At 36.3% G+C, this 119,829-nt stretch overlaps 7 protein-coding genes across 9 annotated transcripts; 5 read left to right on the top strand and 2 right to left on the bottom strand.

Moving 5' to 3' along the window:
* Positions 1 to 14,924: 14,924 nt before the first annotated feature.
* On the top strand, positions 14,925 to 30,000 carry smyd2a (SET and MYND domain containing 2a). The gene is made up of 12 exons (XM_042742565.1): positions 14,925 to 15,334; positions 18,678 to 18,741; positions 21,957 to 22,067; positions 24,874 to 24,934; positions 26,023 to 26,147; positions 26,616 to 26,683; positions 26,778 to 26,880; positions 27,249 to 27,359; positions 27,582 to 27,705; positions 28,755 to 28,929; positions 29,060 to 29,168; positions 29,298 to 30,000. The coding sequence occupies exons 1-12, from the start codon at positions 15,162 to 15,164 to the stop codon at positions 29,379 to 29,381; spliced, it is 1,308 nt and encodes a 435-aa protein (XP_042598499.1). The 5' UTR covers positions 14,925 to 15,161; the 3' UTR covers positions 29,382 to 30,000.
* A 771-nt stretch (positions 30,001 to 30,771) lies between these two features.
* Positions 30,772 to 44,923, top strand: cenpf (centromere protein F). Of its 2 annotated transcripts, XM_019121015.2 has the most exons (20): positions 30,787 to 31,060; positions 31,885 to 32,093; positions 32,190 to 32,386; positions 32,536 to 32,645; positions 32,729 to 32,820; positions 32,926 to 33,190; positions 33,333 to 33,535; positions 33,907 to 34,032; positions 34,136 to 34,264; positions 34,410 to 34,532; positions 34,666 to 34,801; positions 34,932 to 38,086; positions 38,404 to 40,404; positions 40,488 to 40,640; positions 40,723 to 40,857; positions 41,086 to 41,247; positions 41,366 to 41,540; positions 41,674 to 42,111; positions 42,263 to 42,423; positions 43,902 to 44,923. In XM_019121015.2, exons 2-20 carry the CDS (start codon positions 31,932 to 31,934, stop codon positions 44,103 to 44,105), a joined length of 8,127 nt encoding a protein of 2,708 aa, XP_018976560.2. In that variant the 5' UTR covers positions 30,787 to 31,060; positions 31,885 to 31,931; the 3' UTR covers positions 44,106 to 44,923. The 2 variants fall into 2 exon arrangements, with proteins under 2 accessions (XP_042598498.1, XP_018976560.2); XM_042742564.1 differs by lacking the exons at positions 41,086 to 41,247; positions 41,366 to 41,540; positions 41,674 to 42,111; positions 42,263 to 42,423; positions 43,902 to 44,923 and having other exon boundaries at positions 30,772 to 31,060; positions 34,932 to 37,574; positions 37,611 to 38,086; positions 40,488 to 40,734.
* An 11,077-nt stretch (positions 44,924 to 56,000) lies between these two features.
* Positions 56,001 to 74,518, top strand: kcnk2a (potassium channel, subfamily K, member 2a). The gene is made up of 7 exons (XM_019089520.2): positions 56,001 to 56,674; positions 58,280 to 58,590; positions 63,482 to 63,599; positions 68,169 to 68,329; positions 69,958 to 70,144; positions 70,305 to 70,444; positions 73,269 to 74,518. Coding segments are annotated over exons 1-7 (1,242 nt in total). The 5' UTR covers positions 56,001 to 56,673; the 3' UTR covers positions 73,593 to 74,518.
* A 6,996-nt stretch (positions 74,519 to 81,514) lies between these two features.
* On the top strand, positions 81,515 to 85,851 carry LOC109064696 (cell growth regulator with EF hand domain protein 1-like). The gene is made up of 6 exons (XM_019081733.2): positions 81,515 to 81,791; positions 82,083 to 82,194; positions 83,030 to 83,089; positions 83,477 to 83,550; positions 84,802 to 84,926; positions 85,022 to 85,851. The coding sequence occupies exons 1-6, from the start codon at positions 81,602 to 81,604 to the stop codon at positions 85,340 to 85,342; spliced, it is 882 nt and encodes a 293-aa protein (XP_018937278.1). The 5' UTR covers positions 81,515 to 81,601; the 3' UTR covers positions 85,343 to 85,851.
* Positions 85,852 to 86,247: 396 nt separating this feature from the next.
* LOC109064698 (cathepsin B) lies at positions 86,248 to 90,176 on the bottom strand. The gene is made up of 10 exons (XM_019081737.2): positions 90,020 to 90,176; positions 88,666 to 88,789; positions 88,440 to 88,525; positions 88,154 to 88,268; positions 87,946 to 88,061; positions 87,673 to 87,758; positions 87,455 to 87,601; positions 87,099 to 87,215; positions 86,882 to 87,010; positions 86,248 to 86,700 (listed from the first exon to the last, which is right to left on the bottom strand). Exons 1-10 carry the CDS (start codon positions 90,100 to 90,102, stop codon positions 86,627 to 86,629), a joined length of 1,077 nt encoding a protein of 358 aa, XP_018937282.2. The 5' UTR covers positions 90,103 to 90,176; the 3' UTR covers positions 86,248 to 86,626.
* Positions 90,177 to 92,657: 2,481 nt separating this feature from the next.
* xkr5b (XK related 5b) lies at positions 92,658 to 101,599 on the top strand. Its single transcript, XM_019081734.2, is given in 7 exon segments — positions 92,658 to 92,918; positions 93,430 to 93,613; positions 96,306 to 96,478; positions 97,426 to 97,638; positions 97,794 to 97,963; positions 99,237 to 99,348; positions 99,604 to 101,599. Coding segments are annotated over 7 exon segments (1,683 nt in total). The 5' UTR covers positions 92,658 to 92,827; the 3' UTR covers positions 100,344 to 101,599.
* A 782-nt stretch (positions 101,600 to 102,381) lies between these two features.
* LOC109064699 (protein eva-1 homolog A-like) lies at positions 102,382 to 119,220 on the bottom strand. Of its 2 annotated transcripts, XM_042742563.1 has the most exons (5): positions 118,790 to 119,220; positions 108,786 to 108,963; positions 107,552 to 107,595; positions 104,925 to 105,055; positions 102,382 to 103,565 (listed from the first exon to the last, which is right to left on the bottom strand). In XM_042742563.1, exons 4-5 carry the CDS (start codon positions 105,013 to 105,015, stop codon positions 103,195 to 103,197), a joined length of 462 nt encoding a protein of 153 aa, XP_042598497.1. In that variant the 5' UTR covers positions 105,016 to 105,055; positions 107,552 to 107,595; positions 108,786 to 108,963; positions 118,790 to 119,220; the 3' UTR covers positions 102,382 to 103,194. The 2 variants fall into 2 exon arrangements, with proteins under 2 accessions (XP_042598497.1, XP_018937284.1); XM_019081739.2 differs by lacking the exon at positions 108,786 to 108,963 and having other exon boundaries at positions 118,790 to 119,218.
* Positions 119,221 to 119,829: the final 609 nt, after the last annotated feature.

Genomic DNA, 119,829 nt, shown 5'->3' with positions numbered 1-119,829 from the left:
GTTAAAACACCAGAATAGGGTCATTTCAGTCAGATTAATATGAACAATCTGAAATGGAGATAAAAAATAAATAAAGTGCTTCAAATACGCACATCAACGTTCGATCTTAATTGCAAAGAAAGAGGGCAGAAAAAGGTGCACGTTGGGAGAAAAGAGCAGTGATCGTGCTATTGTGGCTCGTGCGGCGTTGTGGAGGAAAGCGGGGCGGCCGCTGCTGTAATTTATAGTCTGATACAAAGAGGCACTTTAGCGGGCCCGGACTGCTCCAGCGGCTCCACTGAACAGGAGGTGGGGTCATCCTCCCCCCACCGCCACCCTCCGCACCATAATGACGAGCAGAGCCGCTCGCCGCTCCCCTTCTGTTTGATTTCATCATCACGCCTTTGAAAAGCACATCTTAACAGCACAACAATAAAACAGCTGTGTTTGTGTTGGCCCATTCATTGTTGAAAATTTTACCACCATCCCCTCTTCTCTCCCCTCCCTAAAGAGATAACACGAGAATAATGTCGCTACCGTGATGCTCTATCAGAAAAGAGAAAGGAAAGATCGTTGTTATTAATTGGTTGTTATTAAGGCGGAGGGGGGATAAAGGTTTTGTTCGATATTGTGGCAGGCCTGTCTGTGAGGTAGAATGAATTTTGATCGCTATGTTGTAAGCGAGTGTTATTTTTTCATGAAAAATTGGAAAGAATAAAATGCTTTTCTCTAGTTTAAACATCCTACAGCTCATGTAAGTGGCGCACCGGCTGACCTCTGTCAGATAAGGGTATTTTGTTTTGGTTATGTAGAAATAGCACTAACAGGCGTGTGTGACCTTCCCTTTATCAAGAAGACAATGACCTCATGATTCCTTCTGGCATCACATGCAACTTCAGATGCAGCTGTATCGGTTTGGATCCAGAGCTCATGGCTGAATCCAAACTACATGGACAGATGCGGTCAAAAGCGCCAGGCTCTCTTTTTCTGGGTTCTTTTTCGTTCTTTTCACGAACCTCTGGGGCTTCCCGCCTCAGCTCGGAGCCGACAGGCTCCTTGCAGTTGGGCTGAAGCAGCATCCTTGCATTACACGAACAGTCTGCTTCATAATCAAATACCATCTGTCGCTACATCTGAACCTGTTTTTAACATCTGTGCTTTCTGGTCTTAACAAAGCTTTAAAACCCAATTCACAACTTTCACAGCTCACCGAGCTGGATGTGTATATTTACTACCTTTACTACATCTTTTTGCTACTTTTATGAGGGCTCTGCTCTCTCCCAGCTGGGGGGCTGTTAGGAGGGCTGCTGGTGGGATGATACTGCCTTGCTCAAGTACCAACTGGCCTGCCACGTCTAGCCAAGTGCAGAGCACCGCCGCACACCGGGTCATGTAGGAAAAGGAGCGAGACGGAGGGAGGGAAAACAAGGCGAAATGTGCCCCGATGACAGAATGAACACCTTTTGCCAAAACAAGTTTTGTCCATTTGCCCCTCTGATGAGGAGGCTTGGAGTTGATCACGCTTGAAGCCCTATTACTGGAAATGGCAATGCAGGCCGAATGGCAACCAAGGGGAGAATCAGGAGCGTGGAGCAGAAGTGTGTTCGGGGTAAACGGGTAAGTGAAAGGTCCCTCCGAGGACCTCACACATGCCGAGGAATCTGCAGAGTGTCTTCTACAACTTCAAACCCATTCGCCGGCAGATGTTACCGGTGAGGGTTCCAGAAAACATGATGGTGTGTTCGGTAAAGCCAAAAGTAGATGTTAGGCCGATGTTTTCTATTCGCTATGCTTCATATTTGCTTGAGATTGAGCAATCTCTCTATTCAGTTTGTGTTCTTATATCATAATGAACCATTATATGAGATTAGATGAAACAAAATGACATCAAAAAGATGTGCTAAAATGCCAATGGTTGGCAATTTTGTTCTCTAAGTTCTTAAAAATAGACTCTTGTTGGTTTTGAACTTTCAGTGTAATGACTTTATAAAAATGTCATGTGGTGTAACCATCAAGTGAAAAATTCTTTATTTTTTTAATTTTCCTTGCACCTTGAACACGTCAGCATACACAGAATCATTATTTTCAAAGCTTTAAAATATTTTTAAAAGGTAAAAGTAAGTTTTTGGGAAGTTGCACCAAATGACATTTTATAACTTGGACTAGCCCTTTTTTTTTTGTCGGAAAAAGGTAAATAAATATTTTAAAAGGCTTTATGACCAGGACACACAGTTACGTGGTACTGAATGTACAGTACAACATTTATACATTTCTACATAAACTATACTCTCATAATGAATTAATGAATGAATGGATTGCACACTGTAAGAAATGTTGGAGTGTAAGCGGAGTGATCCAAATGATAAACAGTTCCTGTGGAGATACTGGTAGAATATAAATAGCATTTAATTAAAAACATGCTCATCATGAAAGAGGTGTATTCAAGTCATTTTATGCACTGTTGAATAAACTAATAGATATGGGGGAAAAATGAGCATAATATCATTGACCCATATAACAGAATCTGATTCAAATGTTTGTGTTGTAACATTTAATGCTACTTAATTTAATTACACAAAGGAAGAAAAAACACCCTTTTCTCCCTCTCTGCCCCTTTTAGAAAAGGCTAATGTTTCAGATGACTTAGTGACACCTGGTGGCAGATTCATTACCATGATCTCTGCTAATAGAGTCAGTTCCCACTCCTCCAATGTTGGGGGAGGACAGACCACAAGCCCGTCATTAATTAAGAGCCACATAAGATCATTAAAAAGTCAATAGGGCCTTTCAAGTCTGTGAGCGTTTTCAGCATGCCAACTCAAAGCCGGACCTTTTAAATCAGAGAGGCAGAATAGCCACAAGCATTTCACTTTCAACTGGCTTCTGTTTCACTTCCAAGTCTTCCTCCATTAGCATTTCCAGAGTTTCTTTATGCAAAGACCATCTCATATTTGATAATGTGCCTCAGTGGTATTCTCTAAGGGTGACTCTCTTTTCTTGATACATATGATGTTTATGAGTGTGCATAGACTTAGAGTCTGCCACGACTACTTGTCTGTGTTGTGTATTTGAGGAAAGACCTTCTGATGTGAAGACTTCTGGACAAACTAGCTTTATTTAGTATTTTGTATCATGTGCTTTGAAACCAACGTGATTTACTTTGCGTTAAAAGTCAAAGTACGTTCAGATGTAATGTTAAAGTGTTCTACACAGAGAAAAAGGCTTGCTCAAAGTCAATGTGTCAGCATTTGAGGCCTCTTCAGTATGGAACCTTGTTTCCATCTTAAAGTAAAAAAATAAAAAGGTAATTGTGCACTAACATTAAAAATAAGCAATACATTGTGATATAAAAAAAATAAAAATAAAAAAAAGTTTTAATTTCTGCTACCCCAAGTGGACATGCCTTGATATTATAATTGTGGCTGATAGTGAAATGCTGACATTTATTTTCATGTAATGGCCTAATACTATTTATTCCACATAAATTAAAAATAAAAGACTAAAGACTAAAGTCAAAACTAAAGTGAATTTACACATTGCAACATTATAATGTACAGTATTACAAATGGATATTCATTTGTAGATTTTCTAAGGATTACTAATAATTATTAGTGTTTTTGAAGATTAACTTCATTTAGTAAATCTAGAAAGAAATCCGATACTGACCAGTACCCATAAATAAAATCTCTAAAATCCAAGGATAATCAATTTAGTGATAAATCATGCATTTCTAGTTGCTCAATATCATGACAATGACAAAAAAACTCTGATGTGTGGTAATTCATTGACACAAAACTTAAACCTTTAACACTACTATACTGTTCAAATATTGATATGAGATGTTTGGATCTCATTAAAATTGCTTAAAAACACAACCTTTAAAAGGGACAACTGTGTAGCATTTGATGAGCCATCAACTCTCATTCCTCCTGATTGTCATGCCAGGGATTAAGTTTCTCAGACAATGGATAAGAAAGACTCTAAAGATGAGGAATGGCATGTGCCTAAGAAGTGTGTGTTTTATTTTCAACTTTTACAACTTAGTTCTGGTCCTCCTAAGGAATAACCTTGCCCTGCTGGTGTCAAGGCAAGGCATGCCTTAGAAGGAGATATCCTCTTGACAGAGCAGGCCTCTCATTCCTAACACACTCCATGGTACTCTTTTAACGCTTGGGTTACAACCCCCTTAATCTGAGCTTCTCATGAGTGATGCATTGATATGGTTGATATTTATACATGTTAGACAACCACAGGTTGAAACACACAGCATGCAGTGCTACCTTACTACATATTTCACATTATCGCACCAAAATTGAGGTTATAAAATAGGGGGGAAAATATTCAGGGCTCTGAAGCCACTGGTTCCTATACATATAAAATATCACAGTAACGGGTTGTGATTAATTTCATATCACATATAACATGAAAATGGCTTACGGTTCAGTGAGGGAGTCAGTGATGAACTCAGGACTTTTGACTCATTAAATATGAAAAATGGTTCCTAAGAGTCATTTGTTCACAAATCAGACATCATGGCTCGTGCTGTGTTCAGTGATGGGTGAAAGAAACGCTGGTACATGTAATACATTGCTCTGTGAAATTTTGTGAGCCAAATCCAGCCGGTTTTAAAGTGACTTTTGTTTGAGAGGTGCTTTGTGGATCTTTTTCACTGGTGAAAAAATGTGATCCCACCTTAACATCATTATATCTGATGAATCGGCACAAAGTCTTCCTTTAAATTATTGTCCCAAATTTGAATTTTTGTCATCATATTTGCGAAGGTTTCATTTGCACTCTGGAGCGCTTTTTCTGCAATGTGAAGTATTGCCAAATAGCTCTAGTGGGTGGTCTAACATAGTGTGATTAGCTCCCCTAATTATATTTTCTAGGGGTGTTTCTGAAGATTAGCATATTGTGATATTATCATTAAAAAGAATGGGAGGCCCAGGGTGTTGTAATATTGTAACACACACTCATACTCCAGTCAACCCCAATAAATCTACATCAACTGGGAATTTACCTACTGAAGATTAAATGATCATAAAGTATTAATGTGGGGAAATTTCATTAGGGTCCACGATAGTCAGATTAAATCTACTTGGAGAGTAACTAGATATTCAATATCAATTCCGACAAGGTTGTTGTATAGTAAATCCATTTTGTTTGCTTTGCCTCCTGAAACCAAGGCTAATTCATTTAAAGATGTCTATACAGACAAAACGAAATGAAACGGTGTAGTTTGTGGGATACAGACTATGCTGAGATGTCTAGAGATTATCTATGAAACTGCTGGCATCATGGTACTATGAACCCACACCTCTGACTTTGCCAATCTCCTTCTGCTTTAGAAATGCCACAATCAAATCTATGTGAAATCTTCTTATGAGTAAGCTAAAAAGATTAATATCTTTTTAACCTTGCAGGTTATTACTTACCTTACAGAGGAGGGATTATTGCAAACCTGTCTTCTTCCCAGGAACTATTTCTAAGTATGATTATATTCTATTGTAAGCGGGATAGGGTGACCAAAGAGAGCTGGACTTGGCATAACAAGGTCTCCTGTCTTTGATTATACTGTGACCTACACTCCTCTTTGTAAGGTTCGGAACCTGTTTATCAAGAAGGCCAGACAAGTAAAGTCTTAAAGGGATAATTCACCCAAAGATGAAATTCTCTCATCATCTACTCACCCTCATGTTGTTCAAAAACAAACAAAATGTTTCTATGTAATAAAAGTGAATGAGGGCTTTCAAGCTCTAAAATGACAAAAACTAGCCCACAGAATGTAAGGAACAAACCTTAATTCAATATAAAACGTATGCCAAATTTTTATTATTCACAGAAATGTTTCATGAAAGAAGTCAGATTTGTGAGTGAATCTTTCTTTCAATGCACCAATTTATTCACAAAACTCAGTGACTCAAAGATTTGGTCACACAGACGAATAACAACTTAGTTTGATCTTTTTGTCAAAATGCAATTGTATATGGCTTCAGAATACCTGGAACATTGTGTGAGTTGCATGGGTTACTTTTTACAATATTTTTTTGATGCTTTTACGTCTTTTTTGTCCTCATTCACTTTCATTAGACAAGGAAGAAGCAACCAGAATATCGTTCAAATATTGACCTTTTGTGTTCAACACAAGATAGATTCAGTCATTCATACAAACAGGTTTGAAAGAACAGTAGGCATAAATGATGACAGTATTTCCATTTTTGGGTGAACTATCCCTTTAAGGAACCCCAACATTGAATAAAGCACCACTCTAACATCTGAAATATGGTTTCCTGCCTTCATTATTTTTCCAGTATAATGGCATTGCCGCTTGTGACAGGGCGTAATAGAAGGTAGCCGCCAAAGAAACTACAAACTTAACTCCTTTTCTAGCTCACATGTCACCATGCTTGACAAAAGGTCTTTGAGGTGGCCGACATCAACTATCTACGCTCTTTGTAACCTTTGTTTGTGGGATAAATGTGTGAAGGCTGAGGTGCCATAAGACAAGGGATGACAAGCTGGACAGCTGCAGCCTGCAAACTCTAATCTTTAAGCTGCCTGGCTCTCTCAGTCCAATTGTTGCGGGCATGGCCAAGGAATTTCATTTATCATGAAATAGACACCCCTCCAAGAACTCTCCTCTGTACCTCGCTATAAATAACCTCCTTTTTCCTGCAGTAGAAAAACAGCACGTAACATATCAGAGACACACCATTCCAGGTAAAAAATAAAAGGGGGGAGAGAACTATGGGTGGGTGTCAAAGGACTAATTGGCCAGAAGGGATCGCAATAATCTTGACTTATCTTTTGACCTGCTTGTTGGCTCCCGAATGACATTTGAGAATCGAAGAGTGGCAGTACCAGTGATGGACACGCCATCTGTCATTGTTTAATCGTATTTTAGAGGATCACCAGAGGTAATAATTGTATAAACAGAGACGATCCCAGTAATACACTAATGCTTGGGGTGAACCGGGACTCCTTGGATCAAAGTGCACTCAGGAGAAAGGAATAGTGGGGATGAGGGCATTGGACATAAATGTTATCTTTGAGAAGAGACTCACTAAGGCATCCGTGGCTTGCGTTCCTCAACAACTGTTGCCAAGCTAGTTAAGAGACAATGCAGATCAAGCCCAGGTATCCGACAGCTGTTAGCCAACAATAAATGGAAGAGGAGAGGCAGCCATGGAAGAAGTTACAGCATAGAGCATTTAGTCAGCCCCCTTCGCAGTTGTCACTTGGGCTATGTCCATCAAAGTCCAATTTAGGATGGCTATTGAGGGAGAAGGACAATGCAGTTCTTTTTTTTCCTCCTTGCTTCTTGGGATGCCAGGAAGATGGTGCCGCTCAAACACACACGGCCGCACGAGCTCACACACACCATAAATAAGACAATGACACATTGTTCCCTTGAAACCATGAATGTCTGGGCTATGAGAAGGTCAGCCGAAGGAGAGGAGAGGCATAAGCAACATGGAAAGAACACAAGAGCATGCCAACTGGCACCACGGGCAAAGCACATTCTCAACCACTATCAGCGTGTTGACATGACGTGATATGTCCGCAAGAATCCGCTAGGAAGTCAGAAAGGTGTAACACGTCTCCTTCGTGAATAAAACTTCTCTAGATGTTCAAGAAGCTTTTTTCTATCTGAGTAATCTGATCGTTATAACATTAGGTTCCCTCGTCTTACATATTCTTGGCATCCTTGCACATATTAATTATGTTCTCCATTTGCCTTTCTCAAGTAGCTCTTATCAGAATATTGTCCCATAACAAAGCAGTTTAATGCTTTCCACTGTAGTGGATGAGGTACAATATAAGAAACTCAATGACCGGATTAGGAGACTTCAGCATCCACATATTGTGAAACATATTGTTTTTGTATTTTCTAATTATATGATCTTCTTATCTTATGAGTCCAAGATTGAAGCACTAATCTAACCCAAGATTAGGCTCAGCTTGTACCAATGGTTTTCATCTACAGTGACCCCAATAGTCTTAGGATACCTAAAAAAAATATATATATATAATGTAACAAATTTTGCTCTGGTTTCAAATACTTTTTCTTTTTTAAAGAAATAATACATTTATTCAGCAAGGATGCATTACAATCAACAAAAGTGAAAGTAAAAACATTCATAACGTTGCAAAAGATTTCTATTTCAAATAAATGCTGGTAATAACAAGAAATGTGTCTTGAGCATTAAAATCAGCTTTTAAAATTACACTTTTAAAATTACTGTGTTTTTGATCATTTAAATTCAGTAAATTCTTGGTAAACATAAGAGAGAATCTTCTTTTATAAACATCCAAAAAAATCTTACCAACTCATAATTTTGAATGGTAGTATATACAGCATATCATTATTTCTTATATGCATTTAAGTAAAAATGTATGTGAATACATTGGAACATGTCCACTGTAACTGCAATCAATCAATCAATAAAAAATTATAATAAAATAAAATTACTGAAAAATTGGGATAATACTTTAAAAAAAAAAAAAAAAAAAAAAAAAAAAAAAAATTGTATTATTAGTTTGCTGATGTCACTCACTTGTAAGTGAAGTTAATTGTCACTAAAATTGTCACTAAAATGCCTTTTTGGGGCCATTCCATATCCCTTTTCCAGATACCACAGCACAGTTTGTATCATTTTGCTCTGAGTTTTAAGTAAGCATGCCTGAATATTACGTGTTTGGACTCACATGACCCCTGAATAGCAACAGTTTGTTGTCAAATCATCTATTTTTGGGACCACTATGCAAAAGCACTATTAGCTATACTCGTGCCACAAACCAATACAGATGCAATTTAATTTTTGATAAACAGTATAAGGGGTTACACAACCTTCTCTTAGGAACATCACCTATCCTAAGAGGACTTGAAAGGATTTCATCATGTAACAGCAATAAACTAAATGCAATCTAACCCAGACGCAATGAAGACATTTGGTAAATGTAATATTTTCTGACGAGGATGCTTCGGTCTTTGTGTTTAATCCACAAAGAAGCCTCCCCCCCCCCTCTCCTCAGACAATCTCATCCTTTTCATTTAATCAAAAGATAAGCACACAAGAACATGGTCAATTCATCAAATCTGTACGCTACAACCAGTTCAATAATATTAGGTCCTTCTACTCCATGATGGGATGATTTTTGGAACAAGCCAAATGCTTATAAAGGCAAGTACAACAAATCATGCTTAAGTATATTCTTCACGTCAACTGCGAGACATTCAGAAGACAATACATGCCAGAAAATCTGCAGAAAATGCTTGACAGAGAAACCTGTAAAAACAAGAACATTTTGTGCCAAGACAAAAATGTAGCAACTTAATCGTTAGAAATTATTTATTATTTCCGATGTTGATCTTGTTAAAAAAGAAATGTTCCCATCCATATGAAACAGGTCATATGAACATCTGTAAATGGTTATAAAACAGCATCTGTTTAGTACACATAATGGCTCGCATTTAAATGTCCAGATGTCCCGTTTTATCCATATTAATAAAATGATTGTTGTGGAGGAATTAAAGAAAACTGCTCTCATCAGCTCAGTATAGTGTGGGCTTGTAGAAGCACAGCAGGGCCTACATTAATTCAATCGTTTGCTTTAAATTTTCTTATTTGAGATCAGAAAAGTATATGAGCACCTACCCTTAAAACCAATTCCATACACGTGCATCAGCTTTAATACTTTGTGACATTTATAATAAAAATTTCAATGTCCAGTATATAAAGTTACATAAATTTGAACTGAACTGAATTTTTAAATCCCTGAGTTTTTAGTTTAATGCTTACATCAATGCAGGGCTATTAAAACTAAATTAATAAAACTACAAAAATGCTGGGTTAAATACAACCCAGCGCTGGGTAAAATATGGACAAACCCAGCGATTGGGTTGTTTAGACCAACTGCCTGGGTTATACATTTAACCCAACTGTTGGTTGAAAACAACCCAATAGCTGGGTTTGTCCATATTTTACCCAGCGCTGGGCTGTATTTAACCCAGCATTTTTAAGTTTGAGTATATTTATTTGAGTGTAATGTTGTGTTTTTTTAGGTCAAATAAAATAGCTTAAAAAAAGTAAATAAATTTAAAATAAACTTATTTTACTTCAGCTAGTTACCAAGGCACCATTTAGTTTATCTTGATGTGCTAAAAGAACTAAAACTAAAACTGAAATTGAAGCAGAAATGAATATAAACCATAAAGACATATATATATAAAAAAATAACAATTAATACATTTTAAAGGGGTCATATGATGTTGCTAAAAAGAACATTATTTTGTGTATCTGGTGTAATGCAATGTGTTTATTATTTTCCACATACTGTACATTATTGTTTCTCCTCTATGCCCCGCCTTTCTGAAAAGCGTCGATTTTTACAAAGCTCATCATTCTGACAAGCGAGGTGTACACTGATTGGCTTGCTATCCAGTGCATTGTGATTGGGTGAATACCTCAAGCGTGTGACAGAAATGTTACGCCCCTCACCATACTGTGATGCCATGTCCCGATGATTATATAATATTAATAAAAACTATAATATTATGTCAATAATACTAAAATAATACTGCATGAATGACAGGTACTCAAATTATCACTAGCAGCTAGCAGAAGATTTTACATTAGTGACAACTACAACAAAGGTTATGAAATAAAAATAGTTAATTCTAATTTTTAATAATAATCCATTTTTGAAAATTGTTACTTGAAATATTAAATCTTTCAAATATATAATTAACATTTAAAGTATCTAGTTGACTGTTATTGAATTAAATATTGATATTTAGTTTTTAATATAATGATTTAATCCATTTTAAATCATTATAATGAAACTATCACTTAGACGTAATAATAATAATAATAATTAATATTATTATTATTATTATTACCTATTTAAAAATGTTAGTCCTGCCGACTAAAATCAGTACCAATATATTATTATTTTAATATTAATTGATAATATTATAATATAGTATAAAGCAGTGATATTACTTACAGTACTTTGAAGCATAATCATATTTGAAATACAGCAAGTTAATATATTAAGTGTTACAACTGCCCCAACTACTGAAACTAGGGTATTTATAAAATTCCTACTTCTTGTATTAAGAGTCAGAATAGTTTGATAATTAAATAAAGTATCATTTTAAACTTAGACTTCAACCACTGTTTAAAGTCTTAACCATTGTTTATATATGTGTGTGTGTGTGTGTGTGTGTGTGTGTGTGTAGCACCTTTTCAGAACTCATATACTGCATGCAAAATGTAGAAATGTCACATGTAAAGGTGCTAACTATATCACACTAATTTTGTCACTCAAAGCAGAAGTGAGACCATCACCAACTTCAACTGAGGTCAGTTTTGCACCTGTTTTGAGGGAATCGGGCAGTTGAATTCAAAGCTCCACAGTGAAAACAGAGATCAGCGTGGTGATATGAGGCCACAGACTTGGCACTCAATCTAAGCGGCCACTAATAACAGAACAGGGCCTACAACTGCGGGGAATTTTCTTAAAGCACTTTATGGGCCAACAATCGCACATTACTCATGTCTGCAACAGCTGCTGGTAAGATGTGCCCTAAAGGAACTGTGGAAGAAGAGTGTGTGAAACGAAGACAGGAATTTTTTCAATGTGTGTGAAAGCACTGTATATTATCACACAATGAGATGTAAGTGTACCAGAAAATCATACACGGTTGGGGGGTTAAAAAGGAAAGATCAGGAAAAAAATAGAAGACAATAAAAGATAAAAAAAAAATGCATTCAGGGTCCAAACTAAATGAGCTCAGAGTGTAGCGTTAAGCCCTACATGTTTGTTATGGGGAGATTTAAGGGTTCAGACTGCTCTCTGTCATCTGCACAGATTGAAGCATTTTATCATATCTGAGTCTCCTTGAGAACTAAATCTACTTATATATATTTTTTTTTCATTCCTTATCATTTTCTTTAATTCAAAATGACAATCCGGACTATCTAATCCATCTTCCTTTTATTAGAAAAAAAAAATATTATTATTATTCCTATAGTCTCTGCCCTTGCTAATATCAAAAATGATTTAGTATTTAGGACATGACGACTACGGGAATGCCAAACAGAGGGGGGGTTTATGTCCCAAGAAACATTGTATTACACATTAATCAAGAAAAAAAAGGAAAATTATAGCATTATTCACAAATGGAAAGGTGTATTCTTCTTTGATGGCATTATAAAGGGTTGTGTCTTTAGATTAGAACTACTAAGAAAAAAAAACATTTTGATTGGGCAGCAGGGTTGGATAAATCCTTTATGTGCATGTTTGTGTCAGATCCTTGGATTTATCTGAAAGGTGATTTTAGATTAAGAATGGGGCAGAGAGGGAATTTCGTGAGTCATTTCTTAATCTTTGATCCTTCCCCTATGTCTGCTTCATGAGTTGAAACTAAGGCATGGTGGAGTCCCACAGAATTCCTGTCAAATTTCACAGTGACATGCAACACAAAAATAATATTTGATCATGGAAATGTTCTTATTATAAACTGTTTTATGAAAAAGAAAAAGAAAGTCTTCCCTTAAAAGAACACAAAATAACAAGCAAAAATAAATTAATTGGCCAAGAAAATGAAAAAGTCTGATGATACAAGCACTAGGCACATTCATAGTCTGTAATGTTGCCATATCCAAACCATATAAAAATATATACTGATCCAGGAGCCAAAAGCTACTGCTTTTATTACAGAAAGATGAACAATTGGGATGAATTATTCAACTCTTCTACCTCACTGATGATAACTTAACACAAAGAGCTGTTCTGTAACTTTGCCAATCGTACTAATTGATGATTTGCATGTGAATGCTGGCCTTACATTTACCACCCTTTAATGTAGGATCAGCTAGAACCGTTTCAAAATGAAAAGCTCAAACATCTTTGTTTTTAGGGTTTCTTTTTTATAAAAACACCCAATTGATGCAGTGGTTAGTTTTTGTTTGTCATTCATGTATTGACCATTTGGCTCCTTTTCCTCATTATTATTGGAATAATTTCTCCACATGCAATTCTTTGCCAAAAATATATTCATATCGATACTAGAAAACAACATTTGCATTCACAATAGCAACTCCTCTGCCTTAAAAGACAAATCCGTTCAGGCTTTAATGTTCCTCTGATGTGGGAAACATAATTCTGATTTAATAATTCTTAAGTACAATAACCAGGACATGAGGATAAAACAACAATCCCAGTGGGGCCAGAGTATTGGAGCAATAAATTGTCATCTGGTTGAGTATAACTCGCTCTTACCAGCAGATGGAGGTATTGGAGAGCATGTTTCAGCATGTAGTAGTGCACTATATGGTCAGCTGATGGAAGCAGACATCAAAAGAGCCACCAAGTGAATTATGAACAACTTTGGAGAAAACAGCATACTTATTTTTCTCTTTCTCTTTGTCTATACTGTAAGGAAAGAAGAAAGTAAGACAGTTCTGTAAAACTGCAAAGCAAAAATTGTCCATTTCAAACATACAAAACAACTGGCCAGCAACAACACTAACACTGCAACAATTCCGTAATATTAAAGGCTACTGTATCATATTTTGACAAATGAATATCTAAGGCCTCTAAATTATTAACATCATGAAGACTGCACCAAAATGACTGTTGTACACAATCTACTACATGCCTTCTAACTTCAGACTGATAGTTCATATACTTTTTTAGCAAGTAAAAGGCCTTTTAGAATTATTCTAAAAATATCCACCTTGAGGTTGTGTCACTATCTTGTGAAATATTCAAGAATTTTTATAAAGTAAATATTAGAATAACTTTTATATTGCTATTATTGATATTTCAAGATGAACATTTACTGTACTGAAGCAATTTAGGTTTATTTGATTAGTCATACATAATTTATTTAAATAATTGTGTTTAAATGTATGTATCATACAGGCTTTTGATGAACATTTGTTTGTATATTAATCAGCATTTTGTTGCATTGCATTATATGTTTTGTCGCCCACAGTTAAAACTACAGATCTTTGATCATAAAACTAAACATTTAGATATCATCTTAGTACTATAAGTTCAATTATATATGATGTGCTGTTGTACTGTTTTTTCCTCAGGTGGGAGCACTACAATTTAAGTAGGCCTATGTCATATGGGCCATAAAAGCATGATGTTCTGTAAATCACATATGCTTATGATACAAACCATATTCATACTGTTTTCTGTTAGCCCATCTAGAGAGAGAGAGAGAGAGTAGCACAAATGTCTTTTCAAAAGAGTTTAAAGCATGAAAAAAATCGCGACTGGTCACTTTCAGAGGTGTTTACATGTGTTTCACATCAACACTCACGTGCTGCGTACAACAAATATTGTTTTCAAAGGCTGTTTTTTTGGCGGTAGAAAGCATCAAGGCGCGTCCCAATTCATTTCTGTAACATCAAACTAAAAGATTAATTAATCTGTTGTTCGGATTAGCAGCACTCACTGTCTATTTTGTCCCACAATCCTGTGCGGTTATAACCATGATTTGTTTTCTTCATTTATTTTCATGCCAATGCCACAATAAAAATAAGCATCACACACTGACAAAAAAAAATTAAATGGATAATAATAACAGTGGTACGTAGTTATTAATAAAATAGATGTATATAAATATTACGACTTCTGTGTAAAAACCTTTTTACAGTCTATGGTAAAAACAAATGATAATGGAAGAAAGGCAAATTTTTTTATGTACATTTCTAAACATTTCTAAATTTTTGTTGCTTAAGTTTTGGTTTCATAATAAATATGCCGTAGTTAAGTAGGCCTGCATTAATTTCATAAATGTGACCCTGGACCACAAAACCAGTCTTCTCTCGGGTAGGCCTATATTTATAGCCAAAAATACATTCGCCATGCCTCACTTTCGCCTGATGAGCACGCGATGGCGCCATGAGGCCAAATAGGGAGGTGGCAGGTGGACTCTGGCTTGCCGACGGGCTTTAGGACCGCTGGGCGTGTCTGGCTCCGCCGTAAACCGCGTCTCTGCCTGTGCAGCTCGTTGTTCAGATTCGTTTCGCTGAACATGTGCTGTGACAGTGGCGTCACTACACTTGCCGCAGTCACTAACAAAACCGACTGAGACCGAGACACCGCTTTCTGACGAGCGCAAGGAAGTGTGACACGCGAGCAGCAGGTCAAGAGCGATGAAAACCGAGGGAATTGAGGGCACCGAGAGGTTTCTGAGCCCCGGCAAAGGCCGGGGACTCAAAGCCACAAAGCATTTCAAAGTTGGTGATCTAGTGTTCGCCTGTCCGGCGTATACTTACGTGCTGACCGTGAACGAGAGAGGCGGACACTGCGAATGCTGCTTTACCAGGTCAGCGCTCCATATAAGTCCCGATACTTTGTGTCTTCGTGCACGAGACTAGAAGCTCCTGGCGTGTCGTTTACGGATGTTTCATTTGACAGCGCGTGCACGCAAAGCAGCATAGTAATCTTTATTAACTTTTATAATAGTTCGCAATCAAATTTGTTTTGATAATGGCATGTTTGACAGGCACGTTATCTGCATTCACTTAGGGGCTGATCCCTCTTAAAGATGGCTGGCACATGCTTTTCTGTTTGCACTGCTGTTTAAATGCTGCTGGGTCATGCAATGAGAAGGGTGACCCACTTTGTATACACATCCAACACGGCCAGTGAGTGCTGTGGATGAATGTTGAGTGAAATCTTTATTTCCAGTCAGTAAATCTTTTCTGGAGACTTGTGTGATGGATCTGTACTAACTTCGATAAATCCACAAGATGCAACGACAGTATATCTCTACTGCTGGCAAATGTCAATTCAGATTGAATAAATTATTATTTTATGCATTTTAATGAAAGCTTTTGGTGTTATTGATGCATATAATTATAGCGTGCGAGTGTGACGATTTGAGGTACAACAGAGTTACTGCGAGTTTGAATCAATGGATTTGTCAGATTTTAATTTTTGCAGCTTCCTATTGTTACACTGAAGGTGAAGTATGACTTTGTTCCATGGAACAAGTAAGGGGGTGTTAAATTTAGTATGAAATAAAAATCGGCCTTATATTTTTGAATTAATGATGTAGATCTTATTGTGAACAGTTAAACTATGCATATTTTCAAAGGCTGTAACATGATTTCAAAATGTTGAAACTTGATTTTCTGGTGAAGTAAGAAGGACTTCTCCAGTCATTTAGTCTGCTTAAATTCTGCATACATCTCAAAATCCAGTCAACAGCTGATACAAAGAACCAAATTCCCACTCTACTTTATTTATATATATACACACACAGTGGGTACGGAAAGTATTCAGACCCCCTTAAATTTTTCACTCTTTATTGCAGCCATTTGCTAAAATCATTTAAGTCCTTTTTTTTCCCTCAATGTACACACAGCACCCCATATTGACAGAAAAACACAGAATTGTTGACATTTTTGCACATTTATTAAAAAAGAAAAACTGAAATAACACATGGTCCTAAGTATTCAGAGCCTTTGCTCAGTATTTAGTAGAAGCATCCTTTTGATCTAATACAGCCATGAGTCTTTTTGGGAAAGATGCAACAAGTTTTTCACACCTGGATTAGGGGATCCTCTGCCATTCCTCCTCGCAGATCCTCTCCAGTTCTGTCAGGTTGGATGGTAAACGTTGGTGGACAGGCATTTTCAGGTCTCTCTAGAGATGCTCAATTGGGTTTAAGTCAGGGCTCTGGCTGGGCCATTCAAGAACAGTCACGCAGTTGTTGTGAAGCTACTCCTTCGTTATTTTAGCTGTGTGCTTATGGTCATTGTCTTGTTGGAAGGTGAACCTTCGGCCCAGTCTGAGGTCCTGAGCACTCTGGAGAAGGTTTTCGTCCAGGATATCCCTGTACTTGGCCGCATTCATCTTTCCCTCGATTGCAATCAGTCATCCTGTCCCTGCAGCTGAAAAACACCCCCACAGCATGATGCTGCCCCCACCATGCTTCACTGTTGGGACTGTATTGGACAGGTGATGAGCAGTGCCTGGTTTTCTCCACACATACCGCTTAGAATTAAGGCCAAAAAGTTCTATCTTGGTCTCATCAGACCAGAGAATCTTATTTCTCTGTTTTTTAGCAAACTCCTTGCGGGCTTTCAAGTGTCTTGCACTGAGGAGAGGCTTCCTTCGGGCCTCTCTGCCATAAAGCCCCGACTGGTGGAGGGCTGCAGTGATGGTTGACTTTCTACAACTTTCTCCCATCTCCCGGCTGCATCTCTGGAGCTCAGCCACAGTGATCTTTGGGTTCTTCTTTACCTCTCTCACCAAGGCTCTTCTCCCCCGATAGCTCAGTTTGGCCGGACGGCCAGCTCTGGGAAGGTTTCTGGTCATCCCAAACGTCTTCCATTTAAGGATTATGGAGGCCACTGTGCTCTTAGGAACCTTAAGTGCAGCAGAATTTTTTTTTTGTAACCTTGGCCAGATCTGTGCCTTGCCACAATTCGGTCTCTGAGCTCTTCAGGCAGTTCCTTTGACCTCATGATTCTCATTTGCTCTGACATGCACTGTGAGCTGTAAGGTCTTATATAGACAGGTGTGTGGCTTTCCTAATCAAGTCCAATCAGTATAATCAAACACAGCTGGACTCAAATGAAGGTGTAGAACCATCTCAAGGATGATCAGAAGAAATAGACAGCACCTGAGTTAAATATATGAGCGTCACAGCAAAGGGTCTGAATACTTAGGACCATGTGATATTTCAGTTTTTCTTTTTTAATAAATCTGCAAAAATGTCAACAATTCTGTGTTTTTCTGTCAATATGGGGTGCTGTAAAAAAAAATGGAATTAAATGCAAATGGCTGCAATATAACAGAGTGAAAAATGTAAGGGGGTCTGAATACTTTCCGTACCCACTGTGTATTATATATATATATATATATATATATAAGACTCGGATCTGGTGCTACTTCCAATTCATTGTGACTTCAAAAGCATAGCACACCCAAAAATTTAATTTCTGTCATCATTAATTCACGTTCATGTCGTTCTAGATTCATGTCTAAGACTTTGATTCATCTTCGAAACACAAATTAAGATACTTCAAATGAATTTCTTTTCCTCCATCGAAAGTCCATACTACTAAAAATTGATGCTTTGAGATGAGATGTTCATAAAGATATTCATATGAATCAGGTCATTTAATCCAAGCGTATAAGGGACAGTTTAGCTAAAATGAATAATGTGCCACCATTTACTCACCCTCTAAAAACTGTATGACTTACTTTCTTCTGTGGCACATAAAAGAAGATATTTTGAGAAATATGTTATTTGTCAATGGACACCAAAATGGGTTGCCAACATTCTTCAAAATGTCTTCTTTTATGTTCAGCAGAAGAAAGTCATACAGGTTTGGAACAATATCAGGGTGAATGATGATGATGACAATTTTTAAGTGAACTTTAAGGAGAATGACAGACTCTGCCACTTTTTATTGTATGGAAAAAAGATGCAATGAAAGTAAATGGTGACCTTGGCTGCCATTCTGACATCTCCTTTTGTGTTCCACAGAATAAAGAAAGTGTTAGGGGTTTGGAAAGACGTAAGGGTGAATAAATGATGACAGAAAATAATTTTTGGGTGAACAATCCCTTCAATATAAAAGGAAACAGTGGCATGCTGAAGGGTGAATTGAGAATCATTTGACCAATTAAACTATTTGTTATTTCATTTACAGGAGAGAAGGGCTGTCGAAGTGTGGAAAATGTAAACAGGCCTATTATTGCAATGTAGAGTGTCAGGTAAGTCTGTGTTTGTGGTCTTAAAGAGTTGATAAAGAAAATGGAATCAGTCTCTGTGTGGATTTGCTTCATTGACTATTACAGAAATATAATAATTCTATCATAATTTACTTGTTCATATACTGTGGAACACAAAAAGTGAATTTTTTTGAAGAATCTTCAAGCCGCTCTTTTCCATGCCAAGCTCACAAAAAGGAAATTAAAAACACATTGCTTTGCAACATGAATTATGATCTGCTATGGATGTTATTATATGATGGAATGTAACGCTGGAATGCTGTATTGACCAATCAGAAGCCACAGCCATAATGATCTGTTCTGTAAAGTTAATTTTGCTCTGTCAGCATATATCAGAGCTTTTTTTTTCCTTATGCTTAGTACTTACACTACAGTGCTCTAATTGCGAGGATGGTCCCACTGGAGCAACGATAGCTGAAGTGCTTTTTCTGTGTATGAGTCAGAGCAGCGCAGTCTCAGAATGAACTCTATAGATAATGGACTCTCTTCACCTGGAATCAGACCTGCAACCTTTGCTGTATATTTAAGACCAATTTTGATCCATCCATTCTCCAAAGCAACTATCCTATGTAGGGTCGCAGGGGTAGCTGAACAGTTTTGATATATATGTAATAATTTGCATCGATAGTAAATAGTTTATATGGTTTTATTTGGACAACATAGTCTGCAAGGGTGGCATAATGGAAGAACAGCAGTTTAAGCTCAAAGAAAACTGCATACTACCATTCAAAAGTTTAGGGTCAGTAGGTCGCCATTTTTTTTTTAATTCAGCAAGGAAACATTAAATTCATTTATAAACGCTTTTTGAGCCAAATCAGCATATTAGAATGATATCTGAAGGATTAGGCCCATGTGATGTTCCAATGATGCTGAAAATTTTGCTCTGTTATTGAAGGAATATGTTGCTTAAAATATATTAACAAAGAAAACGTTAATTTCAAATTGTAGCCAGTAATATTTCTCAAAATTACTGTTAAGATTAGTGTTACTGTTAATATCACACATTTACTTTTTTAATCAAATAAATTATAGCATTTAGCATAAGAGACTTTCAAACTTTTGAATGGTAGTGCATCTCCAATCAATGCAATAATTCTCATATAGACTTTTTCCTTTCTGAAAGGCTTTAAAATATTTATTTTTTCTCATAAACGTTGTATAAGACAGCACACTTCACTCATTTCCTCACTCATGAGTTCCTCCAGGATGAGCAACAGGGATAGTGGTCTATGGAGACCACAGCCAGAGTGAAAGCTCTGTAATTGATTTTTCCTGGTGAGTGCCAAGCAGAGTCAAAAATCCAGCACTGAAAATAAAGATCATCAATAATCCATTTGCACTCTATCACAAGGCCCTGCTGTTTTTGTGCGTTGTACAAATTGTGGCATTAGAATCAGCCCATCCATCATCATACGGCTGTACGGTGTTTCTGTTCAGGCTTGTCCGGCACTTATGGGTCCTTGTTTTTCTGTCTGAACGGAGTTACATAGATGAGCATTATATGTTAAAGAAATAGGTCATCCAAAAATGAAAATTTACTCACCGTTAGCCCTCCAAGATGTATGTGAGTTTGTTTCTTCATTGGAAGAGATTGGAGAAATGTAGTATTACATCACTTGCTCATCACTCGATCTTCAGCAGTTAATGGGTGCCGTCAGAATGAGAGTCCAAACAGCTGATTAAAAAAATACAATAATCCACAAGCAATTCACACGATGTCTTGTGAAGCGAATAACTTTGTTTGAAATAAATAAATCTGTTAAAAATTTTTAACTTCAAGTCATTACTTTGAGCTACAGTAATATAGTCCTCTATCCATAATAGGCCTATTGTTTTCTCCAGTGAAAAAGTTGTCTCGCCTGAATCAGGAGAGAAGTAAACACAGATCAAGCACTGTTTACTAGCAAATACAATTCAAAACAGTGGATTTTGATTTGAGAGGACAACAGCAGATGGACTTTTTCGCTGGAGGCAGCTTTTTTATGGATTACAGACTTTTTTAACCAGAGGCAATTTTAAAGTTAAAACGCCTTAATGATGGATTTAATTAATGACAGAATTTTCATTTTTGGGTTAACTATCCCTTTAAATTGATAGGTTAGATAGATAGAACCATTCAATTGTTATCGCCAGCTTCTCCAAAGAGTAAATGTAGAGCATATGTCTTTTGACATCCCAACTATTATGCACCATTGTCTGCGTAATTACTTCCAGGAAGTCTCACCCCAAAATCACACCATTGATTTTGACAAGTCTGACCAGAGTGTTCAAATAAACAGAAATGTTTTGATAGCACCACAGTGTTTACACTCCTTGGAAAGGAAGCTGCAAATGGTTGTCATTGGCAAGGGAAGAGTATTTTATTGCAGAAAAAAATACACCCTTTTGTCCACTTGAATATAAAAAGCAAAAGTCAAAAAAAGAACAGCAAACAGCAATTTTAAGAAATGGTCATGGAGCAAGTCTGCATAGCCTGTTTATTTTAAGGGACTTGGTTGTTGCTCTATTCCCAAATTGAGCTGGAAGGCGTTCTGGCCGCGCTGTTGCTATGACAATCCATCTCGAACACATTAGGGATCAGTTTCTGTTTGCTCGCCAGAACACAGGATTTAGTTTATTCGTTGCCCAGTAGCCTGTGAGGCAGCCTGAGACTAATTCAGAGGCTTATCTCTCCGGAATTCTCGTATTCGCCTTGAGGCTCCATTCAATTTGAAAGCATGACTCATCAAACGGAAGCGAGCCGACCTGCGATTGGTTATATCAAAAGCATATCATCTCAAAAAGAAGAGCTGTGACCCTTCATACTGGTTTTTACTGAGCTCTGAGTGTGTTATTTTGTTCGTCAGAGTATATGTTATGATCTGCTGATGTAATATAAAAATATGCGATAACACTTTAGTGTAAGGACCCATTCTCACTATTAACTAGTTACTTATTAGCATGCCTATTATTAACATTGGCTGTTTATTAGTACTTATAAGGCACATATTCTGTATGTCAATTTTCTACATCCCTAATCCTGCCCAATACCTAAACTTAACAGCTACCTACTATCTATTAATAAGCCGTAAATTAGGAGTTTGAGGCAAAAGTCATAGTTAATGGTTTGTTAATAGCGAGAATTGGACCTTAAAATAAAGTGTGAACAAATATGCTATATTTGTGGGAAAATAAACATGTCCTTGTCCTTCCCTCAGAGAGAAGACTGGCCCATGCACAAGCTGGAGTGCTCAGCCATGTGTGCATATGGAGAAAACTGGTGTCCATCAGAAACAGTGCGACTGGTCGCCAGAATAATTCTGAAACAGGTGAGGACGACCTACTTTTTGGCATAACAGTATAACTCTGTTTTCAGAATTAGATAGATCACCCAAAAAAAAAAAAAATTCAGAACTCAAAATAACAGATTTTGAAAAATACTGTTTTTGCCCATACAAAATACTGTTTTTGCCCATGTAATGAAGGGCCCAAAATTTCAATAAAAAAAAAAAAAAAACTCTAGCAGTGTTGTTTTAGCATTACTAATATACTATTAATATATTAATTAAGATTTCATTTTAATTTTAGTTCAAACTTTAGTAATTTTGTTTGGCTTTTGTCATTTTTATTATTTCTTTTGTGTTGTGTGTGTGTGTGCATGTGTATGTGTGTGTGTATATATATATATATATATATATATATATATATATACATATATATATATATATATATATACATATATATATATATATATATATACATATATATATATATATATACATACATACATACAGGGGTGCACAAAAGTGGTCCGCATGCGTGACCAAAATAAGAAATGCGCTGTGTAAATAAGTTCAGAGCGCACGTTTGCATACATGGTTGACAGCTGTTAATGCACAATTGCCATTTTAGATCGACAAACTGTACTGTATAAGATTTCTGTTCAAACTGAAAGCATAAATCTAGGCTACCCGCTACCGTTTTCAAAGCAAAATGCAAAACTGTGACATTTCATTCACTGACGCTCAACAGTCGCCACGCCAGCGCTAAACCCGGAAGCGCATATACTTACTTGCCGGCAACCCGCCAAAATAAAAGCTTGCTGATTTTCAGTTTGAAAATGGTGAAAGTTCAAATTTGATGTTTTTAAGATAATAGCATTTTATTTTTAAGTTTACTATAAAACAATTGTATTTGTAGTTAATACTCCCTTTTTATTTTAAAATAAAATAGTATTATCACACTTTATTATTTAGTTTAAATATATATATATATATATATATATATATATATATATATATATATATATATATATATATATATAATAGCTTTAATTTATTATTATTTCAGTTTTAGTTAATGCTTCAAATGAAACATTTTTTCAGATAGTTTTCAAAGCAACATTTCTAATTTTAATGTAACTTTCATTGAATTTCTTTTTTATTTCAACTTTACTTCAGTTAACGAAAACAATAATAATAGCTTAAGTAATAGTAACAGCAATGACACTACTTCAAAGTAACTTACTTCTTGGTAACTTTTCATGCATATATACTAAATGCTATTATTATTACACTTAATGATATTTTGCGGACTAACACACTGTCCCTAGTTGGACGTTTACAGTAAATTTACTAAAAAGTAGTAATTATATTTGAGTCTCTGCTAGAACTTTACTGCCTGTTAGAACTTAAAACGGTTTTTGGCTGTTTAACTGTGTTGAGGAGGCAGCTCTCCAGCTGGTCTGCTGTAATGATGTCTAGCTACAGCCACTCTACTCATGAGCACTTCAGTTCACAGAGTAAGAGAGGTCTAGTGCAGTTACAATCCTCACTTGCCAATTACGTGAGTCATTTTTGAAGTGCCGCTTCTGCAGTTTGAATAGTTTTAAGTCAGCAATGTCTTCAGATCCTGCTGCTTTACATGAAAGACGGTGATATTGATTATTTTCTCTGAATGTGTTGAAAAAAATAGAATCTGTTATAAAGAGGTCAGAGAAGAGGCAGCTTGCTCAAAAACAAATCACTGAGGAATATAATCAGCACATATATGATTTGTACACAGTTTACACACTATTACACTCTATCTTAATGTATTTCATTTCTGTAATGGAATAGCTGTATTTTCAGCAGATATTACTCCAGTCTTCAGCTTCAGATGCTCCTTCAGAAATCATTCTAATATGCTGATGTGGTGCTCAAGAGACACAATGTATTTATAATGTTGAAGACACTTGTACTGCTTAATATTTTTTGGATACCATGATGCATTTTTCAGGGTTCATTGATGAATAGAACGTTCAAAAGAACAGCATTTATTTGCAATAGAAATCTTTTGTAAAAGATTTAGATTTTTTATTATCGCTTTTGAGCAATATACTGTATGATGGACATTGTTTTAGAAATGAAAAAAAAAAAGTTAATTCATTAATAAATTAGCTCCTCCATCTGATGGGATTTTTATTCATGCGCCTGAACACACAGTATTGTGGGAGATCATAGGCAGCAAAACAGCACACATCTCTTCACTTGTCTTCAAAATCCAACCAGATCAAGGAATTTCAGACAACAGGATGTTACACAAACAGTGGATTTGGATGTGCCATGTTGCCTTCCTACCTCCGTATGTTGCCTATGAAGGCAGCATTTATCGGGTTTCAGACACAGGCAGAGAGGGAGTATGAAGAAACTCAGATCTTCCGGCTGCACCTGTTACTTTGCTTAGATGATTAACCTTCACAGGTGTGAAAACACGCATTGGTTTGCTTTTTTTGAAAAGGTCACCAGTAGTAATATTCAGTCTTTTTTTAAGAATCGGTACAATCCAGCGTGCAGCTAATGATTTAGTCTAAGTTTAGATTTAGATGTAGCATTTTCAGTGCTGCTCTGGCACATATGGTGCTACCATGTGTTTTTCATGGATGTCTTTTTCCTGAATGCATCAGCCCCGGCTGCTCTCCCTGTGACTCACTCAGCCGACACATGGCGCTTTGTGTCACACAGCAAGCGCCGTTAGACAGTTGGCCGGAAAACTGTTGTGTCTTATCAAACACTGAAACAAGTATTTGTTTTGCATGTTTGACCGTTTGGAAGGCTCACGTCAAATCTAACTTATAAACATTTTCTTGTTTTTCAGAAGTGCCAAACAGAAAGGACTCCTTCAGAAAGAGTGTTGACTCTTAGAGAATTAGAAGCACGTGAGTGTCTAATTGTTCTCTGAGTGAGCCAAACATTATCCTTATACAGTTTTTAAAATGCAAAGGCTTCTGCTTAAATGAGGGTCTGAAGTTGAATTGAGTAAAGCCAGTGACTTTCCACACCTGTTTAATGACCCTTACCAGCTGCTCTGCAGGCTGTCTCTGATATATGACGCCTGGAGTAGGACTTCAAGCCTTCGTCTATGTTTCAAATTGCAACTAGTTGAGCCACAAAAAAGTATTTTGATGTAAAGAGCGCTGTTTCTGCTTTTGCCCTGAAATTCAATGGTATATTATTATTCTATCCAAGTTGTGGCTTAAAGGGTTAGTTCACTGAAAAATGTAAATTGTCATTAATGACCGTAAGACCTCCGTTCATCTTTGGAACACAGTTTAAGATATTTTAGATTTAGTCCGAGAGCTTTCTGTCCCTCCATTGAAAATGTATGTACGGTATACTGTCCATGTCCAGAAAGGTAATAAAAACATCATCAAAGTAGTCCATGTAACATCAGAGGGTCAGTTAGAATTAGTTGAAGCATCGAAAATACATTTTGGTCCAAAAATAAATAAATTACGCATGAGCTCGTTCACGACGCGGCTGACGTACGACACTGCTGACGTGTTATCTTTGTTATTGGGCGCACCAGAAAACACGTCAGAAGTGTCATACGTCAGCAGTGTCGCGAATGCGCTCACAACAGACCGGGAAGAGAAGACAATGCTGAATAAAGTTGTAATTTTTGTTATTTTTGGACCAAAATGTATTTTCGATGCTTCAACAAATTCTAACTGACCCTCTGATGTCACATGGACTACTTTGAAGATGTTTTTATTACCTTTCTGGACATGGACAGTATACCGTACTTACATTTTCAATGGAGGGACAGAAAGCTCTCAGACTAAATCTAAAATATCTTAAACTGTGTTCCAAAGATGAACGGAGGTCTTACGGGTTTGGAACGACATGAGGGTGAGTCATTAATGACATAATTTAATTTTTTCAGTGAACTAACCCTTTAATTTGGATGATGTAAAGCCTTTTTGAATATGAAATGTTAATTGCCTTTTCTGTGAATGTTTGTCAGATCTGGACAAGCTAGATAATGAGAAGAATGAGATGAACGATACAGACATTGCTGCACTACACCACTTTTACTCCCGACATCTCGATTTTCCTGATAATGCAGCACTTACAGAACTCTTCGCTCAGGTAAAGCTAACTGATTTTTAGTCAACCTGTAAAAACTGTATGACTTGCTTTCTTCTATGGAACTTTAGAGAATTATATTTTGAGAAATATCTAATTGTTTTCAGTGCCAGTGGTAATTAAACAATATCTTTGTTTATGTTCCACAGAAGAAAACGGTCAAAGTCAAGTAATTGATGACAGAATTCTCAATTTTGGGTAAACGTTAAAGAGAATGAGTCTAGTACTTTCACTGTATGGAAAAAAGATGTGATCAAAGTGAACAGTGACTTTGACTGTCATTCAGTCTAGCATTTCATTTTATGTTCCATGGAAGAATGAAAGTATTGAGCATTTTGAAATATCCAACATGAAATATTTTTCACTCCATTTGCTCCATTCATGGAAAGTTCCAAGTCTGTGTGTCCATGACATTAATGCAGGGGATGTTTCGGGCAAACACATGCTAAATCCTCCCTTTTTACACCATAGGTGAACTGTAATGGCTTCACTATTGAAGATGAGGAGCTGTCTCATTTGGGTTCTGCTGTATTTCCAGAGTAAGGTTCATAGAAATCAAAACCATTGCCATGATCTCAATATGTTAAATACTTTAGAGTAATCAAATGTTTTTATTGTTGTTGTTTGTGGTAGTGTTGCTCTGATGAACCACAGCTGTAGCCCAAATGTGATTGTGACGTATAAAGGTACAGTGGCTGAGGTGAGAGCCGTGCAGGACATCAGCCCTGAAGAAGAGGTGAGACGAGCCACGCCATGAACATGACTCGTTATAAAAAAAGCATTGCTGCTTATTTCACTGTTCATGAATAAAGAGTAAATTGAATTATACGCACAATAAAAAAGCAACAGCTCTTCAGTCTTTACTGACGGGGCAGACCTAATATGATTCGCTGTCAAGAAGACTTCCTTATGTATTATTTACTGTAGCATTATAGTCATTGTCATTAAATTGTGATGTGAAATATAAAATTCTTTGTAATATCTTCTGGCAAGTCCGTATTGAATTTCCTGACATCTATCATCTTATAAGTATTGCATAATCATCTCATTACTAATTTAATTGCGGTATATTGTGTGACAGTCCTCTTTGTTTCTCTTGAATAGATCTTCAACAGTTATATTGACCTCCTGTATCCAACAGAGGATCGAATTGAACGGTTGAGAGATTCTTACTTCTTCACATGTGACTGTAAAGAATGCACCTCTAGATCAAAAGTGAGTGTCATTTTATCCCTGTAATAAACAGGTTTTCAGAAACCCGTCTGATGTAGAAAGGCATAGGAAATCATCATTTTCAGTCTGTTGTACATGATTATTTGAGTGTGTGCGCATTTTGGAGCAAGGCAAAATGTGTAGTAATGGTTTGAATAAAAATGAATATTAATTAAAGAACTCAAGTTAATATGTGTGGAATAACAGCCTCTTATTTTTTTGTAGGACAAAGCCAAAATGGAGATCCGGCAGAAGCTTAGCTCACCTCCAGAGGAAGAGGAAATCAAGCAGATGGTGATGTATGCCAGAAATGTCATTGAGGAGTTCAGGAGAGCGAAGCACTACAAAAATATCCTTCATCAGCCTTTTCTCTTTTGTATTCTGGTGCGTGTGTGTAGACGTTTATAGCTCTGCACTATTGCGCAATATTTTAAATATAGGGCAATCTAGAGGAAGCGGGATATTTTTAGCCTTGACAAAGCCATACTAGCCTTTGGGATATATTGTCATAAAACATACACTAGTGTTTTTACAATTCACAATTGCTTTTGAAGTCTGAGAAAAGACAGCAGAAGATCAGTAGTGCTTAACCTTTCTTACCCCAAGCTACCACTTTGTTAAAGACAAAATACACTACCATTTACAAATTTGAGGTCAGTGTGTGTGTGTGTGTGTGTGTGTGTGTGTGTGTGTGTGTTTTCGTGAACGATATCCATACTTTTATTTAGCAAAGATGCATTAAATTAATCACATTTTTCACAAACTATTTCGAACACTGATGATAAGAAGTAATGTTCCTTGAGCACTAACTTCGTGGCCTAATGGTTAGAGAGTCGGACTCCCAATCGAAGGGTTGTGAGTTCGAGTCTCCGGCTAGCAGGAATTGTGGGTGGGGGGAGTGCATGTACAGTTCTCTCTCCACCTTCAATACCATGACTTAGGTGCCCTTGAGCAAGGCATCGAACCCCCAACTGCTCCCCCCGGGCGCCGCAGCATAAAAATGGCTGCCCACTGCTCCGGGTGTGTGTTCACAGTGTGTGTGTGTGTTCACTGCTCTGTGTGTGTGCACTTCGGATGGGTTAAATGCAGAGCACGAATTCTGAGTATGGGTCACCATACTTGGCTGAATGTCATGTCACTAACTTGTTGAAATGATTTCTGAGGAATTGGCGTGAAAGTTCAGCTTTGCCAGGAATGAGATACTTTTTAAAATAGCCTATATTAAAACAGAAAACTTATTTTAAATTGTAAAAATATTTCAGAATATTACTGTTCTACTGTATTCTATGCATAAGAGACTTCTTTCAAAAATATATAAGAAAAAAACGTTTATCTTAGTTGTATCTTGTATATATCCTGAAGTGGAGGTTTTGTGGAAGTTCCTTAACTGCTAAGTACCTCCAAGTGAACTGCTGGAAATCTGTGAACTAAGCCTGGAGAAAATGGGTTCGATCTTTTCCGAAACCAATGTGTACATGCTGCACATGATGTATCAGGCAATGGGAGTCTGTCTCTATATGCAGGATTGGGATGGAGCAATGAAATATGGCGAGAAAATTATCCAGCCCTACAGGTAATGCTGAGCCCAGTGTGTTTCCTCTCTAAACGTCTTACAGTTTTTACATTTTAAAAGTTGGATAATAATGAACTTATAGGGTGTCCACTTTATTAAATTTATTAATTCAATCCACATATTGTTCTAGTGTGCACTATCCTCCTTACTCACTGAATGTGGCTTCTATGTACCTGAAACTTGGACGATTGTACCTAGGACTTGAGAAGAGGACACAAGGAGTTAAAGCTTTAAAGAAGGTAAAAAACGCTAGCAGTGATAATGTAATAATAATGCAGTATTAGACATGGGTGTCCCTTTTAAAATCCAAATGGATATTTTTAGACACATTTAGGCTTTACAAATTGTTCTGGATGAATTTGTCACAGGCTCTTGCAATCATGGACGTTGCCCACGGTAAAGACCACCCATACATCGCTGAGATTAAGAAGGAAATGGAAGAGCAGAAATAATGGGAACACATGGAGGAATATGCATCAAACACTGGCATGTGTCTTATACCTCTCCTGGGAATATTAAAACAAAGTGATGTCAAAATCGTCTGTTCATCTGAGATGTCATTTAAATGAATCTTTGGTTTGTAAATAGATGGCCTGAGTCTGAAATGTTTAGTTGCTTGTATTGTCTGCACTTTGAACAAATGTGCTGCACTGTTTTCTGTAAAGAAGGGCTAAGAATTAAGAATCATATCAATATATGTCAGGTTTTTAACCAATATTTTGCCCTCTCATGTAGCAACAATATTCTTGTTTTCAGTAGCTAGCGAATGTAAATCATTTATATATTCTCAGTAAGGCGAAGGACTCGGATCACTGATTCTGTTATACTTGTCTGTTTGCATGGATGTTGTTTTGCGTGGATCAGTGTTAAGATATTGGACTTCCAATCAGTCAGTGCATTTCATAGTGTTACTTTCTTTATTGCTAATTTGTTTGTTAAACGTTTATTTGTTTAGTATTGTGCAACTTTGACAGGTAGCATGGGCAAAAAAAAGGAACTAAAAAAATATGCAGACTGCCACATGCAAAATTTTAATGTGACACTAAAGTAATAAATTCCTTATGACAAAAACTGACGACTTTGATTACAATTTATGGTAACACTTTGAGGGTCTCTTAACTAGTTGCATATTACTAGAATATTAACCATTTATTAGTACTAATTAAGCACATATTAATGCCTTATTCTGCATGACCTTATTCTACATCCCTACAGATCCCTCCAGATCCCTTAATCCTACTAAATATTTATAATAATTTAATTAGTATTTTTTTGAGGGTTATTTGTTAGTTAATAGTGAATAAGTGTTCCCTATTCTAAAGTGTTACCCAATTTATTTACAACCATATATATACATCTAGATATGTATCAAATGAACACATTTATCTGTGTATCACTAAATACATCATGCGACTTGTAATTATCATCTGCTATTGTTTTTGTCATAAGTCTCTACATAAGCTGTGTCGCATCCCAGGCTGTAACCATGGTGATGAAATCCATATATGGCTCTCATACCATCTGCTATGACCCAGAGCACGTGTTTGGCAGAGCCTTATGGAAGCAGTATGGTGCCATTCATCTCCCCACAGATCTGCATTCTGGAAGACAAACAGGAACAGAAGTGTAACCATTCTGAAGTGCATAACAGCAAGGGATTAGAAATCATTCCACATAATCACAAATCATATGTGGTGCATTTATTATGATCACCAGTTTGCACAAAGCCAGCAATAATACAGATAGGAACGATTCTTAAAATAGTTTTATATTAATAACTAGGGATATTGAAGAAAGAGGATGCCTTCCTTTGAAGCAAATTTTTTGTCTTTAGGTGTGTGTGTTATTTTCTGTATCTCGTCAGTTGTCTGCATGTTTGGACGAGAGCTAAATAACTAAACCGCCCGATAGTCATTCATTTCAGGGCAGTGGCGTTACATTTGAATGGATAGGAGTGTCCAATCAGAGCCCGATATGTTCTTACGTCATTTGTCAAACGCACCAATAACGACGCTGCAGTCCGTCAACAACGACGTTGAGCTCTTTTTGAATTTTCTACTCTAGTAACTGAAGAACAGACACAAGAAGAAGAAGGTTAGGGTAACCGTGAGGGGTTCATACTTTATTTCGGGTAAGTTTTTGTATCTTTTGTAGAATGTAGTATATTATTGTTGAGAGTGGGATATGTCTAAAGTCTTTGTCTTTATACATTTATTTGATTGATGTGTTAAAACCAACCGCGTGATGATTTCGTATTGTGTCATCATAGCCGGGTTTATCTATAAATAATTTTTTAGAGCTCTTTTATAATCTCTCACAACCGTGCCTCTTCTTTTTATTATTATTATTGTTATTATTATTTATGGAAACGAAAGCAAACTCTTTTCATCCTAAAGGTCCTCTTTGCGCGTTTCACGTGATATAAGTACAAAACTATTACAATACATGTCCTGGTTTATATATGTAACTTCTTTTTTTTCTTTTTAAAGTTATTGTTACCATATATTTATATACTGGTGAACTCTCGTGACATGTAATGCTTTTTGTCAGACTTTGGTGACCGTTTAATCGATTGTGCTAAATCTGTCTGAAACCACGCTGTATTCTCTATTCATTAACTGCACTGAATGCTAAATTTGACAATATTTATAGTATATATATTTTTGAGATTGTTGTATCTGATTAGGTGAGGGAAAAACACACTTTATAAGAAAATTGAAGAAACATTAAATTGTATCAAAACGTGTGAATACTTATGAACACACTGAACTGTAATAATAATTTAAATTTTAAATAATTTTAATTGTGTATATTATTGTATTGTATATGATCAAATGTTTATATTATTTTGTTTCACTTTTATATTCTGTTTAATGTTGTACATGGTTCTAAAAAAAATTAGCTGCGTGATTGAGGGTTTTACTGAACAAATGTCTACCTTATTGCATTTTTCAGAGCATGCCAGAGTGTCTTTGATGAGCAACACAGCATCTTAAGTAAGTATGAGCTGGGCTGTAGAAGAGTGGAAGGATGGCCTTCCTGCAAAGGCCTTACAAAAGATCCAAGAGATTGAAAGGCAACTTGACAAGTTAAAGAAGGAAAGACAGCAGAAACAGTTTCAGCTGGATTCCCTTGAAGCTACATTTCAAAAACAGAGGCAAAAGGTCAGTTACCTGAGAAACAATGGAGTAGATTTCCTCTATTGCATCTTAATGAATGCTGTTAAATTTGCATCATATGTGTATTATATTTTGTTACAGATGGACAGTGAGAAAAGTGAAGCATCTGCCCTTAAGAGGGAAAATCAGTCTTTGGTAGAATCTTGTGAAAGTCTGGAAAAGTCTAGACAGAAACTTACACATGACATCCAAACAAAAGAGCAACAGGTGAATTATCTGGAGGGTCAACTCAACTCGAGCAAGAAGCAGATTGATAGACTAGAACAAGAGGTCAAAAAGTAAGTGGACGGTGTTTAATACTTTGTTGTGCCTAAGCAGTCAATATAATATCATCATTATTAAGTAAATAACTGAATAACCTTTAAATATTAGAACATATTATAAACAATAAGACTCGTCTTGGCTTAATTTGACCCTTTTCATTCAGGTACAAGCATGAATTGGAATGGTCCCAAACTTCACATGCTTCAGAAATCCAGCATAGTACGCCACAGAAAACTTTTGCAACCCCTGCAACACCTAATCATTGGCAACAGGGTAAAATATAAGTTACACAAAGCTAAAAATGCAGTTCAGAATGAATGCAGCACACTGTAACACTGTAATAATTGCATCTTCAGATTCAAAAATAAGTGACCTACAGGAAAAGTACAATCGAGAGGTTGAGGAGCGGAAAAGGCTGGAAGCTGAAATCAAAGTCATGCATGTAAAAGTAAGTAAAATACATATTTTTGTTTGTGAAAAGAGCCTTGTTGCTAGTAATTATATTAATTTACTAAATAGTAAAAATGCATCTCTTTTTTTGTAACACTTGAAGCTTCTGAACCAGTCTGCAGTAAGCCATAAAGACATTGCAAGACAGCAGGCAGGGTCCTCAATTTTCCCTTGGCAGCAAGACCAAACACACAGTCATCAGTCTCTGACTGTGATGGAGACACCCTCTAGAAGAAGAAACGGACCCTCTGGGATGTCATGGTCTTTCGATGACACGCCAATTAAGCCCCACCAGCAGTTCACATCAGGCACTCAAAGTGACACAGCTGGATCACAGCAGATGGAACAGCTTAAGAATATAAATCAAGGTTGGTCTGACCTTACAGATGGATTTATTTTTTATTATGTAAATGAAAATATGATTTTGAGTATAGCACTACAGTAATAATCTTCATATGCCTCAAGGTAACACATTTTGTTTCCCTTTTTTTTTTTTCTTATGCTGCTCAGATCTAAGGTCAAGGGTTTCTGAGTTAGAGCTCCGTCTTCAGGCTCAAGAGAAGGAAATGAAGAATCAGATCAATAAATTCAGTGAAATTCAAAGTCAATTCGAAATGGCCAAGAAAGAGCTGGCAGAAAAGGACAAACTCCTCAGCAAGTCCAGAGATGAACTCACAAAGGCTACAGGACAGTATGAGCAGTCAGTTTCTAAGGTATAGGTCAGCTTAATGCATTTATATTTTGTCATCTTATCTTTTAAGCTATGTCATATTAAGTTATGTTGAGTGGCCCCAGAAAAGTACTTGGAGACCTAAAACACTTCAAATATATGAATGTCTCTGTATTATATTACAAAATATTAAATGCACACCTTCAGGAAAATCATTGCACAAAACTGTTTTGAACTACTTTGCTTCAAAAGTGTGATTGGTTATTACAAATAATTGCCACTTGGCTTGGCATGTCCAGTTTTAGAGGCCACTGTATGTATTTTATATGTTGTGTGTTGTGCAGTCTTTTGGTTGAACAGTATGTTAAATCATGTGAATATAGTAGTTAATCTTTGGTTGATTTGGCTCCTCAGTGTTCATCTCTTGAGGTGAAGCTGAAGCAGGTAACAGAGGAGATGAACTGTCAGAGACATAATGCTGAAAGCATGCATAGATCTTTGGAGCAGAAAATCAAGGACCAGGAGAGAGAGAGTCAAAAGGTCTTGTCTTACTGTCAAATATAATTCATTTAACATATGTTTTATATTTCTGAATGTTGGATGAGTTCAAACTAAAAACTGTTTGTCCTTTCGCTCATTTCAGGAACTTGCACAGCTTCAAAGCTCCCATCAAGCTCTTGATCAGCAATTTAACCAGGTGAAAAATAAAATGAGTATGGAGATCCAGCAAGCCAAAAAAGAGTACAATGTTTTGCAGTCAGATATGGATAAGGTAATTTGAAAATTCAGCTGTGAATAATGTTTTAGGCATGTTATAAATGACATGTTTCTGTACATTATAGTTTCTCTCTTCATTTCTTTTCGAGTTACTTAACCCAAACATGCATAATCACAACAAAATGTCACTGGTTTCAAAGGTAACTGCTCTAAAGAATCGACTGGAGAAAGATTTGGAGGAGCTGAAACAGAAACTTCTCAGGTCTGAACAGGCATTGCAGGCCAGTCAAGTGAAGGAGACAGAATTAAAGAAGAAATTTGATGTAAGTTGCATGGGTATCTGTTATATAAGATAAGGTATTAGTTTGCTTGTTTTCATTTAATAATAACAGATTTTACTTTATAGAGTATGCAGAGCATGCCAGCATTTAAATGTGTTGTTTCTTCTCGTCCTAGGAGTTGCAGAGAGAGAAGAATACTCTCAGTTGTCAGTTAGATCAAGGAATGAAAAGGGTCAAACAACTTGAAGAGGAAAAACAAAATACTGAGCAAAACCTTGCCAAAAGCCGATCAATGGTGGATGATTTAAAAGGTATGTTTTAAAAGCTTATTAAAAATGTACCAATTAAATGTATTGCATTATAACACTTTAAAAACAAATATTTCATAAAGAATCTAAAGAAATACTTAATCTTATCCTTTTTTTTACTTGCTACTTTCAGTTAAGACACAAACCCAGAGTGAGGAACTGACTGAGCTTCGCAAAAAAATGGACCATCAAAGTGTATCATCTGCTCAAGAATTGGAAAATGCCAAGAAAACTCTGGCTGAAACAGAAGCAAAGAATATGAAGAGTCAGGCCGAGTTGCAAAAACTAGTTCATGAAGTTGAACTCAAAGCTAACAAGATTTGTGCTATGGAGAAAGAAAAGGAAGACCTCAAAATGACCTCAAACTCCTGTCAGAAAGAAGCTGCTGAGATGAAGAAAGAGTTTGAGGCTCTTCTGCAGTGGAAAACCGAAAAGGAACAGTTGATTAATAACACTGAATCCAACCGTGAAGAAATGCTGAGTAAAATTGCAGATCTGGAGAATGATAAAGCCAAACTCAATTATGCCCATGATGGTCTCCAGAAAACGATGCAGGATTTAGAAAATGAGAAGATTTGCCTATCTGGTCAGATTGATTCACTCAAAGGTGAACTGCTTGTAAAATGTGTGGAGCTGGAGGAAAAAGGTAGAGTATATGAGGAGCTTCAACAGCAGTTATGTGAGACACATCAAAAACATAATAAGGAAATGGACAATTTGAAGCAACAAATCACTCTGATGCAGGAGCAGTTGAGTGAGCTTGAAGCTAAACTGCATCAAGAAACAAGTAAGGTGGAAGGATTGGATAAGGCCCATGGTCAACTCCTTGCTGAATATGAAAGTGCTTGTGACCTGGCTAAATCAAAGGACTCTATTATTGAAATGAACAGAACTGAGATTGAGCATCTTCAGGAAACCTTTGCCTTGCGAGAGCAGGAGCTAGAGAAATTTAAAGAGGAGAAAGACACATTAGCTAAAGAATGTGAAGACCGCCTTGTACAAAACAAAGAGCTGGAACAAGAAAAACTGAATGTGGAAACATCCCTGCAGGAGGTACTTGAGAAGATTGCCCTCTTGGAATCAGACCTAAAGTGTCAAAAAGATTTAAATGCAGATATCCAAGGAAAGTATGATGATATTTCTAAAGTCAGAGAAGATCTAGCAGAGAAAGTGTCTTTAGTGGAAAAGAGGGAAACAGATCTTATTCTTGAAGTTGAATCTCTGCTACAAAAGAATAAGTCATTCTGTTCTCTTGAAGAACAGTTTAATTGTCTTGTTTCTGAAGCAGAAGAAACCAGAAGTTCCCTGGAAAAAGTAAAGGAACTACAAGTTCAGACTGCCACTGAGTTGGAAAATCAGAAGACAATAGCTGAGAATCTTGCAGAATATATAGAAGAAGAAAAAAGGAAGGCATCAAGCTTAGAGCATGATAATGCACTACTCAAAGTGAAACAACAAGAGGTCGAAAATAAAGCTAATGATCTAGCTGAGAAGTATGAAAGCCTCCAGAAATTCCATGATGTTGTTTGCCAAGAGAAAGAAAATCTTCTTAAACAGGTTTCTGAAATGACAGGAGCACTTGCTGAAAAAGATGCTGTGGCAGAAAATATTGTGTTAATGCAAACTGAGCTTGAAGCCTCAAATCATTTGTCCACCACACTAAAGAATTCAATAGAAAGCCTTCAAAAACAATTTGACTCATCTGCAGAGCTGAATTTAAGTCTGGAAAAAAATTTACAAGACATATCTGAAGAAAAAGCGTTATTAGAGACAAGTATAAAGAAGCTCACTGAAAGACACAACAAGGAATCTGAAACTCATATCTCTGAAATTGAAACTCATCTTAAAAAACAAAAGAGTTTAGAGGAGCACATCAGTGTTCTTGGGGCAGAATTACAGAGCAAATGTCTAGAGGCCAGAAATGCTTCAGAGAAACTAGAGGAGGCTGCTCTTGAAAAGTTAAAGTTGAAGCAAGATCTTGACTTATCTATGGACCAGCTCAGGGAGGTCACTGATTCCTATCAGAAAGTTGCAAAGGAACTTGAAGACTTGAAACAAAGTGCATCTCCACAAGAGCAGGAGATAGACAGTCTCAAAGCTGCTTTGGCAGATTTAAAAAGCCAAGAAGCTGCAAAATCCTGTGAGATTAAATCTTTGAAAGGAAAACTTCAGGAGGCTCAATCTGAGAAAGCTAAAGCGTTAGAGGCACTGAACGAAAAAAACATTAACATGAACAAAATCAGAGTACAGCTTGAAATGTTGCAGATGGATCTTGAAGATAATGAAACCTGCATTAATTCATTTGAAGCACAAGTAGAGGCACTGCAAGGCAATATCAGTGTTCTTGAAACAAAGTTAGGTGAGAGAGAGGCACAGAGGTCCATCCTACAAGCAGAGCTCGAGTCCATCAAAGAAGACTATGCAAAAAGTGCACTTGAAGTGTCACAGCTATCTGCATGTTTGGAGGAAACGCAGAAAGAACAACTATCCAGTTCTGCATTATTCACTGAGTTGGAGTCTTTACGTGCAACCCATGAAACACTTAAAGTTTCCCTAGAGCAAGAGAATTGTAAGCAGGCAAACCTTGAAGCAATGTATAACAATCTTATGGAACAAAAGCTTAAGTTGGAATCTGATTTTCAAGGATTAAAAGCAGATGCCCAGAATTCCCGTGAGGAAATTGATAAATTAAAGCAGTCAAACGATTCTCTGGTATCTCAAATCGCAGAACAGCAAACTTACATAGAACAACTTCAATCTGAGAAGATTCTTGCAGCAAACTCTGATGCAGAGACACTGAACAAAGAGCAAACTGCAGATGAGAATGACCAAGATATTTGCGAAATGCCATTTGCTGACACATCTATTTTGCCCTTTGAAGAAGATATTGCTGTTCTGGGTGTTTCATCACCTGTTGAGCATCTTGATTCACAAGAAGAGGCCCAAACGTCATTGTCATCAGATGAGGATGGCAAACATATACCGCTGAAAGAGGAAATGCAAAATAAATCCAGGGAGCCTGAGGAGATGTCTCATGTTCTTAAGGAGACTGTCAGAACCATGGAGGAGCAAACAGGAATTAAAATTGAACAAATCAAATTACAGCATGCTAAAGAGCTCCAGAGGATGGAGGAGCAAATGCTCAATTTCAGAAATGAGTTAGAGGCCAAACTTAAAGAAGAAAAGCAACACACAGAGATCTTGTCCTCACAACTCGAGGCAACCATGCAACAACTGCAGGAATTGGACCTTGCATCATCCTCCCTGCTGGCTGCTGAACCATCCCAGGTAACCTATGTATTTCACAACATAAAGTCAGATTATCTCTGTTTTTTTAATTCAGAGTTTATAAACAAATTCAGTTAAACAGCTTACTTAAAGGTGTATTTTACTTGAAGTAAATTGATCATGACTGACTGATCTGCACATTTTTACAATGGCACCAATACAAAACAAATTATAAAATGGCAGATTGCACCTTTAAATTGCTGCATTTTGAAAATGTACCTTGGTGAAATATGGATTTAAAGCACTGCTTGTGTCAAAATCTATTTTATTTAATTTCTCTTCATTTGTATTTATATTTTTTTCCCCATCTTGATCAGGAAATGGAAAAAATAACACATGAAGCACAAGAGAACATACTGCATCAACCAGAACAGTCAGACTCCACGCCAGAACCAGAAAGTGAAACATCACTTGTGGAACTTGAAGCACTTAAGAAAGCTCTAACAAAGCGAGAAACGGAGCTTGTTCATTTGCAGTCCCAGTTTGAAGTCTTGGAATCTGAAATGGCAGCTAGAAAGGATTTGTGCTTGGATTTGGAGGGCAAAATTCGTGAAATTGAAATAGAAAAGACAAATGTCACAGACAAGCTGACGTCCATTACTCAAGAAAACATGAAACTGAACAACCACATTGGAGAGTTGACAGAAGAGATTGATTCACTTAGACTACAGTTGCAGACCTCCAAATGCCAGCTCTCAGATGTTATGGAGATGATGGAAAGCTTAGAGATTGCAAAAGGTGAGTGGAATGAGAAGTTTTTCCAGACTGAGAGTGAACTAAAAAGAGTGCGTTCGGAGAAGGCTAATTTAGAGAAGCACATTCTGTCCATGGAGGCTGACATAGAAGAGATACAAGAACAGAAGCAGAAGCAAGCAGCAGAGCTTGAAGCAGCTAGGAGGACAAATTGCAGCCTTGAACAACAACTTAATATAACTATGGCAGAAGGTGGGCGACTTAAAGAAGAGCTTATTTTGTGTGCTGATGAAAGGGAAAATGAAAATCTCTCCTTAATGAAGTGGAAAGAAAAGGCTGAGCTTCTGGAGAAGAGAGAAACCAATACACGAGAACTTATAAAAGAGCTAGAAGAGGACATTAGGATTGGGAAGAGAAAAAACGAGGTGACAACTAACCAAATTGATGTTCTGCTGAAAGAAAAAGAGCAACTCATTCAACGGTCTCAAAACCTTGAGAATACAGTGGCTGTTTTAAATGAAGACAACAAAAAACTGCAAAGTGAATTGAATGGTTTAAAGAGAAATGAGAATTTTGCTTCAAGAGAGTCTGAAAACATGTCTTCCAAAATCCATTCACTTGAGAATGAGAATATCAGGCTGTCCCAATCACTTGAATCGTCCCTTTTGGAGAAAGGTGAGATAGCCTCTAGGTTGATTTCTACTCAGGAGGAGGTAGCTCAGATGAGACAGGGTATTGAAAAACTGAAGGTACGAATTGAATCTGATGAACGGAAAAAGAACCACATGAGTCAGCTGCTCAAAGCTGCCCAGAGGAAGGCAGATGTTCTTCAGGACAACATTGAAAAGCTTGAGAGAGATAAAGAACTTTCTGACCAGAATCTAGAGGATGCCATTCTTCAAGCCGAGACTGACAAAGCTGAGCTCGAGGAAGTACAGGCTGAAGCACAAGAGCTTACCAAGAAAATTGAAGAGATGGTCAGTGAGCTGAAAGAACTCAAGGAGGAGAAGTATAAACTTGAGCAAGAACTTCAACAAAAGAACAACCTAATTGATGAATTGCAGTTGTCCAATCAAGCAGCTACTGAAAAGCTTAAATCTGTGGAAGAGGCAACAGTGAACCAGCAACAAATAATTGAAGACTTCCATTTAAAAGTTGGTGCCATGGAGGAGGAGCTTCAGCTCTGTCGAGCAGAAGTAGAATCGAAAGAACTGAAAGCACAGGATTTGAGCGCTCAGTTGCTGTCTTTGCAATCTGAAAACAAAGAGTTTGCACAGAGGGTCCTTGAATATGAAAGGTGTCAAGAGGAGCTTCGTTCATCTAACCAGTCGCTCTTGAAAGACTTTGAAAACAAGCAGCAGGAGCTTAGCAAAGAAAACGCACAACTTCAGTCACAAATAGCTGAGCTGCAGGCACTGTCTTCAATTCAAGAAGAGCGTGATGAATTGAAAAAGGACAAGATTGTGTTGCAGTCTACTATTGCACAGTTGGAGGAGACGGCACAAATGCAGTCTACCAAGATAGAGGTATTGCAGACAAGTGTAACTTCTTTGGAGAATAATATCCAGCATCTGGAGAGCCAACTTGATGCCATGAAGCTCATGAACTCAGAAGTAACAGAAAAGGTATTTTTTGTCATCTTTAGCTGTTCATATTTTGTCCTTGTTTTTTATTTCACATATATTAATTTATTCATATTTCTTTTCAGTTAAATGCACTACATGAGAGCAGTTTGCACCTCCAAACACAACATCAGCAACAACTGTGTGAGGAAAGGGAAAGACAGAATGCTTTGGAGATTAATCAAAATCTATTGACTTGTCAACTGCAGGAGTCTCAAAAACAAATCGTGACATACAAGGTATGAATTCTGCTTTTACCGTGTTTACCGGCTTCATGAATGTTCAGTCTCTGCTTACACTCTATTTTATTGCACGTTCCAGGTCAGCTTGGAAGCACTGACAACAGAGAAAGATGTCCTACAGAAGAATATATCTGATATTCAGGAAAGTCATGATGTTCAGATAAAGGAAAACAACAAGAGGCATGAGGAGAACCTGAAACATGTACAGCAGCAGGTAGGCAGATCTAACACTGCAACAATAGCAGCAACAATGTGCTTTTTATGAGTAGGACTGTATGTTCTGGCAAGAGATGTTATGGTAACAATGCATAATAATAAGAATTAAATATATTTTTTTTTAAATAGAAATAGAAAAGTTATCTTGAACTGTAATAATATTTCAGAAAATTATTTCTCATTTTACTGTATTTCTGATCAAGATCTTCTCTGTTTTTCTCTACAGAATGAGATGGAGCTTAATAAACTGAAGGAAGAAAGTATGGCAGTTGAAGAAAAGGCTGCACAATATCTATCAGACCTCAATAGCCTCAAGTCTCAAAATGCAGATGTGGACTCTACCTTCAAGGAGTTACAAAACAAATTAGAACTTTGTGAAAAAGAAAAGGTATTGTTTTTGCCTTTCCCATTCCTGTAATATATAATAAATATTTTTAAATTCTGTTCAATGTTTAAGTTTTAGTCAAATAATTAACCGTCATATTTATTGGTCTTGGTCCCTGTAGGCAGAGTTAGACTCAAAGGTTGTGCGCTTGTCCAAAGAGAAGGACAGTGCTATGAGTAAGATCAATTTGTGGATGAAGTCATGCAAACAGCTGGAGAGTGAGAAGCAGGCACTTCAGGAAGAACTTCAGCAACAGGGACAACAGATAGCAGCACTGCAGGCCTCACAAAAGCAAGGTATGAACAAGATAAGCACTTGGTCTAATATAGTAAACTTAGCTTGCATTGGTCTGTCACCTTATAAGTTGAAAAGTGTTAAGACAAAGAAATAATTCAAACTAATAAATGTATCTGGAATTCTTGTTAACAGGTGATGCCGGCAGTTGTGACACCACGCAGGAAGAACTACAGGAGCTGAAGGAAGCTCTGGAGGAAAAGAGCCGTGAAGCGGATGAGAGCATGGACCGATACTGCAGCCTTATGGTCAAAGTTCACAAGCTGGAAGAGACCAATGAAAGCCTCAAGAACCAGCTCAAGCAGTTGAGCACCCAGACAAAGACCCCCAAGACCAGGAGGTCCCTCAGGTCTGATAAGATTGACCTGGAGAACAGTAAACCAGTGGAAGACAAAGCAAACATGCCAGCAGGAAAGAGACAGAGAGCAGCAGATGACACTCCTAACAAAGCACAGGAAGCCTTGCACAGTATCACCAAGAGACTAAAAGCTGCAGCTGCCACACCTAAAGCCACACTAGATGTAGACGATGAGGATTTCAGACCAGAGGGTTTGCCTGAACTTGTTAAGAAAGGTGAGAGGTTATCGCAATTTGTCATTTGCTGTAGTCCACGTCAAGGGTACATTCATATTCATATGAGTTGTTCTCAATAAAGCTTTCACACTGAAAGGAATACGTTATTTATTGCTATTTTTACACATCTACATCACATCTTTCTGCACAGGTTTTGCAGATATTCCAGTTGGAGAGATGAGTCCGTTCATCGTTCGCAGAACCACAGTGCAGCGCTGCAGCCCCCGTCTGGCCGCCCGGATGACTGCGGTTTCAGCAGAGCATCCTGTGCAAGTCTCCAAACAGACAGCAGAGGGCAGAACTTCAAACACTGTGAGCAGAACTGCCTCTGTATTTCCTGCAACTACATCTTTTAAAGTGAACAATGAACAAACTTCAATATAAACTTTTCCTTCCCTCAAATTGATGATGATAATATTGATTCCAATACCAATGTCTGTGATATTAAAAACTGTATATATGAATATTCCAATGGCAATATTCCACTGTGCACAAGCAAATAGGAAGATCTAATATTTCTTATTTTACGATGTTCATTATAGGGCACAGATGGGCCCTTTATAATTATTATTATTATTGTAGTCATTTTTGTTGTTTTCATCATTTCATTTTATTAGTTATGTTTTTATATATATATACATATACTTTTTCATTTCAAGTTAAACATTTTTATATATTAATATTAAATGTTATTTTACATTTGTATTTTAAGTGAATTATAATAACCATTATTCTGTAAGAGTAGACCAGAATAATTACAGCGCTAGAAGTATAATTATTGTAAGAACAAAAATCAGGGAATGCCATTAAAAACACATTGTGTTGCTGAAAACATTTAGTCTTCTTTAACTGCGGGAGGGCTTCACAGACCCTCAGAAAAGGTTACTGCAATCTGTAGTTAACTCATTTACCACTCTTAAAATTACTGACCATGAATGTATTTCCAAATGACATTCTGCATGACATTTCAGATTAGATGGAAAGAAGTTAAGTGCTCTGAAGCATTAAAGCTCTCCTGTCAGCTTTTGACTTCATTCGAAGTTCTAATCATGTCATCTTACCCCAGGTCACCATTTCCTAGAGATTTTCCCAGTTATTCTTTAAGAATTCAAGGGGAGTCAGGACCACATGTTGTGGAGTAACTTTTATGCCCCAGATATACAATTCAGTTAAGTTAAGCTTTTATGAAGTTCTGCATTCCTGCATGGCCACAAAAACAGAATATAGCAAGCAAGAATATAAGTTAGAGTGAGGTACTTGTAAGTGAATAGCGTTACAATATAAGTGAACCTATTGGCTATACTTTTGAAACATTGTATAAACATTTCTGTGCGTAGACCCTCAAACAATTGGCCATTAGTTCCATAGCAAGTGCTTCAACATAAGTTAAAGTTTTTGTACAATTGGCAGACCTATTTAATGGATTGTAAAAGCTGAAGTTCTTAATGAACAGCTAAGCTTCGAGTGAAACAGATGCGAGCCGTTGGCAGGGTGCATGGGGAGGATGAGCAAACCATTAGTCAGTGTGCTGCACAGCCAGTTTTCAATTACTATTCAGCACTCATTCTTCTCCTTAAAGTACGTGCTGGGTGTAAAGGTTTGAAGAGGAGAGAAGATAGATAGATTGATTGATTGCAAGATTTTATATTTATTCATTTGCACTTGTCCACATCTTGACACTTCCCCAGAGGAGTGTACAGTACGAGTTGTTTTGAACATTGATATTGCCGCTGGATATTCTTGGCAGCCCAGCACTGCTCGCTCCTGACATCATGTCCATGTACTTTCAGGTCCAGGTGCCTAAGGCGATCCAGAGCAATGCGGCTGTATTATCTCCACTCACCAACCGTCCACGGGAAAACAGCTGTGAAAGCCCAGTGCCTGCTATAGAGCAGAAAATTAGCAGGCGCTCTCGCAGCTTCAAAAAGACCCCGGAGAAACAACAACGGGTCAGTGCCTCTCCAAAACAAAACGACAACTGCCAAGTTCAGTGATTAGTGGGATGCCATGTGAATTTCCCTTTTTTATTTTATTATTTTTTTTAAAATGCTATATTTTTCTGAATGTTTATGCACTGGCTTTTTAGCTTTGTAAATACTGTTCAAGGGCAGCTGTATTGTATGTATTTTGTTTCTGTTACATTTCTGATTTCTAATCTTGTATCTAATTTTTCTTTTTTACTGTTTCAAAACACAGAATGATTGATGTTTTATCCTTAACACAGAAAAGCTGTATCATTTTATTGTATGTATTACATTGACCTGATTTCTTTTATTATTTTGAGTTTTTTTTTTTCTTTTTCTTTTTAGAAACATTATAACTAATCACTCCGTTTTACTATATGTCATTGCTTTTTCTTACTACTTTACTAAAGTTCACTCTGCCTTACAAATATGTTTGTTTGTGTACTTCTGTTCTCTAAAAGTGGCCTTTTGGCTGCTTACTCACACACAAGAATTGCAGCAGACTTTATTGGTAAGGAATGATAAATTACAGCCTGGAAGCATTCATTTAAGCTGTATAATATGTAGAGATTTAGATGCAGACTGTCTAATACAAATGTCTACTTTTATTGGACCCGTAATGAGCAGGCATCTAATTCTAAATCATTTCAGGTTTTGACTCAATACAGGTCTGCCCAGTAAATCAATACCTTTGCTTTTGAATTCAGTCTGAAAATCTCTGAGGTTTGGTTAAGGTCTAACTGAGAGGATTTGGGAAGAAAATCCAGACTTGTTATACTATCTGATGACAGAATGCACAACGAGTGTTTTACCATGACTATTAAAAAAAATGAAGTGTATCGTTTTTATTAATGCCAATCCATTTTTTATTTGATGTCATAAGATGATTTTTTGTTGTTTTTTTTTTTTTTATTATGTAGTTGTTGTAGAATTTTTTGTAGTCTTCTCTTACCTAATAATAATCCCATTTCTCCAGCATGATATTACTGTGTATATATATATATATATATATATATATATATATATATATATATATATATATATATATTATATATATATAATAATTTTTTTTTAGTGCTGCCAAATGATTAATCGCATACAAAAATGTTTTTGGTTGCATAATATATTTGTGTTCTGTGTATATTTATTATGTATACATAAATACACACACACGATATATATATATTTAAAATATTTTCATGTCTATTTATATACATATAATTTATATTATAAATAAATGTTTAATATATAAACATAGCCTATTTTTCTGAAATATATACATGCATGTGTGTGTGTATTTATATATACATAATAAATATGCATAGCACACATACTTAATGTAAACAAAAACATTTTGCATGTGATTAATCCTTTGACAGCACTAATATATATATATATATACACACAATTATAGTATTTATTAATATTTTGATTTAGCTTTTATTTCTATATTTTAAGCTTTAATTTGAGTTTAAATTTTATGTGATTTTGTAAGTTTTATAGTTTAAATGTGCCTTTTTTACTCATATTTATTTCAATTTATTATAGTCATATTTGTGCTTCAATTTGTTTTTATTTTATTTAGTTACCAAGGTCAAAGGCTGCTTTGTTGTTTTTGCATGCGATTAATCCTTTGACAGCACTAATATATATATACACACACACAATTATAGTATTTATTAATATTTTGATTTAGCTCTTATTTCTATATTTTAAGCTTTAATTTGAGTAAAATTTTTATGTGATTTTGTAAGTTTTATAGTTTAAATGTGCCTTTTTTATTCATATTTATTTCAATTTTAGTATAGTTATATTTGTGCTTCAATTTGTTTTTGTTTTATTTAGTTACCAAGGTGGTATTTCAGTATTTAAACAATATATAATTTTAGTACTATTTTTAATAGTTAACGCAACATCAGTTATGATGTATTTATGATTTATCTTACTGCATACCGCATACTGCACTTTTTTTTTTTTTTGCAATGCAAAGCAAGAACATCCTCCAGTGAAGTAACTGCTGGTGTATCAGTGTACAGTAATAAATCATGTCATGTCATCTTTTAATAATTTCAGCAAAATGATACCACATATAGGGCCTGTAATACTCCACAGATGTCCTTATCACATAACGTGTGAATTATTACATTAGTACAGAATTCTACGTTAACATATAAAGTAAATTGAAAATGAGAACACAAGTCATTTTTATTTATACATTTTAACTTGTGCTACCAAAATTGCATGTCTCTTCCATAAACATCACATTATTATATTGCACCTCTTGCAAGCTGACATTTATAACTATTGTTTTGAGTTTGAGGTGCTGCCCTTTGGATTAGATCATAGTTCAATATTTCAGGACAGACAGCTTTAATAGAAAATATAAATCTTACTGTCCACAGAGACATTTTTAGAATCAGAATTTGGTGCCATATTAAATCCCCTTCTTTCTGGTCACAACTAGACTGTGTGTACAGTACAATAAATTGTAAGGCAAATATAACTTGATATAATCAAAAACAATTCACATCTGCTGTACACTGATCAGACACAACATTAAATCCACTGACAGGTGCAGTGAATAACATTGATTATAATGTTACAAATATAATATGAAGAGAGTTGTATGCAGCAAAACTCTATACACATCTGCTGTTCTGTTTTTAAGTTTGAATTTTGATGTTATATATTCTACTGAATATAAATGGAATTATAAAGGTGTGTGGTAAGGGAATAGCAGATAGTGTATCTTTTCTCTACACAACAAGCAATAACTACCTTTGATATATTACTCACTGATGCTGAACTATTTTGCATACTAAAAGCACATGAAAAGATTTTAGTTTTTTTAGATTTCCAAAATCATAATCATATTAAAATAGCAGGCTACTCCAGATTTTAAAAAGCATTCTGCAGCAATCCTGGTAATTGAAGAAAATGATGCTTCAGTACTGCTGAGGAAAATTCCATTACATGAATGACTGCTGACTCTGCTAAGAATGAACAAAGTCAAGGACTGTGAGGACAACATGGTAAATGAATCAGCTTACAATCCGTGACAAACTATGTATGCACTGTCTACTGGGGGAAGAAAAATGCTGCTTATACTTTCATGTCAATAAGGTGGCAAAACTGTTAACTGTCTGAAGACTGATCAGATCACTGCTGAGCTGCCAGCATATAAAATGGCTAGATGACAAATCAATACACATTTCTTTTTCCAGTCTAATGAAAATGCATAATCTAAAGTCTTTAAAACCACTGACAGTTGAAGTTAAAAACATTGACTATAACATTACAATGGAACATGACAAGGGGCGAGATATAAGCAGCAAGTGAACAGTCCATTCATGAATTTCCTGTGCTGAAAGTGAAAAGATCTGAGTGACTTTTATCAAGGACCAAACAGTTATGGTTAGATGTCTGGGTCAGAGCATCTCCAAAAGTTTTGAGGGTGTTCCTGCTATGCAGAGTTTAGTACCTACCAAAAGTGGTGCAAGGAAGGACAACCAGCTCACTGATGCATGTGAGGAGCGAAGGCTGTCTGGTCCGATCACACAGAACAGAATTATTGAAAAACTTAATGCTTGCCATGGTAGAAAGCTTTCAGAATACAGAGTGCATCAAGGGGGATTGCACAAGGGGGACAGTGTATGCGGCTGCATAGCCGCACACCATTCAGAGTGCCCATGATGACCCCTGTCCACCTCCGAAAGCAGCTATAATTGGCATGTGAATGTCAGAACTGGATCATGGGGCAGTGGAAGAAGGTTGCCTGGTCTGCTGAATCACGTGTTCTTTTAGATCAGGTGGATGGCTGGATGCATGTGCGCCATTCACCTTGGGAAGAGATTCCAGTAGGATTGGGAAGAAGACAGGATAGCAGAGGCGGTTTTATGCTCTGGGCAATGTTCTGCTTTGAAACCTGGGGTCCTGGCGTTCATGTGGATGTTACTTTGACACGTACCGCCTAAACTAAAGATTGCTGCAGACCACATACACTCTTTCATGGAAGTGGTGTTTCCTTATGGCAGTGGCTTATTTCAACAGGATAATGCACCTTGCCATACTGAAAACAATTGTACAGGAACTTGACAAAGAGATCAAGGTGTTGAACTCCCCAGATCTCAGTCCAAGATGTGCTGGGCCAACAAATCCAATCCACTGTTCCAGACAGACTGATAGTCTGTGCATTAATGGTGAGGATTTTTCAGTGACTCTTTCTGCAGGTTACATCATTACACAGTAGGTGTTTATTAATGTTGTATCGATAAGTCATTGTATGTTTAGATAAGTTGATTAGTTTAAATAATTTGATTGTTTTTGTGTTGCTCAGAGATACGGGTCTACTTTTTTTGAACAATTTTTGTATGAACAATTTTTTTTTGAACAATTTTTGTGGGCAGGGCAAAAAAAGACAAAGTAAGTGTCGAGGAGAAAATTCCAGTCAGAAGTGAGCATCTCTACACCATACTTACTCTGAAGGGCAGAGCCCTTGAAGTGAGGACTTTGGAGAGAGCGGGGCAATTGTGTCTTAAAATGTAGCCATTTAGAACACACTCGGTGAAGGGAGCAATAAAAGAGAGTCATTATCTTCACCTGGATTGTTACCATGACAACACAGCACGGCCTCCATCACCCCATTATCTGTTCTTTTTAGTAGTCTTATTATTGCTGTTAATTCAGTTGTTGCAAATAAATATACATTTTGTAAAGTATTTTTATATGCTTTATATACATGCTTTTCCTCTCAAATGTATGCAACTCTACTATTAAATGCATTTCTTACAAAATGTATTTAAACTGAAATGCATGTGTAATATATCACAACAAAATAACTTAAATGATTCTATTTATATATTAATTATATACAGTATGTCCCAGTACATATGGAAGATGAATTCCTTAGTAATCATCTAATATACCCTTCGCTAATAGAATTGTGAAGCAGGGGCAGACATTTTTGCACCTTGCTCCCTTCAGTTGTGGGTATTGAGTTGTGGATGAGAGTGCTGTTCATTCACTCCCCCAACCTACTATTTCCTGCCAGTACTGACAGTACAGTACAGTACAAGTCTGATCTTCAAACATTAGGCCACAACTGCCCTTACCTTTTGTATAAAAGCAATGTTGCACTTATGAGCATGATTTTGGTTGACACAAACACACTGTTGCTCATGTGATAGCTTTAAAATTACATATTTAAGAAGCTTTTAAATAAGATTTTCAATTTAAAACTATGAAAGTATAACAATCTTTTATGAGAAAAATGAAAAGGTTTCAAATTTTGATACTTTTTCATATTGCTGTAACAGAAAACTCTGTAGACATTTCTTTGAGTTGGCTCACATTGTGAGAAGAAGTCCACAGTAGATTTACTTGTTTGCATTCCCTTCACAGAAAGAAAAAAAATAACCTCCCCTTTTCCCTTGCTGCAGCCTCTGTTTTGAGTTCTCATTGATATTTTATTTCAGCCTCTCATTATAATGCTCCCCTCCACCTCACTCTCAGCCAGCAAGATCTGGGGGAGAAAACCAGTTGATGCTGAGCCAATACATCCATCCAAGCTATATATAGAACACACCTCACCCTAGTAATGGGTCAGCGAAATATTCAATTAATCTAAACACTTGCAACCTCTAGCTCCCACCTGGGATTCCAGCCAGCCGCCTGGTTAAAGCAACATGCACATACACTGAAAAAAGAGAAAGTTAAAAATAAATAAAAGATTAAGTATGAATGTCAGGGAGAAATTCAAGATCAAAATAGAGAGAAGTCGTGCAAGTGAGATCTAAAGTAGATCAAAAGCATGGCAGCATAGATGTTCTGAAGGGTTTCTTTGGAAGTAGCAGTCATATCCTTGACTCCTCTGGAATTACAGTCAAACAGCATGTGCTGACTCCTCATCCCTTCCAATCCCAGAGGAGACATCATGTCCATTCTCATCCTTACCTTCGACTTCAGGATTCCCCAGTGGAGCTGTAGATAAGCAGAAAGTGACATGCAACTGGAAGATCCTGATAAGCCTCATCTCCTCAAGCTCAGGCAGAAATAGGTAAAGGTGACACCCAATCAACAGATATATTTCTTCCAATCTGTTCCTGCAAACAAACAAGAAGAAAAATCTTTTATAAGTTACTGTAGGACCCAGTCTTTTTTTGTAACCAGATTTTCCACTTCACATTTTGTATTCCTCAACAGCCCTGAATTTCCTAAAGGGCTGTAATGGGCTTATATAGCTATTTTAATCTGGCAAAGTAAAGGAGGCCTCTATAAAACCTTCTAAATGGTTCTGTATATAAGCACACTTATAATCCACAGCCATAGTGCTTTGCTAAAGCAGTACAAGGCAACTGGTAAGATCATATTTGCCATGTGAAATTCAACACTGGAAGCTGCTTCTGTAAGTGTCATCTTGCTTTATGTTGTTAATCAAAGGATGCGATCAGAGATTTTCTTTGGGAAAAAAATACAGTTTTTATTATAAAACCTAGAGTAATATCAGATATTAGAGAGAACTTGGAGGCTTAACAAGACATAATGGATGTTTCTTCAATTTCATTAACTTTTTTACATGATAAAATATAAAGTCCATGCCTTAGTCAACTACACCATCTGTTCAAGTGGCTTTTATGTAGAGATTTTGCTTTGCCTTGTGTTTATTGTACACTTTCCAACACTTTCCAACTTAAACTATAAAAATTGTATTACAAGTTTGAAATTATGATCATAAAAAGTGAAATAAGCAAAGACCATTTCGATATTTATTGGTTGAAAATGACTTGCATCTTTTTTTTTATTATAGCTGTTCTACAATTCTGATCATTTCACCACATCAAAGGATTTTTCCTCCAACAGACATTTTTCAAAAGTTTGTGTATTTCAAGGGAAAGGTGAAAAACATAAAAAACATATGGTAGATATTAAATATGAGTCATGTGACATGTAAAAAGAGGGGAAAATAATGTGCACCATTTATAATCCATTTACTAGTACAATTTACAAATGTTTATTTTAAAAATCTTATGTAAGCGTATTAATGGGCCTATGTATTATACATAAAATGCTTGCTAAGTCAGGAATGGGAATGGAAATAGACTTATCCTGAGATGTTTATACATTATTGCACATTATCAATAGACGAGTATAAAAGTAGCTTTAATAGAGCTTATTTTCTAAAGTGAAAAACAAACAGCCATACATTGATTATAAATTAATGAAGAAAAACAAGTGTTTCGAAATGATTGAATTATTTCACCTTTGTCACCATTGCTTTTTCAGGGTGATGTGTTTTGACATGGAGATGTTTGCTCATGAGAACGTTCCCATTGACCACACTGTATGGTGACCCTTCATGCAATGTCAATGTTTTTCTGTGGCATAGCATAAGCTCATTCACGTGCATGGCAAACACTAGCCAAATATTTTTTTTACACTGGGTCAAGGGGTTGCTGCTCAAAATGTTATGTAACATGGATTAGAACGTTATCTTGCTAAGATCAGAAAACTGGCCTCTATTTATATACTGTGAGCCCCTAAAAAAGAATAGGCACTGTTTAACTTTCCACTGCCGGTGGATGTTCTCCCTGTCAGTCAGAGAGATGCTCACTGAGTCAGCAGTTTGACATTTGACCCAAGTGTTTTTTCAAGTAGTCAAGTGAAGTGAAGAGTGAAAGCCAATAAATGGACAGATGTTAGTAAAGAGCTTAAACCCAAATGTGCTGTGCGTAAACATTACATTTTTTTCATTCTGCAATGTGAAACAGCAGGAAGTAGGCATAAAAATAACTGATAGACCAACAGCCCAGGCTGATCTAACAGGTTTAAATTGACATAAGGGTGAGTAAATGAATCTTCTATTTAGACACATTCTTTCATGACTGATGCTGCTGAATTCAATATAAGTACATTTAATCATTCATAGCGTATCTAAGTGGTTAAAAAGGCACGATACAAATGTAAAAATGATCGAAATGAACAATATTACAAATTAATTATATTAATTATAAAAACAAATATATATGTAAAAACAAAATATAAATAAATCAAATGTGTGTTGATTTGTTAGATTTTGCCTGAAATTTTTTATTTTGATTCCCTCTTAGACTTTCATCACTGTGCCAATAAACACAGCCACCTGGTTGTTGAATAAAATGTAGGAAATATTTTTTTGACATTGTGTCTGTTTTTGCCCAGTAACTTTCATTTGCTCCTATATTTGGGTTGTTGTAACATTCATTTCAACAGAGATATTCAACAAATAATGAAAATTCTGCAGAACAACCCAGGGTCTCTTACATGGAAACTCTCTGATGTTACTTTAAAGAAAGAAAGATAAAAAAAAGAAAGAAAGTAAAAGTTAAGTGAGAAATAGTATTACTGGAACCTCATTTGCAATGCATTAAAAGGAAGGATGTGTTATAAACAGAAAATGTGTCCCTGTGTCCCTGCACTTTCTGACCTGAAATATAGCTTAGTGGAAATGTTAAAGTTCTGGAGCAGGGCATGGTTCATTTCCATTATGTTTTATTATTAGTAGTATTATTCCTAAGAGCTATACCATAAACACAGTCCTTTTTTTCCACTTTTCAGTATCACACTCACAATCATGCTATTGTTCTAAATGTCAACAGCTGTGACCTGCCAGCCATAAATAAGATATAACTAGATAACTGAATCTAACTGTTATATAATTTCTATGAATATATTGAAAATACATAATGGTAGCAAAACATTGTGCGCTAATCGTCATTAACTGCTGTCCTGTGGCTAGCCTACAGTCTCAATACAATAACATGGGTAACATTTTTTTTCCAGTTACTGGCTATGAAAATGGATTTATGTGGATGATAATAGATCAAATTCTTGTTTAAAAAGTACCTCTAATTAGAAGCATGGTATAGTAAACACATCGCTTCTCTGCCAGACTCACAACACTTCCTTTAGTTTAATGAGAGCTTGTGTATGTGCTGCTCAATAAACTAAGCTGACAGGAGTCAAATGTCACTGTTTATACACTTCTTACACACTATTACTACATTATGGGTTCTTGAGGATGGTGACAAGCACTAGACCAAAGACTTATTGCATGAGACAGCAGATGTAAAATGCTAAATAAAATCTTTTACAATTGCCATTGTATTTGGCAAGTAGATAAATTTGAATATGTGATATGTAAAGAATAATGTACAGTCAATAATAAAATAAAATAAAAATAAAAATAAAATAAAATAAAATAAAATAAAATAAAATAAAATAAAATAAAATAAAATAAAATAAAAAAGACCACTTGGCCCAGACAGGGGGCCAACCCGTTATTGGCCTCTATGAATAATTTTACATTTTGTTCTATAACAACTAAGTTTACAAATGTTTCTATTTCCTATAATACCACATTGGCTGATGCATCATCATCCTGCACATGCTAAACTTTTATCTAAATATATTACAATTTAAAAGTAAATGCACATTGTTTTTAAGAGGTTTTAAGATCTTTCCCATTCTTTTACACTATATTAAATAAGCTACATATCTATTCAGTAATGGCCATTCTGCATGTTACCAAAATTGATCCCGTAAATGTGACGCAGCTGAGCCAGCCAGATTTATTTTGTTGGATATGAAAGATATGTTCACAGCAACGCAATTGCTTGAAATAAGATCCATGCCAATATTATGGCCTATGTTTTGTATGGTGATTCCAAAATCAAACTTGCAGAAAATAATAGTGGCACATGAAGGAAGCTTATTAACACTGTGAGCATGGAATGTGAGTGCACGTGTGCCTTTGATGCTCTTCTGTCATTGCCCAAAGGACCCATAATTTTAGCCACCTCAGTGAGAGAAAGTACGATTGCCAAGGTGAAATGACAATGGGAAAAAGGAAAGGGAAACAGAAGCTAGCGTATATGGGAAATGATGGTGACTTTTTTTCAACAAGTTTTCAACACAATTGTATATCATGTCTACAGTCTGTGCAGATAACACAAAGGCAGTAGTTATGCAAAGTTAAATAAACTCTTTAAAACTAATATATCACATGTCCATATTATATGCATGCATACTGCAAACACTCTGTATGCAGTCATTGTCATTTGGTATTGACAACCCCCTCTGTTCATGTTGAAACAGATATATTTTTCCCTTAAGCAACATTGTGCCTTTTCATTTTCATCTCAATAGGAGATGTATTAGGAATGCAGGACTTTAACACATTTACAGCTGGAACATTACACATTCCAAAGCTATTATGGAAATTTTGCTGTAGTGATGGATGGTTTGAACTAGAATGACACATAAGAAGAATATGTATTAATCAATGCAAGTTGTATAAATAGTTGAAATGCGCACAAAAGCAGCCTTGAACAGTGTTTTAGAATTTCTACTGCTTTGTAACTTGTGACAAGCTGTACTCTAAAACCAAGAGAAAATATCTCTCATATCTTAGGTTATTACATAGAATAGAGCTATTCAGTTTGTAGTCCTAAAACCCAAAAGAGAATCATGAGGTCTGTGGTTATTATTTGGAGATCTTTTCACATTTCTTTTTTTTCTACATAAATTACAAGAAAGCCCCAAGGATGAATTCTGAAGCTTGAGTGTTTTTCAAAAAGGAAAGCTACTAGAAAGATGTGAATTTATGAAAACTGTTAGTCCTTTCTGCTCGATTCATGATACACTTAGATGCCCATAACGTTTTGGACAAGACCACTTTTTTTGTTGACATATTTCTTATTGAAATGAAGATGAGACCATGTTGTGTGACTAGTGCAGTCCGATTCCCTAACAAATGACTCTTATGAGCCGGTTCTTTTTAATGAATCAAAAAATATAGCATGACCAAAGCAGTTCAATTGCAGGTCAAATGACTCTTATGTGTGCTGATTCTTTTAAATCAGAAATACAGCACGGAAACCCTAACCCTAACGGCCTAACCAGGTTTTATTTTTATTTTTTTTGGCGTATTGACTATCATTTTATAACCACAGTTTTACTGCAAATGCCATGGTTAAACTATGGTTAGTGTTCCAAAACCATGGTTAATTTGTGGTTACCATGGTTTAACTAGTAACCTCAATTTTTTGGTTATTTGTAGTAAAACCATGGTTAATTTTCATAGTGTAGTCCGATTCTCAAAACACTTTCATTCAGATCAATTTCTGAAATAGGCTAATCAGCTTAGTTTCGTCATTTCTGCCTCAAAATGAACCAAATGTTGCTGTGTCATGTTCAGGCACAGATTAACGCACAGGCTTGTCTAGGCTGCAGCCTATAGGGGCCCCATGTGTGCAGGGGCCTCAGATTGGCCGGACTATTTTTTTTTGTATTATTTTAAATTTTCTTCATCACGAACAAAAAGACCCTCACTGGCCCATAAGAAACATCAAAGGGGGATTCATTGCAGAGCGTCTGACAAAATTAATGTCTTGTACGCTCAGCACCGCTGAGAGTTCACGTGATCGTTAAATCGAAACCAAAAGTAAAATGCACACGCGCATTCAAAAGCGATTTTAATAGCCCGCGTTTTGAGAGCGACTCCCTGATGCGCGCAAATTAGCCTACATAACATATGTAGGCTGTTATTAGCATCTATGCAACCAATAAATAAATTACTAGGCTACTACTAAGGAAGAGCACATATTTCTACTTGATACTGCTCTCAAAATGCACCAGATTTATGCATTTAAATTTAAAATGAACAAAATTTTCTTATACCTGCAGAACCCCCTAGACTATAGGAACCGATGTGCACCCATCACAGTCTCACAAAATCCCGTGGGGACACTGGGAATATAGTGGAAACACTGTAGTATTGGCTGTCTCAATGTGTGTGTGTGCCAATTAACCTTACTAGTTGCGTGTGGACCGTGTATGTTACTAAATACATTTCTTCAGTAAAGCAAAATGATTAAGGGGGGCCTCACACAAAGAGCAGCCTAGGGGCCCCTGATCACCTTAATCCACCTCTGGTCATGTTAGCCAAAGAATTATTTGTAAGTGTCGACTAGTTGTTTGTTTGTTTTATCTGCTTTGTTGAGATCTGAATTTAACTTCACAACAATCTGAGGGTCTTTTTCAAACCTCCAAAGTACTGGAGTCTTTCGGAAGAATCGGAACAGGAATAGTTCATCTCCTCGCGATTCCTTATTCCCATATTTCTGTCTGACATGATATGTGACCTGCGGCAATGGAGTGACGCGCATGAAATCGTGAAACCTGCCCACAGTCCGTGAACACAACACACGGAGAGCGCGAGCGCCTGTGAGCGTGGAGACGGACAGTGAGCGCCCTCATGATGAGAACAGCCAGTCCAATTATCCGTGTGCCTCCCGTGGACACTCCCTTCTCACTTCAGTGCTTACTCAACCACGAAATCCAGCGCTGGATTCCAAGATACTGCTCGCGTGGAGATTTAAAACTGGACAGGGACATAATCGCCCAGAAGAGAAGACGGAGGGATGCGAGTGCGTTTGGTGCCATGATTAACATCCAGTTTTTGCTTGTGTGCTCCGGAGAAGAACGAAAAGAGAAGAAGTCAAGTGGTCTAGCACTCAAGACAGCTGATGAGGAGCAGCAGGAAGAAAAGATCTGACAAAGTAGTAAGTGCGCAATGTTTGTTTGCATAATTGAATTGTTTATCATGTGTTGCATAGTAAATTTGGTATGATAGGCTACTTAACCCATTCAGGCCTGAATTATGTTTGCGGGACATCAAAATATGATCGTGCTTTAATTCTGCTAGAAATGTGAACATAATTGGTAACCTATCAACAGAATTTTTTTTTTTTTAAATAGTTCTTTCTCCATATTGTTTGGCATATATTCTGAACACTAAAATCTTGATAATTATAGATATTTGTTCAAGACAAAGTTAATGCAAATTCTAAAATCAAAGTGTTTTCTAAAACAAAGTAATAAAATGATAAATATTAATAAAGTAATAGCTGGAATTCAGTATGTTTGCAAAAAGATAAAGTAAAACAGTGTTGCAATAGACTTGCTGCAATGGTGATGGCTATTAGATTGCATTCTGCAGGGTCTGAACCTGTAACCTTTCAGTGACCAGCTTAGATTATGTATCACAGCGCCACACCACTTTGACATGTCAAATCTATAAGTTTTGCAGTACATTACAGCCTCTTCTGCTTACACTGGGACCCATCAAAAATAATAAATAAAATCTTTAATGCAATATAAAGGATTGTCTTATAATTACAAATATCACCTTTCAGATTCAATGTAAAACTAATTATTATGCATATTGCTGGGCAGTTCTGTTATAAAATGGGAACAAAAATATTTAAAAACAAATACCAAAGAGAAGTGATTTGAATGGATCTGCATGGGTTAAAGTTTTTGATATCCTCTGGGAAAGAATGAAAAAGTGGACATGCTCTGCTGGAGCCCCTTGGGGCTTCAATAACTAACAGATCATTAATAAGCATTGAGGTCTGAATTATGCACAGAGGGAAAATCTGCAGCTCTAAATTAGTGCTAAAACTTGTGTTGCCTTGCATAACATACTTCCACACACTGCATTCTGGATACTAGCGAGGAGAACATTACGTCCACTATCACTGGTTTGCTAGAGAGGCTTTTCACACTTGCCTGAAACACTGCAGAAGTCAGTAGAGAAGGAAAGAAAAATTACAATTCTCACAGATGAAAGGCCAGTTTCACTTCTTATATGATGTTCTTGTATAAAATTCCAGTCTAAAGTCAAGTGTAAATGCTTGTGATAAGAAATAATCAATCGAATGTTTGAACATATGTCATAAGCACAATGTTCTCGGTGTACAAATTCAAAATACTCAATGATTCAGAATAATAACAAGCCAAATCTAATTCCATAATCTAAATCATATTCATCACTGTTTTAAAACCCTGCAGCTGTCTGTGCTTTTCATAGCTGCTATTATTTATTAATGCCTCCATGTAAAAAACATGAATGTGTTTTCGTTCATGTTCAAACACACATGGAAAAATGATATTATAAATATCTATAAACAAAGCAGAACTCTTTAAATTGAAATACAAATAGTTATAAAATTAGGAGTGATTTCTTTAAAATTACAGCTGTCTTTTAAAACCCCTCTCTCCTCTCTCTCTCTCTCTCTCTCTCTCTCTCTCTCTCTCTCTCTCTCTCTCTCTCTCTCTCTCTCTCTCTCTCTGTCTTGCCCTCTCTCTCCTTTTGTTCGCCCCAGTGGCTGCACCTGATCTTTTAGATCCTAAATCAGCCACACACAACACCAAACCACGGCTGTCGTTCTCCTCCAAGCCCATTGTATATAACTCAGGGGAGGATTGTGACACCATAACCACCGTAATGAAGTGGAAAACAGTAGTGGTGATCTTCCTGCTGGTTGTTCTGTACCTGATCATCGGAGCCACGGTGTTCAAAGCCCTGGAACAGCCCCAGGAGAGCTCGCAGAAGTACCTCATCGTGCAAGAGAAAATTAACTTCCTTTCCAGGCATACCTGTGTCAACGTCTCTGAACTGGAGGACCTGGTCAAGGTACAAACTCCAATTATTTACCTGTGTGCTTGAAATTAGAATTCAAAGTATCTGTTTGTATAGGTAAAAATAGCCTTCTGGATATTGATTCAAAGCATATAGTGGTTTTGACTGCAGGATGTTGGGTGAATAAACTAATCTTTGCCAAAATCAATAATGACAGCTCGGAAGTTGGCAGAAACGGTCTGTAATCTGATTAATTGGAGCCAGAAAACACTAATTGGACATAAATTGTTCTGTGCATGTTGTTCTGTTTCTGAAGTATGATGCAGTCTTTTTTCTTAAAAATTCTAAGATTGTTATGCCGAAATCATAAAACATTTCAGACTAATTTGATCTGTATTAATTTAATATTTATAGGCTTATAACTATATACACTTTATCTGCTCTCCAAATTGGGGTTGCTGGGAGTCGGGTCTGTTATGATTTTCTTTTAAATCAGTTTTAGTGAGTTAACTTAACACTAGTTCACCTGTGGGGAAATGAAATATGCTGTTGACATTACAACACTAATTAGCTCCGTCTTCTGAAGTCTGTGATATTTACCTTTGTGCAAGAAGTAGACTGAATATAAAGTGACATTTTATAAGTGCAGAGTTTATTGTCTGCTGCAAAATGTACTAAATTAGTCTAACAGGAATTTAAAGGTCTTGGATGATTGTGTGAGCTTGGTTTCCATCGACATGGACAAAAACACCAGAATGTGAATCAAATATCTTAAATGTGCATTAAATCATAAACTTGGAAGGAATGGAAGTGCTGCTTTATTCATAATATGTTTTTTTTTTTTGTGATGTGTACTGTAAGTAAATAATTTTAATAATAAGTGATGTTCAAATTTAATTTGCAACTTGGATGGAAACAGCTAGTTTGATGTTATATTTCTTTATACGATTTGCATACTTCTAGTGCAGTTGTAGTGTGTTGTGATCCTATCCTGTTCCTGCTGTTCTCGGACAGCCCATAATTCTACATTTTCCAACCCCTCCCACTTTCCCTTACATTAAATTACATCCCAACACACTGCATTCCCCTACTTCCCATCTCTTGATTATTGGTGTTACACACTCACGTTCACACACCTCTGAACAAATGTTCATTCCTGCCAAGTTGCTTTGCTGCCAGCAACCCAAGTCCAGTGGTGATTGTGCCGACATTTGGAAGGTGTTCACAAACAGGAAAACCTCCCCACGGAATGAATGGCCTCTCTTTGCCTCTCACTTTTGGCTGAGCTCTCGTGCAGCCAGCTGGGAGCAGATGGGATACTCTCAGGGCTCTTACAGCATATCTGCTATACAGCATGTAGGCCAGGAGAACCTGCACACTCATGTGCAGATGTTTTTCACAGTGTTTACATTTCTCATTCACTGCTTTGTGGAAGTGTGCCCAGTTTTGTATTTTATTTATTTTATTTATTTATTTTATTATTTATTTTTGGGCTACAGATTTCTAGGCTAGTGAGAATATGGCTGGAATATGGATTAGGTCAGCATGGCCATCACCTGATATACCCACTACAGAATTAAAATACACATGTTAATTTTAATTATTTAATAGCAACTTTATAACTTTATTTTTGCAGTGCAATTTGTTATTTGGATATTAATTGCAATTTTATTTGTAATGTTTGCAGTATCATTTTTGTTGTCTCGACAATATTACTGTCAGGATCATGGACTGTCTGTGTGATGTTTTGCCCCTGTTTCTGTTCCCTTATTTGGTCATGTTCCTGTCCTCGTTTTGTTAATTATTTTAATTATGTTCCATTGATGTCACCTGTGTTCCCCTGATTGCCCTGTGTTTAAAAGTACTAGTCTGTTCAGTTTGTGTTGGTCAGGTCTACTTGTTTCTACATGTGTTTGCACAGCTCCTATTGTGGATTTTCATGTGTTTTCGTCATTAAAGACTGTGGATTCTACTTCGTGTCTCCTAAGTTCCTCCCGCACGATTCTTCGCGATGCGGATTTTTAGCCCGAGCCCACCGTTAACATACAGCCATTTCCTGCCGCGATCAGCGAGGCCAGCGCAAAACCGAGCGAGGATCGCCCCGGATGTAGAGCTGAACCTGTCAGACCAGGTGCGAGAGCCGATAACAATGCCTGTCACGAGGAAGAAAGCTGCGGATGGTGTAAGCACAGAGAGAAGCTCCGCCCCCTGCACTGCCTAGAGGGGGTTCCCGATCCAGAGTTTAGCCCTGAATGCCTGGAGGCTCACAAATGTCTGCCCTCCCACCCGCTCTTTCCTCCTCCACCGCTGTCGTCTGGCAGCCCCTCTGCTCACCCTCAGCCCACCATCATTACGCTGGGAGCTCTGTGGGTCTGCCATCCTCCAGTGTTGCCATGGCTGGAGAATCCCTCACCTCCGTCTCCAGCCTCCTCGGCCCGGACTCCACCTCGGCTCCTTGCTCCCTCGCCTCCACAATCACCCGTCAGTCCGCCAGCTACACTGGGCTCCCTCGTCCCTCCGGGTCCGCCTTGGTCGGGCGTCGACCCGCCATCACCTCAGGACTCCGCTCCTATGGCTGAACCTCGTCGCTACATCCCACCGGCTCCACTGGGCTCCTTCCTCCCGCCAGCTCCACCTTGGTCCTCAGTCACTCTGGATCCGTGGTGGATCTCTGCCTCCACCTCGGTCACCAGAGCACTCGGCTCCACCCTGGCCCCCCAGATCCTCTGCATCCCCTGACTTGTTGGCTCTCCGTCTCTGCCTCGGGGTCTTCCACCACCTGCTCCGCCACTGTTGGTTGGCCCCCTGGAGTCGGCAGCCATTCCTCCTCCATGGCTCCTTCCTCTGTTGGCTCCACTGTAGGTGACATTATGGCTGTGGCCTGGATCCAGGTGGGCTCCTCCTGCTCCGGGTCCCTCCTGTCTCCTCCCTGGACTCTGTCTGGCAGGCCCCTCCTGGGTGTCCGTCCCTCTCCGACCTCCTCCCAAGTTCCCACTCGCGAAGATGCGCCGTCCGGGGCGTAATGTCATCATGGACTGTCTGTGTCATGTTTTGCCCATTTCTGTTCCCTTATTTGGTCATGTTCCCGACCCTGTTTTGTTAATTAGTTTGTTAATTAGTTCTACTTGTTTCTACGTATGTTTGCCCAGCTCCTATTTTGGATTATCCCATGCTTTCGTCATTAAAGACTGTGAATTCTACTTTGTGTTCCCGAAGTTCTTCCAGCAGCAGCATAATTTGACAATTACATTTCATAATTGAAACTTTGTTTTTCAATTTTGCAATGCAGTTTACCATTATTTTAACATCTCCTTATTACAACTTTATTTTCAATCTTTGCAGTGCATTTTTTTGTTTCGTCTTTTTAATCTGGACATTACATTTTGTAATTGCAACTTTATTTTTCAGTTTTACATTATTTGGACATTATCTCATAATTTCAGCTTTTGTTTATGCATTATCTTTGCGGTGCAGTTTTTCAATTATCTGGACATTAGGTATCATAATTGCAACTTTATTTTTTTAATTTTGCAATGTAATGTTCAAATCCTTTTCAATGTTCCATAATTTGGTTACATTCCATAACTTGGTTACATTCCATAACTGCAACTTTATTTTAAATCTTTGCAGTTTTTTTTATTGTTATTTGGACATTACATCTTATTGTTGCAAATTTAACATTGCATGTCATGCAATTTACCATTATTTGAACATTGATTTTATTGTAATTGCAACTTTATTTTTTTTAATTTTCCATTACTTCAACATACATATTGTAATTGCAACTTTTTAAAAAAATATTGCAGTATCATTTTCTGTTATTTGGACATTATCTCGTAAAAGTGAAGAGATGACTATAATTCATTCTTGCCTCAAATACATTTACTGTACAACCCCAAGTCATGTATAATAATTGAGAGAGATATGTGAGTGAGCTGTGAGTTAAGGACCATGGACAGCTCCACCTTTTGTCCTCCACTTAGTTTAGTTTCTAAAATATGCATACTTGTGAAATGAGTACAGAACAACTACAGCAAAGCTTTGATCTTCCACTTACTTTTTGAGTTTTTACCTAGTGGTAAAATTATATATATATAAAAAAACAACTCTTTAATGAGCCATGCATTCCCTAAGTTTGGAATCAATCCCAGCTACTAACTACAACTACTAAGTCACTTTAGGTCTTCAGGAAACACAATGATCAGAGAAGGAGGAATATCAATCTCAATTACACCATGATCCTTTCTTTAAAAAATAGGCACAATCTGAAACACAAGAACTACAAGAGGTATAATATTATCCCTGCTGCACAAACACAGGCGCACACATTCGATAAGGCAGCCATTTACTATAACAGATTTGACAGAGAATGAAATTATAGATCAAATTCTGTCTTAACTCCCAGCTGAGTCGGTAATGTGTGACGTAAAATCCAGAGATGCTGTGGAAGACTGATGAAGAACAGATCCGTGTCTTTGTTTGAGGCACTGAATGTAGGCAGTTGGAGCCAGTCATCCTGTTCATTCAGAGACATACAGTCTGCTGTAGATTTAAACATGTTACACACAATCACAGCTGGGCTTGTACTGGAAATAGCATTGTTGCATATGATTCAGCCTGGGTGAATGGAAAATATAGCTGTCACTTTCTAAATAAACATGAATACAAAGTCTTGTATTCATGTAATACTTTACCTGCAGAGCATTTGTCATTATTTGATCACTTTCATGTCAGTCTGACCATGCAATATTTTCTTTCTTTTGTGAAACATGATTGGAGGAGGTACGAAGCAGAATGTCTCCTTTTGTGTTACACAAAGAAAGAAAATACGGTAGTCAGTATAACAGGGTAAGGGAGTAAATTATGACTTTTTCTATTTTTTGGGTGATCTGTTGCTTAGTTCTAATTTTTGGAGATTGTTCTTTAACTGTTTTCTCATCCACAGCAAGTGGTGTTTGCTATCCGGGCTGGGGTCAATCCCTCGGGTCACCCCTCCAATGAGAGCAGCATGTGGGACCTCAGCAGCTCCTTCTTCTTTGCAGGGACTGTCATCACCACTATAGGTGAGTAACAGCTGGACTCATTATGAATTCTCTAATTGATTCTGCATAATTAAAAAATATTTTAAATTATAGTTGCCACAATAATTCATCGTGAAATGTGTAAGTTACAGCATTCCATTTAGGAATGTCAGTCAGCTTGTTTTAGAAAGAAGCCTCTTATGTTCACTAAGGCATTTATTTGGTCAAAAATACAATAAAAACAGTAATGTTGTGCAATAATCTTGAAACTGAAATTAACAGGGTTTTTCTGATGATTCTCAATGTTTCTTTAATGAATAAAAGTTCAAAACAGAATTTAATTTGAAATAGAAATCTTTTGCAATATTCTAAATGCTTTTTCTGTATTTTTTTTATTTTTTATTATTAATTTAATGCATTCTGACTGAAAAAAAAAACATTATTTCTGACCAATATGACCATTTCGTCAGCAGAACGTGAAAGAATAATAATAATTTTGGGTGAACTGCTTTAACAACTAAAATGGGTTGTTTACATTTTAATATAAATTCTATCAATTGTAATAATTGCAGTTAAAATATCAAGGGTAATAATCAACAGGGAAATAATGTTTGCCATAATAGTGTAGCTCTGACTTATTTATGGTCATGTAGGGTTATTTATCTACACACGCAACATATTATAGATTAATTTCTCAGTAAATAATCAGCAGCAGCATTTTTCATTTTGACTTCATCGCTAAGGATGTGTAGGAAATTGTGTTAACATTATTTAATAAGCTTGATTAATGAACCTTGACTAATCCACTGGACATCTTTGACCGTTCTTGAATACGACGTGTATGACACCTTTGAAACCTGCTGGAACAGAGCCAAGTAGTGGATTAAAGAGCAAGCCCCCCTTCATCAATCCCCTCAGTGTCCTTCTTAGGTTGTGAAGTATGACGGGCAATTAATGAACAGAGTGGGTCTGATAGCTTGACCTTTTCTTGATCAACCTAAGGTTTTTTTGTTTAAAGAAATTAATACTTTTATTCAACAAGGATGTAATTAATTGATCACAAGTGACAGTAAACACTCACACAACCACACACACTTTGGAGTGTCCTTATGCGGTCATCTGTTGGTGACGGCATCGCATTCAGTAATACTCAGGGCATCAGCACATGAGTGCCAAGCGTTTGCCAGTGTCGCAGCCCTCACAAGACACACTTATGTTCTCATTAAGCTCATTCAGACACTGTTGTTACATCAGGTTTGCGTCAGTCATCCACTAAGTAGTGCTGCTTCACTAATGAGGGTGGCATGACAATTTTTGCTCCTTGTGTCAAACTGACTTGTTTTGTGCTCAAAGTCAGCACTTGATGTTCATTTCTCACCAAATTAGACTTAGATATCTGGCAGTTTATTGCTGAGGGCAGATATTATCCTTCTTTTTAAACTCATAATTTCAGTCATTTAGGTGTTATGATTCGTGAATGTGCTCATGGTGTTTTTTATATTGGAGTTGCTGCTTGGTTTAGGTTAGGAGTACTTTACTTTTTGAGAACTTTATTTTTGTACCTTAATGTATATTTTATTTGTTATTATTATTATTATTATTATTATTCAAAAAAGGCTGAAATTATTAAAGTAGTAAGAGACAGTCAAGTAAAAAAAAATATGGTCCATACATTCCTTCAAGAGGACTGGCTGGAGAACAAATATGACTTCACACCCTCAGTTAACAAATATATTTTTGATAACTATTATCATTATTAAGTTTTTAAGTGTTTGCCCTTTATTTTTAAAGGCAATTGTTTACAAATTTGGGTAACCGAGGAATAACTGGAGGTTCATAGTAAAAATCTACTTTATATCTGTCCTTAAGCATAAAAAAACATTTATTGAAAAGGAGAAAATATATTTTTATCTGTAGTCCTACTATTCCTTTAAGGGCTTAACAAAGGCTTTTTTTTTCTTCAGGGTTTTTTTCTTCAGTAGTTCAGATTTGTACATGATTTTCCATCTCTTTCTCTTTTTTACCAATAATTTTCACATTTCCAAAAGAAGCAAAAAATCATGTTAGGTTCAATAAATTATATTATAAGTATATTTGAGTTTGCAAGACATAAAACACACATACACTACTATTCAGAAATGTGATTGGCAAAACAAAACAAAACAAATTACAAAATTACATTAGAATATTACAGATGAGTTTTATTTTAAAAAAACACTGTTATTCTGAACTTTCTAAAGAATCTTGAAAAAGAAACACTTCCACTCTTTTCACATTTCAGTATATAGCACATTTTTAATTAACATGAAGATGTTAACAAAATGTTTCTTGAGCACTTTTAAACAGTCTGTATGTGATAAACAAATGTAGGACTTAGTGACATCAGACCAACTGGTGTGTATTCAGCATAAACTTGAGTCGAGGACTGAGGATGCTGACTCATGGTATGCTGAACCACACATAGTCACACTGTTTGCTTGTATGCAACTTCAGTGTTTAGCTTTTACAAGCACAACAGATTTAATAAATGAAACACATCAGTTTTAGCAGCGAGATTAAAAGCATTAAAAGCATTTTTCTTTGAAGGTTGGGTTTTAATCATCAATTTCTCTTACTGTGTAAGACACATCGGCATAAAAATATTAGATATGACACAATCACTGCTGGTTTATTTTTGGAAAACTTTAATCAGGCAGAGCAGCTATTTCATTTAAATCAATTGGAGTGATGCAAAAAATGATTTGCAGGCCAGATTTGTCCCACTGACCGCCACTTTGGGTTCTTATCTAGGGTCTCTGACGTATTATCAATTATTACATGTTGTTTGTTTCTATTTAAGGTCAGGAAATTAGATTTAATCTAAATAATAATGAGGTTGCTCACAGCATTGTTTGTATCAGGAAAAAAAAGAAATACTGAAGACATTAACACATGCTATAAATTTTTACTGTTGAGAAACTAACATCCTTACAGTTAATCTGCCGGAACAAGTATGATATTTTTATCCAGCCATGAACATGTGGATCATTTATCCGTAAGACTATGTGTAAAGATATTACAGTCATTCGTCTCCATTGTGCCATGTGCAATTAAGGTTGTCTCACAGAGAGCCAATTTTTATGGCTCTTTCAAGGTTTTTTGATTTAATTAGATTTCAAAGAGGACAGATTGCATGAGGAGTGATTGAGCCCAGTTAATGAGCTTCAAGGAAAAAGGAGACATAATTGGATGGAGGCTCTTGCGGAAATGCATCCCACTGCTCGCCTTCACTCAGGGTGGTTCTGTCCAGTGGCTTAGCCTTTTGCTCTTGTAATTGCTTAAATTCCTGCTGTGGTACAAGCACAACCACTGGTATCCTCACTGTCTCTGTATCTCCCATTGTAAAACTTTCTTGCAAAACCATCATGTCACCTTTATTTCTATAGCGCTTTATACAAGCGTTATGGAAACTCAACTATGGAGACAGACCAGAAAAACTGCTGTAAAAGACAATGGGGTCATTATTTTTTTCAAGTCAGTTCAGTTTTGGTTCAGTTTAGATCAATAACAGTGTGAAGTTCATCAAAGTTTAATTCAGCTATAAGTATTTCTAAAGAGTCCCAATCATAGTTTCAGCACCAGCAGCTTTTATTCTCACAGTTTTAAAGGAATATTTTAGTACAAATTAATCTAAATCCACAGAAGCTGTGGAACCTTGTTGATTAAGACAACAAATCATTTTGATTCTCTCTCTCTCATTTTCATTTAAAGAAGCAAAAATCAAGGTTCCAGTGAGGCAGTTACAATGGAAGTAAATGGAGGCAATTCTTGAGGGATTTAGAAGTATAAATGTGAATGTTATAATAATAATAAAAAAAACACTCTTGAATTAAATCTTCAACTAAAACTTGTGCATTTTTAGAGTTGTAGTGTAAATATGTTCTGATATTTTTCATTGTGTTAGCATTAGGTTTCATGTCAACAAATTTGTAAAAGTGCTGTTGTTTGAGCTTAACTTGTACTGATCCCAAATATTGAAACTTTGCCATTGAACTGATTAATATAAAACTTCTTACAATTTTTTGTTGAGTTTAGATCAAGAAAAAAAAGCCAATTTCAAGGGGGAAACCTGAATGCAGGTATAATTTACTTCACCTTACTGTTACCCAGTCTGTATAATGAACTTATTCCTCCTGGTTTCATGAGGCCTGAATAGATTTTAAAATGAGTGCATTTGATCTGAAATTCATCCCAATTACATTCCATTCATCATTTACTTTCCTATAATAATTTTATCTGCTTTGCTCTTGTCCTATAGCTAAATTTAGGTGTTGAATAGTCTTCAGTGGAGATTCTCCACGTGGGCAGGATAATACAACCCTAATGCATGCTAAAATAAAGAAAGATTTTTTTAATGCACTAGGGGAGTATGATTTAAACATTTTTTTGCTATTTGGGATAAAATGTGCTGAATTATCTGTTTGACTCAAGAAAATATCTTACAAGCTTTTGAAGCAATGAAATAATGTTTCAGAAAGCACAGCACCAATTAGTTTTGGCAGATTATACCCACACATTATGCCTGGAATCATTAGAGTCTTCCTGACAGAATGACTTCTGTTTCTGTTTCAGGCTTCGGAAACGTCTCTCCACACACAGAAGGAGGCAGGATCTTTTGCATTATCTATGCCCTGCTTGGGATCCCACTCTTTGGGTTCCTGTTGGCTGGAGTGGGCGATCAGCTGGGAACCATATTTGGTAAAGGAATTGCCAAAGTGGAAAAGATGTTTGTGGTGAGTGTTTCATTCAATTTAGCTAAAATCATTTAGAAAAACTAGCTAAATTAGGGTTTTTTCATTAATGCATTTTGTAATCTACAATTATAATCCTTGTTCAGCATTTCCATGCGTTTAAATAAAATATCAGAATTTTTGGAATGAATGAAAAACATTTTCAGTTATTTTTAACATGTTGACCTGCACAGTGTAAATAGCTATTTGAGTAAAAAAATAAAAATAAATGTTGTCCAGTTCAAATCTATTCTAAAAACAATATTAATGTTTTATTAATTTAGAAAACAGTCTGTGCACCCCAAATCCCTTTAATCAGTAATATACTATATTGTCTTCACTCAATAAGTCTCATGCTGCTCTAAAATAATGATTGTTTTGTGAAAGCGCTTGCTGACTACTGTTAACCTTGTTCTGTGGTGCTGTCAAATTTGATGATTCAGTGTAATCACTTAACTGCCTCTGCCGACCATCTTGTATACACTCGTTGCACATACACACTTTTATTCTCTGCTGAGCTGTTGTGTTTTTTGTGCAGGAACAATTTGGAATGTTGACGTGTGCAAATGAAGAGCGCAATACAGTATTTGTCAATGCAGCATAGTGAATTATTTATTGCTAATGCACTCATTCTTTTGTATAACACATAGTAAACAATTTCTTGAAGGCTGAAAGGAAAAATCCATCTTTTTTCAGTGCAAGTCTTTATTTCTTAAACTCTACTAAACCGAGTGCAGCTTTCTGTCCTGTGTTGACACATTTCCACATTATAAGTGATCGTTTATGCTAATAGTTGGTTGCAGCATTTGATTGGAAAAACTAAGTAGTGCAGCATGAGTTATCAGTTTTCTTTGTCCATTTTTATGATCCGCATTTTGGTCCTGTTCCTATTTTTGCACATTTTAAATGTTTAAATCTGCTAAAAATATTTTGGAGTACGCTGCTATATAAGGTTTCTCAAAGCTGACACACAATGACTAAAGCCCATAAAACTTTCACTTTGATTTCATATGGTTTTTAAACTTTATTATTATAGGGTAATACTTAAACCATGCAGATTATTCATCCTCCAGCATATTTGGCAATTTTCAAGCAATTGGGCAATAACTGTGACTGCTTGACTGATTAATATTAGTGTGAACATTTTTTTTTTGTTGTTGTTAATTTATTTTGATTAACAGTCCATTAACTTTGTTGTTTGTCTCAATAAACTTCTAACTTGCTACTTATTAATAGTTAGTAAGATAGTTGTTAAGTTTAAGTAATGGGTAGGATTAAGGATGTAGAATATGGTCATGCAGAATATGTGCTATATAAACACTAATAAACAGCCAATATGTTAATAATAGGCATGCTAATAGGCAACTAGTTAATAGTCAGAATTTATCCCTATACTAAAGTGTTAACAATAAAATCTTACCAGCCCCATACTCTTGAACAGTAATGTCCTTCTATTTTCTCTATTTCTCATGTGTGACAATGTAAACTAGATGTCAGACATCGCATAAGAGTGAATGTTTTCAAACAGTGTCTGGTCGAGTATTGTGAACGTCTGTCAACCGTGACTATAATGAGCTTAATTGTATTTGCACCCAGCATTCTCACCTGCCTTCGCCTCTGTTTTTCCTCAGAAATGGAACGTGAGCCAAACTAAAATCCGTGTGACATCCACGGTCCTGTTCATCCTGTTTGGGTGTCTGCTGTTTGTGGCACTCCCAGCCCTCATCTTCCAACACATTGAAGGCTGGAGCACTCTGGAGTCCATCTACTTTGTTGTCATCACTTTAACCACTATTGGATTTGGAGACTTTGTGGCAGGTGAATGAAGTCACTACTTTGCTCTTTCAGTCTCCATTTCAAGGTCTTGTGTTTGTTTTTGAAAGCAAATAAATGCCTAGAAAAACCACTCAAACTGAAGTAGTCATATTTAGTCATGAAAAGTTCAGTGGGTTGATGTGGGTTCATTTATCTCATTCAGGAGGCTCTGAGATTGAGTATCTGGACTATTACAAGCCCATCGTGTGGTTCTGGATCCTGGTGGGTCTTGCCTACTTCGCTGCAGTTCTCAGTATGATTGGAGACTGGCTTCGAGTCATCTCCAAGAAGACCAAAGAGGAGGTATGTGCTTGCTGATATGCTTTAAGCCAGCAATGCCAGGTCGAGAATTGCACTTCTCTTCCATGGATGAGCAAAAATCAGAATTGGCTCCCTCTCAATTCATGAGTGTGAATTGAATGGGCCATGAGCCACAGGATATTGAATTACAATCTAAATTGGAAAAGGAAATTTACTGGATTGTACTTTAAAGCTATTCAACACTATCACACAACAGGGGAGTTTTATTTGATCGGTATAACCAAAAGGTTGTGTTAGGAACAACAACAACAACACAAATCTGATCATTTGACACATAGGACTATTAAATGTTAAAACTGATGATATATTTACCCATTTTATCTTAAGAAATCACCCAACAAAAAATCCATTTATTTCAGGTATGGTATCAATTTCAGCAATATAGACAGCACTTGGTTATAAAAGAAATTAAGTGGTTTTTGAATATAATCGAATATTTAAAAACAGTGATTAATATAATTGATACAATATATTTTTATACTTTTATAAATACTTTAGAGATAATGTACTAACCTAATAGTTTATATATGTCAAGGATGCATTAAAAATCAATCAAAAGTGACAGTATAATGTTATAAAAGATTTTATAAAAGAAATAAAAACTGTACTTTTGAAAGTTCTAATCAAAGAATCCTGATAAAAAAAAAGGTATCAGTTTCCACAAAAATATTAAACAGCACAACTGTTTTCAACAATAATATCTAATAAATGCAGTCTTGGTGACCATAAGAGACAATCAATAATTTGATCAACCAATCAGTCAATCAATAAATTCAAATAAATTCTTACTAACGCCAAAATGTTGGAAGTGTCATTTATTGTCATTTATTATGTAATTTTGAAACTACACTTACAGCAGTTATTCTATTAATTTCTTTAATTTCATTTCCATTTTAATCTCTGATTTGAATTACAATTTAGCATTTTGTCTGCAACCTAAATTCAAATTCAGGAATTAAATGTGTAGATTTAGGGCATTCTCATATCAAGCATAAATACTGATGCACAAACTTTTTTTCTGTACATATGAATGTTTGCCAAGAAGTTACCCCAATAAAATACTGTACTATTAATTTAATATGTATTGAGCTTTATTTCTAAACAATATAAAAGCATTTGACTTTTATTGGTTATTTTGGATTTCTGTCAAATTGATGTGCAAACACCGTTGTATATGATTTGTGAGCCCTGTATAAAGTGTTCCAGGTCATGTCAGAGAGTTCATTATGTGTTATTGTGGCTTTGTTTGCTATGTAGTCCACAGTGTAAAGTTCCAGGGTGCCAGGAGCCAATCACTGCTCAGCGCTGTGTTTAGCTTTCATTTACTCCAGTGTATGAAGTGAATGGGCTTCGGCCTGGAGAATTATGTGCTTGGATTAGCTGGAACAGAGCTTTGCCCTGTCTGAAACACATAATGAGACATCTTCTCCGGACCTTTTGTGCTTTTCTGATGAAATCATAAAAGTGCAATTTTCTGACATTCTATTCCAGTATCACAAAAGACATAATTAGCATTATGTTTAGGAGTTGTGATTTGTCCCTTACAAGAACATGCAAGGAGAGTCTTTCACAAAAAGGAGATTGTAGGCCTCAGTATTATGCAGCAGAATACTGTAAATCTGAACCTGAAAATGTCTCACACCGAAGTCCATTATCACATCTCACCAGAAATAGAGGAGAAGGAAGTGGAGTGCAGGATTCATGTGAATGAAAGGTCTGAATGACCCAGCTCTGATCCATAATACATCACCTTTAAGGGTCTCTTAAATGCTGTAAAGGTGCTGTGTAGTACATACTCATATTTTCTCCTACATCAGGAAATAAACTTCTCAAATTAGAACTTTTCAAGAGTCCTGTAGGGAGCCAACTTACCATCTAATAATCTCATTAGAGAGGCAACCAAAGGAGATTTTCTCATTAGTTTTACTTGTTTATTATTTGTTTTTTTTCCCTATTACAACTACTGTTTTGAGAGTCATTGTTTCATAGTCCATCCATGCAAGTCGTCTTGCTATTATCATGGCTCATTGTGAACTTATTTCTTCCCGAGTAAATTATAGTGGTAGTTATAATATATTTTAAGAGGCTTCCTGGTAGTAGTGCAGCTGAGAACATTAAAGAGATCATTTCTGTATATTTTAGAGGTTTGGTATGTAGGCATGAACTTTACCGGTCCTTAAAAAATTGGGGTGCATTTGCAGATAGACGATTACAGTGCACTGTACAAAGACTGTATAACATATATTAACTACTAAACACATATTTTTGAAACAAATTACTTTTATTCATCTAGGATGGTTTATATTGATCGAAAATACTGTAAAGGACATATATAATGTTACAAATGGCTATTTTAAAACAACTATATAAACAGTATACTATACATTACAACTGATACAAAATTTGGAAAGAATAAGCAAATAGTATGACAGTTATGCCAAACTATTGAATAGCTGTGCATTTTGTGAACATTAGTAAAAGCCAGAGATGGTTAAAAAGGAACTGACACACTTAAGTTGCACATGATAAGTCCATTAATAGCTGTGTATTGGGATGAGGGAGTCCTAAAAATCCATAGCATGTCTGCAAATGATGGATGAACTGTACAGTCTCACAGCAGTAGCCCTGAAATTCTTTCTGAAATACTCCCAGTAGCATCAAGGCAGAATCAGCCCACATGCTTCTCATTCCCTCGAGCTGAAACATTTTCACAGAAAACAGGTTTTTGAAGTTCTGATTTGCACCTCTTAAATGCTTCTAAACACTTGACTGTGTTTGGTCCCACTGAACATTCCTTCTGTTCCAGGTGGGAGAGTTCCGCGCTCACGCCGCAGAATGGACGGCTAACGTGTCAGCGGAGTTCAAAGAGACGCGCCGCCGCCTGAGCGTGGAAATTTACGACAAGTTTCAGCGGGCAGCGTACATCAAGCGCAAGCTGTCATCAGAGCTAGGCCAAAATCCAGGTCAGGACATGATGCCCTGCAAGAGGACCCTGTCTGTAAACTTCACGGATGAACTTGAGAAAGAAGATCTCCCTACATTAACAAAAAATGGTAGCCTGTACCTAAACGGTCTAACTCCGGACTGCCCAGATCATGGTGAGATCTTCATCATTGAACATCTCAAATAAAGCTCAAGTTTCTTCTGCACATGTGAAAACAGGAAGATACATTTGTGTCTACAACTATGTTTGTTCACAAAGCTCTATCAGAAGCATTCATATCTTTCCTGGATGTGTGCTGGAATCAGTGAGCGGGTGCATTTATGCCTTGTGCCAGTCAAATGAATCTGTCTATACATTTTGTAGTCGAAAAAAACACGACAGCAACTTTTATTATCCAGTGAATCATACTTGTGCCTTAAAATCACCAGGAATAGACTTCCCAGAAGCTGCTACACTGAATGATACTGAGAAATGTATTGTTTTTTTAGAGCATGAACCACCAATCTTGTCCAAACACTGACAAACTTAATTGGTTTTTGGATGCGTATCCCAAACCCAGCATGTGTGAGCATCTGTTCAAAAACCATTATAGGGTATCAGGCAAGAATAGCTGAGCATTTATGATATTGACACAGCTGTGATTGGTGGTTCAGCAAGTTTATATCTTGCATTAGCACATGATATATTGTTTTTAAATCCACATACACATTCTGTTTAAAAGCAGTTGTGACCGAAAAGATATGAAAAAGTGTTGGAGTCGAAGCATCTCAGCTCGTTTCATTGCATAATTTTAGATGTGTTGTGCACTGATAGCATGATTTTTCTGATAGAATTGGTCGTAATTGGATATTTGACCAATACACAATCATTAATCTTTCATTGCCTGCTGAATAAAGAAGGTTGTGTGTTAATGCAATGTATAAATATATTTTTTAGCATAAATCTTGTAACATTTTATGGCAGTTATATTTGCCTTAAAGTGATAGCGCAACCAAAAATGACTTTCTGGCATCATTAACTCACCATTATGTTGTTCCAAACCAGGGTTATTATAGTTAACTAAAACTGAAACTAAAAATAAAACCATAAAAAACACTGATAAAATAAATAAAAATAATAATAATGTTAACTGAAATAAAATAAAATATACTTTTAAAAAATATATATTTTAACTATTTGACAAGGCAGCATGTCACTTTAATTTAGTTTAATTGCATTTACTAAAATAATTAAAACTGAAATAAAATGAATTTTAAAAATATGATTAGAGAACACATTCACTATTAACTAAGAGTGATCCCTCAATAAACTCCTAATTTGCTGCTTATTGATAGTAAGGTAGTTGTTTGTAGCGGTTATTCTTAGGTATTGGTTAAGGGACCTAGAATATGGTCGTGTAGAATAAGGCTTTAATATGTGCTTTATAAGTACTAATAAACAGATAATATGTTAGTAATATGCATGCTAATAAGCAACTAGTTAATAGTGAATAGTGTTCCTTAATCTAAAATGTTACCATAAAATTACATAAAAAACAATAAAATTGCTAAAACATTCAAATTAAAATGAAAAATATAAAAATACAAATATTTTTATAAAATTATAATAGTATATGATTCTAATGTGACTACCGTAACATTACTTTTTTCATAAAACGCACAAAATCATTCTTCTGATCTGTTTTTTTCTCGGTGTATGATTCGGTCACAAAAGTCTTATGGTGAATAAATGATGACAGAATTTGACTTTTAGGTGAACTTTTCCTTTAAATTTACATACTTTAAAGCCAAATAAAATGTCACTTGATGAATGTGGAAGCTGGTGAACAGAGGAATGGCCAAAGATGAGAAAAAGCTATGACTTTGCAGACTGTTCAGTTACAATTTGTTTTGTCACAAGCAATTTTTTTGTCATATGTTTTTAATAATAGCAAACATTTGCCATTAAGTGATGCTTTGAGGACTAAAGGAGGAATGACCATGAATGTTCTCTCAAATGCATGTACATGTAGGCTTTGTGTCAATACTAAGTGGATAATATACCATAATAATCGAGCCCAGACAAATAGTCTGCATATGACAACCCACAGTAGACGACGGAGAGGGAAAAATCATCAGGTGTATAAAACCTGTAAAAAAAATTTTTTATTGCAAAAGCTTTATTTTTGACACTGGCATGAACCGAAATGTTGCCTGTAGCATCTCCTTGTAGTGTATTATTAGTTTAGTAATGGTATGGTATGATTGGAAATATTTTCAACACTAGCTAAACATCCGATTCATTACACTTTTTCAATGTAGAAATGTGGTTTATTTAAACAAGATATATGCATTTCATTGTGATGATATTTTCTGGTTTAAGAACACTGAGAAACTGGATAAGCAATTTTCTAGATTTTACCACATTTGATTTGTCAGAGGAGCAGTGCCAGACTAACTGTAATAAAAGTATGTTCATCTTGCCTTTGCTCTGTCTTCACCACTTCGGCTAACATTTCTTGAAAACTGCTAGAAGTCTTGCTTGTTAAGCTTGGATTGTTCTTGTTATGCTATTACCGTTGTAATTTTTTTTCAGCATTTTTATGAGAATTCCCTGAGCATTGTTTGTGATGTTTCTACACAGTTTCACATCTCGGTGCTTTGCCTTTAAATAAGCAGAATAAACCAACAATATTCTTATTCTTCAGAAGATTGAGGGTATTTTTCCTAATCAGTGACTAGTAAAACGGGCACTTTTAGAAAATTATTTTGTTTCTGAATTGAAGACCTTTAGATCAGGCCTTTGTGGGAAACTGCTGGATCGGGTCCTTGTGGGAAAGAGCGATGCTACCGTAAACAAGTGCAACACACTCACAGATCCGGCTCTCGGTCGCTGATACAGTCGGAAGCTGACGGCAAATCTTTCCGTCATCGAGAGCCAATCAGGACTCTGCACTTCAAGCATGAGCAGATGTTATGTAAGCATGTCTGAGCGTCCAAAGAAAACAAGAGCCACAGTGTGAAAGAACATTTCCACTCATTAAATCCTGCTGCTCTGCCACTAGTTTGATCAGAGGACATCCTGAACAAAAACAACAGCAGACTTTAAATCTGTAAACACAACCTGTGTGAACTTCAACAAGTCCACTGACTTAGATCATAGGGGCATCAGATCTATCTATCTATCTATCTATCTATCTATCTATCTGTCTGTCTGTCTGTCCATCTATTCATCTAGAAAACAATTGGATTTTTAGGCTTATTCAAACACTTTCATATCTGTTGTCTAACAGGCAGGAATATTTTAAGGTGAAGATGGAATGTAGAGAGATATTTGGTGGCAAATATCAAGCTGAACTTGTGTTTGTTCTCATTTATAATTTAGATGTGTGCGAAGAACTAAATGTCATAATATATTATTTAATAAACACTGACTGTTCCCATAAAGGATTGTATTTTAACATGCACACTTACAAAAAGCTAGTCAAATTAGAACGGTCTTAAAAGGTGATTCGCTTCCAATATAAGATTTTAAAACATGTCAAATAATCTTATATTTCAAGTAAATACAGAAATGGATGCATGTTTTAACAAAACAAACAATCTGTTGAGTCAGTGTGATTTACATTCCTGTTTGGCACTGGAAGGAAAGGGCTGCACAGTGCAGATGAATTGCTGGCTTTCTACGCATTGTTGTTCTCTCTACCTTCTACCTTTTGTTAAGGGGTCTGTTCTGCTTCTATTGTACTATTCTATTTTTAACTGTTACCATGGTGCATTTGCTGAAAAAAAAGAAAGAAAAAAAGTAGCAGTCTTGGGTCATGAGGGTGGAAAGAACTTTTATTTGTATTAACAAGACTTGATTAAACTGTAGGCAGCCCCACAAAACAACAAATCAAGATCCAATTAACGCAACTTTTTTAACCCTTCACAGAAATTATATTACATTCCATAGGATCATTGACTTCCCTGGCCAAACCTCTGAGCCTACACTTTGCACACTGCAAAAAGCCTCTTGAGTTTGAAGTGTGGATATTCCCATGCAGCAGCGGTGGGACGCCTCCGAGGGGTTCTCTAGTGTCCAGAACTTTGATGTTACAGCAGAACAACCAATGCGGCACTATATCCAACATGCTTTTACTTTTATTGCTTTTTGATATTCCCCAGATATTTTCAATACCAGACTTTTAACTTGATATATGTTACTAATTGTCACATTTTTTCCATTAACATCTACCCTTTAAACTTTGATTTCAGCAATATTATAAGCTAATAAAATTCGGAAACCTTTTACACAGTTTCGATTGATAAAACACACACACACAAAAAATCCAATATTACTTTTTTCTTCCTCTATCCATGAGCGGTTCCCTTAATGAGAGCCCTGAGAATGCTGAGTTACAGCAGCTCCCACTAGAACCCCGTCGATCGCTCAGTTCTCAAGGGAGCTGAGCGGCCCACTGAGGCAGACGGCCTGTACAGTAGCTTCCCATGATGCAGCAGACCTCCGCTGTCAGTTAATCCAGAGTCTGAGTGACAGCCAAGCGACACACAGATCTCATTCCCAAAGGTGAGAAAGCAAAACATTCACACACTGCTACATGCAAACAGAGGAAAGCCTCTGTGATAAAAGGTCTGTTTATACTGAAATATAAAAAAACAAACCTTCTTCTTTTTCCTTTTATATAACAATTCTTGTTGTTGTTGTTGTTGTTGTTATTATTGTTGTCATTGTTAAATGGTCTTCTATTATTTAATTTAATATTCTGTTTTTATTGTGTTTATCTTAATTATTATTTAAAAACAAATATTATATAATACATTTTTATTCTGTATATATTTACTTATTGCTGATTTCAAAATGTAGTATATTTTTAACAAAATAATATTTTTCTTCCATTTTAAATAATATACTATTATTGTTGTTGTTGTAGTTGTTTTGTTGCTGTTTAATTGTTTTGATAATAACTATTAATATTTTTGTTAGTATTGTTGTTTGCTTAAATTATTATTTAAAAATATTATTCATCTTTTGCTGATTCAGAAACAAAAATCTTAAAAATCTTAACTGGTTAAACTAGCTGACAAGGTGTTAATCTTTCAGGTGAGGCTGGTTGACTAAGCTAATCATCTCTAATCTAATCTACACATTCATCAGTGTGACTAGAATAACAGCCACCTTCCTGTCTATAAGAACTTTCTTTTTATTAATTACATACAATTTACAAGCAATTACATTAATTATGTTTTAATGTGCAATCATTGTGCTTTCACTTTGTGTGTCTATTCAACAGATGACTACTTTCAAAAAAGTCCTGTAACCCAGCTGACATCATATAACACTGTGAAGAAATGTCTGTCCCAGTTCAGCAGCACTTTCTGGCCAGGTTCTGTTTGTGCTGCTCAACCCAGAGACAGTGGGATCGGAGAGAGAAAAGAAAACAACAGCTTGTGCATAGTTCACACCAGTCAGAACAGTGAAAATATGCTCATCATCTTTATCATGCTCTACTTATCATTGGCACTAATTTCCTTTTTTGCTGATAGAGACAAGAAAGTGCACTAGTGCTCCTCTCTGGCTCCACACAGGCTTTTAAAAACATATCTGCATATCTTATTGTGGTCATTCATTTAGTATCACATTGCATGGATAATATTTTTATTTATAGCATGATCCACATTAATTCTGATTGGATGGAATGTGTGTGTTAAAATTGTGTAATGCACAGGTAGTCACAGTCAAATTAAGGGAAGTCGTGGCCTAATGGTTAGATAGAGAGTTTGACTCCTAACCCTGAGGTTGTAGGTTTGAGTCTTGGGCCGGCAACACCATGACTGAGATTCCCTTGAGCAAGGCACCGAACCCCCAACTGCTCCCCAGGCGCCGCAGCATAAATGGCTGCCCACTGCTCTGGGTGTGTGTGTGTGTTCACTGCTGTGTGTGTGCACTTTGGATGGGTTAAATGCAGAGCACGAATTCTGAGTATGGGTCACCATACTTGGCTGTATGTCACGTTACTATTCACTTTTAATCATAGTTCTATATTTACTGAAGCACACACATAATACTAAATATATATATATATATAGCGTCTGCTAAATGCATAAATGTTAAATGTTAAATGTGTGTGTGTGACTGATAAGTCACATGGCATTTACAGCTCAGGTGAGTGGCTCAAAATAACTTGGCAGCAGCACTGAGTCCCCATGAATAAAGATATTTCCCATCACACACTTCGGTGGGGTCCTGCACCATCCACGCATGTGTCATTGAGATGAATGAGAATGCTAACAGATAGTTTTAGTTATAGGCTCCTTGTTCGACTTTCAGTTAATTAATCACTCCTTGCGACTGTTTAATTTGTCACTGTTTGTCACACTATTCAGTTTTATTCTTAGGCCAATCACATCTCAGTAAGTGTTACTGATTATTTTATTTTCAGGAAATATCTTGATTTATACCTTTTTTTGCTACTAGTTCTGGCCATTGGTTTGATTGATTTGATGTAAACATCAAATTACATTTAACTCTACAATGCAACTTTGCTGAATTAGGCTTATGAAATCAAGTATTTTATATTTAATCTCAACTGTAAGGTTTTCCTTTAAATTTGCAAACATTTTCAAATTAATGTTCATATAATGTACAATCGTTGATTAAACAAGATGTGCTATGTAGGTGTGTAGCATAAATACATTCCCGGAAATACTCTGTCCGCTTTGACTTTTGACATGATGCCCCTATGATCTACTAACAACAACCGTAATATCAGTTTACTCAGGTGTGGTTAAACAAGCAGAATTTAACCATAAGGAAAAGCTTGGTTCCTATAGCACTGGATTAGAAGGATTAGCATTAAACTGTTTATAATGTTTGTGAAAACACAATAGCATTTTGGCTGAACTCTCTATCTGGCAGTGAGGCAGAACAGATGGTACCGAAAGCAATGCATGAAACAGGCACAGCTGTTACTAAACTGAACATTATCCACACACTTTTTAGATGTACAAATGGCTAAGAAAAAAGCCGTTCAATTTATTATCATGTATGTAACTAACTATATCAAACCAGTGAAAACAACCTTATCAAATAATGCTTATTCTATTAGACCGAGGATTGAGATAATTGCATTATCATTACAGTAGATTGTTAGCCATTTATAAATACTTGCTACCATGAAAAATCTATGGAAAAGTCTGTGTACTCTTGGGTGCAGTACAAATGATGCCTTTACCTGTGTTTCTGACAGCACCTCCCAATGACCTCTGTCCTGTGCTGACATCAATGATCAGCTGGACACAGATGAAATGGGAAGATATATTCAATCAACATTAGATTCACGTACAGTACGACTGACTGCGAGCAAGGCAGGTATTGATCTACCCACCATAAACTAAGCATTTATGCACTTTGAGTTGATCAGCTACAAGTGAATCAATTACATCAACTCTGAGTGTCTACAAGTCAAGGTGATCCTATGAAAAAAAGCTGTATATGCGATCTGACAGACAGAAGATAGATAGATAGATAGATAGATAGATAGATAGATAGATAGATAGATAGATAGATAGATCTCAGTTGTACAAAATGTGTTATTTTGGCTTTAATTGTTTTGTTATTGTGACTTCATAACTCACTATGTGAAAAATCTTTCAACAAAACGAAAACTGGCTTTTATTTTAATACTTTGTCGTAGCCTTTAAAACGGAAGCAACGCCATCATGTGTCAAAACTGTGTAAAACATAAGCCTCATTTACAGTAAACCTACTACCACTATCATTTTTATTCTTTTCACAGTAATATATCATTAATTCTTAATTAACTTAATTATTAAATCAACATGTTGTTATCATCATCATCATCATCATCATTAGTGTTATGCATTGGTGAGTGGGTTTCACGAAGACACATTATAGTTGCATGCCACCTTGTGGCTAAACTGTGCAAAACCATTGATTTTTACATAAAGCAGGAATAGGTTTGTCAGCAGCAGGATTTTATGAAACATTTGTGCATTACACAATTTTAAACAGAAAAAAATATATAAAGACCTTTTCTGCTGACGTTCTGTGTTCTCTTGTTCTCCAAAGGCTAATTAAAGAAATAGCTCTTACACTGGTCACTTACTGACAGGATTTTAGGTATTGCACACTAGAGGCGGTGCATGCGGAGGAACTGCATGTAGTAGATTCAGTGTGTTAGCGACTGCGTGGCGATGATGGGAACCGGTGGAGAGCGCGACGAGGAGCTGATCTTATCCGGTCAACTATCCGAAATAAGCTCAACAATCTACGCGTCGTCCACGGAATCCACGTGTAGCCCGTCAGTGACGCAAACACACGGGGCTGTGCCCGGGGTGGGTTTCATCACGGAGCGACCGCTAACCGCCGCTGCGAGAGGTACAGGCACGTTTCACTTCTAGCTTTCCTGTTACATCCTTACTGTCTGCTTTGGTCGTCTCTAAACCATACTAGCATCCATTAGTACAGTGCACATAAAAAAAAGAAAGAGAAAGAAAAAGAAAAGACCAGTCTTCATTGTTCTCACAGTGTAAGGAGTTCGGTCACTGTCATACTCCTCACATCCGAAAGAGTCATTTTGGTATTTGATTCAAACAGTACAACAGTTGCTGTATCATTCTTGAGTGATCGATTTGCCTCTCTAATGATTCACGAGTCGTCTGATTGCGGTGACAGGTGTGGCAAAACGATCCAGTGGAGCAGTTAATATGATCACAACACGGTTTCTGTTCTTGCTCATCCTCCCTTCACTGAGTCTGTGTGCTCCACAACTTCAGCAAACACTCAGGTAGGCCGCATTAACGCTATGCTAGTATACTGTACTGTACTGCGCTATGACTGTAATATATTGTAGTATTGGTGCCCCCCAGTGGGATTTTACTGAAAAATTGAAACATATTCAGAGAGGATCATACAATATAGCCTATTACTGTATAGATCTATGTACCATTTGCTCATTTAGATGAAAAAAAAATTAAATGTAGAATATGTAAAATCCATCTTATATAAAAAGTATTATTATTTTTTTCAATTACTACTACTACTGCTATCTGTTGGAAAGTATGTCAATAAAGTGAAACGCAATATAAAATATTCTATGTAAATGTGTTTTGACAATTAGTTGAGTAATTTAAGCAATCATTGAATAATGACAGACAAATCAAATAAAAAGCAATAGACTCAAGATTGAATGTTTTTCAATTGGCCTACAGGCAAAAATGATTAAATATTTAACTCTTGAGTGAATTATTATAGTGGATTATATTAATTTAAATAATTATATAAATAATTGTATATTAGACTTTGATTATGTATATTATATATTATGCATATTAGATTAGGCTATATTCAGTCTGAACAATTGTACATTTGTACATAACATTTCAGAATTGTACATCTGTAAGTAACATATTGAACTGCATACCTATAAATAACATATCTGTAATTAATCAATTATACATATATTTTAAGCTCTTTCTGATTACAGTTTACCATAGTGGATGGAATTTCATTCAGATTGATAGATAGTTATCCAATAGCAAATATAAGTATCTTGGGATTGATTTTTTTTCTAAACGTGAAATAAACTCGGCTCATTTTTCTTGTGACTGTTGTTTTTCCAGTGATGACATCGTTGTACCAGACCTTGCAAATCCTTTTGGCTCCAGCGAAGACAACCGCAGGTAAATTTTTTTGACTACTACTCCATGAGTCTTGCTTTACTATCTTCAGACCCGCCTGATCAAATAAGGTTGTACAGTTCAAAGTCTGTTGAGATAATGCTGAGATTTCCACAACTGACACACTGACATGCTGAACAAGCAATAGCTAAAAAGGTGCCAAAACAAAATCATAGTTGTGCATTCAGACTTATTTAAAATGAAATAAGTGCTAAAGAAAGATGTTATGCAGTTGTGCACGTTTAACACAATGCTTCCAGTAGATTTTATAATGTTCCAATTCAGGAAAGTATTGCATGAATTCAAATCCTTGCTCTTTTTCCTCTTTAAATACTGTAATCATATAACGCGGAACTAAAGTGGCCTATGATCTTTGATTCTGTATGACAGGCTCTTGCAAAGCTACATCAAGAGCAGCCTGAAGGAAGGACAGACCAGTCCAGAGCTGAACACAAGGGAACAAGGTTAATATAGTTCATTATTAAAACAGTCTCTGTTAACCACTTTTATTTCCTCTACTTCTGTGTGCCTTTCCATTTTGCATACAATTGCAAAATAATTTTTTTTATCTTCTATTTCATATTAAGATAATTCCACTGCCTCGGTTAAGTTTTAAGTATTTATGTATTAAGTTAATTCTATAAAAACTAATGTGCTATTTTGAATTTCTTAAAGGGATACTCCACCCCAAAATGAAAATTTTGTCATTAATCACTTACCCCCATGTCGTTCCAAACCCGTAAAAGCTCAGTTCGTCTTCAGAACACAATTTAAGATATTTTGGATAGAAACAGGGAGGCCTGTGACTGTCCCATTGACTGCCAAGTAAATAACAGTGTCAAGGTCCATAAAAGGTATGAATGTTGTCGTCAGAATACTCCATCTGCCATCAGACGTGCAATCTGGGTTAAATTAAGTGACAGCAACACTTTTTGTAAGTGAAGAAAACAAAAATAACGACTTTTAAGTAATTCATTTGTCAACAGTCTCTGTGTCTCTCCATATCACCGTATGCTGCGTATGCGCTTCTGTATCATCCTCGCCACAAGGATGTGCTGTTTTCTTTCAAATCAAAGTCAAATCTAAATACATGTAGAAACAGCGCATCCTTGTGTCGCGGATGATACACTTTGCTTACAAAAAGTGTTCCCATAGCTTCATATAACCCAGATTGCACGTCTGATGGCCGATGGAGTATTCTAACAACGACTTTCATACCTTTTATGGACCTTGACACTGTTATTTACTTGGCAGTCTATGGGACAGTCACAGTCCTCCCGGTTTTCATCCAAAATATCTTAAATTGTTTCCCGAAGACGAACAAAGTTTTCATGGGTTTGGAACAACATGGGGGTAAGTGATTAATGACAAAATTTTCATTTTGGGATGGAGTATCCTTTTAATAGATTTCTTTTCCTAGAAGCACAGCAGATGATCTACACACAAAAGGCATGCACACGTCACAGTTGTTAAATATAATAAACATTCAACTTATCTGTATATGAATAAAATATAAGATTGTTTACAATTGCCATAATTACATTGTTTGTATTGTAATATATGTTGTTTAATATATTTAAAATAAATTTTTTTGAGCTTACATTTTTACATGGTAGATACAAAAGATCAGATGTTCTCAGCTGTGCAGTTTACCTTGGGTGCTCTCAGGTTTTCATAAGCTTCTTATTGTCTGATTTGTTCTCCTCTTGTCACAGAGGTGTTTTTCCTTTTCTCCCTGTATGACTATGACAGAAGTGGGCAGATGGATGGCCTTGAACTGATGCAACTACTGACAGATTTTCTGACTTACCATGAAATGTTGCCAAAGTCTGCAGATTCTGTGAGTGCTGCTTAGTTTTATTCAACAGTTTAACATTCAAAGTAAAAAAAAAAACTCTTGAATTCTGTTAAGACTTGAAGTTGTTTACACTTTAGGTTGTATCTTTGGTGGATTATCTGCTACAAACTCAAGATCTGAACCAGGATGGACTACTGGCTCCTTCAGATCTGTTATCATCATCCACGATAGACCATCAACAAGAAAACAAAATTGTTCCCCCTGCTGAGGAAGCATTAAATCAGGAGCAAACACATACAAAATCAGAGGACGGAGTTTCTGAAACTCATCAACAAGATACAGAGGTCAACCAAGAGTCTGAACATGAAAATAGGACACAAGACTCAGCAAAAGAAGAAAACATGGGGGCTGAGAATCACAACCAGATACCAGAAAAGCTTGAAGAACATCAGAACTAACTGCAGCCTCCTGAAGAGCTGGGGCTGCAAGATGATCATCAGGAACAGAAGAAAATACCAGCCCATCAAGAGCAACCAGAGACGTAATGCCAAATTAAGCATGAATAGCAACTTCAGAGACTCATACAAATCAGTCATACATTGGAAACCACTTACCTGCTGCATAAACTGTACGACTGATGCATAATTTAATTCTGGATATACTAAAGTTATGAAAGTACAAGAGCATGGGTTACTGATATTAGAATTGTGGTACACAATCAAGTTATTGCAAACCCTCTGAACTGAATTATAGAACCCAAACTCAATCATCTGAATTAGTAATGCCCCGTTCAAACCATGTAAACCCAGAAAGTACAGCTTGGATTTACTGAGAGTTTAATGCAGAAATCCAGTCACAGCCCAGGTTTAGCAACTATTGTTAGGGTTTCGTATCAAACTCTCGGCATATTCCTATACCCAGCTCCTCTTGAGGTTTTATACCTCCGAAATAAACGGCTCAATTAGAAGTGGAGTGTAAAGAATGTTCTTCAAGAATGTTGCCGAAAGAGTTTAATTTTTCTGATGAGCATGTAACAATTTGGATGGGATCAGGATGCAGAGGGCTGAAATTCTCTTGCCGTAAATGAAAAGTTTAACGATGCCATTTTGCTGAACAATGAAGCTGTATTGCACTTCCAATGAGACAAGAGAGCACTCATGCTACATTTCCAGTACAGATTTCTCAGCCGTAGAGCCTCTGCAATCTTGATTTCTATACGAAGTGCAAAACCCCACATTTTTGCCTATAGGTCTGATATTCCTTTTCATTCTCTACCTAGCTACTTTTGGTTGAAAACTTGTTGCAAGTGATTTAAAAAAAAAAAAATAAATAAATAAAAATAAAAAGTTAAGACAGTACATACTTTGGTTTTAATATTTATTACATTTTAGACAGTGCATTAAAAGTTAAACCAAAATAAAAGTAAAAACCATACAACCTAGATAAGCTCATTTAAAAAAGTAAAAACATTGAGTAAAGTTGGCTGAGGCATCAAGTTGTGCTGAAATTTTAGACTCTGGTCTAAAACTGACACCAATGACCTGGACTAGTTAACATTGAGGTACATAAAGGTCACACCCATTCTGAAACGTACCTGATCCCTATCTAAAGACTTTCATATAAAATCCACTGATTAACAATGTAACATGGCCATAAGGGATGACAGTCAGCTTAAGTTGGAGACATTAAGTGTCTGCGTTTTGAACAGGGTGCTCATTTCAGCCCTCCTTGTTTTTTGGTGGTTACTGTGGGATTCCAGCCACAATTTCAGATTCAATGCCACAGTGGTCCTCACCTCGGAGAATCTTGAAATATCCTAAAGTTGCAAAAATAAATATTGGTCAATGAAGCAAACTCCTGTACATTCTGATAAAACTGGAAATACATTGGTACAAAACACATGAACACTTCCTTGGCAGTTTACTGGGTTGGGTAACAAACTGCAGACAATAAAAAGCAGCATTTTAGTCTTAATACAAAAGAAAAATGACCCTCACCATTATCACCCCAGTCAGTGTTCCAGGAGTTAGCAGCAAGCCAGTAGGGGACACCATTCTCTTCTCCCCAGCCCAGGATCTTAATGGCATGACCACCTAGTGCAGGTCCACTCACATGCTGATATACACCTACAAAAAGGAGTAAAGAACCACCAAATTATCAACTGTTACATGTTATTAGTACTCTTGCTATGTACATGAACAGACAGAAACCAACCAGATTTATATGACAGGAAGTCCTCATAGACAGTGAAAGCTCCCTCTACTGGGCCATTCTTGTAGAGCTCTTTCATAATGTCCTTCTGATTAGATGGGACACTATAGGACGTCTTTCCTGCAGTGACAAACAATGACAAAAAGGTCAATGAACTCGTCTTTTGGCAGCATTCAGAAATAAATCTTGACATTAAACCAGCAATTCTGGAATGGGGGAACCACGAGGAACCTTGAAATAAGGAACAGCGTAATAAAACAAAAAAGGCCTTTAAATATTTCTGTGGACTGTGAGTCAAATAGGTTTAGAACCACTGACCTAAAGTGATGCCTGACTAGATTTAGACAAGTAACACTTACCAAAGTGTTTGTCCTGCTTGTAAGAGGGGCTGTAGCCAGGCTCACAGGACATATCACAGTTAGGAGTATCTCCACCCTCTCCGGTACAAGGAGGGCGACTGCCATTCACATGATGCTCACAGGGTTCAATAGTGTATGGACGACAGCCTAAAATAAGAAATTTATTAAGCTAAAAGGTTTCCAAATGCAACAACAAGAACAAAAATAAAGTCACTAACCAATATGAGAGTTATACAGGCCACCGGTGACCAGACCATCTGAGCTCCAGAAGTCCCAAGCAGCAGAAGGGTATCCACCATTACATCTGAGATTAAAAACAGAATTAATATTGTATGGGAGAAAAAGAAAACAAAAACAAAGCAGCTTTAAAACACAATCTGGTAGTGTGATCCTCAGTCAATTGATGAACATCACATAACCAATAAAACAAAGATCTATAATTTAAAGCCAGCATTCTTGTTTAGTGTTATCCTGAGCATTGAGTAACTTACCCCATACCACAGCCGTCACAGCAGGTAAGCAGGTCCTGAGCGGAGATCTCCACACTCACTTTGGCATTGCTGTGGATGCATACTCTGTCAGATATGGCTTCAGCAGCCCCAAATGCCTATGAAAAGAATGAAGAATCCCAGTAAATGTATGAAGTGTACAAATAACAGATCGAAGGTCATATTGCATCCACCGGAGACAAGACCTCACCCAGCATGAGCCGCAAGAACCCTGGTCTCTGATCTCTTTAAGAGTGGGGCAGTTGGGCCACTGCTCTCTGGCATCAAAGTTAGTGGGAAGCTTTAAGTCATCAGCATACTGTACCCTGGTTAAAGATGAACCAAAAACTGTTATACCACAACACAGAACTGAAAGGAATAAGCATGAGGAAACAAAGAACAGTATCAGATGACAAATGAGTCATACTATGCAATGACTGCAATGTTAACTAGTTGCACTTCTTTAATCTCCACACACAAAATTCAACTGAACTCACATGACAGGGAGTCTGGGTCCTTTCAGTAAAGTACCACACAGCCGCTTCACATAGCTGTAGTCCACATCATGGAAGTTGTGTCCAGCCTATAGGTGACAATCAAGTTTGATGTGAAATTATGAAAGCGCTGAAGAAAATGCATCAATACAAAGGTCTTTCCAATAGTGGCTCATTTCTCCTCACTAGGATGCAGTTAAGAGCATCAGTGAATAGAACAGCTTCTTACCTTCCAAGTAGTGTTTGCTTTATTGATGAAATTGACCATCTCACGGGACAGAGGAGCAAATCGAGGACGAGCCCAGCTAACTGAAAGGGCTGAGATCACACACAGGAAAGCCAGCCGCCACATTCTGAAACAAAAACGCCATTAATCTCACTTGTATACAGAAAGTGTTATTCTAGCGGTCCAAAAATCCCACTTTAAACACTTAATATAAGCTGCAGCTAAAATGCTGCATCTTAGTTTCACAAATCATTAAACTGAGAGGTTCCAAACGTCACAGTCTTAAATCAACAACAGTCAGGAAGCACATCAAGAACACTTCTCAATCAGGTGAACCAGATCACGGACTGCAGTAGTGTTAGCTTCAGACTGCAGTCATGCAGAAGAGAAAGCGGTAGACATCTTAAACATGGCCAAGACTCCTAATGGTTAAACAACCAGACAAACAAGCCTTGACTCTGGGTGAGAAGTCTAGAGTTTAGACTTTTTTTTTTTTTTTTTAAAGGGCTCCTAACTCAGTGGAGAATGCAGAGTTGTTTTAAAAACTTCACTTCCTTATTCCCCATTATTGACTTGCCACAATCTTGACAACTACAGTGAATTTTCACAAAGCACCAATTCATCAATATTTTCATACACGCTGGGTTGCACTTCTTCTAAAAGGTCTATAATGCAATCAATCATAAGACGTGAATGAGTCAGCAATTTCAAGGAAAACCTGCTTATTTGAAAAAAGCCAGCCTACTCGGACCTTAAACCTCGCAGTAATCTCGACGACTTGTTAAAAATACTGCTTTAAATGGTATTAACACCGCCAGGTGTCAGTTATATAGTGAGGAACGCAAATCGTTCGCGGCATTTAAAGTTCCCACTTTACTGTAATAGTGTGAGACGTAAAATAACTGAGGCAACTTATGTTTGAAATCTAATAGTGTATTTTTAAGTACACGAGCAGCGTAATATCACTTAGAGCAGCTGAAGCATTCACATGTGTTCAAACAAACTCTGGTTTCCATTTCCCCGCTTTCCTTTTTAACTGCAGGCCTTGTTTGTATAGTAAAACGAACAATGAATCCAGATTTTAAAATCTAAATAAGTCACAGTAAGACTGCAATATTATCTCATAGCAAAGCAGTAAGTGTCTTTGAAATAAAATCATGCTACTCCCGAATAAAGAGTTTCGCATTGTAATTTTTGTATGATATAACGTTATGTAAAAGACATGCTACTATAGCCCCATGACCCTTTTCAATATCTATCTAAAGGTTAAATTATAAACAAACAAGAAACACTAATAATAATAATAATAATATACGTCCTCGTGATTTAAAAGCAGACTTTAGGAACAAAGTCCTACCTGTCTTTGGTCTGCTGGCCGTGTTTTATTTGAAATGTGCGTCTCACTCCCCAAAAGTTCCACTGAGCGGCAATAAACAACATTAGAAGAGCACGCTGATGGCTTTATAAAGCAACGACGGATCACGTGAAAAGTCATGTGCGCTTGGGGTCTTATGACTCTCACGTGATCAAATCTCTTTACTTGAGAAATCACAGTACTTTGTTGTTAATATCGTTTGTAATGTAAATAATATGATGAATAGTATGGAAGCCAAAGAAAATTATGCTCTGGTAAATCATAATGATGACATTAAGGGTCGAATTTTCTATGTCATAATTATGACATTTTATGTCAGTTATGACTTTCAGGTCTCTTTTTTTGGGGATAATTTAACTAGTGCGATTATTCGTTTGACAGCACTAAATTTAACCTATTACCTTGTAATGTCGACTTTGTTTAGATTATTTGTCATAAGAGTTTTTTTATTATTATTGTTGTGTGATATTTTTCAATTTAGTTTTTTATATTTTAGTATATCATAGATCCTAGCTTGCTACATACAGGTGCATCTCAATAAATTAGAATGTCATGAAAAAGTTCATTTATTTCAGTAATTCAACTCAAATTGTGAAACTTGTGTATTAAATAAATTCAATGCATACAGACTGAAGTAGTTTAAGTCTGGTTCTTTTAATTGTGATGATTTTGGCTCACAATTAACAAAAACCTACCAATTTACTATCTCAACAAATTAGAATATGGTGTCATGATAATCAGCTAATCAACTCAAAACACCTGCAAAGGTTTCCTGAGCCTTCAAAATGGTCTCTCAGTTTGGTTCACTAGGCTGCACAATCATGGGGAAGACTGCTGATCTGACAGTTGTCCAGAAGACAATCACTGACACCCCTTCACAAGAAGGGTAAGCCACAAACATTCATTGCCAACGAAGCTGGCTGTTCACAGAGTGCTGTATCCAAGCATGTCAACAGAAAGTTGAGTGGAAGGAAAAAGTGTGGAAGAAAAAGATGCACAACCAACTGAGAGAATCGCAGACTTATGAGGATTGTTAAGTGGCTTCTGAACCACAGACAATGTCAGAGGCGTCTTACCTGGGCTAAGAAGAAGAAGAACTGGACTGTTGCCCAGTGATCCAAAGTGATCTTTTCAGATGATAGCAAGTTTTGTATTTCATTTGGAAACCAAGGTCCTAGAGTCTAGAGGAAGGGTGGAGAAGCTCATAGCCCAAGTTGCTTGAAGTCCAGGGTTAAGTTTCCACAGTCTGTGATGATTTGAGGTGCAATGTCATCTGTTGGTGTTGGTCCATTGTGTTTTTTGAAAACCAAAGTCACTGCACCAGTTTACCAAGAAATTTTGGAGCACTTCATGCTTTCTTCTGCTGACCAGCTTTTTAAAGATGTTGATTTCATTTTCCAGCAGAATTTGGCACCTGTCCACACTGCCAAAAATTGTTTAAATGACCATGGTGTTGATGTGCTTGACTGGCCAGCAAACCCATTGGGACTTATGAAATATTTTAATTTGTTGAGATAGTGAATTGGTGGGTTTTTGTTAAATGTGAGCCAAAATCATCACAATTAAAGGAACCAAAGACTTAAACTACTTCAGTCTGTGTGCATTGAATTTATTTAATACACAAGTTTCACAATTTGAGTTGAATCACTGAAATGAACTTTTCCACGACATTCTAATTTATTGGGAAGCACCTGTAAGCAAGCGGTTTTATTTATTTAACTTTTTTTTTTTTTTTTTTTTTTTAATACAGTCATGGCCAAAAGTTTTGGCAGTGACAAACTTTGTTTTGCAAGGTTTGCTGCTTCATTATTTGTAGATTTTTCCCATATTTATACCAAAAAACAATGATAAACATATGTTTTAAAAATTAGTCAATATTTACAGTATTGACCCTTGTTCTTCATAACCTCTGGCATGCTGGATATTAGCTTCTGGAAAAAAGCATGGATCATCACCGAACTGCTCATGGATCAAGAAGTCGCTCTTGCTGGACGTTTTGATACCATTCTTTATTCCTGGCAGTGTTTTTGGGCAGAATTATGAGAGAGCCCACTCCCTCAGTTGAAAGGAACCCCTCACATGGATGGTCTCAGAATGCTTCACTGTTGGCACAACAAAGTCAGACAGGAGCTTCATCAGAGAAAATAACTTTGCACCAGTCTTCTGCTTTCCAATCCTTGTTCTTCCTGCAGAATTTGGGAGTGCTTCTTCCCTCCTTTTATAGCAATCAGTCTGCTCTTGCAATCTAATTAGTATGATTTCACCTGACTAGTACTCATTCACACTTTCACATGTGCTGCTGACATGACAGTCAATTAATGTTAGCTTGTCATTTTGTGCATTGGCTGCCCACTGCTTCGGGGGTGTGTGTGCGCGTGTTTGTCACTACTTACTGCTGTGTGTGTGCACTTGGATGGGTTAAATGCAGAGCACCATACTTGGCCACACATCACGTCCTTTCCTTTCCTAAAAATAATAATAAATAAAATCAATGCTGAAACATTCAAAATGAGAGCAAACAGTCCAAGTTTTATTAGCTTTTTTGAAGGTAGACACATGTTTTTAAAATAGATCTTTAACTTTTTTGAACGGGAGCGCGGGTTTATTAATACATTATATGTGTTTCATATAATATTGCTCGGTGCGTGACGTCACATTGAGCGGTAGCCTCCAAAACCTGATCAGAAAGACGTCACACACACAAAGCGCAGCTAGCGCACGAGCTCACTGTCCTTCAATAGCTGCAGAAGTAATACCACAAACTTTGAAAAAACACGCTTTAGTGCAACGATGCAGAATCGAAAGGGAAGTGCGATCATATGGAGTCACGTCTGCCTCTACTCTTTTTCAGGAGTCATTGTTTTATTGGAGAAAGCGGCACGTAAGTTATTTTTCCGATGAATCATTCCTTTCCAAACCGCTATCTGTGCTTACTGAACATATTTTGCAAACTGCATCGGTATGTGGATGTGGGTTTTTGCCTGTTTGTTCATGTTGTATTATGAGTTCAGTTTTGTTATTGCTGCTATGGTTTTACAGCATTTGAGCGCCTTTTTCATGAATGGAGAGCAGGGGGCGTGTTCTGTCACACAGATGCTTTACATTAGTTTGTGCATTCAAATTCGCATTATAGATGTTTGTGAATGACTTATTAAAGTTATAATAGTTTACCATTTTTTGTTTATTAAGATATGCATTATATTACGATTTATCTATTTAAAAAAAAAAAAAAATATATATATATATATATATATATCATCAATAATGAAATAAGTTCATATCAGCTATAAGCAGCTCTACAGAAGACAATAGTGTCGTTATTCAGCTCTAGTGTTGTTGTTGAAAATGGACTCTGCTGTTTGACATATTTGTTGTTTACTGTATGTCATCAGTGGTACTGTGCTTTACTCACTACCTCTGGATGGGAAAGGAGCTGCTGGCCTGGCTGACTCTGGCTCTGTGTCTGCCCGTCACGCTTGTGCAGCTGCTCAGTCTCAAGTGGTACATCACTGATGCAGAACGATACAAGCCCTCACTTCTCCTTGTGCATTGTCTGCATCTGGGCGTCTATCACAGGTCAAAAACATTCTATCATTTAGAACTGTTGTAATTCAGTTATAATGAATTCATGAGAACATGCTCAGGTCACATATAACTCCAAAATCATGAAAATGTCACAATGTAAAACATCTTAAAGGCCCTATAATAAGATTTATTATATATATATATATATATATATATATATATATACATTAATCTACCAATAAGTTTTAGGGGTCGACCGATTATCGGCGTGGCCGATTATCGGCGCCGATATTAAGCATTTTTATTGTTATCGGCATCGGCCATTTTCAAAACCGATTTGCCGATAAAACCATTTTATTTTGAAATGCGCGATCTGACACTGATCCAGCCACCTCAGTCAGAGCGCACTGCTCTGTGGCCTAGACTAAGCCCTGCCCATCGTCCGTCTGATTTGTTGGGAGTCACGAGCCTGGCCAATCAATACGGCTGGCGCGGCTGGAAAATGTTCCGCTCTCACACCGAAAGCACAGGAGCTGCTTCAGTGATCATCATCACACATCAATAAGTTATCTCTCGAATGTAAAAGAATGCAGTAAACGTTCCTGAAGTTGCAATAAATCACTACACTGAAGTTGCAAAACACCTAAATATAATCGATTTATGATGACAAGCCCCGTTCAGTTATTATACCGTGAATTCCCGGTCAATGTCCGTCATTGCAGTGATATGCTTTAATGGATCATCACATCAGTGCTGAGATAGTGAAACTAAAACCTACTTCTCTCACCATTCGGCCAACTTAACATTATATTGTGAATAGATTATCAACACGAATGAATTCACTCACGTCTGCTGCGTTTTTTTTTTTTTTTTTTTTTGTCTTGTTCACATAGCTTCACTGAACAGCGTCCTTTCCGTTAGGGCTCTTAGTCAAATAAATTGCGCATATTTGGAGAAATGTTGCTTTATTCTAACATGATTGCAAAATAATTTATCATACAGATTCAGAATTACCATTATGCAATTTTGAAGAGCTGAAAGGGCATCAAGCGCGAGCTCTGACGCCCTGACGCGACGCGAGCTCCCTATTCCTGATTTAGTTATCTCCGCGGCCGCGCTCTCTCATTTGACTAATAACCAGGATGGGGGGGATTTCCCCCCTTCTGGTTTATGCATCCCTGCCTCTGCTGAATAACTTTTATCCCCGGTGGGGATAAAAACATCATGCAAACCCGCTCTGACGTCCAGATCTGATTGAAGCGCATCGAAACAGTGAATCATTTTGCGACGCAATGGTTTAACTGATTCGGAGTTTCAAAAAGCTCCGTTGTGTTCTTTGCTCGCTTTCTCAATGTAATTTGTTGTTTGAATAACCGTGGACATTAATTCATTGCAATTAATAGGCCTAACGTAGGCTTACAATGTTTTTATTAAACTGAGATCACACTAAATACAATTTCCGTCGTATTAAAAACATTTCATAAAATTTTTCAAAAGCATCCCCCCCTTTGTTTATTTCACAAATGGCACCCTGCTAATAACCCTATGCTAATAACTTAAATTGTCAATAATCTCACATTGCACGTTTCTGGATGACGCTGTCCTGTATACTTCCTAGTTTGTATCGCCGTGATTAACAGTCAAACAAACATTTTACACATCAAAAAAACAAAAAAAACACTATTACAATATGGGTTGTGTGTGATTTTAATGCAATTCTGGGTTGCAAATAAAATGTTAAATATAACACACACACACATATATATATATATAGAGAGAGAGAGAGAGAGAGAGAGAGAGAGATTACATTTATTTTCCATTATTTGTTCATTTGTTGCTGTTTAAATTTGCTTTAAGTTTTACTTTGTTTACAGAATGCTGCTGATGGATGCTCCCAGCACTTTTTATGTTTGTTGTTATTATTATTATTAATGTTGTTATTATGAACAGTTCTCAGAATTAAAGATGTGTTAAAATAATTTAAAGAGAGTCTTTGTCAGAGGCCTTTTTATTCTTAATTTTGACATTAATTTTCATTTTTACACAAGACACATATCGGTTCAAAATATCGGTTATCGGTCTCCTTGATCTGTAATAATCGGTATCGGCATCGGCCCTGAAAAATGCATATCGGTCGATCCCTAATATATATATAACGATGTACACTATAATTCAAGAGGTTTGGTGTCGGTAAGAATTTTTTTTATAGAAATTATTCTTTTTCAGCAAGGGTGCATTAAATTGATCAAAGGTGACGTTAAGGACATTTATATTGTTACATAAATGTATTTTTCAAGTAAATGCTGTTTTTAACCTACATCAAAAAATCCTGACAAAATATCCTAATTTCCACAAAAATATTTAGCAGCACAACTGTTTTCAACACTGATAATAATAAGAAATGTTTCTTGAGGACCAAATCAGCATGTTAGAATGATTTCTGAAGGATCACGTGACATTGAAGACTGGAGTAATGGCTGCTGACCATTCAGCTTTGCCATCACAGGAATACATTACATCTAAAACTATAAAATGGTTATTTTAAATTGTAATAATATTTCACAATTGTACTGTATTTTTGATCAAAAACATAAAAAACATTTTTTCAAACTGTAGTGTAATTTCTCATTGTGGTTGAAATATGACCTGTGCATGTTCATATCAGGTTTCATCCAATGATATTATTTATCTCACAATAGCCTACTTGTTTCTGAGATTGAGCTTGTATTTTTTATGTTTGCAGGTTATGGTGCTGCATGAAGTCTCAGGGTGGGCAGGTTAAGTTCGGTGCATTACTAATGCAGCAGGCCGATGTGTCAGCTCTGTTGCTGATCGAGGCCCTGACACTCAGCTTGCCTCAAAGTCTACTGCAGGCCTACAGTTTATTCACCCTTCACCCTGGCTTTCTGTCACCAGGTACACAACTACAGAACAGAACTTGCATCATATCAACAGTTTTCTGTGGAAGTAGTAAATTAGTCACTGAGCAATAAAAAACATTTGCTGTGCTTTTGTAAATGTTATGGTAACACAAGACATACTGTACTATGTAATTGTTAATTAATCACAAGAACTTAAAGTTCACCCAAAAATGAAAATTTGCTGAACTTTTACTCACCGTCTGGCAGTTTTTGAAACAGATTTTGAGAAATTACAGCATTATATCTCGTGTTCACCAATACAGTAGATCCTCTGCAGTGAATGGGTGCCGTCAAAATGAGAGTCCAAACAGATGATAAAAACATCACAATAATCCACACAACACCAGTCGCTCAAATAATGTCTTGTGAATTAATGTGTTCTGGCTCACTTATCCATAATATTGCTTTAAAAAAGTATGAACCAGGAAAGAAATTTGTGCAGATCAAATATCTAAACAAATATTTTGGTGAATTCTGATGTGAGAGGACAACGGGATGGACGTTTTCACTGAAGGAAGCGATGTTATAGATTATGGATTGGTATTTTGGCAGTTTAAAGTTAAAACGCATAATGATGGATTTTTTTCACTTCACAAGATGTTAATTGATGGACTGGAGTCATGTGGATTATCGTGATGTTTTTTATGAGCTGTTTGGACTCTTATTCTGACGGCACCCATTCACTGCAGAGGACCTATTGGTGAGCAAGCGATGTAACGATGTTCCGATAAAGAAACAAACTCATCTGCTGTGCATCTTGGATGGTCCGAGAGTACATTTTCAGCCTTTTTCTTATATATATATATATGTGTGTATATATATATATATATATATATATATATATATATTTATTTATATATATATATATATACATACATACATATTTTTGGGTAAACTGTTCCTTGAATCAGTTTCCATGGATCTCTTGAATCTTTTTTACAGTGGTCTTATGTGTCGGGCTAAGCCTGCTGAATGTGTCCTGGTGTCTGGTCCTGTACAGCCGCTCATGCTTTCTGCTCCGTCCCGGTCACTTGCACATGACTCCCGCTGCAATGCTGTGCCAGCTCATATGGAGAGGGGGCATGCTGGGTGCCAGGGTGGCCAGCCTCATGTTCTTCTCCAGTTCGTTTCACTAGTGGTCCTGTGGAGTCGTGCGTTGTGTAGACAAATACTGCACACACAAAAGCTTTCACAGTTAATTCGCGTGACAGCCATGAGTGCTTTTAAGTATTTTGTCATTGCCCAACTTGAAAAGGATGACTTGTTAATAAATGGCTGCTTTGTGGTTGTCTCTTTAAATCCCTGCTCAGGTTTCCACTGGCTCATAATGACATTCTGGCAAGTGTCCCAGCAGACAGATATCTGCATTAACCATGCTTCCTGGCGGCTCTTCAACTTCATCTTCGGGGCAATTCACATTTTTGTCTTCCTTAACGTTAAAGATGGGCCATCTAGGTATCGCATGACTGGATTCTATTTGGTTGGTCTCACTGCACTGCAGTGTTTTTCGTATTATTTATATACTTTTTTTAGTATTTATTAATATTTTGAATTGCCTTTTGTTTGCGGTTTTTGCATTTCGTAAAATAAATTGTTTAAATTATTTAAAAATATATTTAAAATTTCAGATTTCTGCTCATTCTAAATCAGATGAAGATAAAGTACCATAGTAAAGATTACATTTATATGAATGCATTAGTGTGAGCGATTGCGTGTGTGAATTAATTCTACATGGCAGCATCTCTCTAGTAGTAGTGATGCTGTGGGATTTAGTTATTAAGAAATATATGCTTGAACTTTTCAGTTTCTATGCTATTTTACTGAGAAATCACAGAACAGTGTTGAAATACATTTATGTAAGTACATAAAGATGTACATAAAATAAATTTCTGTGCTGAATGATTCTGTGTGCACGCAATGCCGCGATCTGTGCATGATGTACAAGCTACTTTCTGAAGCCTACAGTATGTGTGTGCGTTACAGTGTCGCAACGCATTAGATTAAAACGGCGATTAATTTACCTGTACAATAAGCTGTTTAAAACGTGCATTCTGCAATTTCGAGCATCCATTAATATAATCACACTTGTCTTGTGGAGCTTTCAGAGTATACATTTATTTGTCATTTTAACTGTTTGGAAATGGAGCGTAAATGTGGAAGTCCTTCAAAGATTTCTTAACCTGTTGCGCCCTCTATAGAACAAGCGACTAGTCGACGTCAAGCTTAAAGCGTCATGGCACTGCTGATGGCAGAGCATTAGGGTGTACTCACACTAGGCGTTTTGAACCGTGCCCAAGCACGTTTGACCCCAAAGCCCAGTTCGTTTGACTAGTGTGAGCGCTCCGTGCCGTGCTCGGACGCAGTTTGTTTAGCCGGCCCTGGCCCGGTTGGAAGAGGTGGGCGAGGGCATGGTTCGGTTGGGCTCGGGCACGGTACACATGCAGTGTGAGCACTAACCGTGCCGGAGCGCAGAACACATACTATTTTGTGTGCACTACTGTCATCATTACGACCGCAAACATATTTTATTACTACTACTACACTACACTTTTCAGTTAATTTAATTCAATCAAGTATATTTAGGTTTATAATGACTCTGGTTCTTACCTTATGGAAGAACAGGAAATGTAGTTTGCGAGTAAAGCTGCAAATTATTAACTAAAGTGGTCATATGATGCGATTACAGTTTTTATTTTTATTCCTGTCTACTGATTTCAAAGATCACTAATCCAGATCTTTTATCTGTGTTGTAGTTAATGCTGCTGGAGAACACGTTCCTTCTGCTTTTGGCATCTGACTCGCTCAGCGGGATTTCGTGGGACAGCATGAGTGTTCCTCTGAACATCTTATGCAGCTTCCTTATCGGTAAAGATTAAGAATGCTCTAATATTAAAATAGCTGATCTTTATAATCATTTAATTTAGAATCAGTAAAGGACTACAATTTGTAAGAAATCTATCCAGCACTGATTATATTGTAACATATAAAAAATGGATATTCATTCTGAGATTTACTAATGATTATATTTAAAGGGATAGTTCGCCCAAAAATGAGGGTCAGCTTTCTGATATGATTTTTCTAACATTACAAATATAGTTTGCTCTGTTCTCTATTTTCTAGGTGTGATTTTTGTTGTTCTTTACTACCGATTTCTTCATCCAAAATCTACGGAGATCCTCCAGAGTCTCAGACTCCAAATGAGCCTGACAACTAATGACAGAACAACCGATGGGGACTGCAAGGACACAACACTTGAATCCTCCACACACAATCATGGCACTTTCTCAGTGACTGGTTTTGACAAGCAGGCAGGATGTTCTTCTGTTCAGCCTCTAGAGGGCGACTGGCACCATCATCAAATGTTAATACGTCTGGCTCTCAAAACTGGAAACACAGTCAAGATCAACTGCATGTATGGAGACAGAGGGCTTTCAGTCATCCTGGAGAATGATGATGTGCCCGACATAGACTCTGGAGGGGACGGTTGTAACCAGCCAAACATGGAAGCAGGTGAGCAATCTAAAAGTTGTCCAGTTGAAAACCGTGAACGATTTTCTTTTGCTGAAGAGAAACAGTCTCCAGAGAAGGGTGCAGTGTATAACACCTGTCCTGCAGACTGCAGTAGCACTGTTTACTTCAGTGCAGAACCCCACTCCTCTTATAGCGTCAGTGATGCTACGTTTGTTGGAGAGGTTGTGGGTGTGTTGGTTCACTTTGTGATTGGTGTTGGTGTGTGCATTTCTGCCAAACAACTGTTGAACAGGAACCCATGTTATACCTCAACTCCAATACCAGACCTCAAAACAATGCAGAGTACAAGTCCTCGATTAGGAGGGGCGAGAAGACACATATATTTTTAATACTAGGTTTTATTTGGGATAAATCTGGTAAATATTTTCATTTTGCTAGGTTTCTGCAAGTCTTAAAGATTTTTAATTCAGCTCCTTGCACAATTTAAGGCCTTAAATCAGAGCAGATCTTAAATTCATAAAGTCGTGGAAATAAAAGTTGCATGAATTGCCAAAAATGAAAGTCTTCCTCTGTGTATTTGTTTTCATATACAAATGTCTAAACATCCTTTAATCAAGATATATTTACCTGAGATGCAAATGTAAAATTTAGTGTTGAAAAATGTAACAAAAGGAACTGTTTATGCTTTAAAATATGGGGTATGAAAACTTTTTTTCCTTTGTGTTTTGGTTTTTTGAGCCCAATTGCAGATATTTGTTGTCGTTTTAATCTTAAACTTACTTAATTTTGATCAAATGAAGAACAAGAAGTAAATTTATTTTGATTTAAGAATCTTTAGAGATTTGCATTGGAAAATAAGACAAAAGAAGAGGAAGAACATCATATTTTTGCAGCATGATCATAAGGTACAGTAACTTATTTCCATATTTTAGTGGTTGGGAGCAGCAGAGCTATTGAAGTTTTTTTTTTTTTTTTTTTTTTTTTTGAAAAATGTATTAACAAGTATAATGACGATCAATTGAAGTGTTGCTCATTACAGCTCCAGTTTTTAATTTATTCCTTACATTTCCTTTAAGTGGTCTTTAAAAAGTCATTTCATTTACCTTCATTAAACATGTAGAAACTCTGGTTTATTGTTAGCAAATATTATAACCACTATAAGCTGCCAGTTATCTGTATCTTCAGTTTGGTACAATAAGTTATAAGTTCAGTGAATTAAAATTGGTTTACATTTACTATGTACGTTTACTATATGTTACACTGACATATTTTACTTGCTGCTCTTTTTTTGTTTTACCATAATGTTTGTTACATTTATATTTTTTTTCATGTATTTTTTATATTTTGTATAATTTGATCTAAATTTTATTTTATCAAGTATATGCATTGCAAAGTGAACACATAGTATTTTATAGCAATTGTTATATTTATGGTTTTTAAATAATTGTATAAATCATTGTCAAAATAAGTTTAAAAATGTTTGTACTAAACATTCTGCATTTACACTTTTTTGTACTAATATAAAGCATGGTCATGTACTATTTAATGCTAATTTAGACATGTCTTTATACATTTTCTTTCTGTTTATACTGCCCATCTATTTGTCTGCATGCCCTCAGATGGGAATAAAAATCTTTGAAATGTTTATGATTCTGTCATTATAGCTGTTCATCAGACAGCAGAGGGCACTATTGCATTCAGTTAGGATTTGCGCAAAGACACATTCAGAATTACAGGAGTAGTGGCATAAACAAAACATTTTTTTTCTTTGTTTTTATTTTATGGAAAGATATAATGACTTTATCCAGACAGACAAACTTTTGGCACATTACTTTATACACATTCAAAACAACCATGTTAAAAGACAACCAAATGCAAATTCATTTTCTAATAATCCATATATGTATATGAAATTAAAATATTGCTGAAACACTTAAACTGAATGAGAATGGAATGAGACAGTGGAAGCACGTGAGCCTCTTGGTTACATTATTAAAATGCTGCATGTGTTGAACACCAAAGGGTTAAATAAGGACAGGAACATATTTGATATATCTGACATTTCTGGACCATAAAGTTGGACTGAACTGTGCTCACGCACGGATGGATTTTACCTATAGCACCATGTAGAAAATTGATACTATTCTGTGAAAAATCTAGTACAAACAGAGGTGATTGTCTTTTCATGCATAATATTTGCTTGAAGAAGGCATACACCATAAGAATGAAAAGATACTCTGATCAGCACACTGGCAGAACCACTTTTAGAAAAAGCATCTAGCCTATAGGTTTTCCACCTCAAGTATCTTTTAATTTTTACAGTGAAGTTTTCTAAAATGAAGGCACAGACCATCATTTTGTTTTGTCGGTTAACAAAATATGACAAATGAAGAGAAATCCTTTACAGAGGTCATGAAAACCCTGAGCTCCAAGACAAAGCTTTAGTATAATAAAAGTGTTTGTAACAGAAAGACATTTTGCTTAAATAAAAAAGATATCAGCCAACTAAAGAATAACATCTCAATAAAAATAGGTGTCTGAATTGTCCAATGTCCAAGTGGCCAAACCTAATTTCAGACAAAATTCATTCTAATTAAAAAATACAGTATTTCAAGTCAAGCATATTCAAAGCTCAAGCATATTATTTTTTCTCCACCTGTTTTACACGTTAGTGAATTCTTCATTAAAACAAGTTTCATTAAAGGTGCACTCTGTAATTTTCCCTCATTGAAGTTCTACACAAAGCAATGAATAGCAGTTTAAAACATATTTAAAATCATGAAGTCAACAGTCAAATCAGTCACTTGCACTTCCACACAAGTTTCTTACTCACTCGTGGAATAAATAAATCATGTTGAATAAAGCATTTCAACTGTGTTATTAGTTTATTTGGACATTTTTAATTAGGAGATTGCAATGGCAAAAAGTGTCTAAATTTACATAAATTTACCTCTAACTAAAAACATTGCTTTTTCATCCACGGCACCAGGTGTCAGTATTGGTGTCATCAGCATAAGTACAAAAGGACTATCAGCGCAACATAAACAAAAAATGTACTGAGTGCACCTTCAGAAACACAAATGCTTCACTAGTATTGCTGGTTCAACCAGAAGAGATGTTCCAAAACGTATTTTAATGGTTGGCTTTTCCCATATTTCAGTCCCTTACTGTATCCCAAATACTTTTAATAGCTATTGTATAATATTTCCTCAAACTTTCCGTCTCGTTGCTTCAGAGACTTTAATAGTAGCGGTTGAGGCTGCGTGTGGCCGGCATGTCCGGCTGTCCGTTCATCCAGATCTCCCGGATAATCCGCTCGCGTTCCTCTAATCGCTGCGCGCGCTCCAGCTCCTCCGCGGAGGTGAACACGTTACCGAGCGTCCGTTCAAAGCGCCGGTGGCGGCGTGCCGAGAGGTCAGAGCTATTGTCCCAGTCCGAGTCGCTGTCGCTCGTGTCGCTGGTGCTCTCTGCAGTCTTGCCGGTTTTCTTGGGCGCTTGTTGCGTTCTGCAGTCGGTTCGACAGGAGATCTGCACCACTAACGCGATGAGAGTGAGAACCAGTCCCAAACACACTCCACACACAAAATACAGTGCCGCCCGTTCCGGGTGATCTGCAGAAACAGTTCAGAAGGTTAGTTTTCATTGGACCACTGTTACAGTGTATGACGGAATACAAAGTAGGCCTGGTTTGTAATCATTTGTTTATAGCCTAATAACTTGCACACACCTCTTCTTTAGTAATCTTTCTGATTTCTAAATGAAGAATGTATAGCCTAGCTATATGTGTGTGCATAGCCTATGGAAGCATTCAGTTCTGCATAATCTTTTATTATGATTTCTTTAAAATGAGCCTGTGACGAGGGAGGCAGGGCCGAGAGCCGGTGGAGTTTATGATAATGATAATGGAGTGACACCTGCACCACTCACCAGTCTCGGGTCCCACGGAGGAGCTCCTGAAGGATAAAAGGAGTAATGACAGTGAAGGAGGAGAAAGGACCAGGCCTGGATTTTTATGTTGTTTTGGTTCTGTTTGTGCACGGCTGTCATGCTATTTTAAGTTTTGTGTTTATTTTATTTTTAAAGTTATGTTTAGATGTTCGCCGGCTCCAGCCTCCTTCTTCCCGATCTACGAACGTTTGTTACAGAACCATTTTTAATGCACTTTTTAAAAAGGATCCATTGATTAACACATTTGTTGTGTTAACTATTTTAACACGTTTTGTGTAATTTTGAGTACATATTTGGCATAAATTGTGTAACTATAACACATAGGGTGTAGAAAATTAGTATGAATAACACATGGTTGAGTTAAAAGTAAAACAAAAGGTGTTGTCCTTAACACAGTGGTGTGTTTTGAACATATATTTCCCCTCTTGGATTTCCTTGTACTTTAAATATAATAAATATAATTACAAAAAAAAAATTAAAAAAAATTAAGAATAAAAAACTGAAAAAAATTAAGTAAAGTGAGGTTATACACACACACACACACACACATATATATATATATAAAATAAAAATAATAAATGAAAATACATTGCATTAAAAATTTGTTCCTTAGTCCTTGATCTAACTTTTTTAAATTAATATTTGTGTATATTTAATTAATGATTAGTAGTTTTCAGTAAACACTACTGAGCAATTTAAAAAAAGATATATAGGTTTAGATTATATAAAAAAAAATCTAAAATATTACATTAAATAAATAAATAAAAATTTGCCATGTAAAGCAATTTTGGCATGTAAAAGAAAAAAGTGCATTGGATATATAACACAAAACAAAGCAGAACCATCATCGCTAAAGGGAATGTGACACTGTTATATTATGATTATTGACAAGATTATTCTTTGTTCAACTGTTGGAAGACAAAATTGTAATTGAAAATAAAATTCAATTAATCACCCAGCTTTAGTACAGAGTATAGTTTTGGGGCTGTTAGTGTATAGTAGTGTACCAAACCTGTTTTTACCTGCTATGAAGGAGTAAGCAGCCAGTGCATTGCTTACTAAAGCCATCTCCTCAGTAGTAGCTTGCCTTTCATTGAGGAAAGTTGTAACCATTTCATCCACAGACGCTCTCTGGGTCACTTATTGTGTGTTACTGAAAGAAAGTGAAAGAGGGAGAGACCGCAAGTTAAAACCGGTCTGAACCCACCTTCATTTTTTTAAATCCCTATAAAGAGAAGCGCTGAACTGTAGCTTATAATGATGTTGTTTTAAAGAGTGTAATTATATTGGGATTTCTCCCTACATTTAGGATGTACCATAACCTCATGTCAGAGAAAACTATTTTTACAGACAGGCTGGAAATTTCCGAACAGCAGAATAATGCTATATCTTACTGTGCAACCACAGACATTGTAACAACCTAAAGTTTAATTTCTCCTCATCAAACTGTCACACAAGATCAGACAAAAAAACATTCTGATCCAACATATGCATTATTATTCACTGACAAGATGATTGATGATTGCAGTTGAGAAGATCATAATAGAAATTATAACCTTTCATAAAGAATTAATTATAGAATGCCATCGTACCCCTTACATTCTGTCATTCTCTCTCCCCCTCGTAAAACCACTTCTAGGCATCAGGGAAAGTTTACCAGTAAATTGTTGCCAAATTACCAAGACATATTGGCTGGTTTGTGACTTTCATCCCAAGAAGAGTATTTTTTTTTTTTTATAAAACAAAGGAGGCTAGAACACAAACAACAGAGAATCAGTGTAGAAGGATGGTTGGACAGAAAGCTTGAGTTTTTCAGCAGTAGTCTGGGCTGAAGGTAGACGGCACTCAGGGCCAGTCATTCACGTGGGTGTAATGGAATGTAGTCTCAGTCTGTCTCACTTAGAGGAAGACAGGCTCCTATTTTAGTGTAAATGAGGAATTAGACTGGTGGCACTTTCAACAAATATAGGTACACATTGGTCATTTTAAAAACATCAAATGTCTTCGTCCTTAAAATTGTGATTCTTGCCCTCTCCGACCTCAGATGTTTGACCTTCTTCACTATATCTGTATCAAACCAATAGGCAACATTCATAAAACAATGTCATCATTTTGACATAATATGATAACTGATTTTCCATTCATTGTTATTGAAAACTAAACTCATTTTAATAATTGCAGGAAGAAATTTTCATTCCGTTTTATATATACAGTTGAGATCAAAAGTTTACATCCCCCTTTCAGAACCTGCAAAATGTTAATTATTTGACCAAAATAAGAGGGATCATACAAAATGCATATTATTGTTTATTTAGTACTGACCTGAATTAGATATTTCACATAAAAGATGTTTACAAAGCCTATAGTCCACAAGAGAAAGTAATACTTGAATTTATAAAAATGACTCAAAAGTTCAAAAGTTATATCCAGTTGATGTGTTGTTACCTGAATGATCCACAGATTTTTTTGTTTGGTGATAGTTGTTCATGAGTCCCTTGTTTGTCCTGAACAGTTAAACTGCCTGCTGTCCTTCAGGTCCCACAAATTCTTTGGTTTTCCAGCATTTTTGTGTATTTGAACCCTTTCCAATAATAACTGTATGATTTTGAGAGCTATCTTTTCACACTGAGAACAACTGAGGGACTCATATGCAACTATTACAGAAGGTTCAAATGCTCACTGATGCTCCAGAAGGAAAAACAATGCATTAAGATCTGGGGCGTGAAAACTTTTGAACAGAATGGAGATTTTTTTTTATTTTTAATTGATATTTATTACAATATTTTTTTTTAAAAAAGCCATTACTTCAGTCTCCAGTGTCACATGAGCCTCAATTTCTTATTATTATCAGTGTTGAAAACAAATACTACAAATACTGTAGATTCTTTGATAAATAGAAAATTCAAATGAACAACATTTATTTGAAATAGAAATCTTTTAACATTATTTATTTGAAATAGAAATCTTTTTACAGATCTTTGGTGAACACATCTTTGTTGAGGTAAATATATATATATATATATATATATATATATATATATATATATATATATATATATATATATATATATAAATATATATAATTTATATACAAACACAAACACACACACACACAATCTACAATCTGTCTGTCTGTCTGTCTGTCCGTCTGTCTATTATTATATTTTTATAACACAAAGTTCTGCTTCTTTTGTTTTGTTTTAGATATGATAATATTTATGTAATGTTACAAAAATTGCTAACCTTAAAATCAATAGAAAATTAAATAGCTTGTATAAAATTTTGTTAAAATCTCTAAATGTAAGAATTTAAAGCCTTATTTTGTACCATATATGTGGAAAGTATCTTTTACCAAAGTTTGCTAAGCTCATTTAACTGTTGGGTCTGTTCTTCTGTGCAGTCTTACATTACGACACTCTACATTCACCCTCATTACTATCTTATAATTATGAATCTCTCCCAGGCTCTGCACCATAATTTGATGTTTAAACAATATTTTCAGGTGTAAATACTCAAAACACTGTGAAGCCTCCATGCGAGGCAATCTCATAAACAATCCCATAATCAAGTGCTACTTTCTGCGATGCTTGTACTCTCTCACAAAAATTACAGCAACACAAATTAATTACTATTATTAATACTATCTTACCTGGAGTGTGTTGATACATTGTGGTCCATCTATGCGATCTCACACTGTAGAGAAAAGAGAACAAAAGAAAGTAAGACAAAATGAGAAAGAAACTTCAGCATCCTCCCTTTGGCTCTTCAGAACTGATGGACAAAGCAAAAGAAAAAAAATGAAGGGCTACTGTATGAGTCATAATGATCTATATAACAGAGCAGCCCCCTCAGCGTTACGATAAGACCTTCAATGGAAAAACTCTCTTTCCCAATCTGTGTTCCTGTGTTTGTGTGTGTCAGAGACCGTACATCACACAGTATCACTATGAGTCCTTTTCCGGTACACACACTCCTCCATTCAACCACAGTGATTAGTCAAGACCAAAACCCTCCCTAACTAGACAGAAAAAAAAAAAAAAAAACGAGAAAAAAAACAAACAATAATGTGTGTTTAAGTTGTATGGCGTTCGCCTGGGCCAGGCCAATTATCTGACTATTTGAAAGCCACAGTGCGTAAAACACAAATTTCTGCTTACTAAATTAGGACATGAACTTGTAAAAATGAATCATATCAGGATGTGATGTTATGTGAGAGCAATATATTGAGAAATAACTAGTCAGTGAGCATTTCTTTCTAATTATGCACATGCACAGTTTAAAAATCATTATCTGCAGACCTGTTTGTACTTCAGGCTATTTTTATGGTTGGAAAACAGTGTAGGACTAAACTGTTGTTCTTGTGGTTTATATCTTTTCATGTTTTTGGAAGCTGCACTGGATTTTTCCCAGGACAAGTCCTTCTTTCCCACAGAAATCTCATGGGTCGTATCCTGTCTTCATATTAAAATAGATCTAAATTGCTTAACTTCTTCCAATATCAATACAAGGTTAAGAAAGGCCTGTCATTTAATCTTAAAACTTGAAAAGGATGATTACATCAGCCTAATTAACTGAATTCAGTGGTAAAGGTTTTTAAAGTTTACGCAGCATAACATTTTATGAAAATATTTGACTAATTCATGAGAGATAAAACAAAAGCAAGGGGGAATTTAGCATTACATCACTTGCTCACCAGTGGATCCTCAGCAGTGAGAGTCTAAACATCTGATAAAAACATTACAGTAATCCACAAGTAATCCACATGACTCCAGTCCACCAATTAACATCTTGTGAAGTAAAAAGCAGCGTGTTTGTAAGAAACAAAACCACCATTAAAGGATTAGTTCACTTCCAGTATAAATATTTCCTGAAAATTTACTCACCCCATGTCATTCAAAATGTTCATGTCTTTTTTCTTCAGTCAAAAAGATATTTTGAGGAAAACATTCCAGGATTTTTCTCCATATATCAGTGGGAACCAGGGGTTGAAGCTTCAAATTGCAGTTTCAGTGCAGCTGCAAAGGCCTCTGCACAATCCCAGCCAAGGAATCAGGGACTTATCTAGCAAAACAACTGGTCATTTTAAAAAAAAGTTAAAAATATTAATACTTTTTAACCACAAATGCTCGTCTTGCACTAGCTCGACCTGACGCATTACGTTATCACACACACGTGACGTAGGTGGAACCAACTCAGTGTCTACAAAGCGAACGTTCAAAGAAAGTCAAACTCATTTACAAAAAAGGTAAAACAACCATGTCGGATGATTTTGAAGTTTTTCACCCTACCGTACCTTTTTGAACTGGAGTACACAGACGAAGAGCTAACCACCCGTGACCTTTGCAATGTGATTATGTAATGCGTGAAGTCTCACATCGCAGAGCTAATGCAAGATAATGCGAGTATTTGTTGTTAAAAAGTATAAGGTTGTTTTTTTTTTTTTTTTTTTTTTAGAGATAAGACCCTTATTTGTCGGCTGGGATCACATAGAGCCCTTTGAAGCTGCATAAACTGCAGTTTGGACCTTTAACCCGTTGGGTCCCATTGAAGTCCACTATTTAGAGAAAAATCCTGGAATGTTTTCCTTCTTGGATGACATGGTAAATGATCAGGAAAACAGTGTTTGCTTGTGCATATTTCTCTTCTGATTCAACTTTTTCACTGCAGAAATCAAAATTATGGATTTAGGACTCATTGGATTTTAGCCGGAAGCAGGAAAGTTAAAACATCTTGATGGATTTTCTTTCTTACAAACATGTCGTTTTTCTCTTCACAAGGCATTAATTGATGGACTGGAGTGGAGTTGTGTGGATTATTGTTATCTTTATATCAGCTGTTTGGACTCTCATTCTGACGGAAGCCATTCACTTTAGCGGATCCATTGGTGAGCAAGTGATGTATTGCTAAATTTCTCCAAATCTGTTACGATGAAGAAACAAACTCATCAACATATTGGATGGCCTGAGGGTGAGTACATTTTTAGCAAATTTCAAATTTTAGTTGAATTATTTCTTTAAATATTATTAAATTAAATTAGGTATGGCTGATATTGAGTCTTTACTATGCACTATTCTTTGACAGACAGGTTTGGCTTCAAACAATGCATTGTAAACATTAGTAAGTCATTGAAAAACAACTCTGAATCCATTTTCCATCACATGCCTCTTCATTGTAATGTCTAAATACATTCATCAGAAAATCGTTTTTGTGAAGCTTAGTCACAGGTCCCATAATTCTTGAATACTTTGAGAGAGTTTTCACCATTGTCCTCCAGATGGAACCACCGTTATGGACCGCAATCAAGAGTGGAAAGCAGCAGCTCATTTTTGGCATGGATTTATTGAAGCCAGCAGTCTGTAGTATTTCAGGGCCTTGACCAACAGAGCCTGGCTTTAATCAGACACCGAGCCAAACCTGAGCTTCAAAGCTGGCATGAGCCAATACTCTTTCATTTGACTTCACGAATAGACGTCAAGCGAACGAGTCACTTTAAAATTATGTTGTTCCTCATTGAACAAGTTGAGCGGCGCGGCTGTTCTTTCATTTCAACTCTCGCACAGTCACACATAACAAACCTATTTTACTTTTCCAGGCTCTAATAGTTTTAACAGGAATCCAAGCACCTGTTTCTCAACTATAACATGATATTTAAGTTGAGACGATAATGGGTGCACAACTGCTGTCATTAGTATTCACAGCCAGGGTTAAAATGAGTCAGTGTCAACTAGACCTCCCACAAGCATGCCAACCAGCCTGCTGCAAAGTATTGTTGACCAAGCAGGTCACTTTTAGCTGGCCAGGCATTTTCCTGTGCCATCCGTGTCAATTCCTCAAGAACAAACAAACAGGTGGAGTGGTAAACAGGTGCATTTTGCAAGTGTTTTTTGAGTTCTTAAAGGAATAGTTCATCCAAAAAATGAAAATTCTGGTATCATTTACTCACCTTCAGTGCAAACCTGTATGACTTTTATACTTCTGTGGATTAAGATATTTTGAAGAATGTTTCTCCCTTTTTTCCCATACAGTAAAAGTCAGTAACAACTTCAGACCCCACTGACTTTAATTTTTTTTTATACTATACTAAACTTTACTATAAGAATTGGTTAAAAGTCCACGTGCTAAATGTTGACTGCTTAAAAAAAAGAGTTTCCTACAAACTCTTCTTTCAGCATGAAAATAAACAAGAAACAGACCACATCTTGTGGAAAAAAACATTACATAAACTTTTTCATCAGAGGATTAGGATACAAACTGCGTACAAGTGCAAGACCATTTAAATTCCTAAATATCAGAGACAGCCTCTTATTGTCCTTATGAAGTGGCCTTATAAAAATATGTCCTCTCGCTTGGGTCTGTTTATCATGAACTTATGAGATCCAGCAGAGAAATGAAAGAGCAGAGGGAGTTAACGAGACTTCATCATTGTTTTCATAGGAGAGAGAGATTAAACTAGTCCTCACACACACACACACAAAAAAAGATTCATTAGGGAGTTTCAGATTTCTATTTTTAGAGGAAATGTTTAAAAATAGAGGTCAACATACAGTTTTCCAACAGCTGTTTCTGATCAGAAGGGATGACAAAATGGAGCTCTGCTTAAAATATTCAGAGAAAGAAAGATATAAGATGTACGAGAGTGTAAAACAAAGGAATCCCTCAACTAGTCTTGTCTTTGCTACATAATCAAACCTCTCAAATATATTCAGAGTAAAATGGGTGAGTGTGAGCATTTCATCAGACGTAAAGCAAGCTGAATTCCCACCACTAATGACTGTTTTTTTGTATCATTCAATTTTTATCCTATCCAGAGGTAGTAACCACAAACCACTAGATCTCCTCACACCTCATAAAGGAAGATTAGTAGAGACGGCACATATGAATGCTCAAAATGTCTATGTCTGATCACATAATCCCACACACACATTTGACTCTGCCTAATAATTCACTTCACCTAATCCACTATGAGCCTGCATGGTTTATAGACTAAACTGAAGTGCACATTTACAGAAACACTGTCATTTAACAGAAAGCAAAGCTTTTAACATTTTTCAGTAACTAAGCTCTATAGTCTTTATCTTCTACACAAAGGATAAAAAGAAATTGTTTTCTATTATGATTTGTATTTAATGTATTTTGTTTTAACAGGAAAAAGATTGACTTTCAATATCTGTTATTGAACATGTACTGTTGAATATTAATATTCAAATAACAATTCCATGTTTCATATTAAATCATATTTCATATTAAATCTTCTATATTGTTCACTTTATACATATAAAATTGATAAGCGCCATGATTTACTAATTTAGTTACTAAAAATTATAAATAATAACTTTTAAGTTTAACTTTTAAATAGTATTTTTCTTTTTTTTAATTATGAAATAATATAAATAAATACATTTCCTGTGATATTTTAAGATTTATTGGACAGACATTGTCATTCTTAAGAGCAATTACTATTAGTATTAGTATTTGGGGTCGTTTTACTGAAAGAAAGACTGTACATTTTATATATAGGAGCATTTGTCAACTTTCAGAGGTACACTTGCATATCCAAAGCAAAAATACTCACGTAACAAAAGTCTAGTTTCAATTTTATAGGGTCTTTTAGAGATATGATCTTACTGAAAAATACCAGAACTTAAAACATAATTAAATCTACTGAGCATTTCATGTTAGGACCTGAGTTCCTAAATACGGCCATGATTTATTTTCCTCTCATTTGCCTGCGCCACACTGCTTCACCCTCATTATAATCACAAAACATGACTTTGGGCAGATTCATTTGCCAGCCTTAATGCTACACTTCCTCTCTGCCCTGTTTTTTCTTTTCTTTTCTTTTTTCCCCTTGCTTTTTTTCTTCTGTAATATTAGGTTTCAGAATGCAGGGCCAGTCTCAGCTCTCTCCAGCTCAGCCTCTGTTAGCTCACTGAAGCAGAACAGTGGAGCTGGAGGACCTAAATGTACTTAACCCCACACAGATGGGAAACTAAAGCTTTTCCATACCTCAGCTGCCTAGAAAAGAAGAGAGACGGACAGAACACTATATTATTTGATGTCACTATAGACATTTTCTTTTCAGAACTGTTTTTATAATGCCACATTTAACTGTTTGTTCTCATGATGAGAGATTTAGTTAGATGGATAACAAGAGGGCTGTTGAAGGATGTTGCCCTTTCGTACTGATTTAGCATCAGTTTCTTTGACCCATAACCACTAGTATGAGAGAAAAGTGGGTGCTTAGGAGAGCTGTGTTTAACATGCTGCTTGTTTTTACTGTTACAGAAAGAAAACATGATGAGTTCATTTAGGACTGGCTTCCTGGAAACAGAACGAAGCTTTTGATTAAAGAGAATTTTTTTGTAGAATCACCTCTTTTTTTTGAGCACTTTAGTGGAGAACTATGTCCAAACCGGCCCCAAGGGATGTCAGTGTGTGTTCTGTGTCTGTACGGCTCTGTGTATCTTGGCTCTAAGTGACTGGCACAGCATTCCCAGTTGAATCCTATCTTCAAGTGAATGTTTCTTTAAGTTTGGGGTTATGGGTAATTATTCTTGAAATGCACAACCTCCACATGGGCACAAAATAAGTACAGAAGTAGTTCAAGCAGAAACATATAACCAGATGCTATTGAGCCATATTGTCCTCCATGTAAAAAAAAAAAAAAAAAAAAAAATTATACTATTTCGTTTCCATTGTTTTAGAACATTGTGGCCAAGTTGTACTGATTCACTCCCTTGTTTTATTAAATCGTGGCCATGTGACTAATTAGTTACCATCATTTTATAAAATCGTGGCCACATTGTATTCATTAGTTCCTTCATTTTAGTAAGTATTAAGAATTCTTAAGAAATCTTACAGTTTATTCATTCGTTCCCTCACTTTAAATCATGTTGTCCCAAGTCGTTCCCTTGTAACTCATGGTTAAGTTGTATTAATTTGTTCCCTCGTTTTAATGAAATCAAAATGAGGGAACAAATTAGTACGACGTGGCTACGTTTACTACAAAAAGGAACCAACTAGTTAATTGTCTGATGAATTCTTAATTTGTGGCCATGATTTAACTAAAGGTAGGGAGTGAATGAATAATACGAGGGAATAAATTCTGAATTTGTGGCCACAATAAATATATTTTTTTATCTGCATGTCATGTGCAGGGCTCTAAAGTAATAATGTATACCTTGTAAGCTTCATACCATTCCACTGTCCTTCACAAAAGTCCTGTCTCTGAGAACACAGAGGTAAGTAAGCCGGAGGCCAGATTATGCTCTTACTGACAGCTCACACGGATATTGAAGAGCATGCACACACATTCAGAACAGACCCTACAGGATAAACAAACAAACATTCAGCCAGTCCTCTTACCATCGCAGTCCACATGGTACACAGTATCATCTTTGATCAGGTACCTGAGAATCCTATTTGATGATTATGAAGGACACTTTCTTTTGCAATTTTATTTCCATCTTAGAAAAATCATATACTCTGCATTTCTGTTAGTTGCCTACCAAATAATATTGGTTAACCTTCAAAAGAACCCCAACAAATTAAAACAACTGGCTGAAGTTACTTGCTACACTGCGTGTAAAATAATCTCAGTTCTGAAAGAAAAGAAAGCCATTTTGTACTAGCGATGGTTAGTAGCGAACAGCTGAACTGTTGCCTGCGCAGTCGATCTGCTAGAGGTGATGTACACCTGGCTCAGAATTAAACAATTAGCTTCTCCATAATTCAGCTCTGTTAACATCAGACATTAACCAATCTGTTTCACTATGAAAAAAACTGTCTCTGTGGATAGATGCTAAGTAGTACCATATTTATGCAAGATCAAGCTTGAACAGAAACTATGATCAGTTTCTAATGCAGATTAGACTTCCTGGCTGCCACAGGACTGTTAAAAGCTTTTGGGGTCTTATTATGCTGAACTTGTTCACCACACAAGCTCATGAAAGACATAATAAGGGTTAGTGTCTATAAAATTTAAATTCTTTTATTATTCACATCACGTCTTCCAAACCCATATGAACTTCTTTCACAGAACACATAATTAAGTGAAGTTTTGAACTATTTTAACTACTATAATTAATGAGGTCTGAAGCTATGAAATGCCTTCAGAATTGTAATGTAGCGTGCTGACTTTACACCAGACGCAAAAGCTGCGTGTCCTGTCAAAAGCAAATAAACCCATTATGATCAACGAAGCTGTCTACATAGATGTGTCACTTCACAATGCATCAAGTTGTCAACAGTAAAGAGTTGTATTATTATTATGTTTCTGAGGTGTTCGCTGCATGTGTGCTGATTTCAATAACATTCGCTTTGATGCATATAGTGTAGCTGTTTTGTGGTGTAGTAGACATGTTGCATCTTCGACCAGTACATTCTTCAAATCTAGAGATGCTTTTTTTAAAAGTTTTATATTTAGTCCATGTTTACATAAAACAATGGAAGGCTATGCAGTAGAATGCAAAAACACATTCTGTGCATGCAAACGGTTTTTATTGTCATAGAGTAGAGTTTGCAAAAAAACAGAAAATCAAACCTGATCCGATTTTTTTTTTTTTATGACGGACAAAAGTTGTAAGCGTGGCAGTGTGTAAACGTGATTGACACAATTTGTGGTCATATTTATTTTTTAACGTGCAAAAATTTCGGACGAGAATTTCAGACTCAATGTGCAAAGACCTTAAGACTTTTGAAACTTTTGAAAATGGTAAGCAGTGCATTGTAGTTTTGAGGCAGGCTTGTTTTAAAATGACGCAAACCTTAAAATGGACAACAAAAAGGCCTATTGTTTTTAGTTTGTTCCTTGCGTTTTTCATTTTAAACATAGCCACTTGTTCTTGTTTTCTTTTTAATTGCTTAACTGCAGCCCATTGGCAGAGCTGCTGTATGCTGAATCATGAAGGCATGCGATAGGTCTGCCATAGTGCAGGATAAAACACATATCTCATACAAAACATAGGCAAATCCTTGAGTTTAATGGCATAGGGGCTCATAAAATACCACATGCTCGCTGCCAGAGTATTATTGAGCCTGATTCATACTGACAGAAGGCTTTTTTCCACTTTGTTGAATTACATTATAACAGTACATAGTGACTTCAACCAGCCAAACCAACAGGGAAAAAATTAAATTAAGTTTGGAGAACAGCTAAAAAATGTAAGAAAATAACCCCCACCAACAACAACAATAACCATGAAACATGGAGCATAATAAACAACAACAGACAACAAGAAATATCTAAAAACATGGTGATAAAATGTTATTCATTGTGACACAAACTACTTTGCAAGTATGTTTATAGGAATTATACAGTTCTTTTTATCTTTTATGGATCTGGACGGGCCCTATATTTACTGTATTTTTTCAATTAACAGAAAAGAGCAGCAAGAACATTCTACTAAATATCTCCATTTGTGTTTCCACAGGAGAACGAAAGTCATACAGGTCTGGAACAACATGACCATTCAGTTTGAAGTCACTGGTCACTACATTTACTTCAACTTAGACCTGTTTGAATCCTGTGTGTCCAGCCTGTTTCACTGAACAATGCCGCCCACTGTGTGTTCAGGGCCCACGGTTACTGCTCTAGGAGCGGGACAGGAGGTGACACAAAGCAGCTGTCTGAGACCACTAGTGTGGCAGGAAGTCCTGCCAACATCTGGTCCTTCTATTAGAGACCCTCGAGAACCAGACAGGGGACAGCAGGCAGACTCTAAAGGTGAGTGAAAGTATTGTTTCTGGTCATGAGGTTTGTGGCCACAAGGACATCACATTCTAACAACTGGGTAGGTAGCTATTAGCTAATAGTTCAATTATGGTTTAGACATTGAGGTCTTTGTGTATTTGAGGATAGAGGTATAAAATAGGAGAAATTACTTCCTCTCCATTGACTCTGGTGACCAGCACAGAGAATCTCCTGTTAGATAAGAATGTTATGCCAAACATCCTGATTAAGGTATTTGGGCCTGCAGTTGTGTGTGTTTACATGTTTACACACAATTTCTGTCTAAATACTAATTATGAGTATCAACATTTTCCAATTAGATTCAGTATGTTAACTTAGTAGCTGAATATTAAATTACTTTTACTACAGCAGTTTAATTTAGTTTATGTGAATTTTTTACATATACTAATACATTTTTTAAAGTGCCCCATTATGGATTTTTGAAAATTACCTTTCATGCAGTGTGTAACACAGCTCTAAGTGAATGAAAACATCCTGCAAAGTCTGAAAGTGCATTGTGTATAAAGTTATTGTCTCTCAAAAGAAAAAGTCGACTCTGAATCATTGAAGCGAGTCGTTTTTAAAAACAAATCCCAAACCATTAAATGTTGACGTCAACATTAAATATTAGTATATTTCCCACCCACTTGTTGGTCCTCTCGCGTTGGTCTGAATGAAAATGCAAATTCATTCTTTGCCACTAGGTGCAGTTTTTGAAACGGTAAAAATAGTTGTTTCCCCGGTAACGCTGTACACAATGTTGAAATTCGTTCTTTGACGCTGGTTTATAATTTTTTAGAGGTATGATAGATTTTTTTGTGGAAATTCTGTTAAATCACCGCAGATTAGCGTCACGCTACTTACGCACGGTTTTGAAAAAAATAATCCTTGAGCGAATCGTTTGGGAGTCGTTGAGCAAGTAAGGTAAAATAAACACATATTATAAGACAATGAAGGTGTTTTTTGACCTTGCATGTATGGCAACCTGTTGTTGGGGACTCTCAAAGCCAAAATATGAACGTTCATTACCCATAATAGGAGCACTTTAACATTCCATAGTGTAGAAATTGGCACTGGCTAATGTACTATAAACACTCATGAATTAACAATCAACAATATTATGTTTGTACATTAGCCTAGATTAATAAGTGATGCTGTTTATTGTTAATGCATGATACATTATGCATTAACTATTGGCACTGAGCTGAAACTTATTGTAATGTGTTAATCAAAAATCCACAAAAAATACCCTAAACTTGCTTTAATTGTTTAGGTAATTCCACAAAGTGTCTACAAACAGCCATAATCAACATTTAGGTTTTGTTTCAGTCTCAGTGGGTGTCTGGTTGTGCTCGAGGGACAATGTTGACCCTGTTCGGCCCTCCCGAGCAGAGAAAGACATCAATCTAATGTGAAGTGTTAAAGGAAATCCTGCGAGCGTGCTGTTGTTCAAACAGAGTCCATAACCCCTGAGAGTCATTCAACAGCTTTTATTTAACACAGAGAGCAAAGGTGTTCCCTTTCAACTTCAACATGGCGCTCAGTCACAAACCCCCCACCTGAGACTGATGAACTGACTTTCAGTCTAATATACACCTGTGAATATAGATAATTTGGCACTTTGCAATTTAAATGACTATTTTATCCCAAAAAAATAAAAAACAATCTGCAGTTAGGACATTGGCGTGTTGTGCAATTACATCTTCCATAAATTATCTTCCTTGTTTGCTCTCAGCCACATTATGGAAAATATTAATATAGTAGATTACTAGATTTATATCATGTCTGTATATATGGCCATGAGACAGGAGAAATGCAGTCAAATGCATCAAATTGTGTTGAGGAGAACCTCACTTTTTTATATTTTTATATTTTAATATTACAGTTGTAGTCAATACACAATTGACATTCCACTTGTGAAAACTGGGTTGTTAAAAACTTTAAAGCAACTGGGCAGTAAAGGACCTATGAAGCAGCCTTTAATGTGATATAATATAATATAATTTATTTGTATTAAGATTATATATTATATAATTTACAATTTTATAATAATATATATTTATTTAATAAGTGTAACTAATTTCATTTAGTTTGAGTAACTGTTAATGCACAATCATAATGACAACATAATCATCATTCAGTTGCATTCAAACTCACCCGATGTATTCTGTCCTTTCTCTTGTCCATGCACACACATCTGAGCTGAAGCTTTTACTTGAGTATTCCACTGTTTATAAGTGAGCTTTCTGTGTAAATGAGACTGCATTCAAGTAGGAAAAAAAACTCAAAGAAGGAAGGAAGAAAAAGGAAAGGTAAATTCTCCTAGAGAGTGTGTTTACCTATTCAAAACAGTTCAAAAAAGTCACTGGAGGTAAAAGGTGATCATAACGCTGTGTGCGGATGCATACTGGAGCTGTACTTCTCTTTATAACCCATGTCAGGAGGACGCTGTGCCATGGAAGCTGGAATGTGACAGAGAAGGCAAGAGGCAGAAATATTCACCACATTGACGGATACAGACGAGTCAGAATGGAACTCTGGAGAGCAGTGAGTATAAAAAGAAAGAGAAAGAGGGAGGTCTGCAAAACTGAGAGAGATAGAGAGAGGGAGGGAGTCTGGAAAAGAAGGAGAAGGAGGGGGATGGTTGGACGACTAGTAGAGAACACGACATGACATGGGAATTTCATTCAGCCTGGACTTGGAATCTGCCTTTTAACTTTTGCTGGGAATTCTGCCCTGAGGCTCTCTGGAAAAAAGCATTTTTGTACACGTGTATGCGTGTGCATGTGTACAGGAGTGAAATTCATAGAAAATTCATGTTCATTAAAATGCATGACCATCAAACAGCCATGAAAGACACAAAGTGGCCACAGAATATATTAGTACACATAAGCCACAATTAATAATGTATGAATTTCTTTGCAGTGTATCAAAATATAAAATCAAGTGGCTTTTATTTGAAAGAAGAACAGCACAAGTGCACTTTTGTGTTTGCAAGGTTTTAATAAAAAAACAATAGATATGCTGTTGAAAATTATAAGTATTGTGACACTTTCTAGTTATGAAATGTTAGTGCATCATGTTCATAGTTTTTGTGTGAAATATGTGTTTTTGTGTGTGGGATATGTGTGTGATTTTGGGGGATGTGGTATATTTTTAAAGTTTTAAAAAAATAAGAATTAAGACACTTATTTAGC

This window comes from Cyprinus carpio, chromosome B17 (assembly GCF_018340385.1).
Source record: "Cyprinus carpio isolate SPL01 chromosome B17, ASM1834038v1, whole genome shotgun sequence".
NCBI classification, from domain to species: domain Eukaryota; kingdom Metazoa; phylum Chordata; class Actinopteri; order Cypriniformes; family Cyprinidae; genus Cyprinus; species Cyprinus carpio.
Note: the sequence above shows the minus strand (reverse complement) of the source record. Positions and strands in the feature narration are given on the sequence as shown.

Excerpts from the sequence above, each read along its gene's own strand:
- smyd2a (XM_042742565.1), top strand. The coding sequence starts at position 15,162 with ATGAAAACCGAGGGAATTGAGGGCACCGAGAGGTTTCTGAGCCCCGGC. Across the intron at positions 22,068-24,873 it reads CCAGAATAATTCTGAAACAG|AAGTGCCAAACAGAAAGGAC; the intron begins GTGAGGACGACC and ends CTTGTTTTTCAG. Across the intron at positions 26,881-27,248 it reads ACATCAGCCCTGAAGAAGAG|ATCTTCAACAGTTATATTGA; the intron begins GTGAGACGAGCC and ends TCTCTTGAATAG.
- cenpf (XM_019121015.2), top strand. The coding sequence starts at position 31,932 with ATGAGCTGGGCTGTAGAAGAGTGGAAGGATGGCCTTCCTGCAAAGGCC. Across the intron at positions 33,191-33,332 it reads GCTTAAGAATATAAATCAAG|ATCTAAGGTCAAGGGTTTCT; the intron begins GTTGGTCTGACC and ends TATGCTGCTCAG. Across the intron at positions 41,541-41,673 it reads GCAGGCCTCACAAAAGCAAG|GTGATGCCGGCAGTTGTGAC; the intron begins GTATGAACAAGA and ends TCTTGTTAACAG.
- kcnk2a (XM_019089520.2), top strand. Across the intron at positions 58,591-63,481 it reads AACTGGAGGACCTGGTCAAG|CAAGTGGTGTTTGCTATCCG; the intron begins GTACAAACTCCA and ends TCTCATCCACAG. Across the intron at positions 70,145-70,304 it reads ATTTGGAGACTTTGTGGCAG|GAGGCTCTGAGATTGAGTAT; the intron begins GTGAATGAAGTC and ends TATCTCATTCAG.
- LOC109064696 (XM_019081733.2), top strand. The coding sequence starts at position 81,602 with ATGATGGGAACCGGTGGAGAGCGCGACGAGGAGCTGATCTTATCCGGT. Across the intron at positions 81,792-82,082 it reads CGCCGCTGCGAGAGGTACAG|GTGTGGCAAAACGATCCAGT; the intron begins GCACGTTTCACT and ends TTGCGGTGACAG. Across the intron at positions 83,551-84,801 it reads GCTGAACACAAGGGAACAAG|AGGTGTTTTTCCTTTTCTCC; the intron begins GTTAATATAGTT and ends CTCTTGTCACAG.
- LOC109064698 (XM_019081737.2), bottom strand. The coding sequence starts at position 90,102 with ATGTTGTTTATTGCCGCTCAGTGGAACTTTTGGGGAGTGAGACGCACA. Across the intron at positions 88,526-88,665 it reads AAGCAAACACTACTTGGAAG|GCTGGACACAACTTCCATGA; the intron begins GTAAGAAGCTGT and ends TGTCACCTATAG. Across the intron at positions 87,216-87,454 it reads CAAGCAGGACAAACACTTTG|GAAAGACGTCCTATAGTGTC; the intron begins GTAAGTGTTACT and ends TTGTCACTGCAG.
- LOC109064699 (XM_042742563.1), bottom strand. The coding sequence starts at position 105,015 with ATGGTTACAACTTTCCTCAATGAAAGGCAAGCTACTACTGAGGAGATG. Across the intron at positions 103,566-104,924 it reads TGCTTACTCCTTCATAGCAG|ATCACCCGGAACGGGCGGCA; the intron begins GTAAAAACAGGT and ends CTGTTTCTGCAG.